The 123,625-nt window shown below is 42.6% G+C and overlaps 1 protein-coding gene and 1 long non-coding RNA gene across 7 annotated transcripts; one reads left to right on the forward strand and one right to left on the reverse strand.

Annotated features, from left to right (window-relative positions):
- Nucleotides 1–2,743: 2,743 nt before the first annotated feature.
- On the reverse strand, nt 2,744–16,681 carry LOC108493792. 5 transcript variants are annotated; one of them, XR_001873608.1, is made up of 6 exons: nt 16,577–16,664; nt 16,130–16,270; nt 15,949–15,995; nt 14,736–15,560; nt 7,692–7,770; nt 2,744–7,137 (listed from the first exon to the last, which is right to left on the reverse strand). It is a non-coding gene; the product is annotated as an uncharacterized LOC108493792 (long non-coding RNA). The 5 variants fall into 5 exon arrangements; XR_001873609.1 differs by having other exon boundaries at nt 14,736–15,995; nt 16,162–16,270; XR_001873606.1 differs by having other exon boundaries at nt 14,736–15,995.
- Nucleotides 16,416–76,363, forward strand: NUDT14 (nudix hydrolase 14). 2 transcript variants are annotated; one of them, XM_017807596.1, is made up of 5 exons: nt 16,416–16,582; nt 43,384–43,427; nt 57,581–57,645; nt 62,489–62,726; nt 74,867–76,363. In XM_017807596.1, exons 1-5 carry the CDS (start codon nt 16,502–16,504, stop codon nt 75,105–75,107), a joined length of 669 nt encoding a protein of 222 aa, XP_017663085.1. In that variant the 5' UTR covers nt 16,416–16,501; the 3' UTR covers nt 75,108–76,363. The 2 variants fall into 2 exon arrangements, with proteins under 2 accessions (XP_017663085.1, XP_017663086.1); XM_017807597.1 differs by lacking the exon at nt 16,416–16,582 and adding an exon at nt 39,186–39,375.
- Nucleotides 76,364–123,625: the final 47,262 nt, after the last annotated feature.

Consider the following 123,625-nt stretch of genomic DNA (forward strand, 5'->3'; position numbering starts at 1 on the left):
TTTCTACATTTACTCTGGGGCTGTGCAAGCAGCATGCTGCCTAAGAAGAAACCCTGCAGTGGACAACATTAACGTCTTCATCTTATTTTAATTTCTAACACTTTTCTTCACTGTCCCTGCTCCCGCACAGGAACCCAGAGAAATTAATACCTGGCCTGTGGCCAGACTGTCTGGGTGAGCAGTCCACTGGGATATTATTCCTCTGGCCATGGCAGTGCAGAGCCATCGCAGCAGAAGAATGTAGGAATCTTTTATCCCCCTGGTGTCATTCTCTCCCTGACTGTGCCTAAATCCTGTCTACAGTCTCTCTCCACTGCCCTGTTTATGGGAATTCCTCCCATCCACTTGCTAGTGTCTTACTCTCAAGGCTGGGTATCATGGGAATAAAGTTTTCCAAACTGGCTGCAGACTTGCTCGTTCTTTTGGTGACATCATCGACTTTGTGTTTGGGACAATAACTTCAAAAAACACGATCACTCCTTTATACCTCTGGAGAAAAGGTGTCACTTACAGTTATACATGGCTTATTAACGTTCTTCCTACTGTTCACAGGGAAGTGACATACTCTCGTTTAGTCCAGAGGAATCTTAACAGCGTCTTACTGTGATTACAGCATAAGCCCTGCACATGAATCTTTCTGCACATGAATCACTTTGGGCACCTGGGCAGTCCCACTGACCCTCACCATTCAGCTGCTCTGCGTGGACACGGATTTACCAGGCAGCATTTCCAACAGAGCCGAGCACACACAATGCTTGCACTTTGCTTTCCTCCCAAATACTTCTCTGTCACAAGCCATTCCAATTAAGAAGGCATGCAATAATACCCCTAATTACATTTTACTTTGATGAGAGATCTAGGCATTTTTTAAAAATGCCTGTTGTATAGGGTTAGGAGAATCTTCATTTCAATTCTTTGCATATTTTGGCACGAGCTGTGTCTCCGCCCTTCGTCGGGCTCCAGGCCCTGCGGGGCACGTGCATCTCTTCTCCTACTGCAGCCCAGGCCCTGGGTGCCAGACATCAGCAGAGCAACATGGGGCTAGTTTTTGCTGATTTACCCCAGTGCTAAATCTGTGAGCTCTGATAACTCCAACACCAGAAGACAAAAAGACTCTGAGCAGCCCAGGGGTCTGGATGGAGGGGGTCCTGCTGTAAAAATGCTCCCTCAGAGCCGTCAGGTACAAGCAAGCGCCTAGAATGAGATTTATATTTTGTTGATTACAACGGTAATAAGCCACAAACACAAATTCAAAGAGTAAGAGTGAACCAAACCCATGTTCTCTTTGAGTGAGATAGAATCTCTACCTTTTACATGCCTATCTATTGATGTGTTCCTGGATAAAATGTGTGATTTTAATTAACTGAAAGTACCTGCCTTTTATATTGGACTTGGTGCTAAAAACAAAGAAAAACAGACAGCAAAAATGCCATGTTGGCTGACTGCATATTTCTTTTGTGCTGAAAAATTGGGACGTGCACTGCTTCCCTCTCAATCAATACACATTAGTGTGTAGTTGGGGACTATAAAAATATCTGCATCACTTTGCTAATTCTCTTGCCAATTAGGCATAAGCATTTATGTGTTAAGCTTCTCTGCTGCAGGTTCCACAGATAAATTTCTTTCTATTATTGAAGCAGCTAAGGGGAATGTAATTATCCCTAAAACAGGGAAGAAAAGAAAAAATCTAAAAACAAATGTGTTAATACAGAACCGAAGCACAAGGAAATTAAATTCTTCACTGTAATTGTAAAATACTATACTAGTACGAAATATTTGTCTCTATTATTTAGACTATGTCAAAAGCATCTCCATTTAACACACATTTGTAAGCATGGAGGTATATAGATTTGTCTTTTTATAATTCAAGAGTGCTGCGTTTTTGTTGGATCTCAGAATTACTTGGTCAGTTCAGATCCCTTGATCATGCTAAAGATGAATTTTAGATCAAGAATTTATATTTACAGTGAACCAAATATCTGAGCAAATGGGTATTTCATTAGAGCCAGCTTTTAATCTCCATCCAGGCCCAAATCTCAAACATTCCTTCCTGGATATCCTCTCTCTGCCCAAGGGTTTTGCCATCGCACTCTCTCTTTCAACACCACCCTGTTGTTTGGCTAGCAAGACACGTTGTTTCTCTATCTCAGCCAAGGATTTTGCCAAGTCCTGTTGCTTCCACTTCTGTAGCATATTTAGAATTCCTCCAGCCCTCTCTATCTTGAAATTCTTGGCCCTGCACAACTGTTTTATTTTGGCTGCTAGAAGCCCACACTAACCTAACCAGATTTTAGCTGGCAACACAGATCTTTTTAACCATGTCTGTTTTTCCCTGGGCACATCCTTGTTTACTGAGTCTGGTGGTGGTGGAACCAATACAGCAATACTCAGCACATAAAGACACCAAGGAAAATCCATGCTGAGTCTTTAAAACAAATAGAAGTGCCACAAAACAGAGTTGAGGACATGGCTTAGCCTAAGACTCAGGTTTTCTTTGTAGTTTTTTTTTTCCTGAAGATATCTGTGTCTGTCTACTTAATACAGCTTCTTTTTACTGTTTCCAGAATGCAAGCATATGATGCACAGTTTTAATTTTTCCTGCCCAGTTTGCACGCAGGTGAATGCCCACAAGCAACTCTCTCTGGGTAATGGCAAACATGATGCAGAGACTTTGTGATTCTCCCATTAAATCTGACTGAACTGGGCTATTACAGCTAATAATGTCTGTTAATATATTAGTAGACTGCTGGTTAATGTACATGGGTAGATAAATGTAGATGTTGGTATTGGTGATAGCAGTGATTAAAATATAACAGTACAAACACAGTCTTCTGCTGCAAATCACTTTTTCCTTTATTACCTTCCCCAAATAAAATTCAGCTTTGATTCTAGTAGCAAGCCTTTAAGGAAGGCTCAGACAACACTTATCCCAAACCTTTTTTTATCAGTATTATCTTCCTTCTCTGGTAGGTTAGACAGAGCACTAACTTCAGGAGTTCTCCTATATACAAGGTGCACAAGATTGTTTTCGTTGAAGAGTTGCTTCAGTGGTTTACTAAAAGACAGAGTTCGTTTTTTTCTTTTTTTTTTTTTTTTATTTTTTAGGGCTTTTTATAAAACCCATTTTTACTGCACTTGGAAAATGTGACTATACAATGGGAAAGGGCAGGCCCTCCTTTTTTTTTTCCTTGTCTGAACACAATGGCAGGATAAGGGAGGCACCGCTCATTACAAGGAATACACTTTAATCAAGTTGCCCAGCACCAAGTGTTTGTCTTCCACCACTCTAGATGCCAATGTTTGTTTTCTCTCTGGGACAAGAAACAGAAAACATTTTTTCATTTTAATAAAAATCTTTCAGAATGAAGCAAACAGATGACCTAATTTGGAGGATCCACTTTACTTGGTAAAGATGATTGGAGGTCTCCCATACAGCATTGCTGGAGGAGATTTAACACTCTCCTGCTCAGTTTGCTAGCTGGCAACTGTGAGATTGATTGCAATGGTGTTTGATTCGACTCTTCCTGCTTCAGTAACATTGCCATTACTATCACATAAAGCTCAGCTTGAGTGGGAACTACAAAATACGCTGCTGTGACTAAATCTGCAGTTGGAAAGGTGGAAATCTGGCTTTATTAAACACATGTGGGCGCCTGCTAAAATTACTTCTGCAGCTAAACCCAGGATTCACAGCAGTCCCATTCTCTGGTACGACAGCATCCAGCTTTAAAAAAAACAGCTGTTTCCAGATTCAAGGATATCAAAACAAGTCTTCTGATATGTTTCTTTATCCTACAGGAATGGGTGCCTAAGTATACAAAGACAAGAAATCATAATCATAAGAAAGACTTATCTTTCACCTTAATAATTCATTTCAAGCCTCCAAGTTTGCACAGAAAAGCTCAAAATCCTTAAAGACTCATAGTGCAGGGAAACTGAAATGCTTATTTATTGTGAAATCTCATTAAATCAAGGCCAATTTTCAGGACTTGGAGCTCGAGTGCTACATTTTTTGTGCTGTTGGCTGACAGGAGACACTAACAACACTCAAGGGCTTCAAACATCTTGTCCTGTCTGGATGTAGCATCTGGTGACAGCAGAGACTGACTGTATTCCCTGTGACCAGGCAGAAAGAACAGCCTGAAGGCTCCTGTTCTGTTCTAGGATTCATCTTCTTCAAAGCCAGATCTCCCATCCTTGTCTCGCAGCAGCACGGAACTCCCAAAATCAAGGGAGGTGAGGGTAAAAGGAAGGGTGAAGAGGCAGAAACATGAAACCTAAGTCCTCTTTCCCCTACATCACCTCGAATACCAAGGGAGCAGCCCTGTTGTCACCGAGCTGCAGGTACAAAAGGTGCCTGAAGTTTGTCTTCCTGAGACTCCCTGCTGGGAACACAGGAGGGACACCAGGGAAGAGGAGACAGGAGATAGTGGAGGACTGGAACCAATGTGTTTTCTGCCATGCACTTCTCCCCAGATAAACCCCCACTTGCCTTGTATCACAGCTGAGACTTGGTAGAATCTATCAACTTGTCTATGAACTTCCAAAAAATAGCAAGTTAACTATCAGCCACCATGAGACGGTTTACCTTGGAAGTTGTACTCCAATGGTGAATGAATTTCTCTTTTAAAGCTGCCTTTCTGTAGCTTCCTACTGCTAACTCTGCCTATTGCAATGCCATATGGCATCTCCCTGCAAGGGTGAATCAAGCAAAAATGAGGGACAAAATGATTTTTTGTGAGCACATTCTGGGACCTGCTCTTCTGCCTGCCTGCACTAGAACATACAGCAGGTATTACTGACAGCCCAGGCTACCTGTGCAATGCAGCTAAAGTGCAAAAATAAATGGTTTGTTGTAAGGATCTCATAACAATATCTGGCAAAACATACACTGGACACTGAACACCTTGAGGAGTGCATTGACTGATGACAAGCATGGCATTCAATCTTTGTCTCGGATCCATCTGTGAATGGATCAGTCCTCATTTTCATAAAATCACTGTTTATTGTACTGGCCCACTAATTGCTACTATTAAAGCAAATGGTACCATGTATGGTCTTGCAGAGTATCAACAACCTAGAGCTGTGAGGCACCTACCTAGGTGTGCTGGAAGGTGCTGCATGCAAATATCTACACTCATCAGATGGGCATTTCTTTGATTATTACCGTTTTACCTTTGCCATCTCTTAGGGCAGTTCCCCTCCATGGCATCCATGGATACCAGCTGCCTACCTGTTTTAGCCAGCAGCTGCTATCAGCTCTGTGCTATCCATTTGGCAGAGCTCTCACTCCTTAGCAGGTTGTTATGGTTATGGGCATTTTTCTGTGTTGGAAGGACCAGGAATGAATGTGCTTTCATGTGCTTTTGGCCCACGTCGCCTCTGTGGCACATGGAATATCCAGCTCCCTGAAATCACATCCCCTGTTCATTGCTGACATTGGGGAATCATTTGGATTCAAGAGCACAAGATGTGATTTACTATGTATTTTTCCTCCTAAACACTGTAAACCACCTTGGGATTTATTTTACCATTTATTTTGCTATGACCAGGAGGATGTTGGATTAATATTTCCTCTACCAAAAGCAGCAACACTGTCAGCAGAAAGTTTGTCCCATAAACTGGACTGGAGCTGGACAAGCAGGACTCCTGGTGACACGAACAATGGATTGTTCTGGAGAATTATGTGCAGAAATCCTGCTATATCTCATCTACAGAGAAGTGTCAGAGATCCCAAGCTGGGGCTGAGGAGTAACCACTGGCACCCAGGACAGACTCCTGAAGACTTCACTACACATAAAGCAGGCACCAGGCTTATCCACTCCAACATAAGGGTTTCAGACATGTCAAAACAGTTCAAATCAAACATCTCGCCATTCATTAATCATGTTCTTTGCTCTCTCTTTTTTTTTTCTTTTTGTAAAAAAATGTGCATAAAACAAGGGCAGAAGTATAAATTTATTGTCTATAGACTGGAAATCTTTTTTTTCCGGTCAGCTCTGTTCCTGAGTCAGCTATCATGTGCCAAAGGAAGTTGTCTATACAAAAGAAAGGGAGCACAAATCAACAGGAGAGAAAATCGGGTTTATCTTGAGTCACTGACAAAAACAAAGCTGTCAACGATGTGAAATGAGACAGAGCTCACTGCAGACTTGCATATTCTGTATCGATGATATCTAAGCTGCATGACTGCTTTGCAGCTCTTTTTCCTTCAATCCAAATAATATCAGACTTCAGATTTCTTCTCAGCCTATCTGTCTGCTTGCAAGACACTACTGCATTGATTTCCATCTGGTGCATGTTTTAAAAGTTTTCCTCACAACCCTAAGGATTAACTGCCTTTTTTTTTTACAGAACTTCGGATTCCAAAGCATGCTGAAGAAAACAATCACAGCAAAGAAGCGCCAAATCTCTTGCAAACTCTCCCCTCATCACTGGGCATTCAAAGACGCACCAGCAGCTGTTAATGTAATGTTATGGATGATTAGCAGGACTTCCTGTATCTAATGAACATAGCTCTTTCAGAGAGGAGACACAGTGCAATGCTGTCCCAGGAAAATAAAAACGATGTAACGTTCAGTCAGGAATGCATTTACTACATGGCCCGGAATGGTGAATTGATCTCATGCTTCTGTAACAAAGATCTCATCTGTAGTCCCCAAGCACTGCCGGCACTGGCACGGCTTCAGAACGAGCCCGACGATCCTGCTCCCAAAAGGAACTGATTAGGAGGGATGTTCCAGGAGCTATTTGATACAGGCAGCACAGTTCAGAATGACATTTATAGAGTGAAAAAAAAACAAACCAAAAAACAGCATACAGCAATCTTAAGTATTTTCATGTCTAGGAATGTCAACGGCATCCTCTGACAGTAAAATTGCAGGCTTTTTAAGCACTCCCATAACCACGGTGTTCCTGGACTTGAAGGAAGTAGAGCTGATGGACAGTTGTTTTGGTGTGAGCATGGCACAGAAGAGAAAAAGGTTCTGTTTGTTTTCCACTCCTTTCCTCTCGATTTTAACTGGAATTATAAATGTAGATCCATTTAAAATCCCGCTGCTCGTATCTCCATGTCTTGTTGCACACAACAAGGGTATCCAGGGATATGTGAAACAAAATGTAGAGTTGTCAGACGACCTAATGGTGATGGGAACAAGGATAACGTAAGTAACACAGGCAACTTGTATGAAAGGCTTTCAGCATCTTTTGCCGAATACCCAACTTATGGCAACAGCGCAAAAGTAAGGGAGTGAAAATGGACTTGGGAGTTTAGCTTCGTCAATACTATAAAATAAACTCAAGTTAAAATGGGTGTTGCCCAACCCAGTTGTCAAACATCGCTGCTGCAATACAAAGACAAATGTTTATTGGCTTAACTTTGAAACTGCAGTAAATGCTCTTCTATTCAATTAGATAAACAAATACAGGACTGAGTATATAATAGGGTCCTTTCAAGTAAATTATGCTTCCTAACACGTGTAAAAGAAAAATTACTTTAATGTTTATATTTCTGTAAAATAAAAAGCCATCAAGGCTCTCCTTCTGTTATATTCCAAATATAAAAAATAAAGAATGTTTAAATGATGTCCATTTTATGACAGTGTCAGCAAAGAAAAGCAAAGAAGTATAGTCAGGCTGACAATCTAGCTTTTCTTCTCACTATTAGGAGAGAGAGGGAGAAAAAAATTTACCATTCTGTTCTCATTTACAGTAGCACAAATCCCCAGGAACCGCACTGACTTCGGTTAATTATTTTGGATTTATGGCACACTGAAAGAGATTAGAATTTAGACAAACATGAATGAAGAACAGAACATCCACGTTCACTCTAAACGTATTTCCCTTTCCTATGTACACAGAACAGCAATGCTGTCCTTAGCAGTGACAGATTATATGCTGTTGGTTTACCTGCTTGCCTAGAAGTATTTATACAGGTACCAAGTGGAAGCCTCAGTGAAGAAAGTGCTTAGTTACCCTCTCCAGCAAATACATCCCAATCTATGTCCAGGGAAAATTGCCTTCTCTACAGCATCAGGGCGCTAGGCAAGGGCTAACATGCATACACACAGCATTATGCACCCAGTGATGAGAACCACCTGTTTGTGAGTCTGTTCTATTGTCTCTGCCAAAAATTGGCTCTAAGTCAGGACAATCTCTCATGCAGATATGCTAGCATGCATGGATTTCAAATCTTTAAAACACCAAGTAGAAAACTGTAGTCGTTATTATAGAACACTATGGTTAAAACAGTATATAATTCCTGACCTTGATGGAGGGGGGCATTTTGTTCATACAGCCTGCTTAGCTATGAGAATCTAGGATTTAGTCTAGGCAGAAAGGCAATGCACTAAGTCGCTCCCTATCAATTTGAAAGCAACGATATGCCCTGCACAGCACAAACCAACTTCATACACCTAACACCCCATGCCTTGTCCGCCTTGCTCAGCTGGGGTACAACATCTTCACACAAGAGCAGGTGGCCAAACAAACAGTGTCTTTCCTTTGGTTTTGATTCCCATCAACATTAAACACATCCACCTCTTCCACTCTGCAGGCTTTCTAATGAAGTGGCTGCAGGCAAGGAAGAGGCATTAAGAGAGGGAGCACTGCAAAAATAAAGTGAGAATAGGCTGCTCCAGGAGATCGACAGAGATTAAGGTTGGATATCCCTGGGCTCGGTTTTACTGTGAGCATACTAATGCCCACATCTGCAATTGAAATGCTCGGGAAACCTTCACTGCAGCCTCCAAGAACACAGTGCAAAAATAATAAATCCAGAAAGATGGTTCACAAATAGGAAAGAGGAGGAAGGGTTGATTTTTGTGGTTTTATTTTTTCTGAACTATAACCAAAGAACTGAAAATGTCTAAATACGTAGAACGTTTATTAAAAAAAATTGTCAAGGTTTCAAAGTCAAGCACTCACAAGTTAGGAAAATGTCAATGGCAACAGTTTTGAGAGTCCAGTATAAAATGCCTAGGATTTTGTTTTTCAGAACTTTGATTTTTATGGAGACCAAATCTCTTGGAGACCCAATCTTTTAAAGACCCAAACACTAACATTCCAGTGAGCTCTCAACAACAGATCAGCTCAACTTCTTGCAGGTTACTTGCTCAATCACCTCAACTCAATCAGTCCAACCCTTATATTGCTTCCTGACTTCAAGTCACTGATAATGAAATCCTGCTGCTCTGTATCTCCAGCCCATATCCCTCACTGCCATTGCCAAATCATTGTCCATGCTGTCCTTCAATCACAGGCTTTTTGATGAAAAGTTACAACCCCCTGAAGTAACTTGTGGAGCACTGACCCTGTCCTTCCTCTGAGCTCTCCTCCAACACACTTCTAACGAATCTCACTAAAGCATTTAGGCTGTTTTGTTCTGTGATTTGATACCAATGATGAGCACAATAAAGTTCTGGATTCCTAAGTATTGGTACAACAGAAATAAATACGAAAATAATATAGTATGCCTAATGAAGAGGAAGCAGGAAAATGGCCAGTTGTGTCTCTTTACCTTTCTATCACATAAATCACACATACATATATTTATATTTAAATATATCAAAATAGAAGCCAGATACCTGCTCCCTACATCTGGTGGAATAAAACCCTTCTGACTACACTTTTCCTTTGGAATGTCTCAATTTACCAAACAGAAAGATTTCATCCAGACAAGTATTCAATTAAATTCCTTTGGAAAACAGGCAAGCTTCCACTGGAGCTACGCCAGCCCCAGCTTCTGAGCAGCCCAGCTGGTACTCTCCGGAGGACCAGGGTTTCCAGTTCCCACAGCTTCAACAAAACTGCCTGAAGATTAGGGACACTTGGACTTATAATGCCTACAGTCCAGGGCAGGCTACCAGGCACAGCACAGTGTCGTGGTCACTGGGGAGCTCAGAGATACCAGGGTCATGGCTAGAGCCATGGCCAACATTCAAGTATCCCATGGCTTGGGCTCCAGTCCCTTTTACAAGCAATTTCAAACTATTGGAACATCAAGGCTCCCTGAGAAATCAAAATATTTTTCTCCTTCCAGCTCTATTGCATACATATGTGGCAAACAAAAGAAGATTCTTCTTGATCTTTTCCTCTCCTTCAGCTGTTCCTTGTTACTGTATGTTCATCTTGTTTGTTCTTTTGTATGAATTAGTTTGCTGCTTTTTTTTTTGTGAAAGACACCATTTTTCTACCTGTATTTGAACAGTTTCCAGCATAATGAGATCCAGATATTAGTTGTGCGTGGTTTTGTAATGCAAGCAACAGTGTTATCATTTTCTTTTTTCCCTCATTAGAGAGAAGTTAATTGAAAAATCAAAGCCTTCCCTCTAATCATTTTCACTCTGCTAGCTGTAGGCAACATTTGTTGGATAGTAATTAAAATAATATAAAAGTATCTAAATTTTGCATGCATATTGTTTCTTATTTTTTTCACAGGCTGTGTGTTTGTTCTTCCCCCAGCTGAAAAGCTAGAAATGAGAATTGACTTCCCAAGTTCTCACCTACCTCCCTCTATTTTATACCATATTGCAACTTGTCATATTACATTGTGAATATCTTAAGGACTATTTGACATATTAGTTGCATATTTATGTTGAAGAGCTTTTTCCCTCCAGTATTTTTAGATAGATCAATTTTACATGTCATGATATACATATCTATATTTATACTGAATATGTTTAATTTTTTTTTCTTACCATATTTAGTTCAAGTCTTTTAATGATGATATGCACTAAAAAAAGAGCTTTTTATCAGACCTTTATTTCACAAGGCAGATGGATACATGTCAGTTCTTCTGAGAAATCACACTACTCTACTAGACACAGGTGAGTTTCCTACTACAGTCAGGAGACAGTACTTAACTTCACAAAGTAAAGACCAAGATGGTTGCTCTCATTAAGAGAGACACACTTTGTGTTTCTCAAAACAAGGAGGAGCTAATGAAAACATCTAAGGCAAACAAACTGAAATATTTCTTTAACTCACTGTGGTGCACATCAGTGATAGATACCACACCTGTCTTGCTCCTGCTGTCAGTCCTTACAAACCCAGTTCTGCAAATCCATACATGAATAATTGCTCCAGCTTCTTCAGATTGAGGCTATTCATGGGATTAAAGCAGCTCTGGACCAACTGATGGTGAACAAAATTGCTGCAACATAATGTTATGTACTGCAGTGCAGACCTCTAACTTTATATTTGGTAATTGAAATGTAAATAATTTATTAAAAAAAAAAAGGCGTCGCTCAGAAAAGTTACTACTAAAATCAAAACAAATTTCTCTAGGGCTCTATTTACAATGCCAAAAGAATTGCATAAGCATGATTCCTGACTTTCATGAATGTAACCAGGGTGGTTATGCCCCAGAACTGAATAATAATTAAAAGTTAGATATTGGCAGCTTCAGGCTTGCTTTTCCACAGGAGCCTAAGGGGTAAACCTTAGAAGGCAAACTTCACAACAGCCACTTCATTATGGAAAGAACAAGCATCTGATACCAAGAAAGGCACTCAAAACTAACATCTCTGTGGCAATGCAAGGATGACCCACATGAAGAGGATAAGATTTCATGCTGTCAACTGTAAGGATTTCCAACATGAGTTTACAAAATATGCTGAATTTTGGACACTTTCACCCACCTTTCTCTCTAAGCATGTGCAGCAAAGGTGTCCAACCTTCTTGATACCTTATGTGATCTTAACAAAAACTGCACATGGGAGCTGAGGAGGAAGTTCTGGAAGCAGCTTCCAGGCAGAGGAAAATGGCTTTGCTGGCATCCCAAGTCATCTGCAGCTGGACGGGCTGAACTGGGCACACAGCCGGATCCTGGGTCAGCCAGTGCCCCTTGGCTTCAGCAGCCTCTGCTGCCCAGAGCTGGGGATTCAGGTTATCTGTCACCCCAACAGCAAAGCCTTTCTACCAAATATGTGGCATCACTTTGGCACAGGACCTGTGCTTAACAGCTCACAAACGACAGGTTTGTCATTGTTTCATCTCCTGGCCATTTTTGTTTCTGCAGCCATGAGGGTTAGAAACTGTCTTTTAAAAATGAAAGTTGAGAATTGCAAGTCAGTGTGCCTCTAGTTCCTGAGGCTTCCATATTTGTAGTATCTTAGTAACTACTGTTACTACTACCGTAAGAACTCACAACTGTCAAAAGACATAAGAAAGTAATGATAATCTGCAATATCTCGAGGAGTCCTCTGGAGATAAGAAATGCTCAGGACCTGATGATTTTTTGTTCATGAGCCATGGCATGTCAAAGAGCAAAGTGATCCTGGCAGGGATTGATGGAGATTAAAAGCACATGCAGATGCTCACACACACAGAAATCGCTAAGGAAAACGTGCTGCCTAACTGTGCATGAATGAACCCAACAGCTCAGGCACCTCACTACGCTCCAACAGGAAGAGGGAAGTACTGCAAGGGACATTCCTGGTTTTCCACTCACGGTAAACCTGCATGCAGGTGGAGGTGGGAGGGTGTGCTTGGCTCCCGGAGCCACCGCGAGCAGAAGGGCAGTAGCACCAGGCTCTGGACGGGAACGTTCCCGGTTGTGTCCCAAAGCAAACAGCAATAAAACAAACTGCTAATGAGGATGCAACCTGACCCTCTGCAGAGTGTATGCCCAAGGACTGTGTGACTGGAAGGGGAAGGGAAGGACTGTGTCGGCAGAAACTTCAAGCTCAAGGGGATTTTTTTTAAAAGTGCAATGCAAAAAAAAAAATATTTGGGTACTTTGTTGGTAATAAAAGTTACTCACGAAGTAACACAGGGCAAACACTGCTTTGGAGAGAAGTCTGTTAAACAAAGAACCTTACCCTGCAGAAAGAACTCCTTTTTAACGCTAATGTTAACATTTCATTTCTTGTAAGAAATCCCTGTGAATCTTCCCTTGAGATTCTTCAGCTCCAGACAGGACACTTCTCCTTTTTCTCTCTCTGCCTGCTGACGTACTCTGCTGATCTTCCTTTCCAGGAAAGGAACAAAGTTCTACTCAGCTTTTTGCTTTCTTTATTAGGTTGTATATTAGACTGTTACACAAACCATTCTCAGAGCCTTCAGAGCCTGTGTGGGTGAAACATCTAGATTTTGGTATTTTACAACAGGAGACCAGCAGCTCCAGGAGACAAAGAACTCATGAGGAAATCACTCACGGCAGCATTCACATCCTTACATCTGTTATTTTAAAATGCAAGAAAACAACATACAGCACAGAAGCCACTGTTAAGGGGGAAAAAGGAATGCATTTAATGTAATGAAATGCAACCTGTCATTCTGACACATTCCTGGTTTCTGGGAGTCAAATTAACAGTATCACTTAGCAAGGAAGATGTGATGGCATGAGGCAGTTGGTTTGTGGAAGGATATCAGCGGTAGCTATTTCAATTAGGAGTGCAATGGTAAACCTGGATAGCGCTCTGCAAAGAAGCTGTGACAGCCAAGAGTAACCCAGGATATAAGAAGTTTGGGAACTGATGATTTAGGGACAGTATCATAGAAATGTAAATGATACTTAATGGAGTGGTGCTAATCAAATCCAAGAGATTTTGCAGGCAGTTAAACATGAGGTTAAACTTAAGTATCATAATCTTCTCGTTGAAGGTAATAGACATGAACAGAGTCATTGGACACTCTGGAATTTTGGATGCCTGTTTTCCCAAGTTTCTGGAGGAACACCACTAGTACTGCTGCTTTAAAAAGGAGCAGACACAAAGGGATGTGAAGTAACACCCAACAGAGAAGCTGGGGCAGCGCTTGGACTGAGCAAACATGCCTGGTCTCTCCATTTCCTTTGGAATCAAGTTACTCCAGAAAAAGTGGTGTGTGCATGGTGGGCACATCCCCTGGTGGGACTTTATGTGGAAACAGAGCTCTCCCAACCCCTGAGCTGAGCTGCTGAGCAGCATCTCTGCATTGTATCATCTCATAATTATTGCTGTGAAGCCAGTGCACTTAGAGCTAGGCTGGAATCACTATTCCAGTCAGCAGAGGCAAGCCACGAAAGCAGTGAAAGGGAACAGGAAAGCAGGAGTGCATTTCACCCATCCAGAAGTTTTTCCCTCTTTGCTATTATCCATCTGAATAAGTGAGAACTTAGGGGAATTTCCTTCTTGGGATTGTTCTTGGACCAGCAAATGTAAAGGCACTTGCTGCACAGGTTAGCTAGGCCTTAATGAAGAACAGTAATGAAATTCAGGTCCAGGTGGTGAATGGTAGTCCCACTGTGCAGGACATATTTTTCCTATTTATTTTCTCACTCAGATTTCACCTGTAAAATGGGAACACTAAGGCAGCTCTTCAGTCTCAGCCTGTTAAACCCTCAGTTCAGCTGGCATACTCACAAAGAAGATTTTCCAACAAAAAAATCGACAAGTCTAAGTTGCAACATCAGAGCACCCCAAAATGTGTTTTCCCGTGACAATACACTCGACTGTTCCAGGTACATTAACGAGATCAGGTCTGTGACACATCACAACCCCAAAAGCTTCCCACCTAAGGCTAGGAATGGAATAAGCAATCCATCACACAGTATGACACGTTCCTCAAAACACACACACACTCAGAACCTGAAAGCGGTGTCAGAATGTTTATTGAAGAGGGCAATCTGAGTGGCTGAACCGACCTGGGTAGCCGGTAACTTTTAACATAAGCAAACAGAGATACTGTAAACCTGCTGTGCATGGAAACTGTGTTTATACTTAAATTGGACTTAGAAGACTGAAATAACTTACTAGAAAAATATAGCTTAAGTTCCCAGGAGCTCTGAATGACCTCAAGATCGTTCTGAAAAAAGCAGAAATATATGGACATATACAGTGATGCAAACAGAGTTATACAAATATTTTCAAAGTCAGCTAATAAAATACATTTCCTTGCCTACTTTTTATGATAGCTTTGCAAACATACTTTTAAAACCACAGTTTTCAGCCCCACCAAACATTTTTTGCCACTTGTGTTATCAGAACTGATGGTAAGCATTCTGCAATGTAAGTGCTGCCTCACTTACTTTTTAGTGAGTTTTGTAATTGCTCAGTCTGTTCCTTTTAGCCAGACTGCTGGGATTCTTACTACCACAGGACAAGACAATAAACCTTCTTAGTGATGACGTGGAAGTACATTAGAAGACAAAAAAAGAAACATATGCAAGAAATTTCAGATTAGTCTCAGTGCAGTCGATACATTGACAAAATAATTTGATTTATACAGCAACCAAAATAGCTGTACACAGGAACATCTGCACGGAAAGTGACCACAAATCAGAGAGATAATGACCACTACAAATAGTGAGCTCTGTTGTTCATGAACCTAGAAAATCATTATTAGGAGCATTAAAACAACAAGGATAATCTAACCTGATGTTGCACAACAATGATCAAACTCCTATGAAAATCAGAAAACTGCTAAATCTAATAGTGATTTATTTAAGACAAAAATGAAGTAAAGGGAGAGAGGGTAATTATTTTGTAACTTGGTTGAAAAAAGACAAAAGAATTGAATTGAGCTGCATTTATTCTTCTGCCACGCATTGGGTGTGTGGCCACGACTGGAAGCTGACCCTGAGAGGGAAAGTTGGGAGAAGCACCGAGTGATGCACTGCAGGCTACCAATGAATCTGTATTCACCCCTGCATTTTCCACACCACTCATACAACCCCCATTCTGACATGAAAGCACCACGCAGGCCGGCATAAGTGACTGTGCTTTTAACAGCAAGGTGCTCATCCTGCAAAGCCTCATGTATAATAACGATCGGGACAACTTGTGGCAAAAAAGGTAGCACACAGGTGGCATCCAGGCTTTGGAGGTTGGTTTCAGTTCAGTTCAGTGCAGGAACACCCCATCAATTTTGGTGTAATATGTGGAAATAACTGACCCCTAGAGCATGTGCCAACCTTCCGTGCAAACATCATCACCAATCGGTGTTTCTGGAGAACAATGCAACTACCTGAAGGCAGGTTGCAGTGCGGTGGTGGCCGGTCCCTTCTGCCGTGCCTGCAGTGAAAGGACGAGAGGAGATGGGCTTAGGCTGACACAGGGGACATTCAGATTAGATGTCAGAAAAAAAATTTTCATTGTTCAGGTGGTCAGGCACTGGAATAGGTTGCCCAGGGAGGTGATGGGCTCACCATCCCTGGAGGTGTTTAAGAGGCGTCTGGACCTGGCGCTGGGCGATGCGGTTTGGTGCTTTAGGGGTTACAGTGGCAGGGCTCGGCTGACGCTTGGACTTGATCTTAAAGGTGTCTTCCAACCCTGACGATTCTACGGCTCTGCGAATAAAGGCGACGGGGCCCCTGTGTCCCCGTTTTGGGGGCGAAACGCAGCACTCACTGATCCCGGCTCTGCCAGAGGGCAGGACAGCGCCGCACCCGCGCCCCGTCAGCGCCCCGGGGCCGCTCCCGGCCCTGCCCGGCCCGGCCGCCGGCGGCTGCGCGCGCCTCCGCCCTTCCTCCCCTTCCTCCTCTTCCTCCTCCCCTTCTCCCCCTCCTCCCCCGGCAGGGATGGAGGCCATCGAGGAGCTGGCGCTCCAGCCCTGCACCTCCTCTCTGTACCTGCGGCCTTTCCGCCTCTCTTACCGGCAGGTGAGTGGCGCCGCCGGCTCCCCCCGCCCCCTCCCGCCGGTGCCCTTCACCCCCCGCCTGCGCCATTTTGGGGCGGTGGCGGTGTCGCCTCATGGCGCCGCCCGCCCCGCTCCGCCCGCGGCGCCCCTGGGGCGGCTGCGCTGCCCCCGGCACCCCCTGGGCCCGCCCTGAGGTGGAGCTGGAGGTGGGCAGCCCGGTAGAGCGTGGGGTCACTGCTGTGCGGTGCCCCCTGTGCCCACTGCTCACCTGGGGCTGGCACTGTCGTCTTCACCCCGTGCTGGTTTTGTGGTTCACCTCACGCCTTGGGCCTTGCCTTGGTGCGGATAGTTCACATCCTGAGCCCGTTGCTGGCCAGCTCGTTGCTGACATCCACAAATGTTTAAGGGTCTGGAGCATCTCTCATAAGGAGAGACTGGGGGGAGCTGGGCCTGTTCAGCCTAGAGAAGACCGAGAGGGGATCTCATTCATTCATATAAATATCTCAAAGACAGGTGCTGAAATGATGCTGCCAGACTCTTGGTGGTGCCTAGCAACAGGACAAGGAGCAATGGCCATAAACTAAAAACCAAAAAGTTCCATCTCAACATGAGGAAGAACTTTACACTGAGGGTGACAGAGCAGTGGAACAGCCTGCCCAGGGAGGTCATGGAGTCTCCCTCTCTGGAGACATTCCAAACCCACCTGGATGTGTTCCTGTGTTTCTGCCTTGGACTGGACGGTCTCCAGAGGTCCTTTCCAGTGCTAACAATTCTGTGATTCTGTGAATTACTCCACTGCTCTACCAGCCCAGCCGCAGCACCTGCAGTTGGGAAGCAGGAGAGGAACTCCTGTCCTTTATCATGTTTATATCAGCGTGAGTCACACAGGATCACAGAGAACTGGTACCTCCAACAGCGCCGGAAATGCAAGGTGTGAAAGGAAGGTTGCTTCTTGGAGTGCAAAGCGCTACATGTTCCTTGGACGCTTTCCTTGGACCTGCACAAAACCAGTTGTTTCTCTGGCTGACTTGTCCAGGATGAGCTTTTGCCCAGGCAGAGGGGTGGAAGGGGAAATGCATAAAAATTTGGGCAGCCCTAGAAATACATGCTGCAAAACACATCTCTTATTCTTTCTTTGCTTAGCTTCTGGACACCTCAGTTGGAAAGGCAGAACAGGAATGTATATGGAGGAAGTGTGTTTAAGTCCAGCAGTGAGATACGGTACAGAAAAGGAAAAGCAGGGGTTCAAATAGATTGCACCAAAGCAGATGACCTGATTTTTTACCTTTTAAAAATACTTTTTGTATATTATTTTCATAAAGAAAGTTCTCCTTAGTCGGAATAACTACAGTAATTTGTGAACAGCTGAGAGCTTTACACAGAATTAATTATTTCTTTTTAGGTATCAGAAGTAAACCTAAGAACATTCTTTCATGTTCTGAATTTTTGCCGTCTTAGTTTACAAGTGACAGGTTTTACTGCTCAATTTCATTTTCGTTTCTGAGTCATACTCGATTTACATGAAAAATGGTATTTAATTAAAATGTACAAAACAGAATTACAAAATTACATTTAATTGAATAGATGTACCTTAAACGTGATGAGTATTGTAAAGAAGGAATAAGGATGTGTTCGGTCATGTGCTTTGACAGAGACCAGCATTGCCAGCAAATGAAGTAGACTTGCCCTTCTTGCTGCTTCCTCTCCTTGCACAAGTGTTTGTGCAGCAACAGAGTGAGCTGGACCAGGATCAAACCTAATCTGGCCAAAAAAAAGGAAGTTAGTTTTAACCTAAACAAGATCAGTGATTCAGTTCATTATGCTGGCAGAGGGGAGGTGGTAATGTAGTGGTTAGGGATGAGTGTTTGGGGCCTGTTGAGGGCAGAGATTGTTTCTTTTGGCCACAGCACTGTCTTAAAATGAACTTGACAATGTAGTTTCTATGGCATCTGTACAGAGTCTGGCTTGTGTCCAGCCTACTGAGAGCATAAGCTCAATGTGAGCACGACTGACTGCACCTGACCGGAGAGACAGGCCCTATGTTTATTAAAAACTCATTTTGCATTTAAAAACTGACTTGCTAACCAGCGGAAATACAAAATATTTTCAATTATTTAACTAACTGTTTCAAAAGGATTTAGGTCTGCTGAAAACCCCATTAAACAGTCAAGTGTTTAATATCTAAGAGAGTTAGATGCCTGATCTGCTCTTTTAAAAATTCCACCAATCCTCTAAAACTGACAATTATTTCCAAAATCTAGCCCTTGATCTTAATGGTTTTATGGTGAGTAGGGCTTCTCCTTGTCCAACATTTTTTAATTCACTAGCTGGAAAAAGAAAAGAAACTTTCCTTCTTCCCACTTTCTAATTGGTGCTGTATCTTATGGTAACATTAGTTTTGCCCTTCCATGAATTCCCTGAACTTGCTCGCTGAACTTAACCCAAATCTAATAAAAAAAGTCTTTCTAAATAACTAAATGCGGAAAACATAAATAATTTGTTTATTATTGCAAAACATTTGTTACACTGCGAAAACTGCACTAGTTTGGACACTTACCTTATGCAATATGGGGCATCATGCTGTAATTGGAAGGCTTGGAGTGGCCTTACAGGTACTTTTTGTGAAGTTGTAACATGTCCCCCACATCCCTACATGCACTGTACTCCAGGGGAGATTCCTTGATGTATTTTTTTATATTCATGTAATATTAATGAAGGATAATCTGGGCCTTGAAGACCGAGAATTTGAAATCTATTTTCAAACAGGTATGCTCCTAAAATAAGCATTGATATTTTAACATAAATCCTACGTCCAAGGACGAACATATAGTAAGAGGGTTTTTTATGCATTTGGTTTTTCATAACTACTGCTTTTCTGTACGAATAGGAAATTGAAAGAATTTTTTGATACAACATATGATTAAGTATTCATGAATGCTTAAGTTACAGCATAGATTTATAGGCATTTCATGTCAAAACTATGCTACTTATGTGGAGATAATTTGAATCCCATTGCTAGAGCTAAGACAGTTAAGTCTTCAGCAGTTAGACATAAATTTAGATAAATTTAGATAGATGATTTATATCACAGTTTATCCTGCTGATCTGATTTTATCCATTCAACCTGCACCCCACTGAGTTGTAAACCACTGTTCTAGCAGGTCTGCAAACCACTCGAAATCTGCAAGACATCAGAAAGGGATTCATTTGGGGAATGAAATCTAAACAAAATGCTCAGTAAATATTGTAAACCAACACAGGTTACACATCTGAAGAAGATGATCACAGAAGAAGGGAGGAGCCACAGACTCTGATGGTCGTCTGCCTGTGCTCAGAGGCACTTTACACATTTACAATTGCAGGCCCAAGGGTTGGATTAGTGTTTTGGCCAGCTGAGTGTTTTCCTTGGACACATGATTGTTAAACACACACAGGAACAGGGTTGTATGTACACAGAATCAAGTCAGACAGTTACTATCATGTTAGAGAAAACTCCAGCAGTGTCCTTGTAGGTTTGTGCTTGAGTCCAAAGTTCCCCTGTGTTGTAGTGGATTCTGGCTACATAGCAGTAGTGAGGATTGTTGTAAGTCATGGCAGTTCCTGAAGTTACAGCAATTTATGCCCACAGTGGATCAGCCTGTCCCATAGAGGGTCATGAGATTTTTTCATATGAGATTTTTTCATATTGAGATTTTTTCATGAGATTTTTTCATATTTTTTCATCGTCCTCTTCCTCTGCCCACTGGTATTTTAAATGAAAGTAATGAGCTCTGAATTTTTCCTATGGAGCATAAAAGTGGGTGTACACCCTTCTGAAGGAATTCTAGGTTTTGAACCATACAGATGGAGGCACTGTACAGCTTGGTGTTGGGCATCCAAGCTATGGGGAATAGCCTTGTTGGACACATCAGTGTACTAGTCACTTACTGAAATTATTTGTTCTGCTTTTGTACAGTGTAAAGCTAGAAATGGAAGTGCAGCCAAGGAGCTGTGGAATTCAGCAAACTGTTGTGAGATTTGGTTAGGGCCAATATAGAGGGCCCTATGTTCTTCAAACTATGTTCTTCAAAATAGGCATATGACAGTACCTCAAAAGGGAATTCACTTTCTAGTTGGGATTTTCAGCTCTCAGCCCTGCTCCAGGTGAGGCCCTTGGTCAAATAAGCCATGTTCTTTAAGGTGAGGTAGCCTGGGGTTGAGACATGGATGAGGTACCTCAGCCTGAGGAATATCCTCTTTGTTCTGTCAGGAGGAACCCTATGTATATATTTTTGTTCTGCTTGGTACTCAGAGAAGAGAATTCATTTTTCCTCCATACAGGGCAGCATCTGGCTAGCTTTAATGTGTACTTGCCTCCAAAGTGCAAATTGATTTGTTATCTAAATTGCCTTTTTTTTTTAAAACATACATCGCCTTCTGAAGAATTGGCTTTTTTACCAGGAACTCCATGGTAAATCTCTTTTCACTTTTTCCTATTGAAGTTTTTTGCTTTTCATAAATAATTTATTCAAGAGACCAGAGGGATGGCTAATGAGAGATTAACTCAATGCCCAAGGGCTAGGGCATTTCCCTGGGATGTGGTAGAGTCAGCCTGCAAGATCTCACTTCAATTAATATTGCTTCCCACATCACAGGAGAGTGTGCTCACTGCTGGGAAACACATTTGTGTGTAAATCTTCAGCTCTCTTTTGTGTATGCTGGCCAGGCACTGGCCTGTATATTAGAAAAAAAAAAAATACCGAGTTTAAGAATTCTGCAGAGACACACAGTTAAGGAGAGCTGTTAGGATTTTGGGTGGCATTAAGTATCCAAATGGGAGATTGGATTCAATGTATTCTTCTTAACCTGCACCTGAGCAGGGATTTCAGTGGTTCTGCATGTTGTATTTGGACCCTTGCAGGGGGTTTTGACGGAGCTATGGTGGATCTTCTTGTAGTATTTAAAGAAGTTACTGCATGCAATTTTCCCCCATGCTAGTGGTTCTTACCCCTTGAGAATCAGCAGAGAATAGGTTTGCTCCAGCTCTTGCTCTGCTGTTCCAGTTCAAACCCACCTCCATCAGCCCTCTAAGCCAAACCACTGAGCTTTACACAGAATGAATTGCCTTTGTGTATTCTTTTTGGTGACCTCTGTGCTAGGGACAGTACCCTTCAAAGGGGAGGCAGAGCATGAGCTGGGGGGAAGCATCTCTCTGGGGGAATAATACCTTGAGCTGCTACAGAAACTTTTGTGCAGAGCTCACATATCAAAGCCTTTGTGGATCTCACCCAGACTCCTATACCTTTGTTTTTGAGGGTGGTTCTGGCAAGGGAGCTCTTGCCACTGTTTCCTTGCGTTGTATAAACATATATGTGCATTCTGCCCAGCAACTTTTAGAAATTTGCCACCAGACTAGAATCAATTGTCAGTGATTCTCCCAGTGTGTGTGTGTATGTGAGTGAGTTTGTGTTTTGAACCTGTGGAATGGTGGCTGGGCATGTGTTTCAGTGATGTGGGATAACCCTCAAAAACTCCGTGCATATCGACTGAACCATGCAGTCAGTAGTGGTAAATTGGAACTATTTGCTCTTTTCTGAGCTTCACATTCCTTCCACACTTCAGAGTAGGCCAATGCCTGAGCATCACATTACCTCTGTTGATTTAAGGTTTAGAATAATTCATTTTGAAGTTAAACATGAAAAGTACTCCTTTTGAGTTCATACTAATGCACGATGTTTTCATTCACTGTTAAGGGAATTAAATTATTATATCTTTGAGTTTTCTCAGTCATTCTAAAGTAATATTCAAGGCTGCTGTAGATTTTAACTTATCATGATCTTTGTAATGGGTGCAAAATGTACTTCATGATCAGGGTTCAAACCATCAGTGAAGAAGGAATTTCCTATTTCAAATCAGAAATTTGCTGCTGCTTTCTTTTATGACCATGAGCAACTACTGTTTCTGTGCCTTACAATTCAGCTGTCTTGGAGATGTCATGAAGATGAAAATATGTGTAGAAACAAGTGAGGCCGATATCATTGATGTCATGAAAACTTTGAAGATGAATAAAGCAAAGCAGGGCAGTGCTACAATAATATTAACATCTTATTTTGCATTCAAATTTTTTTATATAAGTTAATAGCAACATGAATGTGCCCAGCTGCCTGAAATATTCTCTGGAACTTCCGTCTGCTTTTTTATAAACATAAAACATTCTTTTCTATTTTGACAGTTAAAAATTATGCTGTTTAGGGAGTAAACAGATTTTTGAGTTACCTGTTCAAACAAGTAAGTCTTCTGTTGAATCTTCAAAAGGTTCCAGTAGTAGGAAATATGTTACCAAGTAATACGTTTATTTGCAGTTCATTTTTTTCAAAGCAGTAGTGCACTGAAAGGAGATGCCATTTTTTGCTGCAAAGTTTGTCTCATTTCCTTCAGCTTGTCAAGTCTGATATGTCAGTATATAGTATTAATCTTAAATGGAAACATACTGCTGCTAGCTCAGGGACTCCCTGAGCTGCAAATTGCAGGAATCTGAGAGTGTTTTAACAATATATTCTTCCTTGGGCATCTTGTCAGAGGTAGGATCCTGGATAAGACTAATTTTTGATCTGACTGATCTGATTGCTGCTGCGTTAACTGGGAATTACAGTTGAAGTGCAGTATAATTCTTTTATATGGGTGAAAGGAAAGAAACATGAAGTTTTTGAAAAGACAGCATTAGGGAGTTAAATACAGAGGGAACATAATTTCCTTTGAGAGAAATGGTGTTCTCTGCAATTAGAGCACAGATTTAAGAAAAGGAATTAAGGAATCTAGGCGTATCTGCTTCTGGCTCTGCCATATGCTTTGAATCCAACTCTGGAAAATTGCACAAGTTATTTTTGTATGAGACATCTATGAATTACTAAATGGGGAAATGAGAAACATTAGTTAATGAGAGTAGTAGTTGAAAAGAACACTGGTACTTGTTTTTGTTTCGGTGAATATTATGTCGTGTTAGTCTTAATTTCTTTATCCAGCGTGCTTTGACAAGTGAATGTAAGCTTCCTTGAAGTAAGTGCATGAAAAGTAGTTGGCGGTGACAAAACTTCATATTTTTAGGTCAATCATATTATAATTTAACACACGTGACAGCAAATGTCACTGATTGGAAAGAATAAGGCTTTGTTGAGCATCTTTTGTAGCATCCTTGCAGAGGGGTGAAATGTGTCTGCACTTGCATAAACGAACAGTAAGATCTCATTTAGTGCCATCAGTAGCCAGACTACTTGGGTTACTGCACATTTGTATGTGCAGTATGAAATTAAGACCAAGTGTCGGGGGAGGTACATCAGCTGTAGTTAGTTTAAACCAGTACTTCTCGAGTTCTGATGTGTAGCTCACTAGTGAACCATTGGAATACTTGTAGATCATCCATGTGAGCCAACTAAGGAAAGCAGATCAATTATCAGCAGATTTGAACGTGCTACCAAGGTCTGCAGCTTCGCTGTAAGATGTTTCCAGGTCTGCAGATGAAGAGGTTGAAAACCATCAGCTCTGACAATACCTCTCCAGTAGCCTCAACTGCAAGGGCTTGTCTACACAGGACTTTCCTGATTAACTCCGTGTCTCATTCTACAACAAAGAGTCTGGTTCTGTTTACGTTAAACCATTTTCAAAGTACGATTGCACTTTGAATTCGTACCCTACCTTAATCCACGTTAACTTTCCAGTGCGTGCCCTAAGGGAGCAGTAAACTAAACTGGATGACTGTGTCCACACTGGGGTTTAATGGAGTTTAAGTAGCAGAATTGAAGTTCATCAAGGTACTTATTTCAGATTCATTTTCTTGATGTCCTGGTATAGACAAGCCCTAAGAATAAAAGTGGTTTAGTTCTAAGCAAATGAACCATGTTATAAAATCCATCACTGAGGTTTTATTATACTTTTGTGTGCGAAATACAGCTACTGTAGGGTATAAAGTGGGGTCTTTTGTCCTGTTTGGTGCCATATTTTTTGCAGTAATTGCTGTTAGATCTAAGAAATAAAATAGTGTTCAGGTTCTTCAACAACTAAGCGCTTTATTTGTTTTTCAGTTTGGATCAAAATGCATGTGTTTGCTTAAACAGCAGAAACTTCTTTTTCCTTAAAAAAAATCTGTCATCTGAATCACAGTCTCAGCTATGAAATTATGTGTATTTGATGTGTTTTAAAGCAGATGAACACTGTAAAATTTTAAGTGTTTATAGCAAATCTGAATATTATGGAAATTAGACATTTTCTGTAAATGGCGGTATTCTTTAAAATGCCTGAGTTTCGTGAGATGAAACTATCCTGTTGTATTCCTGAAAATATAAGTGTGTTCTAAATAAAACTTTCACCTCAACTACTGCTATATTTAAAATACATTTGTATTTTCATGTGTAACTCATAAAAGGTCAGCTCCTGTGCTTTGAAAACTCTGCACAAGTTTATACTGCATAAATAAGCATGTTTTACACAGCAGGCATGTAATGTTATCTTCCCCTCTGACTTGCACTCAGATTAATTATTCTTCATAATTTTTAACTAAAGCAAGTTAAAGGACTTTGCTTTTTGGTCCTGTCCTTCAGACATTGATCAAAATCTTCTTAATAGAGTAACACTAAAGTTTGCCGAAGTTTAAACAAAGTGAAGCTCAGTTTTTCTTAGTGGTCGGCTCATGTCACACTAAAGCCCTGATCACTGATCAAAACAGCATTAATTATTTGTTTCACATTGCGGTTGCTGTGTCAAAATCCTTTAAATACCTCTTGGAGCAGAGAGGGAATCTTACGGCCTGTGACAGAGCAGCTGGTCTGGACATGGGCTGATGCCCCAGTTGACAGGTTGTTGGATTAGAAAGAATATCAAAGGCAGTGAGTAAGATTAGGGATAAGTGAACATCTGACAGCAGTTTGCAGCAGGGGAGAACAGATGATAAACAATGGGAGCGGGGTGCGTGGGGGGGGCGAGAGGTGAGAAGGCCATGGGAAAAGTGTGGCGGCAATCACTAAAGCTCCAGGTTGCTGAGCCTCATGAATAGAACAGGAAATGGGATTTGCTGGGACAGATGTGCTGAGCAGTGATGAATACATTATAGGGAAATGAGGCTAAACTCCTGAAGGTGAGAGATGTTCTTTCTCTGCAAGTAGAAAATATGGGAAAATAAAAGTTTACCCCCCCTGGAGAAGTAAGCATTAATAATTGAAAAATAATATAGAAAAAAGATGGTGATTTTAATAAATTATTATTCCACAGTAGCATTCACGATGAACTCTAGGTCATGTGCAGTCTTACAGTGCTATTGCATAGGTAGGATTGAAACTATTTATTTTAGTCATAAGATTGCACAAATGCTGGAATAGTTTGAATGATGGAACAGCCTGGGATGGAGGCTCTGACTGGATAATGCTTAGACACATATTCTATATCTGGCATGTATTATATAGCACTCACATAACATATGTTTGATCCTGCCACCCTTAAGAGACTTGTACTGAGTGATCTTGTGAGGTCCTTCCAGCCTTAACATTTTTTCAATTCTGTAAAGTGATTGAATGCTTGCAGAAAATCATGCATAACTCTTCCTGTTCCTTAGGGTATTGTTTCTGTACTTCGTTGACTTCCTTAGTTTATATTCTTGAGGGATCCTTTTCCAGTATTTATGATACATTTACCTCAGAAAGGCAACAGAAACATTTTGTATGTTTACTGATAGGACTGTATGTCAGTTCTCTGACTTAGAATTTCTTCTGTGTTTTTTTTTTTTTACAATTTTTTAAAAGAAAAACTCCTTAAAAAACTTCTTGCACTAACATTTTAATAGTGTACTCCTTTAGCTGAAGGGAGGAGGTGCAGAAAGGATGATTGTTGGTGTTGTTCTGAGAAGTTATCAATAAGATTTGTTCACAAAACATATAGAAATTTATTCCACAATGTATTCTCCCAGTTTGAGTTACAAACACGAGCTTGCTAAAAGAATGTAGAAACACAAACCGTGAGAGTCACCAACTGGAAAACATAAAGCTCAACAGTGTAAGGACAAGAGGTGACCATCTGTCCTCCCTGACCTCAAATCCCTCATATGTGCTGCCTCTGTCCTCCAGATAAGGGGACGTGGAGCTGGCCTCCTTTAGTCCCTGTGTGCTCCTAGCCATGTGTACTGTAACTGTAGCTCTGGTTTTTAAAAGTACAAGGGATTGTAACCAGAATTTGGGATTAATATGTCCTATAGCCCCTGCTTCATGGAATGAGCTGTTCATGTTCCGGAAATCCTCTGTGCGGTATTTTGACCACAGCGACATCACTTGAGTACAGCAGCTGTAGAGCTCAGGAGTTTCTGGAAGTTCCCCGGAATTACTGATCTACAAATTTTGTCCTTCAACTGGCTGTAATCAAAGAAACAAAATGGTGGTGAGCACAGCAAACCTAGATTAAAAAATATGCTTTACTGATTCTGATCAGCATAAGTGCTGCCCTAATAGTTCTGTTTTCCATAAAACTTTGATTTCTGCATTGGCATTAGACTATAACCAAAGAATTTACCATTTGTTACAGCAGTCCCCATATTAAAAAAGTGGTTGAAAATTATTTGCAGTTGGCTTGAATAGTTCTTTATATCTCAATATTGAAACTGCTGCAGGGTTACTGTCATCATAAAATTTCAGAAATACTGCAGTAACATATGGAACTATATATAAATCACTAATCAGTTAATCACCAATTAATTCAGTTTATTGAATGCCAGTTGTACATGACTTTCAAGTAACAGGTACATTTCTGTGTAGTAGTGCTCTCTTTAGAGTGGGTGACAAGTTAGAAGATGTTCACAAGCTCCCACAAATTACTTGAATCTTTCTGTGTATTATTTTTTTCCCGATGGGAAGATGAGATGACCACCTCTATGGGAATCAGATTTCAGTTGAGTCTATCAAAATTGAGAGGTAAAAGTGAAATTAAGAAAATAACAGAACCTGGAGCTAGTTGCATCTGTCACTTTGAACTGATTTTGGGGGGGATGGGGAGAAAGGAGAGGATGAAAAGCCCTGAGGATCTTTGTGAGGAGGGTCTGTGAGAAAGTCTTAGGAGAAAAATCTAAAGATTGTTCCTAAGCCTTGGCTTCTGTTAGCCCCCTGCTGCTGTTCTTCATCAAGTTGTTTTAATGGCTTTCAAAGCAAGTGAGTGGAAAATGGTTTCTCTGGAACTTTAAGGAGCATGAACTGAAAACTGTCATTGCTTTATAAGTGAAACACATCAAAGATTGATGGAAGAATTGCTTGTTAAACACATTGTAGATTTAATTAAAAAAAATAGGACATATCATAAAAGAGACATCATATCATCATAACTACCTAAAGGTGAAAGTTTAATGGCTTGTCATCTGCTCAGGAACCTGTGTTAAGTATCTCTTTCATAGCTTTTTTGACCCTCTCTATGTCTGCAAGATTTTTTTTTTCTGAGAATGTTTTTTTTCCCCAAAGTACAGAGGGAAAAGTACCCAAACGTAAAAATGTACCTGGTGGTTACTGTGCTTTTTAATTTTCTTTCTGTGTTTAGGGATGCCTTCTTCTGGTAGTTTTAATTATCTAGTGCTTCAAATTCTTATCTATTTCTGAAATCGTTGGTTTTCTTTGTGTTGCAGTGCATAATATTTGTTCTGTGTGTTCAGTGTGTGCAAAGTGCATTTGTGTGTCATCTAGTAATTGTGTGTTTCTTCTGGAACCTGGTCCTCTCACTTTCCTGTCCTCTTCCCACCGTCTTTTCCCTCCACAATCCTCCCAGACAGTAAATAGTATGTTCTTGAGAGCTATGTAGTAATTATTAAAAAAAAAAATAAAAAGTGTGCCTAGAAAACAGTGTTTCCACTGAAACTCTGAGCTTCATTTTGTTAAGCTGAATGCTTGTTCTGATGTCATGCTGCATGTGATCAAGGTGCACATTTTGGAAGCAAATGCAAACAATTGTTTTAAAAGGCTAGAAGAACTCCTCAGCAAGCTGATAAAGCACACTGTGCACAATTCACTGTCCATCTTCAGATTTCAAAGATATTCAGTGTTGTAGTTCTAGTTTTAATTCGCAAGTTTTTTTCTGGAGTTAAACAGCTGCATCTATGCATGATTCTGACTTTAGATCTGATTCTTAATGTAAAAAATTGTTTTTCCCAAGAGCATAATACGTGATGACTGCAATTACTGGATTTTGTGCACGTGATAGGCTTAAAAATCGTATTTATCATCAAAAATCATGGCATTATTTGGGTGATTCCGTAAGATTTTCGTGATGTATGAGACCATTTAAATAGGGAGTAAGAATATTGACTATGCAATCAACTACATAGGAATTGATAATTTGGTGTTATTGTTTTAAGGATTCTTTTCAATTATATTTGTCATTTTAGGTGATGTTTTAATTGGCTGTAATGGTTGGTTGTGAATTCAGAATGGAGGTAGCATTTTGATTTTCTGCATAAGGAGATTCAAGACTATAAATGGGCCTGGCCAGACATTAAGATCCTTAGCATGTATTTTTATAACCTCCTCAAACTCCAGCCTTGCTGAATAAATTGACAGTTTTGCTCCTTTTGTTGATGAGGCCAGGTCTTCCCTTGCATTGTTTCTACTCCGTCCTAGTTTAGGCAAATTCTAGAGTAATCTAACTTTTTCCTCTTTTTTTTTTTTTTAACTTAATAAGGAAGGTGATTGGAGTAGCAGCAGTGCAATGCTTTTTGACCAGAAATTATGTTTTGACAAACTGAGCTGGAAGTCAAGATGTGGAAAAAATAGGGGAAAACAGTGAATTTGTATATTGACTGTAACATAGTAAATAATTAAAGAAAGTATTTAGGATATGAGCCTACACAGCTCTTGTATATATTCTTACCCAGAACTGCTGAAATAAACTATTACTGTTGACTTTGTTCAGTTTAATTTTGGCTTTAAGACCTGCCTTTGTTATCATTTGGCTACTTAGACTTGTTGAGCTTTTGAACCAGCAGGATTAAAAGAAAAATTTGCCATCAAATCTTTTGGCAAATCTGTCTTAGAATTTCATGTGTATGTCTGCACTTAGCACTTTGCTTTCAGCATTGTAGTATTTCTGACACTTGAAAATATTGGACTTAGGCAATTTCTGGCTTACTTTGTGTGCAAGGCTTGTGTTGCTCTTCAGAGTGACATTTCCATAGCACTGCAGTTTGCACAGTGTAAAATTTGATCTGTAACTCATCTGACTTGCACTGCTCCTATAAGTTAAAAAATAATGTGAGATAATTTCATGTAGTGATAAGACTACAAGGGAGAATGGCCTTAAACTGGAAGAAGATAGATTTAGATTAGATATTAGGAGGAAACTCTTTACTGTGACACTGGCAAGGCAGTGGCACAGGGTGCCCAGAGAAGTTGTGGGTGGATGCCCCATCCCTGGAAGTGTTCAAGGCTAGGTTGGATGGTGCTTTGAGCAACCTGGTCTAGAGTAAGGTGTCCCATGGCAGAGGGTTTGGAACACAATGATTTTGAAGGTCCCTTGCAGCCCAAATCATTCTGTGATTACTGGCCTTCTATTCAGTGGAACCAGGCACTAATCATTAGTACAGAAATTACTACTGTAATACTTTATGCGATAGTTCTGCCAAATTTGAAACCTCAATGTCTCCCTGATTGTTTCCGTAAACCATCCTTTTTTCTTGTCAAGGAGAGATGGTTGACCTGTCAGTCTGAAGAACCCTGTTTCTTTTTGTCTCATTACTTTCTCTTTGATCTGTCTAGGAGTTAAAACGTCTTGGCAGAACTCTCACAAGGCTCATGGGAACGTACAAGCCTCCCTAGACCATTATGGTACACTCCGTAGAGAAAGATTAATTTGTAAAAGTACTAATATAAATGTCAAGATTTAAGTGTAAGAATTATGTTGGGGGGTGGGAGAGTAGAGATTTAATCACACCCAGGGGCTGAAGAAAGTTAGTCAGGGAAACTATTTCACTAAACGGAAAAACTGTTGAAATATTTGCTTTTGAAGTGTTTCTCAAAAAAACTAGATGAATGCCAGTTGGCATTGTGTCTTCCCTCCCCTCTGTCTGTACATTCCCCTAGGACAGAGCAGTGTCATGCCTTCCAGTCCTGCATTAAGTGAGATGACAAACCACACCTAACAGTTGTGCCTTGGGGAGATGATGAAAGGGAAAAGAAACAACTTTCAGCTGTGCTATGTTTTGTATACTTTTTTTGTCAGAAAAGTGTGTCTTGCTCTTGCAAGGGAAGGTGTGTAATTGTCTGTAACACTTGTGCATGTTACATTTTCATTCTCAGACCAGCCCTGCTGACCCTGTGGAGTGAACTTGTGACCTTCATTCTTTGTCTAAGATTTTAGTCTCTTCTGTACATGCTGGGTTCATGCCATTGCATGCTTGGGATAAAGTCTTAAACTGTCTTGGTATTCTGTTGAAGGAGCCAACAGCAATGGCCAATAAATAGTTTAAACATACTCACAGTATTCAGTACTGCTGAGGAGATATGCTCAAAATCCTGGGACCTTGTCTATGAACATCCTTGCAGGAAGCAGTAACCTGGAGTTCCTGTGAGCCATGGTGTGTAGGAGGTGTCCTTCCCTGCTCTTCCTTCCCCATGGAGACACAGCATTGCTGTACCTGGCTTTGTTCCCAAGTTGGATGAAACTTGGGGTCTCCCAAGTGCTGCCTACTAACCTTGGTCAGTCTTGTTAATGCTGTTCTTTGTTGGCATGTACCAGCCTGGTGTGCTGGTTATTGAGCCAGTTATTGAGCTCTGTTGTTCCTGCATTGGTTTTAATTCTGCATCAGAAATATTTTGTCCTTTGTAAGTTATATATAAATGAACAGATTTATTAACTATTTTAAAATCATACTTACGTGACCCACACTACTGCTTTTAGGGTACATTTGGAAAACCAAGTAACTTTGGAGTTATGCATGATGGATTGCTTTCTGTGTTGTTTTTTTTTTTTAATTAATCCAATTTTAATGATACAACAGTCAATGCACAGGCTTTTTCTTATCAATATTCTGCTTTAGGTGATGTGGTCGGTAGTTTTTGTTTCTGAAATTAGAACAACGTTCATCAACTGCATAGTTTTTGAATGCAGATTTATTATCTCTCTAAAAATGGAGTGGTCCAGTATTGTGGTAGAAGAGGGATAATTTTTTTTCCCTGCTGGCTCTTTGTCAGCCAGAGAAGATTTTAATCAGATCCTATATAAGTTGCAGTGGATTGTTAGAATGACTAAAGAGCTAATGAGAAATATTAGACAATTGATGGTGGTGATTAGCTTTTGGCTGAAATACCAGTGGCAACTTAAACTGTGGTTTTATGGTGTTGTCAGTGTTGTTTTCCTGAATGGCATAGCAAAATTAGCGATGAAAGGACAGTTTCTTTCCTTCCTCTTTGGGATGAGGGTCATGACCTAGGGTAGCAAAGAAGAAGAAATTATGCTCGTAGGCGTAGTGGTTGCCTTGGGACTGATGATTTTAAGATTCATTTACTTCTTCTACTTACTATAGTTTGCTTCTCTCCCTGCTGTGCCTGCAGACATGAGGTGAGAGCCCTAAATCCCAGTGAAGTCAGTGGGGTGAAAGTCTCTCTGAGTCAGAGATCCTACATGAGGCAGCAGTCCCAGATGCCTGGGAGTGCTGTACTAGTCAGAGGAATCACAAGTTGTGGGAATGTGATGTGGACCAAAGCAGTGTTTGCCCAGTGTGTAGCATTTGGAGAGTCCTCTTCCTAAGGGGTTGAAAGGTTATTTTGACTAATGAGTGAACAGGATCTGTACAGGAAGGAGCTCAAGAATATTGAGTGAGAATTCTCATCAGCTGTGGGGTCTCGGACTTGCAGTGGGTACTTTATATTGAATTTCACTCTGTCTTGAGACAGCTACTACAGACAGACATGATTGATTTAGGGATGTTATGATGAGTGCAGAATTATTTCCCTTGCCTGTCATTAAATATCACTAGTCTGAAATTTCAGTCAGACCCTTTATCTTGGTAACTTTGTGGTCAAAAGAATCAGCAGTTATCTATGTCTCAGCAAAATTAAGCAGTTTGGAAAATGTCTTCAGTAACTTAGGAGTTTAAGTGTTGTTTTCCGAAGGAATTTTCAGGAATCAGTCCCACTGAATTTCACTAAAGCCCCATCAGGTAGAAATAGTTTTGTAATCATAATCAAATATTGCAGTTTAAATCCCACCACAGAATATGACATTATTCAGTAAAGGTGTTTAGATGCTGTTTGGGAGTTCCGGCATTTGGTTGAAATTACCGTGGTCCAGAGTAAAGTCTAAATTCTTTGACCTTTCCAGTGAGGGCCTTAAAAGTGGAGGTTTTTGCATGCTAAGAAGTGCTTTCTTAAATCTTATCTTTCATGAGTTGTTCATGAATTATTACAAATTGAAGTAGGGATATGAACCCATGTCTGTATTTTCCAGATTCATTTATTACTGAACTACAAAGGCCATGCTCTTTGTTTGTTTGTTTCTAACATTTCATAAATGAACATGCAACAATTTATACAGTTGGGGAAAACTCCAGAAAAAGAAATGAAGCAGGGAACACCCAGGAGCTCTCAGCAGCCTCTGGTTGAGGTAGTTACCTGGCTTTTATTCTCTGAGCTGGAGCCTCCTGGATCTGTGTTTCTCAGCCTCTTATTATAGTTATTGCATATCGTGGGAGATTTTTTTCTTTAACCTTACCAGAAAAATATCAGAAAAAGATTAGAAAAATGGCCTTTGCTGTGGAGGTTTTCAGCAAGTACAGATAGAAGTGGTTGTGTGAGATCTGCAATACTTTGAAAGTACAGCACTTATTTACAGTAAAGTATTTTACTGTATTTTACTGTCACATCAGCTGAATGCACAGTTTTTGGAAATTATATTATCTCTGTTAAAACATCTTTCGTTATTAGGAATATATTCCTTAACTATGTCCAGTCAAAGTTTCAGGGTTTATATTTTACTGTAATGTTGTGGGAAAAGTAGTGTTAGTAATTTTGTAACTATGGGAAGCATGTGTTCTTTTTATCCCTGCAAAATAAGCAAGTATGTCACAGACTTCCAAGGGAAAACAGTTTAGTGAAAATGGCAAAATACATGCAGCAAAATTCAATAACATGACAAGAATTTAAGTAAAAGAGTAGTTGAATACTAGCTTTAAATTTTGTCATTTGTATACAATGACACTGGAATCTGAAAACTCCACCCATTAGCAATTGGTTCCTTTGTGTAGAATTGAATTTAACTCAGTATTAGGAAGTCCCCATCTGTATCTCAACTTATAACCTTAAATTATATGCTGGCTTGGCAGTAAAATGATGTGAGAAAAGTCATAAATTTGACCTTTGTGCATATCATGTTTCTTAACACACGCACTGTGTCCTTACTCTTTGCAGTATGGATTTCAGTGTGCTACTGTGGATTTGCCTTGGAATACAGTGTCTTTGATCTGTATATGCAATTCTTGTTGATAATGGTGGATATCAAAAACAGAAAAACAAGGTTAGAAAGGAGATTTGACTTAATTTAGTGTGCTTATATGTGCTTAATTCTTGTGTTTTCTAAATTTCATTCAAAGGTAAGCGATCTCACTGATAGCTGAATGCCAAGCTAAACTGCAACAACTCCATTGTTGAAAAGTACACACAAAAAACAAACTGTGACCTTAAAAGTAAACTTCCACATCAAGTATCTCAGTTGTAATTGTTCTGGCAGTTGATGTACATAAAATGAACAAAGTGGCTTGGCCCAGTACTGCATTAACAGTTGAATAAATTAATGCATTCTCCATTGTTTATCTTACCTCCCAAAGTGTGAAAAAATTGCACCTTTGAACAGTAAACTCTATTGCTGTAACCATCTGTTTGCAGTTTCATTACAAACTCCTACCAGAATAACCCTCACTTTGAAGAGAAAATTGATATGGGTTGTAAAAATTACAGTCTATGACCTTAGGTTTTATGTCTCCTGAGGTATCCCTGGTGTGGTCTCCACTGGAATACGTTATGGTTTCTTCAAGAAGTGCCTTTATGTCTTCCAGCTAATTTCAGATAAGAACCCCATGCATCAAAGAGTTGGCTGTCACACAGAGCTGAGCACTCCTGCCTCTTGTTCAAGGCCTAAAATGAGCATTGTGAGACCGCAGCAACTTTGTCCTGCCCTGCCCAGAACTGCTGTGTCAGCTGGGGCTCGCATGCCCTTCTTTAGTGTGCAGGATGAGTTGTCCCCATGAGCTTTGCTAGCTCAGTCTTACCTCTGGAATTGTTATTATTGCCAATTAAAGCCAATTAGCAGAAGTAGTATGTGTGCTTCAGGTAAAATGTTCACTTTTAATGTTGTTAAAAAGTCATCCGTTTGTGTATTTTTGTGTGCATTAAACCCAGTCCTTTCTCGCTGAAATATTTGAATAGGGAAGTTAAAAACTGCAAAATGCCATTATTTGTAATCATGATGCTTTTAAAATAAACACTCTGGATAGTTTAGTAATGAAATCTTGCAAGCTTTGTTTAAAAAGCAAACACTCCCCCCCTTCCTCTTGAGCTTAAACAGTGGCTTGTTTAAAAAAACAGTAAAATTCCATAACACTTAAACTCTTTTGAAGTAGTTTTTCAACATCAGCAAGTAATTCTGCAAATTGCTTTTGAAGATGAGGCTTCATTTACTCCAGCGTGTGCAGTCTGATGGAGTGGATTAGTGGGTGTGGAGTGAAATTGTAATTTAGGCTTTTTTGTGTGCATGTGTCTCTCTGTAGAACACTCCCTATTAGATACATCTCTGTCCTCTTGGAGTAGTTGTGGATAGACCAAGGCTGCTCTGTTTAATAGTCACTGGTAAAACCTTGCAATATATATAATGGCATTACTTTCATGCTACTAAATACCATTTTTTAATTCAGGTTTTTTTTGTTTTGTTTTGTTTTTTTAATTAGATCAATTCCCAGAACCAGCTTCCTGTGTAGTTACACAAATGTCAGTGATGGGATAGAGCAGAGATGTGCAGCTGGGGTAGCAAAAGGAGCAGCCTTGGTTTCCATTGACTTGCACTGGTTTGGGACTGCACCCCAGGACTGAGTGGGTTCAAGGCCAACACTTTGCATTTGAATTAGTAGTTATGTCATATGATAGCCCAGCATAAGACACTACTGATGTATACATTCAAAAGGAAAAAAAAAGCCACTCAACTAATGCAAATTAAAATGATTTTATTGATTTTATTGGTTTTTTTAACTGTGTTGCATGGTTTCATGCCAGCTGAAAGTGCTTCCTTTCATTTTGAAAGATATGTAGTACTTTCTATGAAGTCTGTAATTATATAAAAAGAAGACAGCTTTCTTCCTGCTTGCCACAAATCAAACCTTTAAAGTAGACAAAAAAATTATGATATTTCAAACAGATTTCAGATGAAAAATAGTCTCTTCAGGACAGAGCTTTCCCTTGAGATGAAAAAGTTGAGTATTAATTGTTGTATTTTTGACTGTTCATTTGCACTCCTTTTTTTGTGGATGAAGATCTTTCGGTACAGCATGGCAGTTCTCTGGCTTCTATAAACAAAAAACCACCCCACTAATTCATTAATCCAAAAAAAAAATATTCAACAGGAAGCAATGGAACTTTAAAGTGTATGGAACAGGTATTTTATTTTATTCTTATCTGGAAAGCTTTAGAAGTCCAAACTTGTTTTAGCTGTCTTTCTGTTTGATTTCTGTTCTTCATACAGGTTTCACAGCATCATGATGACTACTAATGCTTTATTGCTTTAAAAAAATCCCAAAGTCTGGATTTTTGGGGGTCAAAGCCGATGGTTTATTTATTTATTTATTCACAGTTTTTTGTATATGGCATGTGCTGAAAATACTGTGAAAAATGTTGAGGCAGTGCAAGGTAATTTGGTGAGTAATTGTCTGATAGGGAAGTGAAAAGCATGAAGTCCTGATTTTGTCCTGGAAGTGCAGCTTCTGTGGGCACTGGAAACATTATGTATTGATTCTGTGTAACAGAGAGTTATGGCATTAATAATTCAGCTGGCAAGAAATGGTTTATATTGGGTTGTAAATCCTCATATGTTTCTACTGAAAACCGCTACAGATGTGACATCAGGTTCCATTAAGCTGAAAAAAGAAATGTAACAAGGAAATCTCAACTGATAGCAGCATTTCTGTAGTGAGTGGAAAAAGGAAGGGGAAGGTTCATTTACAGAGGGGTGAGGGCTTGGCTTTTTTGGGTTTATCATAGGGGAAGTCCACTCTGTTTAGCCCATGAACTGTGACTTGAGAAGCAGCAGCTGATACACATCTTTCCCATTGTAGAACCATATATTTTATAAACCAAAAAGTACTGAATTACTGAGTTGCTTTTATTGCAAATTTATCTCTTGGCAGCTTTTACTGATCATAAAAAAGGGGAATATGGGTGAAAAGCACTAAGCTAAGACCACTTAAGGAAATAAAGGTGGTAGAAGGCAGCAGGAGCTGGCTGCACTGGTGCAGATTTTTGTCTGTCTCCAAGAGTCAGTTACTTGATTCCCCAGGCACACTGATCATCTGGATTAACCTGATGAAAACCCATCTAATAAAGTGACAAGTTTGGTGTTCTCTCTGGGCAGCAGGTAAACACCTCAGCAGGAGAACAGGTGGGGAGTTTCCAGATAGAGGCGTTGCTGTGCACATTGATACTGAACTGTGCAGATACACTTGTAGAAGATTGGTTGAATGTGAAAATAAGTGCAATAGAAAATCAAGTTTTACACAAATTTTTCAAGAAAAACGTAACCCTCCTACCTTTAAAATTTTTTTCTGAGAACAGAAAAAAAGCAAAACCTTGTTATTCCTCTAGGGAATTTTACTGCCTTATTCCATGTAAATCATTAAACGGGCTGCACACTTGCTTGGCTCTGCTGACTCTGGTTTAAGACTGTTATTTACCAATTAATTCTCTTATCTGTTTTTCTGTACCTATAGTCTAATTATTTTATTACATGAATAATGCTCATTATCCTTTTGCATTAAGGACATTAACTGCTTTTGTGTCTTAGGACTGTGGAAACAGAGTAAATGGAGCAATAAGGACAGAGTTATTTTTATGTTATAATTGCTTCAACTTCTCAAATTGGATTTTTTCACAAATATGGAACATTTATTTCTTGGGTAACTGCTTTAAACCCAGTCCAACTGGTATAGGCTAGGGGATCATGACTGTTGTTTGCCATTTTAACCCTCATAACTTCTGCACGTGGCTTATCTATACCATAACGTATTTGTCATTTTTCTTAACTGCCTCTGTTTGTTTACACCAACTTTTGTCTGGGCTCTAACTGAATTGTAAGATCATTGAACAGGAACTGTTCCCACTACATATGTTTAGTGCCTTTCACAATGGGTAGCCAAACGTCATGTTGTCTGTCCTGTAATGTAAACAGTCAGGAGTTAATCATTGTCACGGGCAGACATTTTTCTTTCTTTTTTAGTGGCATATGTGAAGTTAATTTGCTTCTTTTGGACATATGTCTCCTGCATTTTAAGTGATCTGCCTGCATGACCTGTCATCATTCTCCTAAAAAATATGTAATACAAGGTATGAAGCCTTTTTGCTGAGGTGATTTTGGTGTAACTTTACAGTTCCTGGCCACTTAGACTTTGTCTGACCAAGCAGAAGTTTTCTGTGGATAAACATGGGAGATGACATAAGGCAGTGCCTTTAATTTGGTCACTTTCAAAATTGTTAAATAGTTCAATAAGACAAATAAGACAGGAGAAACTTTAGGTAGATTTTGAGTAAAGATTGTTTCTGCTTCAATTATGCGTTGTCTGTCCAGAGCTCGTTGCAAGAAGTCATTAAATCAGTGCCAACCCAACATAAATTTTGGGTTTTTTGAATGGTCTGAACTCTCAACAGAGTAACAACAGGAAATCTGTGACTGTAAATCTGCATGCGGAGGATTTATTTTATTCACCCTTCTGTAGTGTTGTCAAACTACCATGACGTAGAGTTAAAGGAAACATTTAAAGAGGTTTTGTGAGTGTTCTTTCACCTGTTACACTAACACATTTCCAGTTTACTCTCCCAGGAGAGCTGTACACCTCAGCCAGACTGAGGGGGGTTGGTTTGTTTGAGCTGGGGGTTTTTTGAAGGCTCAGGATGGTATCAGTGTAACGCTGAGTATTGGTGCCTGTGGAGACACATCACCCCATGTATGAGCTGGTTCAAGAGCTTCTCGGGTGGCAGACTGTGCATGGGCCCTGCCCTCAGGGAAAAGGAGGAAGAAGGCATTCAAGCTGCCCCAAAATGAAGAGTAGAAATTCGCAGTAACTTGTGTCAGACCATGTCCAGGGTCTGTCACACGTGGAGCCCACCCAGTATCAGCATACAGTCAGTGCCAGGGGATGTTCCTTCCTACATCATTAGCACACCATGTCCTTTTTCTATTCTTTATGGGCCAGCCTGGATTAAATCTTAGATGAGTTTCTCTAGCAAGCAAAAGTTATCCTTTGCACAGGCATCCTGACAGCAATTTGACCTTGTTGTTCAGACATTATATTGCCTCAGGTGGTGGAGGAAAGCAAAGGACAGTGATATCCCTGGCACAGTGATTCTTAAGGCATTTTAGCCAGAGACAGACAGAGTGTAGGTGGGAAAAAGAATGGTGTTTTGATAGGCTGCAGACAAGTCTGACTTATCCATAACAGACGGTGTGAAGAGGCTCCTGCTCGTAATTATGGCACTGAGCAGATGCAGGAAGAGTCTTAGGAAAATGATTTAAAGGATGGAAGCAGGACAGAGAATATGAAGATCAAGTGGGAGTGACATAAATAGCTCTGTGCAGGTAGGAGTCACATCTGCTGAACTTGCATCCACTGTCAACACTTGTATAGCAGAGAGCTCTTTGCAGTGCATGGTTGTCCTGGAATCACTTGATCCAAAAGGGGTCGATTCTCCTTGTGCAGATTGTCAAGCTTGGGAGTGTGCTGCTGTAATTCTGACTAAGTTATCAATGCCATTGCCATGTCAGTCTTACAGAAAACATGAGCAGGTCTTGTGACACACATTCAGGTAGTATACAAATGGCTAGTTCTGCTTCCTTTTTGGGGTCAGTGGAGGACTGTTTTATTTGGATGCATTTAGGGGGACTGTCTTTTGCCAGTCTTCAGATGCCTTTTGTCAAAGTCTTGGAAGAGTGTTCTGGGGAAGCATTGCTCTATGCTTTCCCTGTTCTTAAATTTTAGAGCCAGTATGCCAGACAGGATGGACATCTCATCTGACCTGATATGGCTTTCTTATGCAATTAGTACTTCTGTAAGTGATCTGTCTTCTGTGTAACCTGAAACTAAGTTGTCTCACATGCTGCCTCTCCTGGAATACAGCTTTATTAATTTACACATACTATATGCACTAGTTCAGCATTGCAACATCACAGAACCTGATCACTGAGCACAGAAGTAGAGTGTGATTACTTTGTGATTAAAGATTTACCAAATCGATTATGTGTTATACAAAGTTGTTGCAGTACCAGAACTGCTATTCTGGACAGATAAAAACAAGTATAAAATAATTTTGATGTATTTGTCTTTATAAAACATCACAGGGCACGTTTCCCGTTTGAAGAATAATTTTTAAGATCTTTCTCAAATGTAATTATATACTCCTTTCTCCTTTCTGTCATCAGTGTTTAGATCTCCCAGCAATCAGTTATACTTATTTCTCTCACTGCATTGAAAGACACTGTGATTGTTCCCTTTAGACATTGGAGAATGGACTACTTTGTAATAATGCAATTATATATGTTTATTAAGATGAAGAGCATTACAAGTTTGAGACAGCTTTTGTCTTTCACAAGGATACTTCTGTTTTTCAGAAGTGATGTTGACCATTGATACTTTAATCTTCCAGCTGTCTGTAACTGCAATAATAGCAGAGCCTTGTCAAAGGCCAGGATATATGGAATGGAACAGTTTAACAAGTAATCATAGTTACTTGGCTTTTAAAAGCATGAATCTTGATCAGTCCAGCAATTAGTACTTTTGTCTTAAAGATAAGATAGAGATACTACATAGAGCTTGACATAGTTGGTTAGAAACTGGCTGGAATTAATGTTCTGTGAAGTATGTAAAGCACCATAAGAACCACTGGTAACTGTTTACATGCTATTAATAATTAGCAACCTTCCTACTAGTCTGTTAGGAAAGAACCATGCTTTGGGTACAATAGAAACTCAACTCCATACGGTTGGGTTCAAATTACATTTGACTTGGACAATAGGACATGAATGGGGCTCATTTGAGTTTCTGCCACTGTAAACAAAGAGATGTTGGAATGTTTCATTTGTTTATTGATTTATTTATTTGGACAGGTGCAGGCTGATCATATGAAGTAGGTTTTTTTATTCAGATATAGGCAGAAAATAGCTTTGTCCAGTAAGAGTGTATGATGCTAACCAACATCTTGACTGGACAGACTCAAAATAATTTAGCTTGTGGCTGGTTTTGAATTTGGGTCTTAAACTAATCAAATCATGTTCTAGAGAAAGCGCGTTACGTGGGCTTAGAAAATAGAAAATACGGATTTTATTTTCTTATTAGTTTCCTTTTAGGTACTAAGTTCTTTCTTTCACTTTCTGCTAAAAATTACGTGCATGTCTGTGAGGTAGATTCTGTTAATGGTAATGGAGCTCATCCTTGAGAACAGGTCATTCAAATCTGATGGATCCCATCTGGATGAGGATGAATCTCTAGGGTGTAATTTTCCTCAGCTATTTGACTCTCGTAAGTGCTCCAAAGCAATCAGGGTCTATAATTTGCAAAATGATGGCAGGAGCAAAGAGCCAGGAAGATTGTTGCTGGGATCGTGTGTTTGAAAGTAGTACCACAGGACTAACAGCCTAAATTAATGCAATGAGGGACTTGATTCAGGCTTTTTTTTGTCTTCTCCATCAGCTGGGCACCCACATTTCTCCCAAGTGGACACTACAAAGGTAGAATGGATGACGGTAGCACATTTTGGGCAGGGTAAGGTTGAAACTGGAGAAGCAATATGAAGTTACATGCAGAAGACAATATTCTTGGTCCACAGCTCTCCAACTCGAGTTAAATGGAAAATTGCCCAGCAATCTGCAAACAAGAGAAAATCCTCCCATACAGTTAGAAGTAAACCTACAGAAGGATTGAGCTGACCTTACACATTTAATACCCTAAATTGTCTTACCATACAACACAGCCTATGCTATTATGTTCCAGTGTTGCAACTATGTGTTGTGTCATAGTCCTATCAAAGTTGTTCCTCCACCTCTACCCAGGTGGAATGGATTGGATGAGCACTCAGCTTTAATATTTCAGTTCACACTGAAAATTTGCTGTCTTTATTTCTCTTTCAACATTATATTGCATTTAAACCATGAGAGGGCTTCTCCCGTAATGGAGACGTTTGGTTGCTGTCAGTGCTCACAGAAGGTATGTGCAGGCACCAGTGGAAGCGAAGACTAGAGTTTCTCTTGAGGTGAACAACTGTTTATAATTAGAGTTGTGGGAATGAAGAAAAACCCAGCTAGCAAGCAAACAGTCACTCTTCCAAAAAGCTTGGTAAACTCATAAAGCTCGGGAGCTTAATCTCTGAACCAGAGTGCTTGTTATCTAATCCCCACCAGCTGTTGTGTACTTGGTAGCCATGACATCTGTAATAGAGCTGAAGGGCCTGTCTATATTGGTTGGCACCTTTACCACCAACTGAATTTGATTCTTCTTTCACTGCTCAACATTTACCTGCTTTAAATCATTAACCAGTTGCTCAGGGTTTGATCATCCGTTTAACCATACTTTATGATAGAAACCTAGTGCTGCTTTTCACATTAAGCATATTTTGGGTATGTAGGTTTTCAGCAGGTCTAGTTTTTGCGTTGCTAATAAGAAAAAGGTATCAACCACAAGAATTTCTTCTGGTTGCATTCTGATTCCTCACATAAACTTAAAACTGACCTGGGAGTGAAATCTCTTGACTTGTATTTCAGCTGAAATACATCACACTTCTAATAAGCAGGGTGAGGAATTATATACATGTCTCCAGCTGGTGTGTATGAATTGCTATAGGTGACTGTAGAAGCTATAAATGTAAGCAAGTGTATACCTGTTCATTATAACTGTCGAATAATACCTGTTTTCAGAGATGAGTTTCAGCTGTGCTGTAGTGGATATCATTCTTTTTAAGCCCATCTTGGGAAAATAATCCATTTTATGTCTCCTAGTTCTTGGGTGAGTGCTGTGACTTCAAACCTGCTGTTAGACAGTGCTCTCAGCACCACCAGCAGTGCAGAGGAACAGCTGCTGTGTAGAATGGAGTATGTTAGTTGTGGACAAAACTGCTATTTTAGGCCTTGTAAGGGGTGAGAGTGAAGGATGTCTTGTTCCTGGATCCCAAAAGAGTTTAGTTAGGAGGTAAATGCTGAGCTGTCCACACCAGACCATTTCTGGACATGGAAAAACATAGATCTATGGGTTATTTTACAGTTTAAAACGTGTCTGTTTATAGCTTCTTGACACCTTGAATGATTAGCTTAGGCATCTGAAGTTGATGTCGTGGCCAAAATTGGGCCTGAAGACTACAATAATCTTGCGTTAGCTGTCATCATGATATTGTGGATCTAAGATTTTGAACTGTCCTGACAGTTCTCAGCACCTGTAATACTTACTGTCAACACACAGAAGGATGGTCTCATAAATAAAACCAGCTATACTAAGTTTTTAAAGAAATGCCTGTTAAATTTTATTAAATTCCATTATAGTAATTTTTTTTCACTTGGAATTAATTTGACTGATGGATTTTTAATTTTTTTTTTTCTCCCCAGAATGGTACGAAGAAGTTCTGGGATTTCATGAGAACACATGACAGGTAACGATGGAATCACGTTATTTCCCATTGTCTTTATGTTGTATTTCGTGCTGTAGTCTCTTCCATTGATCAGCTGGTGATGTTTTTTCCCCTCCAAATTCCTCTTCAATTCTCACTTCTTTTGTTATACTTGCAGGTAGTCCTTCACTGTTTTGGACGGAATTATCAGAAGTTTTAAAATCTCATGGTTTATTATGTTTTCAGTAAGTTTTGTCTGCACCTGACTATTTAAATATTAGAGTTTTAGCACATGATGTACTGTACATTTTAGTGATTACAGAGAAGATACAAATGAAAGTTTGGATTGTATGAAATTTTCTTTTTTGAGTGGGAATATATCACCTGATGGAAGGACTTTCTTCTGTCTTTCTAATTGAATTTCTTCTGCCGGGGAAGAAAAGCAACTAACTCCTGACTTCAAAGATCATTTCATACAAGATTATAACAAATAAGGTATATATGAAACAGACCTAGTCTCAGAGTTATTAAAAACTAAAGTATTTATGTGTCTTTTAGAAAAACATATAAATAGTTTATTTAATCTACTCATGGAAGATAAAAATAAAAAAACATAGGTAACAAAATTTTCCTAGAAAAAGCTTTTCTAAATTTATTAAATGTAAAAAGTGGTGCAAAACACTAATGGCAAAAAACCACTTGTGACATAACCAGAACCATGTGAAGAGATGTGTTTTTCTTGTGCATGAAGTAAGTAAAATCAGTTGCATTTTTGGACGTTGTGCTCTACTGGAACCTTCTAAATCCTTACATGAGTCTTTTTGTGTGTGGGTGCCTGTGAGGGACATAAAATGCTAACAACACTTTTTATCAATATAGAGATTATGAAAGTAAAATTTCCAGAAAGACTGGGAAAGTATTAGCTAGACTAAAAATGCCTGTACTGCTTGAAACTAGGGCAGAGTAGGGAGTGATATTTCATTACTGAACTTCACACTTGCTTTTGGAATTTTTCTGGAAGACAGTTCTGTCTTTGCACTTTGTCTGTCCATATGGGCATGTGCCTGAATTTATGATCACAGATACAAAGGCTGAAATGATAATTGATTGCTGGAAATCTAATATATGCCCATTGTAGCAAATGAATCCAGCCTCAAGTCACAGTGTTGGGAACATGACTTAAGGATGAATTTGTATTACTATTTTTCTTTAAACTTTAGTTTATCACTGTGTGATAACGTGTGAATATATGTAACTAACAGAGTGGGGTGAGTATTAAAGGATCAGTTTTCCATGAACTTCTTGGGAACAGTATTTCTGAAGGACTTTTGTGGGCATTTTTAAAATAGTTGAGAACATAACTTTATAAAAAGGCTACGGCCACATGTCATGCCAGTCATCTCTGGTCACATAACATTTGTTAGCTTCAGATGTACAACAGCTGCCACCCGAACTTATTAGTGACTACTGTTGGACTGCAGAATGTCTAACACTCTTTCATGAGGAAATTCACTGCAGCTTCTGACACCAGAGGTAATAATGTGAACTTTCTGTGTAGGAAATCCGTGGTTTCACATAAATTCTACTTGTGACTGGGAAGCCAATTATTATGAGATACATTAGTCAGGTTCAAAATCCCTTATAATGCATTAAAGCCCTACATTTTGCTGTATCTTAGTAGGGCAGCTGTGGTGCTTGTTATATGGAAAAGTCACATTAACTAGTTGCTGAGGATTATAGAGGACTTCATACTTAGAGAGCTCTTAACCGTTCTTTACCCTTGATGAAGAATAAATCTTGAAGAAGAGGAGAGCTTTCCAGGACACACATCCTGTTGGTCAGGATTTCCTAGTGCTTATGTCTGCTTGAGGAAGATTGTAGATGTTTTCCATAGAAAAAAATCCCTTTTTCTTAATATCTTTTCAGAAGTATTCAGAAGTTGTGCTACCTCTGAAAGTGCTGTAATACTGTTAAATGCTCAAAGAAAAACAGCCTTTTTTAATAAAGCTGTTTACCTAAATTGAACATACGCATTGGAATGTCAGATCTGTAAAGTACACATATGTATATATTATACATTTGCATATAATTGATATGTAGAATGGATTTATTGATGCTGAAGAAAAAAACCTACAACTGTGCTAATGATATAAAACCAGATATTGTGTCTAACTCATGTCTTTGTCTGTCATCCTCTTTCATCAGCACAAGTAAATGTGCTTAAGGCTGACTTCCTTGCTGTGTGACAGTGAACCCAGTGTGTGCTGGGTTCCTTTGGGACCCCAGTGTTCTTTCTCATTTCAAATTAGGTCAAGATAAGCCAATATTCAATAGATTTGTATCAGAAGATAGACTTGATACAGGAAAATATTTACCACGAGAGATTAAGCTATTGTCGTATAAATGTATCCTTTCCAACTGTTCAGATGAACAGCTGATTAAATTATATAAAGACAAAAACATGAGGACTGCAATAGTCACTTCATTTGCCTAAAGTGTGAGTCACCTTTTAAAATGTGACTATATATTGCAGTACAGCGAGATCATTTAACTGTATGCAGGCTGGAGTACCACAAGCACGAGCTAAAATAGAAGAGTAGTTATTAGGTATTACAGGGGGAGGCTTTTTTCTTTTTATTTATTGCAGATCTGGCCATGAGTCTACAGTGTGTGGTTCCCAAGCTTTTGTAAGACCAACACCATTCAGAACTAGAGTATCAGTCCTGGAGTCACCTCTGGAATTTATGCTGAACAAGTAATTGCTTATTCTTAATTCCTCCATGCCACTTAGAAAAAAGTCTTCTGCAGTTTATTACTGGTCACACAATAAACTGTTGCCAAGGCAAACTTTCAAAACCTGTGCTGTCAGAAGTCAACTGAGTCCATAGACAAAGGAAGCAGCATTTCTTGCCATATTTAGGTTTAAATTGTAACAGAAGGAAGACCTAGGACACAAGGACATACCCATGGACAGTAGTTTAGTCCTGGAATGTTTTGCCCAGAGAGACTGAGGAACCCCCATCCTTGGAGAAATTCAAGCCTTGATTGGACAAGGCTCTGGGAAATCAGACCTAACTTAGAATTTAGCCTGATTTTGAGCAGGAGATTGGATCAGATGGTCTCCAAAAGTCTTTTCCCACCTGAAGGCTTCTACGATTTAAGTAGATTAATTACTTAATGAATGTTACAGTTCCCATCTGACAACTGTCAAAAATTTGCAAACTTGTCAAGAAATCTGTCAACTTCTAAGCCATTTTTTCTTTTGGAAAATAAGGAGTTTACTGCTGTCCTGTGGAGTTACATTTTAGTTAATCTTTCTTTGAAACATGCAGATGAACATTACCAGAGCTCATTATAAGGTTTTATTACATCGTTAGAAGCAACAGTGAAGTTTACTAAAAATGAACGAAGAAAAACAAAAATCTTTGATTACCTCTTTTCCAGTGTAATTATTGAACAAGTTTATTGAGGTGGTGCTTGTAAGCATTACATAACTCTGGCCTGTTGTGTTAGGCAGTGACACACAGCAAAAGATGCTTTCTGCAGTTATTTAACGCACTGCTTACTTTTCCAATTAAGTGTAATTTTTCCTTTAATACTCAGCTGATGTGTTTGCTGATTATTAAACATATCCTTATGAAAATCAAGCAGAATGCAAACAATGAAAATTTAGATGCAAGGTGTATTTCAAGATTCTTTTTAGACCTGGGTCTGTCAGAACTGGTTATCAATTTGTGGGGGTGTGATTTGCGGGGTGAGGAGTTGGTAATTTTTTTTAAGGACTCTGCTTTTAAAAATAAAAATCTTGATCAGGAGAACATTTGTGGTGATTTTCTGTTAGAAATAGAAACATACCAAATATTACAGAGTAACCATCGATACCTGTAACAAAAAATTATTCTCTAAAACCAGACTCAGGTTACAGTTATATTCTCCCTCATCCTAATTTTGCTATATTTAGTACAGTAAGAGCCTGAAATGTAATACTTAAGTTTTACATTCATCTACTTTATAAAGCAATAGACCAAGTTCGTTTCAGGTTTCAACAGCTCCCCTTAAACAGATTCAAGGCTTTTAAAAGACATAATTTGGGAACAGATGAAGGTCAGTGTACAGTCATGTGCTCCCTTCTGTGCTTTGAGTAATAACTCTTGAGAACAGGGACACAAGTGTACCTTTTGCTAGTTGACAACTATAAGGACAGTTTTCCAGTTGCACTGGGAATGGATATAAAGTAAAATTATTGCTACTTCTCCATTTAGAAGTATGAAAAATTCACTGTAAAGTTCATTACATTTACAAGAAACAGGTTCTGGGAGACTGGATTGTGTGCAAGATTATTATGTGAGTTCCTCTCAACTCTGAAAATATCATGTGACAAGGAAAAGGCATTTGGACTAAAAAAACTTAAAACTCTCCATGTGCATTGGACCCTATTTATGCTGCACTTTTACCTTCAAAAACGTGTCACAGTGGCTCAGTAATAGTTCCTTACTTAAAAATTCTTAATGGAAAAAACTGAAGGCCTTTTCTTATCTCTCTAAAAAGAGAACGGAAATAACGTTCCTGCCTTATAAGATTGGCTCCTTTTAAGTAAAGAAATTAATTAATTTCATATTTTAAACAAACTAATTCCTAATTTAATTTGTTCGCTCAGAAAAAAAGGCTTAATACTATATCAGTTGCAAAGACAAACTGCAAAGTGTAGTTTTCCATCAGGAGGGAGTTTGCAGGGAGAAGGAAATCGAGGCAATCAGCACCTCTGCATGTTTTGTCCTGTGAGTACCAGCCCTGGGGGGCAAAACAGAAAGTGGTTCTCAAGGCAAGTTAAAAATGAACATAACTTAGAATGAGAGGATGAATTTATTCATCCGTTTTCCCTGTGCTCTGGAGTTACCTGGCCGAGGTCTGGCTGCTGCTGAGGTCGGGGAGTGTGGCTGTGCAGGGGAAGTGTGGAATGTGGCCACCCAACAGCTGCACCAGGAGCCTCCTGCATCCCAGCCCTGGCCATGGGAGCTGGCCAGGGGACGGGTCACCAGAGCTGGGAGAGTGACCTGGAGGAGCCAGGGTTGCTATTCTGGCTCGGTGGCTGTAGCAGGCAGCTATGGAGACAGGATGGAAGTCATGTGCCCTGACCACATTATAGGAGTGGATTAAATTCCTTCTCCTATTTCATATGCCAGATCATTTGGGCTTTATGGAAACTTAATCCTCTATGTATTTTTCTGGTTTATGTCCTAGTGTATTATAAGACACCATGAAATTTAACTCAGATGCTTCCTTTGTGCAAGAATTATCACAGCAGCTTTAAAATGGGTAAAATACTGCTTTATAACATCTTTATAGGTAAAAAAAAAAAGTCTTTCTTTGGTGGCATGTACCTTTTACATGCACTGATGTGCTGTTGTGCTGTAAACCTTGTCTGTCTTTGTGATGTCTCCTCCAGGGTGTCAAAGATGTGGAATTTTCTTGATTATCTTCAAAGATAGTGCAGAAGATAATGCACTGTTTAAAATCAGCTGGATGTAGTTCAACAAGCAAAAAAAAAAACCATGAAAAGTTTAGGGAAATAATAGCTGGGAGAAGGTAATGAGGGCCGGGCATGTTCGTGCAAAGGGTAACACAACTGAGGAGAAAAATTACTTCTTATCACAAAAAGGTAAAGGAATGTTATAGAGCAGGCTGGAATAATTTAATTTCATCAGTGATCAATGACAGAACAAGAAATGCGGATCATGTGGAAAGTATTTTTTAAATTAAACACTAAGAAGATGGTTTTACCAATAAACAATAAGACAATCTGGGAAGGCATGTTTGGTAATTGCTGTCCTTGAAAACGCTCAGGTCTAGGCTTGATATCGGTCTATCAAGGATGCTATCAAGATAATGATAATTTTCCTGGTATTAGCAGGAAAAAATGTAGTAGCCTATTAATTTCCTTCAACCCAAGTAATTACACACTATTTGTTTGCATATGATATTTGCAAATAAAATGCAGTTAATGCTGTATTTTTTGTTGTTCATTTTTGGTTTTTTTTAAAGCAAAGACTTGACAGATCCCCTGCCTGTGTGCCAGGAATTCTGTAGGCATATTTACTGTCTTTTAAAAAGTCTTATTATGTTGTTACCTTAGGATCCAATCTAAATAGAAGCGTAGCAATGAGGCAAACATAACTGTATTCAATGCTGTAAAGTTATGAGAAAAACAAAATTGAAAGCCAAATTTTCAGATTCTCATTTCTCCTTTTAAAGTATTTGATAAGAAAGTATCATACAGCATATAAACTCTTCTCTGCTGTGCCACTGAAACAGGGTAGAAGGTCAGTAGCATCTCTGTTGAGGGCACTGCTTCGTTGGAAAATTAAATGTTTGCCTAATTTTAAGGCTGGAATCCATGGAAATTCTTATAACTAGGCAGGTACACAAGAGTTTTGACTGATTAGTCATAAATTTCTAAATACATGTTTCTAGTATCCAGATTACAAGCATCTTGGGTTTTTAAAATTTTAGGGATTTAATCTATTAGCGTTTGCAGTAATACACAAAAGAAATGGATGTGTTTATTCTCTGAGAGTCACTGGAATCAAGGAGAGTCTTCCCTCTGCTTTGAGGTGATTTTGAAATAAACCAGTTCCTTCTGAAGAGTGCCAAAAGTTTTTGCATGGCCTAGAGACAGTAGCGTGGTCATGACCTGCATTTGGGATTGGTGAAAATAATCTTAGGAAAGCTAGGAAATGTTCTGTAATTGGAGTGCTTGTAGGTTTAGAATTTCAGCTGAAAATATCTCTTGGAAAAGGGAAAACTATTGAAACCATTATTCTAGAAATGGGAAAATGGGGGAAAATGTGAATAACTACCAGTTTCTCAGTCTGTGTTTCTCACTGATGGTACTGAAACTGTGCAGTTTTACCTGGCCAGAGGTTGTGTTAGTCACCTCATATTTGGGTTTTGATACATGAGAAATGAAGTTGCTGGCTTCCCTTACCTTAGTTAGGGCAGAACACTTGAACTTTTTATTTTGCAAACTGTCCTTAAACCTGGTATTGTTTTAAAACTTTAATTTTTGCCATTTCAGAATGGAGTCATACTCAGGCCTTTTAGATGGATTGTTTATTGGTCTCACTATGTGATAGCATTTATAAATGGCGGTTTCACAAATAATTAGGAATTGGAACAAAAGCCCATCAGGCTCTGACATCTGTTGCACATAATGCCCACAAAGCTTTATTTAATCAAATAAGTTAGCATAAAACCTGAATTTATTTATTAAAATATTTTGTTGAAAGAAACCCATTGAGATGCAATGTGTCATTTCCAAGGGTATCCTGGGATACTGGCCAAGATATGACACTTAAGGAATGTTATTGAGAGCAACGTGCTTTGATGTCTCATTTATTTTGCAGTTGAATTTGCTTTCTCCTTTTTTTCTTTGTTATATGAAAACAGGGTGCTGGGAGGATTGTTTATTCTAAAGAAGTTGTCCTGATCATATTCTCTGGTTGGGTACAAATTGCTACTTTAAAAGTAGATCTAAATTATGTTTTAAAAGTGAACATATATGGGTTTGTTACCACTTCTTAATTCATTCTTGTGCTGGTCTGATGATCAGATACTTCCTGCTTTATGGTGTCATGAACAACTTCTTGCTGCAGTTCAGTTTACTGAAACCAATCTTCCTTCTGATTTTTTCCAGTGTGACATTTATTTTCTTAAGCATACCTGGCTCACCACTTTATTCTAGTTTTACTTAGTATTAAATATTTACATTGAATCCGAGAAAGCATTCAAGCTTCATCAGAACACAGAAGTCTTCTAGATGTCTCTAATTATCTTTTGTCAAATCCACTTTATCTGTGATTAGTATGAAAGGGTGAATGTTTTTGTCAGGAGCTTATAGCTTTGCTTTTGTAATAGGCTGCATTTTAAGCAGCCAGTTGGATTGGTGTTGGCCTTTGAAAAATGTAAAACGCTTTGAAGGAAGACTTAAATGAACCAGTAAAGACTGTGCAAGCACACACATTCAATCTCAGGACTATCTACATTATAGTTAAAGCTCTGGGATACTAAAGGAATTGCGCTGGAGAGTAATCAAAGGGTACAGCTTTATTACATGTCAGTTCTGAAAGTGAAGGGACTGTTTTCTCTGGCTTAAGGTACTGGGTGCTGTGCTGATAAAAGGAAGAAGACAGTGCTTTAGAGACCACATTAGAAGTTTCCAGGGACATGTCCAGCTGTGAAATGGATGGTTAATTTGAATATAGAAGTGACACGGGGGCTACATGCAGTTCTTTCTTGTGGACATCAAAAATAATTTTGAAATAAGATGAAGTAGGCCCTCCTGAAGGATGACTCCTCCCAAAGAATTACTTCGGAATGTTGGCTCTCAAACAAGTTTTGGGGTTTTTTTGATTATCACTTTAAAATTGAAAGCACAGTCATTTTAGATTTGAACAAGAAAAGGATGTGTGTTCACTAAGGTACTTTAATCCTGATCTGGGGTGTTTTTAAAAAGATTAGGTGGAATTGTAGTCTTGACGTGGAAAAGAGTATGAAAAATCATTTTGTCAACACTCTATGAACAAAGAAGCCAAATTCATAGAAGTTGAAGAAGAAAAATTTATACTTTAAACCTAAAAACAATTAGGAGACATCTAAATTATTTATTTACTTTCTTGCTTTCATTCTAGTATGATTTTTAAGTCTTGACAATTTCTCCTTTATGAACCATATAGGCAAAAATATTGTATGTATGCTCTGCAGCTGAAATCAGTACATCTCTAAATATTTCTATGGTTGCATAGTACATTTTATTTTTTTCTTCTGATTGTATCAAAGGGATTTTTAAAACCAAATATCTGTTGAGAGTCAAGGGAACTGATTAAATCACTTTCTTGCTTTATTCCTTTTTCGTGCCATTTTTGTGTCTCCTTTTTTTGGAATCTGCCATTCTTTTGTCATTGTTTTCTTTGAGAATGATAACTGAACTATTGCAGGCTCTGACAGCATTGCATGGGTTTGGGTAGTTTGGTTTGGTTTGTTTGTTGTGTTTTTTTAAAAATCGTATATCATTAGTTCCTAAAGCCTCCCCTATAAAGCTGAGATTATTGTTTGTAAGCAGCACTTAACAGTATTACAGGCTTTAAACTACTTTTGAGATACTTTTTAACCTTTAGAAGTAGGTTAAAGTGGCTGAGGTTAATAGCTGAGAAGTCTTTGCTTTCATTGTTAATGTCAGGTCACAATTTGTGTGTGACACACACATACACATGATTCAGGAAAGATTGGTTTCTTTGCCTGTGTTACCTCAACAATTATTTAAGTGTATTAGTATTTTAGTTATTAGTACAAGTTTGTCATTGAAAATCATCACCTCCAGCATTGAGTCTTACTTCATCAACAAACACAAGAGAGTCTTGTCCTTGTCTTTGCTATTACTATACCATGGGGGGGGGTGTGTTAAATTATATTTAGTTTTAGAAATTCACTTTTTTAAAGTCTGCATTAGGATCACATTTAAGAATAACAAAAAGCTGAAGGAATCTTCATTTATTAAAGGATTTTGAAAGTTTGTCTCATGAAAAGCAATTAGTAAGTGTCATCATTTGCTTGTGGATTAAGTGTAGCTCAGGTTAACAACTGACAAATCATGCAGACAGATTACCAAACTGATGACTACATGGTGAAATTACATGTCCACCTGAAAAAAAACTCCAGCAACAAAGAGCAAAAAAACCTCTCAGACAAAAAAAAACCAAAAAAACCCCAAAACACAAAAAGAGACCCCAAACAAACCCCCTTATTCCCCACCCCCAAAACCTTCCTTCAAGTGTGTTCATGAAGCTGTGGCAAAGTTTACTTGCTGATCTTAATTGCTAGGATGTATTTCTAAATAATTGATTTTGCATGTGTCCATATGTGTGTGTGCACATTTTAACAGGATGTCAGTTTTCATCTGTCCCCTGCTTTGTAATGTTTTACGTGGCTCCATGAAACACCACCTTCCTTTCTCAGGTTTGAGAGTGTGAATTTGTAGTAGTATTTCTGTGTAAATATCTGCTGGGCTGGAATGTCATAAAGCATCAGTTACCATGAGTTCAATAAATACAGAGCTGTGCTACGTTGGGGGAAGGAACAAATGTGGAAATAATGGTCTGTGGCACACAATGGAGTCATTTTCTAAACTCTTCCAAGAGGTGTTTTCAACTGTAAAGGTTGTATTCAGGTGGATATCTTGTCCTTCGGTAAGAGTCTTTAGAGGAGGAGGAGGAATTAAACTTCTGGACTCCTGGGTTGCAGATGTCCATGGGTCAGTTGTATGTAATTTCTGCACTTCAATTTAGACATTTTAGGGAAGACAAATATCCATTAGAGAATGATAATGTTTCTCTATTTCAGTAAGATTTTTCTTTGAAATTTAAATGGTTAAATGCTATGTGAGAGCCTTGGCTGAATTACTGGAATCCCTCTCGGAACACATTGTGTTAGGTAACAAGACCAGACACAGTTTAACTGTGAACTTGAGTACAATAAAAGCTCAAGTACAGGTTGGTTGCTCTTAGTAGGGATATCTTGCTGACATTTTAGGTACATCTCTTTCTTAAAATATTTTAAGGCTACCCTAATTGTTCGTATATTTATAGAAAGAACAGCATCCTACATTATTGCACAGTGTGCTGTTTACCTGGATGCCTCCTTTGGGAAAAACTGTGCTGTAATTGGAGTAGTGATTTACTGTATGTATAAAGTGATCAGGAATTACTGCAAGGGAAGCTGAGGAGGGGTTTGGCTGAAGGCTGAGCAGGCCTGTGGTCTCCACCAGCCCTGGAAGACTCTGCACAAACCCATGTCATCTCTTACTATGTTCTTTCTCTGTTTGTGGTCCCTAATGCAGGCACTGACAGATGTGGTGTGGGGAAGCCAACTCTCCTTCACTGGTCAGGGTGCTCCATGTCTTACAGAAGCAAATTACAGCTCCAGAATGAAACCTAGAGCACATTTTTAAGGGATTCCTTCTCAGCCACCTCTCGCCTGCAGAGGTGTCAGGGCCCTGGCAGTGGCAGGTACCCAGTGTGACACTGGCATGCAGCAATTGTGCTGGGTGTGCTCCCTGAGTGCAGCTGCAGGTCTGTGGCTCATGGCATTCCCTTTGCATTAATGGCCTCCCCTTTTACACCAGCGATTTCCCTGAATGTCAGCTGCTGGGGGAAGAGTCAGCAAAGATGCACACCTGTGGAGTATGGTAAAAATTGGTAATCTGCCACACAAAATGAAAAGCTTAGCAGGTCTAAGCTGATAAAGTGTTCCCTTAGTGCAGAGGTGTCATAGCTTGTTTTAAGGAATGGCAGAAAGTTTAGGATTCATCGTGATCCTTTTATATCTGGGTATTCTTTTCCTTTGTAAAATCTAAGAAAAAAGTGGTCTTGTGCTCCTGTTTGAGACAGAGGCACGTGAAGCCTGTTGCTACATTAGGACCTTTGATATCCATTTTAGATTAAATCCTCGTCTAGGATTCCTGCCTTTTTTTAGGAAATGTGGCTGGGCTTTTTTTTCTTTCTTTTCTAGCGCTTCTGTGTGTTTTTTCTCTAACATACGGCTTGGGCTTTGTTTCTGTTCTGTTTCTTTTATATGTGGAGATGCTAACAAGTCCTTGTGAATGTTTTAATTTTTTATTTTATATGTTTACTCTTCACTTTAAAGCTTATAGATATATATCTAATACCCTAAATTAGGTTTGGTTGTAATAGTTTAAAGGGAATTGCCTTGAAACATCAAATACTTTTGTAGTGCCCTGTGGTATGATAGGACTGAAAGATGTATTTGGACCTACTGATGGATTTGTAGCAGTTCTTTTCTGTACCTTTATCATCTGTAAAAATAGTAATCTGAAACTAATTTTGTAGTAAATTCTTGGTATGATGGTTTAGAACTCTAGAAGATAAATACTTCCTTTTTCTTACAGACCAGACCAAACAGCTGAACACGCATGTTTGGGTCATTGCAGCAATAAGGAAACCCATTGAAAGCAGTGGCTCAGAGGATCCTCCACTTAGATCTATTGAAATGTCTTGCTCTAACTTTGAGTAATACTCAAAAAACTGTCCTAAGTGCAGCCTTAAATGGGTTTTCAGAAGTTACAGACCTGGTGACCTGTGGAAATATTTCATGTCATTTTGTTTCTTGTGGACTAAGAAACACCAAACAACATTCCCAGCGTCACGCTCCTCCTCAGAAGGTGCAATTCTTAACTTTTTCCTCTATGGCTCTCCAACTGTGACAGGAAATACTAGAACTTGTGTGTTGTGGTTTGTTAAAAAATGTAAATTTCTGTTCAAAATTGGTTGTCAGTCTCTCAGAAAATTAGAAGTAATTAAATAGAAAGTTCTACAGATTTGTGCCATTTCTGTACCCTCTCATCTCAAGATGGTGTGAGAAGCAGACAATTGAAATAACTTGCTGCTATTCCTTTCCAGCTAATTTGATCTTGTTCCTTAATTCTGACAGATTGTTTTTAATTTTCCCATCTGTTCCATAAAAATCTCAAGTGATTGACTCCTAGGAAAAAATAATGTCTAATAGCTGAGCCATTTTTAATGAGTTGGTATGAGTTATTTAATGAGACATGACGAAGAAGACAAGCCAAGGGGAAGATTGAGCCTGAGGTGGTGGATGTAAAGAAAGGTAAAGGGCAGCCATATGTTTCAGGAAGCTTTCACTCTTCATCCACAGCTTTAGGCTGCTGCTGTCTCCAGTTTCAGGCAGTGCACATCCTTAGGCTCGTGGACAAAACAACAGAGGTTCACTAGCAGTAATTCCTTTTCCCCTTTTATTTAGTGCAGTGTCTGCCCTCAGATAGTACCTATTGGGAAAGGAACAGTCAAGTAAAGAAAAAGAAAATACCAAAGAAAAAAAGAATAATATTTAAGTAATCTTAAAAATATTGCGATCCGTGGTTTAACTTCATTTCTTCTGGCAATCTACACTTTAACTCCCAGATATTCTAGTCTAGGCCAGAAAGAACTCCTGTACCAGTAAACAGAGCAAATGTTCTCCTCCAGCCTCTCTGAAGGCTAGAACATTTGCTTTAAAATTCCCTGCAAATGGCATCTCCTGGGGCAGGAAGGCATCAATATGCAGTACAGGTCTTTGAGAATAGCAACCATGAATATAAAAGTTAACATCTGGACTTGTCCCTTCTGTTTTGGTTTGTATATATTATTATAATCAACATTAACATTATTTTTAATAATCATCAAATAGCAGTTTCTCTGGCAGCTGGTGACTTCATTATTAAATCAAATAGTGAAAATAAATATAAAGGTCTTTTACAAGGAAAGCTGAAAGTTTGACTCAACCCTGCAAATATGCCATTGTTAGAATAAGCCATTGTAGAATTAATAGAATAATGAATTAACTTTCCAGTTGCATAGAGTGAGGCATAACAAATGAGAGAATGCTACCGTGGTAATGAGCAAAATATACACTGGTTTTTGCAGGTGGCAGTGGGCTACCAACTAAGGAGAGAGACTTTTGTCTGCATTTTCTTAAACGAGTAAAATATGAGAGTGTGCAGAGAATATCAGTACTCCACATTTTTAGAGCATCTCTAAATACTCAACCCATCAGGTTTCCCCATGGCAGGTATTTCAAGCAACCGAAGAACCATTAATGTGGTAGCACTTGAAACTACTTCTAGTTTAAATCTGTTCAGAATTGAACTGGGATGGTGTGTGGTTTAAGGCCTTAGCTCAGCAAGCAGCTACAGAGACATGCTCTGTGCTTGTGCAGAAGTCTCTGGTCTGAATGACACTACACTGTGCCTAAATTGGGATTGATATATGAGTAGAAAATGCTTTTAATTTTGAGGATTTTTTTTCTATGTAATACCAATGTTCTTAGACTGAAAGTTTTGGGGGTTTTTTTCTCCTGTTGGGAAGAAGGAATTGATTGGTGCTTATTTTGCATGGCAGAAGACAAAAGAGACTTAATTTTTGGTGAATTCTCATGGGCTTTGGGAACATGACCCATTATCTATCCCTCTAGACAGATTTTGGACAAGCATCTTGCTGCATTGCACCTTTAGTAATAAATCTATGTATTTATGTGGTTAAAATTAAATTCACAAGATGTAAGTTTAATAGTTCTGCATTAATCCTTCATAAAGCATTGATCTTTTGGTTTTTTGTCTTCCTCCTCAGTGTGTCAATCCTGATCTTTAATACTTCCCGGCAGTGCTTTGTTTTGGTGAAGCAGTTCCGCCCAGGTAATCCTCTTTTTTTAGATTTACTTTTGCTCTGTAGTGAAACAAGCTTTTAAGGGTTTAGCAGTTAAAAGTTGGTGCATCTGTGGTGATAAAATCTTTGTTCTATATTCTGTTTCTTTGTATGATAGCCCGTCCTTTTCAGTTGGTCAGAATTTCTAACCAGGGAAATTTCCATTACAGATGAAACAAGTGATCAGGGTAGCCTTACATTCTGCTTTTGGGCTGGTTATTGAACTCTTTTGGATGAAATAACAAACAGCTGTACAATGACGATGCAAGACATTGCTTTAATTTGAAGTTCCTTCTTGACCTATCTAGTATTTAGTAGGCAGCTTCTGAGCAGAAGCTGGTGTGTTGGTTTTTTTTTTTTAGATTTTGTCTTAAATATTCCTTTTTTTTACTGTCTTACTGTGCAGTGTATACTTGGGAATTTAAAATGAGAGAAATTCAGGACTGTATGATTTTTCATCAGTATGTGCACAGCTTCATTTTACTAGTTGTTATTATGAATTTAAGTTAATATACTTTTTTTTCTGAGTGTTTATATCAGTTATTTGAATTCAAAGTAATATTTACTTTCTGGAATCTAAAGGAAATGCATATTCTCTGCATGTTAATTAAAAGAAATCACAAGATATTTCACTGACTGTTGCTAAGAGACCGTTTCAAGACTGTTCATGGTAGACTTTATAGGAAACTTTCGAGGGTAGTGTCATGCTGCCCTTTCTTACTGTCAGCGATGGACAGCCTCTCCAGTGCTGTGCAGCACTGTTGCACTGGCAGTGCATGTGTCTCAGGAAGTGCTAATTGACTGTTAGAAAGTGTTTATTTGTTTGTCAATAGTCCAATGTCTTTTATTTGACAGCCAAATAAAATGGCTCCTGTAGCTGTTGCTCTCTTCGAGGCAATCTTAGGCAGAAACCTTTGTGCATGTGCATATATATATATATATATACATATACATGTGTACTGAGCAGCAAAACTTCAGCAGAAAAAATTCATTACATTATCTGTATGGAGGTGTCAAATCAGCCTCAAAAAACTGGACTATTCCTGGAGCTAAACCATTCCAGAGGCTGAAGCTGCTCAGAAACCTGCCCTTAGGGACAGTGGCCAGTCAGATGCCCTGTAGCAGTTCAGTGATCACAGCCATGCCCTGACATTACTCACGTCCCTGTAATTATCATTATATTTCCATTCCGTGGTTATTGTCTGCCTTGGTGCCTGTTCCACAAAGCAAAAACAAAGGCTGGGGCTTTTCTCATTGCTGGATCCTACCAGGGTCCCACCAGGAAGGCAACAGCTCCTTGCTTGTGAGCGAACAGCTGCTGCTCGCTCACCAGGCACGTCCCCTGCACGTGTGCTGGGTGACATGTGCTGGCCTTTCCTCGGGCTGTGGTGTTGTGGTCAAGTTTTCCCACTGATGTCTGTGCTGCTTGTAAAAGCAGTCATCCCTCCTTGCCTGTACATTCCCACCCCATTCCCTTATGCAGTGACACCACAGCTCCTGTATGGCTGCAAACAGAAAGTTTTGAGGACTAGGCAGCTCTCCTGACTGGCCTGAAGGAGTTCATTCATGCTGACTTGAGGGATGGCAGGAGCACACAGTGAGGCAGGACCATATTTTTCAGTGTGCTCTGGGCTTAGATCATCTTGAATGATCATGAAATCACACATTTGGGTGGAGCAGAGAGAAGAAAGTTACATGCATATCACAGTAGTTTCCATATCAGTTCCTTACTTGTGACTGATTGGCAAAGGTCTTGGGCAATTCTTATTTAGGTAGTCAATTGACCACCCATTTTCCAGTATAATAAAATTATATGTTCCAGGGAAGGGCGGGGGTAGCATCTATGAACACACACCCTGTTTTTTTTCACTGTAAGTGTAATGCCTTTTCAGTGGGTTGTGATGTTTGGTTTTCTATTGACTTAAAATAAACAGTATCAAAGATTTGAATAATAAGCCATGTTCCATTTCAGGAGGTGCAAATCACCGGTGCTATCAAAGAGAAATCAGAAATTTAGAGAGGAGCTAGCATACATTCCTCAGTTGGCCAAACTCCACTGACTCCTCAGTCTGTACTGTTCTTCCTCTTGGATAGCAAACAAGTCCTTGTATAAGTCACCTGACAAGGCTGCTTTGAATAACAGTTGTGATCTTATTTGCTGAGTTTGGTCGAGACATCTATCCTTTGTCCCAGCTTGCAGAAAGGAAGGCAAGTGTATCAGTTCTACTGAAGTTCCCACTCTGAGACTTTTTACAGCTGAGTAGCTCCAGGGTGATTAGTCAATATGTTTAACAAGGGCCAGACAGTTGTTTGAGTTGTAGAATCACAGAGTCAGTAAGGTTGGAAAAGACCTCCAAGATCATCAAGTCTAACCTTTGACTGAACACCACCTTATCAACTAAACCATAGCACTAAATAATGTAATGAAGTAATCCTACCTGATGTCCAACTTGAACCTCTCCTGGCACAGCTTGGGAGTTCATGCTGCTGCTGCTCATGGCATGTGTCCATCTGATTGTGGAGGAGACTGCCTGGTGATGACAAAGTGGCAGTTTCTACCAGAGAAGCACAAGCCATTGGAAGACGAGAGCAATCTGGCACAGGACTGGTGGATGGGTGACTGTGCTGGGAGCTGAGCTCTTTATTCTGATTTCTGCTCTCCAAACTCTTTATCACCCAGTGCATCACTTGTGCAGTCCATTTTACACCTTCAGGAGAGGTATGGGAAACTCTCTGTTCCCAAGCAGGCAGGTTGGTTTTCTAGGCTTTGCTTATCTATGAGAGACAAACTGAGTTTGAATCTTTGCGAGCCAAGTGATATTAAATTCATAATCAGACTCCTTGGTGAATGCTCTAATATTTGGACTCTCACAGAAGTGGCTGGTATTGCTTCTTTTCTTCCTTATCTACAGAGAAAAGCTGTTACTGGGCTTTAAGTGTCGCCATATCTCAGGACTTTGCTCTGAAGAGGACTGCTGGATTAGGTCCTTCTGGGAATGTAGGTTTTGATCTACGTGGAGCCCAGTTGTGCTGAGGGAGAAGGGGAATGGCAGGTGCCTGATGGAATGACAGGATGGGTTTCAGGGGTACAACAGACTTATAATAGAGGGTTAGTCAGTCACAGCTTCATATTTCTGTACCCTACACTCTTACCTGCATCCTGTTTTGATGCCCAGGGCTTTTAATGGGATGCATGTGTTGTTCCTTTTTTTATTTTCTTGTATGGATACATCAATACTAAAATAGAAATAAAACTTTGAGAGGATTTGGCTCATCTCAGAGAAATCTTGGACGTGGTTGTCATTTATGGTAATTGTCATAGCTTTTAGAAATTTTTGGAGTAATGACAATAGACACCCTTCAGGGATCTGTCCCTTAGAGTTGGAAGGGAATATTTTTTCTTTTCTGGCTTCACGCTGCATTTTAAAAAGAAAACTGAGCTCTAGTCAAGTCTTTCAAGTGGAAATGGAGGCTCCTGTCCTTACCTGTTTGATTGAAGGGCCTGGATGTCCCTAAGACAAGCAGCTTTCAGAGTTCTAACTTCTGGAGAAAGATTAGGTTTTGGGCAATGGACTGATCCGGACATCTCCCTTTCAAGTGCTGATCTTGGTATTCTTCATTTCTGAGGTGTCAAAATGAGCATTGCAGAAGGAGCCTAGGCACTGATTTCTGGAGTGTAGACTCTGCCTCAGAGACCAGGGTCTTAAGAAGTTACTGTGGTTATTTTACTGTTAAGCAACTTCACTTCTCTATAGACCTTGTTTTAAAAAATAACAAGCCAAATCCAGTACCTGGAAGGACAAAAAGCTGTCAATTAAACTTGAGTTCTTATATACCAGTTCTGTGAGATTTAGAATGGGAAATAAAAGGTAAACTCATTTGAAAACCATGTTACACGTATGTGAAATATGCATGTAAAATGTTTTAATGGAATAAAAATAGTCTCAAACTTTAAAATAATTTTATTCAGGGTGGTTTGTAACAACCTCATGGTAACTTTTCATGAAAAGCAAGGGGATAGACTTAAGAAGATTTCAAAGAAGAAACAAGTGGGTTTATACCTGTAAGTTAAAGTTACAGTGATCTGGAATTGTCAGTGTTAACATCCAACCCTGCAGTTCTCACTCAGGCAAAATTTCTGTTGACATCAGTGAGAGTTTTGCTTAAATAAGAGCTAAAATCTGGCATTTGCACTTTCCTTAGGAGTGCATTACAGTGGCAGCTGTTTGTAGATAAATTCAAGAAGTCTTTTTTAGACTCCACACAGGAATCTGTGCAAGGAACTATATGTTCAAAAGAGAATTTTTTTTTTTCAAACAAACATAAATGCTTTTCATATCCTTTCTAAATAACAGCTGAGTTGACAGGCTGAAAGACTTATCATTGTGCACATGGTACTTAATGTGCAACCCAACTTTTCTGTGAAATAACTGCATAGTTTAAATTAAATCCTGATATCCACATTGCCCAACAAATGGAAGCTGTATGGCACTTCTGGCACTTGAATTTCTTGGATGAACTAGCTTCCTTTTTCAATTTTTATTTATTTTAAGGTGTTCATGAATCCGTTCCAGATGATGTAAGCACAGATACAGCTTAAAGAAGAATTTTACAAACATGGCAAGAGAACCTTTGTTCTTTAAAATTCCAGTTTCAGTGTGTCATTATTTTAATAGATAACACAGCTGAATTCCTTGTTACTCTCAAGTGCTCTTATGGTTATAAATTTCCAGGCAAAATTTGTGTACCACCCTTTTTTCTATTTAATATGAATAAACCAATATACCCCCCCCTTGTTTCTTTTTCTTTTGTGTTTTGGGGTTTTTTTTAAAGCTGTTTATATGTGTGAAGTAGAAAGGCATCGTCCTCAAGTCTTTCAGAATCAGGACAAGGAGAAGTTCTCTTGCCTGGAGGATCCTTTACCTGCTGTGGTTGGAGTGACCTATGAACTCTGTGCTGGCATTGTGGACAAACCAGACCTTTCTTTAGAAGAAATTGCATGTGAGGAAGTCCTGGAAGAGTGTGGCTATCAAGTTTCCGCTGCAGACCTGAGGAGGATCACTTCTTACAGGTAAACAGCAGTAAAAAGTTAAAACCCTCTGCATTTCGTTGTTTCACAGATTGCTGCAGTGTCCTGAATGTTCCCTCTTCCCTTATTTAAGCAGTGTGTTGGAGGAACGTGGATGTCTGAAAGTACATAAAAGGTGTAATTTTCAGCAAGTGAGAGGAGTATTCACAGAGACTTAAGGAATTATAAACTCATAATTATGGGATTGAATTCACAGGAAGAATCATACTATTGTGACTTATTCCAAAGACTGTTAGAACTGGGAAAAGTTGCATTTGGCTCTTCAAATCAGTTTGTTACAGCACTAGAAAACAATCCTTCTTTACTATGTCTGGTGTTTTCCATCTCTGATTCTTATTATTCTGATTAACAGTAGAAACTGCCCAAGATGCTCTCTGATTAACCTTTAACATGACTTTGCAGTAGAATGAGAACTGTGCCATTAGATCTCTTCATAATATTTGGTTTGTAATTAAACCTTCTTTTAATTGGACAGTAATTACTGTTATATATGAAGATTTTGCTGATTTGACTGTGAAAATTTTACATTGTATTTTTGCAGGGTTTCAAATAGTTATTGAAATGGGTTTTAAACACATTTTAAAACATTTATTAGGAGTAAGAGGAAATTTTAATATGTAAGTGGAAAAATACAAAATGTGAGTTGGGGGTGGGGCAAAACCCCTCAAGAGAAACTTTGCACACGGCTTTAATCCTATTATATCTCATTCCCAGCTTTTAGTATTGTTATCCAAAATGTATGTATGTTTGTATTTTACAGAGAAAGCAGCAGGATTTTTACTTTCTTTATTTTGCTTGACATCTCCATTGAACTAGGCCCTGTCATTGGTTTTTAATTTGGGAATTGAATACAAATCCACAGCTGTCAATCCTGGCAAATGTTATTTCCTGCTGGATTAACAAGCAGTGCTTCTGTTGAGGGGAGGGGGTGAATCACAGGAGCTGTCTTTTACAACTCATTGAAACCAGATTAAGGGTTTGTTCTACTGAAAGAAAAAGTGTCTTCTAGATTTATGAGCAAAAGCTGTCTATAGAATTTCATAGCTTGGGTGACACTGACAGGCTGTAGCATGCAGATATATACATATGTATATGTATGTATATATGTGTATACAAATGCAAAACAGGAAAAGTAGAATATCATTTCTGTAGCTGCAGGAGGTTGTCTCTTGAGTTTATAAGTTTGACTCGATATTAATGATTTACATGTATCTAAAACTCTGTATGTTTTGGTGTTGATAAATGTCTTTGTATGTTACAGGTGGTTGTTCTTTCAGTTGCCTCTTTTTTTTTTTTAATTGCACTGACTTGTGAAGAGTGTATACAATTGGAGTTTTCTTTGTTGAGACCCATGCAAGGGGCTCTTAATCCTCCATTGTCTATGTGGACACAGCTTTCTGCCCATGGAGATCCATGCTGAAGTCAGAAGGGCCTGTAGAGTATTTACTTTTTTTAGATTAATGTGAAAGGTTGAAGCCTCAAAGATGGTATTTTACCATTTCTTTTGTCTGACTTCCCATGCTCTGTATTAGAATTTTATTCTAAATGTCTTCCTGTTAGGAGTGTCCTGTTCTTCTTCCTTCAGTCAAGGATTGGAGAATTTTTCTGATCCTTGATGCAAAGACAGGAAGTAATTGGTTCACTTATGGTCTGCTAAGGACATTTTTTCTGTAATGGCTGTGTTACATATAAGAATTCCTGGGCCATTTCCAAGTGTAGCAGGTTTTTCCAAATGGTTTATGCTGCTGTTTCATGCTGTGACTGTCAATACAAAGCACTGGCATAAAGCATTACAGTAATGCATATGCATGCCATTAGAATTACAGTGCATCATGTCCTTCTGCTCTTATCTGCCATTCCAGCGATCCGTGTAATAGCTGCTCTGCCTTATTTATTGATCCAGTGCACTGGGTCAGAGAAAAGCCTTAGAAAGCAGAATTGGAAGGAATTTTGGGGGGGCTCTCATCTAGACTGCTTCTCTTCCAAAACTCAGGCTCAGCTGGATTGACATCCGTTGTGACAAATGTGCATCTGTGCTTCCTCTAAAAATCTAATCATTCCATGGCCTCTCTTGGAGACTTTTGGCATTCTGTCTGAAGTGTCTTATCTGTCTGTACTATGACAAATTCTTTCCTCATGTCTTGCCTAAATTTTCCTTTCTTTGCTTAAAGTGCAAGACTTACTACCCTGTTTCCAGTGGACTTCTGCACCTTTCACCTATTTGTTAGAACGTATCTCTTCTTTATTTTATTTTTGCCTGTGCAAAGCTGTCTTAGTTGATTTAAGCTTTCTGTCTAGATCATGTTTTCTAGATATCTGATCATTCCTTCTGCTGTCCTCTGCCTTCTCTCCATCTGATCCACGTATTTCTTAAGAACTTAGTGCCCAAAGTGGAGCACAGTACTTTAGTGGGGGCTTTCCTGGATAGAGTGGAAGCGTTATCTCCCTGCTCTGACGGCTAATTTTCTTTATACACTGTGGTATGTTGTTTGCCTTTTTTGCAGAGGCATTACATTGTTGACATATTCATCATCCACAATGCCTCCCCTCTCTCAAAACTAAGAGTTGTACTCAATAATCAGTGTGGGTCCCTTCCAGCTCAGAATATTCTGTGATTCTCTGGTACTGCATTGTCATTCATCTCCTGTCCATAGCTGTGCCATTCCTTGTTGCTGCCTGAACACACAGCCCTGGACTTGCCTTTGCTGAATTGCTTACAGTTTTTTTCAGACCGTTTCTCCAAGTTGTTGGGACAATTTTGAATTCTAATATTCATCTCTAGCTTCTTCTACATAATCTATCTCAGCTTTGCTGTCTCAAATTCGTGTTTCAAAGGTAAAATATTGAATTATGTTGAATAAAGGATGGTCCTCAGTGGAATTCTGTTTAGTTTTATTTCCAATCTGACAGTGATATCCATTCTATGAGTACCATTTTCCTACTAGCTTTGCACATATTTCACAGTTTCTTCAATTTCTAAGTGTATCATTATCTCCTAACTTCTTAATGAACCTGTCACATTAGACAGGGTTCAAAGCCCCAGTAAACTGAAGTTGTGTTGTTTGTGTTGCTGCCCCATCAACAAGACCTGTTGCCCAGTCGTAGCTGATGTTTGACTGCAGTTGATCCATTCCTGATAAATCTTTTAATTGTTGGTCCTTTCCTGACACAAATAAAACCGCATTAAAATATTTAGATAACTGTGATTAATAATTACTGAGTGAAGTCTATTACATTTTTGTAGATAAAAACTCCTAATTGTGTGCACAGTGAAAAGGCTTCGTACAAACAAGAGTTTCTGTGTCATCACAGCGTTTGGTCTGAAAGCAAGGAGCTGTCTGCTATTCCTGATGACAACCCCTTCTGCAATCATGGTTATGAGAAGGAAGTTGCCTGCCTAGAATAAAAGCAGGAGTTGATCTAGACCTGACAGAAGGACATGGAAAGCAGAAGACACATCAAATATAAAGGGAGAAATGGTTTTGGCTGGGGAAGTCAATACAGTTCTGTGGCTGATGAACTAAGAAGGGGAGGGCACAGACAATGCATAGGGAGAACTTAGACTGTGGGTAAAAATGGAATAGAAAATCCTAGAGTGGAAAAAGAGGAAGAAAAGATGAAGGAACAATATAGAGAAAAACCATGGGCTGAGAACTAAATGGACCTGGGGAAAGTACTTTGTGTTGGAGAAGAATTCTCTGTAAGGAAATGAGGAAAGTACTTGGACTGTATTCAACAGAACTTTGCCCTGTTCTCAAGCAGTGGGAGCAGTACAGATTGGAGTCATCTGGAGGTAGCAGGGGTTTTCCTCATGTATTATCAGGGCCTGTAGCAGTGGTTTTGGGGAAATTTTTTTTTTAATGTTTCTCTGCTAATAGGAAAAGTTTGGCCACAATACTGGCACAGGTAATTCGTACACACATGCCAGTGACCCACTGGACCCCATTATTAAGCCCTGTCAAAGCCCCTGTGGCATAATGCTCATCAGATGGAAGTCAGGCACTGAATTAAGCAGATCTCAGACTTAAGTACCTTGAATGATCCACGGCGTAGCTGTGGAATCAATGAGGAATCAGGAAAGAAGCCAGGAGTTGGGGCATTGACGCCAGTTGAGTAAGAGTCTTTGGAACAAGTTGTTCCAGCAGCAGGAGGACAGTATGGTGTGGGTGAATGAAGGAGGCTGGATTGGGGGAGGTAACAAGAAAGACAAACATATTAAGAGGGACTTGACTGGAGGAGGACAGAGGAATCACACTTTGAAAATCAGAAATATCTGCTCCTATTATAGAAAAATGCCAGACAGAAGATGAATTTAAATACAGGGGGTTCATGTTGCTGTGTAGACAGAGGCAGGGATGATTCTGAAAAAAAACTGTATTGTTTGCAGCCTGTTTGGTGAGTCTCCTCTTTCATCACCGCTACACAAATTGCTACTTTTGTGCTTGGTATTCAGTAAGTAACCTTATTTTGATATTTCACAAAGTTTGTTTTCTATGCTGGCAGCAGCTAATCCACTTTTGGAGGCTTCCTGAAAGTTCCAGTGGCTACTGGTGTCCTGAGTTCTTGTCAACTGTAGGTATGGCATCAGTCAAAAATAGCATAGATGGCAGTGGTGAGTGGTGTAAAAAAACCACTTAGCTCAATAATAAAATGATGCTAATTCTGTGGTATTGTAATTATAAACTGAGGCTTCATGAAAGTTGAAGGTTGCCAGTTAAACTGTCCATTTTTAAAAGCTCTCAAAGAAATCTGTGAACTTCCCTCAAGGTTTTGGTTTTTTTTCCCAAGTGCAAAATTTTGTAAGTGAATTACTTACTTTGGACTTACTCATATATCATATATAACAAATTTTCTATCTGTCATGGGATCCCAGCAGCTTTCATATTGAATCCACGTGAAATTCAACTGTGGGTTAGTTTCTTAGGTTGAAGTACTTCCAGCTATCTTCTTTGAGATTTGTTTCCTTAGAAGACAGGGGCAGGGAAATATGTTGGGTTTTTTGTTGTTATTAAAGATGTTATTATTGCCATTGCAGAGTATTTTCTTTTAGTTGTTGAAAATGTTGGTTTTCTTGAAGAGTAGTTATAAAATGGACATAAATAGCATCTCAGATCATCAGGATGAAGTTGAACCAGAGCTTCTTGTTCAACTTCCTTTTCCCTTCATTCTTTATGTTCTCCCAGAGGTTGTAAAAAACTCTTGGCTATGAATGGGATACAACAGGAGCTGTAGGTTATCAGCCCTGCTGCAAAGAAATCAGATGGATTAGTTTAAAGGCCTAACTATATTAACACAGGGACTTACTTTAATCTTCCTACATTTGATTTTTTTCCAAAAGTGTACAACAAAGAAGAGCATTCAGAGAATTAATATTGGATGTTCCAATTACTGTGCCATGGCTATTACCCTCTGTGCAATGAGGTAAAAATGGTTTGTATTCACAGGTTTTTATGTAGAAGGAATAATAGCCCTGAAAATGTTGGAGTGCATTATAATTAGAAAGATCACCTGCTAGTACACCTGTTGGGTGATGGCATAATGTAATATAATTTTATGTTAATTACCTCTATGCTTTTTTCCCTGCACCTGCTGTTTGTAATGTCAGAACTGTACAAAGGTCCTAAGAAGTGACAATAGGAGCTGTGTGTCACTGATCATCAGTTTACATATTGCATGCCTAAATGGATCTTGATTTCAGCATGAATAACAGAGATTTGTGTCACATTTATTTGTAAACATGAATTATGTATTCACTATATACCCAAATTTTGCATTCAGATGGCTTAAATCTTGTAAAAGTCTGTATTGCATTCAGGACTCTGCACTTTAACTATGTCAGATTAAAACACAAAAAAATTTATTTCTCGGCTGATAGGAGTGTTGATTGTTTATAGAATTTGTATTTGTTAAATATTAAGAAATTATGAGACATTTAGCTTTTAATTGCTGTCTGTCAGAAGCCTGTGTTAAGCTAATAAGTCTTCACAAGGATAAGTCAATCATTTGTTCCCCATGTTGCAGCAGAGGAGTAGAGTATAAAATATTGTTTCTTTTCTCATACACGCTTCTTCCTTCAAATTAAAAATGTAATATTTATGAATGTGTTAATTGGCATAGGTGTGAGCATCCAGACATGAAAAAAAGGCAGAGCTAATCTGAAATACTTGCTTTGAATTTTGACCCTGCTGACAAACGTGCATGTGTGTGCACACACTCAGTTTGAAGAAGAAACTCACTGTTACTGAGTGTTGACAAACACATGAGGTGGACTCAGTCTCACTTGTGGCTTTTAGGCACTGCTGAGCCTTTATTTTATAAGCAATAAGAAACTGTTGCCCACTTGGGATAAAAAATGTGTGTACTGTATCTTTATGCTTATGAACTCAGATATGATAAGTGAAAAGCCCCATTTTATGAGCTCAATTTAATGTGCTGTGTATTTCCTCATGCATTTGATAAAAGGGAAGAGCTAAACAAAGGCTTTGTGGTAGCTGCTACTGCCGTGTTTCAAAAACAGATTGGAGTGACAATCTGTCTCTTGTGTTTTCCCTGGTCTAAGAAGGAAGTAGACAGAAATACTCTAATTCCAGTCCCACCCCTGGGCAGGAGGTGAGGAGAAGCACTTCACAGCCATCCTGCAGAAACTCCTTCTCTGGTGTGGTGTTGCCTTCAAGTGTGTTGCCCAGGGTTTTGAAAGCCATCTCACGATTTAATCTCAGTGTTTGAGTGTTTTATTTAAAATGAAACATGGGAAGGCAGCATACAATCTTGTTTTGATGTGTTAAACTTATATTTAAGTTACTGTTGTGATGAAAACCATACCACTTTGGTATCCTTTGACATGCTTACATTCCTAGACTTGCTGTTGTCAAAGGTAATGAAGGTTTCAAATTGTCTGAAGCAGTGCTGGAAGTTCAGTGCTAATAGACTTTTGGGTTTAAAAAATCTCTCTGTTGAAGTTACAGGGCTTGTGAGCTTAAGCCCTAATGATTTGACAAAGATATTTGTCAGCCATGTAGCTGTTAATTGGAACTATAAACTTCTCAGGGGAAACTGATCCTCACGATAAAGAGAGGAGGAAAACAGAGCTGTGTTTTGTATAGACCATTTGCATTTGTCCCACAGTGGTAAATTGGAGCTGAGCACTGTACAGACACATCAAAATACATCTGGAACAATCAGCTAGGTCAACCCAGGCTTAGTAGGTCTGGGTCAGTATGAGCCACGACGTGCCGGGTTTGGGCAGTGCAGTGCTAAACTTCAGACTGACATTGAAGGCCCAACTCTCACCACGGGCTGGTGCTGTGTGTTCAGACCCTGCTCACCCTCCCCCAAGCCAAGCCTGTCTTGTCCTGGGAAGGCACCTTTATCGGGAAGGTGGTTTTCCCAGGGTGAAACTCATCCCTTGCAGTTCGGGTGTGCTGACCCCTGTGATTTCCACAGATGCAGAGCTAATGAATACAGCTGTAATCTGTTAATAGGTGACTCATTTCAGACCACGGCAAAAGCTTTTTATTTGTAGTGTGAAATACTGGGGTAAGGAAAAGCATATGGCACAGACTTGTGACAGGGAAGATGATAGCAGAAAAAGGAATATAACCATGATTAAAGGCACAACAAAATTCCTTAAACATCATATTCAAAAAGTGCAAGTAGTTGTACAAAAGCATAGGAAGTTCATAGTGGCAGATAAACCTGAAAGCACAGCACAAACATCATAGTGCCTGTAGCCTATTTACCAGTCAGACCCACCTTCTCCCTCTCTGCTCTCTTCCACTTCTGCCCCAGTATCCAAAATCACCTGAAATGTATGATGTTTTCCAAGGGTGTGTGTTAAAATACTTTGTTGCTCCAACCAGAAGAGCTTCAAAACAACAAACCTAACTTTTGATTTCTGTAAAAAAACCAAAGGTACAAATACAGATGAAATGTGAATAGCATTGATTTTTGGGCAATTTTCTAAGGACAAGCAGGATACATTAAGAGTCTGGAAATGTCGTCAAAGACAGCAGTAAGGAATATTGGAGAACATTTAATTTAGTAAAGGGCATTCCATGTGGATCTATGCAAAAATGATCAACTGGCAGTGTAAGACAGAGCATCCATAGAAAGAAATACCAAGTAAAAAACGGTAAGAAACATGCCTCCTTTATGGATTCAAGTATATTTCTGCATCTTTCAACTTCTTTCTGAAACCATTGAAATGGACTTTTAGAATCATAGAATCATGGAATACGCTGGATTGGAAGGGACCCACAAGAATCATCGAGTCCAGCTCCTGGCCCTGCACAGGACATCCCAAGAGTCACACCATGTGCCTGAGAGTGTTCTCCAAACACTTCTTGAACTCTGTCAGGCTTGGTGCTGTGACCACTGCCCTGGGGAGCCTGTTCCAGTGCCCAACCACCCTTGGGGTGAATAATCTTTTTCTGATATCCAACCTATATCTCCCCTGATTCAGTTTCATGCTGTTGCCTTGGGTCTTGTCACTGGTTGCCAAAGAGAAGGAATCAGTGTCTGCTCCTCCACTTCCCCTCATGGAATGGATGTGGAAGATCCCAATGAGGCCTCTCCTCAGTCTCCTCCAGACCAAACAAACCAAGTGACCTCAGCTGCTCCTCACACGGCTTCCCCTCCAGACCCTTCACCATCTTTGTTGCCCTCCTTTGGACACTCTTTAATAGCTTTGTATCTTTTTTATATTGTGGTGCCCAAACCTGCACACAATATTCAAGGTGAGGCTGCACCAGTGCAGAGCAGAGCGGGACAATCCCTTCCCCTGACCAGCTGGTGATGCTTTTCCTGATGCCCCCAGGACACGGTTGGCCCTCCTGGCTACCAGGGCTGACTACTGGTACTCATAATCAGGTTGTCATTGACCAGGACCCCCCATTTCCCTTTCCTCAGGGTTTCTCTCCAGCCTCTTGTTCCCCAGTCTGTACACACAGCCAGGGTTGCCCCATCCCAGGTGCAGAATCCAGCACTTGCTCTTGTTAAGCTTCATACAGTTGGTGATAGCCCATCCCTCTGATTTGTTGAGGTCTCTCTGCCCTCAAGGGAGTCATCAACTCCTCTCAGTTTAGTGTCATCAAATTAGGAGGAGCTGTCGACTCCCTTGAGGGAGTTTAGTTGGACAATAAATAAAAGCAGTGAATATGTTTATAAATAATGTCATGCAACAATTTGCAAAGTCACCATCTAAATGGAGAAGGGATTCTAAGTAGTCTTAGAGATGTTAGATTTGCTGGTTTTAGGAGGAAAGAGTAGGATAGAATGACATGAGTATAAATACCAGCATTGATTTTATTTATAGCTCATTTGGAAATTTTTATTAGTTTTTAATTAATACCTTATGGCAGAGTTGCACCAGAGGAAGATAAGTTAGATAATCAAGTAAAAAAAAATGGTCATGTGGCTATGTCATCCTTTGAATGTATATTGTTACAATTCTCCTGTTGATTTCTGTTGCAAATTATGTGCAACATATATACATGAAGAAATGCCATAACTTTGGACATCATAACAAAGGAAAGATATTGATGTCCAGGGCTTTCATCTTTTAAAGTATATTCAGGGTAGTAGCCACTCTCGATGTATTTAGTTCATAAGAAGAGAAACACTGATTTAATACAAGTATCATGTGAATAAATACAATGAAATAACAGCATATGGAAATCACTCCGTGCTATTTGAGCTGTGGTGGCAAGAACCTGAATCTTACAGTGTAGCACCTTGGGAAGCAGTTTCCATTTACTTTAAAGAAAAAATGTATAGAAGGTGAACTCCTGTGATTTCCACAGCTGCAGCTATTTCATAAGTAAATGGCCACAGGTGGTATGGAAGGAGATTATGCTGTAAATAATCAAGCCAGAACATTCTCATAGAAGGGCTTCTTAAAAAAAGTCTCTATGTTTTTGTATATAACCTTTATTTAATATCAAGTGGACATAGAAGCACTCAATTTAGGATCATTTTCATTCTCCAGATGGGACACCCTAGATGAAGCTCAGACTTGACACTCATCAGAAATAACAGAACATTAAATATATTATCCTCAGTCCTGTGTGTTTTATGGTACCTGTGGAGACCACCAAGCTGCATTCTTTGTCTTGAAAATTGTACAGTATATATTAACATGTGGTTTTTATTCTTACTATCAAGTACCAGAAAACAATCTCTGAACTCCAGGTTTCCTGTGTTTATTTAATTACTAAAAATGCAATTCTTGTAGAAAAAAAAAGAATAATGAGTAATCACTGTATATAGAGAAAAACAGATCTGGATCTCTAGTTGATTACAAAAATAAAAAGCCTCTCTACCTTCTCACACGAGAAAAGAAGAAGGAAAAGAGGCAACAAAAAATGAACAATCACAAATTCCATCACAAATACGTTCTCTCAGGGAGGCTCCTTCCAGTGGTCGTAGCTGTGATAGTGAGGAGCAGGCAGCACGTGGGTCAGTGGTCAGCCCTGGATGGATCTTTTGTTGGCAAACCATCTCTGATGGTTGTCAGAACAGTGCACAAATACCAAGGACAGTGGCTGCAGGGGAGAGGTCCTTAGGGAAAGTAAATATGGAATCAGATTGACTGAGGAAGGAGATCATGTGGTTTGGTGAAGCGGCAGAGACATCTCACCCGCTGCTGTATCCTAGGAGGTCACATTTCATTGTTTAAAACATGTATCAAAAATCCCACCACTGGCACTGGAATAAAATGATGAGCGCAGAATGAAAGAAGTCCCATAGCAGCCTTCAGAGTTCCTGGAAGTGCCGAGGATGGTTAAGTTTCACTTCTCAAATGTTCGGGAATGATCCTGAAGGGCTAAAACCTCTTGTCCAATGTTACAGAATGTATCAGAAGTAATTCTAGGAAATAAATTCACTGGTATGCTCCCTACTCAGTATTAAAAAAAACCAAAATGGTTGTATATCAATGCAATAAACCAGCTTCAATAGTCACTATTAATCCTCCAAACAAAATAATTGCCAGTGTTCTTAGAAAATTGAGAGACAAATGATTAGTTCCTGCTGTGGGGTGTGATGTGTGCTGGATTAACTGAAAGATTTAGTTGACTAATGGTTGGGTAAGTCTGGATATATGCTCTTAAGATCATAACACTGCTACAGATCATAGAATCCTCTGTATGTGTAATAATATGGAAGCTAATTTTTCAGCTTGTCCTAACACCTCATTCATAGTTTCAGTGAACTTTGGATCCAGATTTAATGTGAAAAGTCACTGGTAATCATGTGAAATGAAGAAGTTGTGATTATAATGTGAATATTTTCTTGGAAGGACTAAATGAGTGGATTATGTTCTTATCCCTTATTTAATAATACCTAAATTAAATAGTCCTAAGGAAATGGAGGATTAACAAGTAAGAAGTATAATACACAGAAAGCAGTCTAGCTGAAGAAAGACTACATAATCTAAAATATCCTCAACTAAATCCACTGAAGCAAATTTAGCAGGGAGACTGAATTACTTGGGATATGTGCGTGCTTACAGTGGTCCATTTGGGTCAAGGCTAAAGTTCAGAAAGGATAGAGTCTCAGACTGCCTTTCTGCCCTTGTACCTATGCAGTCCATGAGCGGAGGACTCCAGCTGTGAATGGACATAATCTTCTTAAGAGTAAAAAATCTAAATATTTGTGTAAAAACAGGCAAACAAATGTAGCACGATAGCACACAGATACTCTGGGGGAGCTTCGTCCTGTTGTTTGTGCATCTCTGTGAGTCATCCTGCAGTTCTGCTCTCCCTGAGGTCAGCTGAAAAAACTTCTCTTGACTTCAGTATATGTAGAACAACAGTTCACCAATACAAAGTTGTTTTTTTTTTTTTTATTTTCTCCCAAACTCACATTTTTCCAAAGTTGTAGAATACATTTGAAGACGGATCCATTTCATATCCAACTGTATTCAGAAGTGTTGGAATTTCTGCATGAAAGCTGCAATCAATTCCTGTCTTAACAGAATTGCAACTAGAGGTTCTAACTGACATTAGCAGAGAGTAAGGACATGCATTTTGATGTTGTTTAGTGACACATGTTAAGGACCCAGGTTTCCATCCTTGCTGCCTTCTTTTTATCTAAAACAGAGTTTCCTCTCCTCTTTTTTCCAGGTCTGGCGTTGGTCTGACGGGTTCTAGGCAGACACTGTTTTATGCAGAAGTAACAGACCAGATGAGAACCAGTGGGGGAGGTGGCCAGCCCGAGGAAGGAGAACTGATTGAAGTTGTGGAAATACCTTTGGAAGAATCCATGAAGTTTGCTTATGATGAGACTTTCCCGAAGACGATGGGTGTCATCTTCAGCTTCACGTGGTTCCAAAACAACATAGCACCCAAACTACCAAAAAAGTAAAGCACTGTGATCCTAAGAAAAGCTTTCCTGCTGCTTCTGTGGATGCAGAAAGCTGCAAATCTTCCTGCCTCCATCAACTCAACTTCTCACAGAGCAAATATTTCTTGAAATAAATTTGGAAGTAAAATCTGAATTAAAATCCTGACCCAATCTCCATTATTAGCAAAACACTTACTGGCATCGGTGGGGCCAGGATTTGCCTTTGAGAGGCAAATGCTGATTCTCGTGCAAAGGTGAAGTAAATGTGTCCAGTTCTCCTTTTTCACAGCACTGTTCTGAAGAGCTGCTCAGGCCCTCGCTGTGGCTGCCACACAAGCCTGTCACCGTGGTCTGTACATACTGGCAGCTGTGTATTCACTGCAGTTTTTGATATTTTTTGGAGGGAAGCAGCAAACCTGAATAGTGACAGATACCCTAACTGCGTTCCTGAGTTCTGCACAGCTTTCAGGGAGCAGCTTTCTCTGCAGAGTGTAGCTCCTGTGCAGAGGAGGCGTTTGCATTTCTGAACATGCAGACCTTTATCATAAGCAAACACGTCTGTAAATCCTTCTGCTATCGTGTCATTTTGACAATAGAGCAGCTGTAAGATTATGTGCTTCTGTTTGTTCCCACTACAATGCTGAGCAGCAGTGATGGTGATAGAGGGGTGAAGGATGGGGGCTTCTGCTGGAACACATGCTCCTTTGTTTGCTTTATGGGTAATACTTGATTAATTAGATCAAACTTTGTCCTCTAGACCAAGACTAGAGAGGCCAAATTCTTTTAATTTGACTCAGAGGTGAGTACTACAAGTGATTTCTCTGAGGTCTCAGTTTCCTTATCACCCAAATTGGAAGGATGGAACTTACCCCTCAGATAACACTTCTTGGAATCTAATGATTGGAAGTGCTTTATTGTGATTTTACCATGATTTGTGCAGTTTACATGGAAGCCTGTGCAACTTGCACAGACGTACTGAGCAACACAATTTGATTTAATGAAGTGGCCTAATTAGAATGTATATTAGGTCTTCTATCAGCATAGTTTAGATGCGAACTATTTGTCATGTGAAACTGTTATGAGCATGAATGAAAGAGAATTGAGTCTGTCAATTTAATTATGCACTGGTTTATGTTATTCACTGATTTAATCAACATGCCTACCTTGTATGTGCCTCCAGGAGTACTGAGGTGCTAAGTGTGTTTAGAAGATGAGGACTGCAAATGTGCAAACTTGAACTTAGCACCTGGAATAAATGCAGCACATCAGGTGCCTGATGGTGTCCAGTGGCTGATTTTAAATCACTGCATGTCTAAATAGGTGTATAAATAAATAATGTGGGTTTTTTAAAAAAAGCTTTTAGAACTGCTAATTGCTGGTTCTTCTGCTGACTGGGAGGAAAGGTCCTTGGAAAACCACTGAAGAAGGAGCAGCCTTTGTCTGTCGAGTCAGACACTTTTTGTGGAAGTTCAGGCACAGCTGTGTTGAGCTGGACTGGGTCTGTGGTGAGTCAAGGGCTGAGTTATTGTGAGAGGCAAATAAATTCTGTCTGTGTGATGTATTTACATTGGAAGGTGTTTTAAGGTGGGGTCTCCACTGCTCTGTCTAGTACAGTATGTCTTGATTGCTGCTGAGCCCTTTATGAACTACTACAGTCTATAGAATAAATAATGCCCGTGTCTGTGATGGGCATTCAGACTGTGACTCATCAGACTAAATACACAGTTCATGGATTACCCTCTCTGGAAGTGCCTTCAAATCCCAGCACCGGCATTCAGTTTGGGGTCGTCAGAGCACCCTGGGGAGGCAGGTCAGCCACTGCTGGGTCTCTTGTGCCACCACACAACGTGCACATCCTGGGCTGCCGACTGCCAGGGAGAGCACATGGACAAACCCAGCGAGGAGGGTGGGCGAAGGTCCTAAAATCTCTGTGAGCATCACACAGTTGGTGCCAGCCAGTCATGCCGTGGCTGCACATCTTTGAGCTGGGCCATTTGAAACACATATATTTTGCCCCCTCCAGGGCACTTTGGCTGTCCCTGTTACGTACCGAACTTCCCCAAGGGCAGTGCCAGACTTGCCAAAATCTGTCCCAGACTCCTGTTGCTGGTCAGCAGAAGGCTATCCCCCATCACTCGGCTGGATGGAGGGCTTGCAAGCTGTGCATGCCCAAGAGGCGTTGCTTTACAGCCCGGAACTGGGGCCGTGCAGGGCGATGCCACCTCCAGAGCAGCAGCAGAGGCTTCCCAGGTAGGAGAGTGGGAGGTCACAGTGTGGGAAGAGAGGGGCGTGTGATGCAGCAGCCTGGAGGGGTGTGTGGGCAGGGAATCCGCAGCCCTTGTGAGGGCACAGGGATGGCACTCCGCTTGCTCTGAGGCGACCTCACCCATACAAGCTACAGCCTTGAGACTGCCTTTATGCAATGGATACTTGTGGATAATGGTGATGGAGGGCAGTTGCATGAGCTGAGCAGTCCCTTAGCACTTCTCCAAAAGACTAGACAAGAAGTATTGGCCCCACCCCGCAGTCCGCTCCTCCCCAGGGGTCTGCTGGGCACACACCTATAAAAACCTGGGGGACTGTGGTGTCTCTGAAGCCTTTACACCCCAAGGGATGCTACACCCCATCCCTGTGCTCTGCCTGGCTGTCCACACAATATGCAATTCTCAAATAGAAACAAAAGTCACATGATTACTTTCATTTTCTTCCCCAATTTGGGAATTTTCCACAGAAACAGCAGTGATGCAATATAGTGAAAGCTGTACACAAAACAATGGAGTATCTGGTGTTTGGATTTGCAATATTAAATATAAACATATCTTCAGCCTTTACTTTTTCCATGTTAATTTTGGTGGGGATTTTTGTCAGTAATTAGGAAGGTTTGAGAATGTGGGAGAAAGGGCTTGAACTTTTTTTTTTTCCAAAACAGTACATGATTCATATTTATAAAAATAAACCCAGAACAATTCAGATGTCACTTCTCTCGTCAGGGCTCATTTCAAAGATCATAATTAGAGCAAATCCAATATACATCGGCCAAGCCCGGGCAGGAAAGAAGTTCTTCTAATGGAATCTTGAAATTGCGTCTGCATTTTAGATTCATCCTTCGGACGTGCCACCACACATGCATCCATGGAGAGTGAACAGTTCAGCATCAAGCAGGGTCCCCATTTGTTGCTAATGAATACTGGCTCCAGCCTGCAGAACTCTGACCTAATCTCATCCCACCGTCCCCATGAGATCAGTGTCTTTCACTGAGTACAGCCGAGTGGTCTGCGTTTATGATACAGATCTGAGCATCTCTGCCACCTCTGTGATGTGACTTGGAGATGTAAAAATAATCTAATGAACCCGAAGTTATGACTAAGGCTTCTAATGCATTAAGCATGAAATGATGAAATCTTGAATGCAGTGTCACTGTCGGGCTCACTATTAGGTGGCAGAAGAGACGTCACCAGCACCTTGCCAGCACATGGGCCTCGTTCGTTACTGCTCTTTACGACCCTATTTGTAAAGCGGCTGCCAGGTCTGAGCTACTCCCGGGTGTCATGGTTATTAAGCACTCAACAGTGATGTGATTAAAACGGCTTCTCTAAAAGCCTGACACCGTAAGTAAAGGACCTGAATTACACCGTGAGGTTGGCGGGGGCAGATGCAGAGATGGGGCGCGGGGTCCCGGCTGCCCTCCTCCCCTGGGCACGCAGGGATGCTCCCTGTGCTGCTGGAAGTGCTGCCCTCGCAGGCGGCCGCTTGCCTTTTCCCGCTCCCTCATTACCATCTCTCCCCGCCGACCATAAAAGCCACGTTCCCGACTCCCCACAGGGCTGCGGCCGGGGCCAGGCCAAGGGCAACCGAGATAATTGCTCCTGAAATACACGTGCCGACCGAGCAGGGCGACCCGCCGGACAAATAGGATTTTTGCTAAATTAGGACAATTGCCGAGCGCGCTCCATCCCCTCTCCGGGGCTCTATACATAGACGGAAGGCACGCCCAGTTGTGCAATCTGTTGCAGCGGCACACCTGGCGCTGTCTGCAAGTCTATTCACAACCGTCAGCAGGTGCGAGGTGGCCTTTGTGGCCATAAAAGTCCGGCTGGGCGGCCCCCGCTGCGCGCCCTGTGCCGCGACCGCCCCGCGCCGGGGCAGGGGAGGCTCTCGCAGATTAATGCGGTTGTTTGAAGCTGCTGGGAGCCACCGCCCGAAGGCTTGTAGAGGCTTCGGGGGGATCAGAGTAAGGCCTGTGCACACAGAGATGGATTTGCAGCTCCCGTCTCGGTGTCAGCGCCGAGGTGGAGGTAACAGGCAGGGAAGTGCTGCTGCCTGAGCAGGGACATGGTACAAGAGCGACCTGAGCAGATGGAACGTGTCCCTGTCCAAGTCAGGGGAGTTGGAACTAGATGATCTTTAAGGTCCCTTCCAACACAAACCATTCTATGTTTCAGTGATACAGCAGGCCCTGTTTCTGCAGCCCCAGGGGTACCCTGCCAGCAGGTACCAGTGATTTGCAATCGAGCCCCTGTTTGGGCTCAGCCTCTCCAAAAAAAAAGGATTTTGCTTGCTCTGCTTTGGGATGCTACATCTCACACAGCACAGCACTGAGGTGGAACTCCAACCCCCCCATCCCCAGTCCATGCTTGAATTTAATTTAAGGAAGGGCATGATGGACTTTGGAGCAGGTTTTCACCAGGAGTTTTCACTCCCACTGCTTCACACAGGATTTTGCTTGATAGAAATGAAAAAAAAGGGATGCTCATACAAATCTTGCGCTGCTGCAAAGGTACTCCTCAATTAGTCTAGTCCTTCAGAGCCAGTCTCTTTAATTGGGAAGGCATTTTTACAAGGACTTTAAATGCTCTTGAGATGAATCATGAGGGAAGAGAGGAAGAATTCATAACAGCTAAATGGCCCAGATTTGTGGTGCTTGGGGCTCTCTGGCCTCAGGACTGGCTTCAGTGCAGTTCTCATAATTGGAAATATGATCAGATACATATTAAACCCCGACAACCATGCACTGTATTGCTCTGCTGCTGAAGTGCTCAATATCCTGTGCTGGCTTTGGTCTCTAATAAAACATTCAAAAGCAGTAGTGCTTTTGGAAACCCCTTTTGGACACTTGGTTATGATGAAAATGGGCTGGAAATAGGCAATGGGGGAATGGCTGTCACCTGTCATTGTTAATGGCTGCCCTCATGCCCCAGAATCGCATACAGAGAGATCCCTGGGCTCCTCTTGTACCCACCTGTGGGCCATTTCTCAGGGTATGGGTGTGATGGGTAGAGCATACAATAGTGAGATAAATATGATTTGATAATTTTGCAAGAGCAGAATGTTGCTGTGCTGGCTACAAACATGCCTGTGGCAGCCAGGAGCCAGCCCGGGCTCGGCCACATCCGACTGGCTGGGCATGGACCAGGTGCTGTGTGAGCCCTGAGCAGTGTGTGTGTGTGTGTGTGTGTGTGTGGAGGGATCAAAGCCAGCTGTGTGGAGAGCCTGACCCCTCCAAACAATGCCATCCGAGGGCATGTCCACCCCACTGTAAGCCCAGCCTAGTTTTAACCCTGTTCCTTTGGACTTATGGAGAGGTGCTTAGAAAAAAAAAAAAAGAGCAATTAATCAATACCCCTGACAAATAAGCATAGGAGTACAACATCCCACCTGGCTCTAGGTGCAATGGAAACATTTCTGATGAGCCTTGACCCAGTGCCTTAGGGTGTCTGGCATAGAACTGGCCCCATACCCAGCTTTTCTGAAGTCCTCAACAGGTGATGGTGGGCACAAATGTTTCTGTGCCCTATGAATGGCACAACTCAGCCACCACCTCCAAAGCCTCCCCTGGAGCTGCAGGGCAGGGGCTGGGGCCATGAGAATTACTGTGCCTCAGCCTGTTGGTCCCCTCCAGAGCTGCAGCTGCTCCAGCTGCTCCTGTGAGCCTGGGGATGGGGATGGGTTTGGGGACCAGAGTCACTAATGGGGCTTCCAGTGCGCCTGAGCCTCTGACTCCTGCCCATCATGTGGGTCCCTCCAGTGGCCCTGCCCTGGCTTCTGGGGAAGGGGTGTTTGGGTAACACTTGCTCGTGCAGCAATCTCTAAAATAACTGGACAAGGCACAGTCACGCACTTGAGAGTGCAAGAAACAATTTAAGAAATGTTCTTGGGACCAACGGCGGGCGCTGTGCAAACACCTCCCCGGGCTTTGTGGAAGGGCCCCCGGCTGCCGCCCACCTGGCCCCACAGGAATGCACTCACACTGATAACCCACTCCACTCCTCCTGTAACCTCCTTCATTTGGCCCTTCAGGCTCCCCCCGCTCCCACCCTGGGCTTTTGGGGTCCTCCTTTTGCAATTAAATCAGGAAAACCAACCCAGAGGTATTGCAAGCCCATGCCATGCTACCATTAGTGCTTCTTTTCTATTCACTGTGAAAGCGAGGGGCTTTGTAAGGACTTCAGCACTCCCCATGGGTCTCCCTAGAGACAGAACTTGGGGTTTGCTGCTCCACAGATCCCCAGCTTCAGCAGACTTTCAACAGAAGCTCGCTGGCCTGGCTGGGTTCGTACTGCAGCCCAAGTGCTGCTGACCCTGGTGCAGCAGGGATGTGAAGGCTTGAGTTACAGCAATCCATCAGCTGCTAATCCACTCTGCCAGCCCCTACACTCTGTCCTGCTATCAATCATGTGCAGAGCACCAGGGCAGGTTTGCAGCCCAGTTGTTCCTGCTATGACAGGTTAGCAGGGTGTCGGCAGCACAGGGGGAGCCCCAGGCCTGGTGGGGACTAAATGCAGCCACCAGAGCTGGGACCTTCCAGAGGTGACAGAAGAGGGAGGGGGACATTGACAACACGTCGTCTTCATCTTTGAGACTGGCATCAGGATCTGTCCCATCTCTTCCTATTGTGGTCAGGATTACTGGGAGACAAGCATCAGGGCAACGCAGCTGAAATCACATTCAAGATTTTTGCTTAGTCATGGAAGTGCTTCAGAAAACCCCATTTGCTGGTGTGAGCAACCTCTGCCTCCAATACTTTTGTCTGATATTTATGAAATATCTGTAAAGAGCAGGGAGGGGTGTTTGCAACAGGCTCCCAGGACAAAAAAAGGAACAGGGCTAGACTGGTGCAGGGTGAGTATGAAAGTTGCACAGACTCACACTGGCCCTCCAAAGCAGCCTTGACCCTTTGCATCCCCAAACAGCTGATTTTGGAAGGGTGGAGACTGTCCCAGCTGCAGCAGCAGCCATCATGCTGAGCAGCTTTTGGGCTGCCCAGAGCCAGAGCAATGTGCAGGAGACAGCCAAGGCAGGTACCAGCTTTGTACCCAATGTTCTCATCTGCTGCATCTTCCTGGTCATGCTGCCAGCTTCGTTTTTCCAAATGGCTTTCTTTTACCTCTAATGTCTTTGTTCAGGGTATTTTTTTACTTCTATTTTTTTCTTTCTCTTAGTGCTCTTCCATGCAATCTGATCCCAGCCTCTCAGATGAGCACAGGCAAAATCACACCAATACATCACAATAATCAGATCTGATTCCAGGAGCTCTCTCGGAGCCAAGGCGCTGAGTGAAGGCCAACGGGCTTATTGATCCCAGCAGAGCGACAGCTCTCTCTAGCACAGGATTTAGCTCCTAGATGGACTCTAATATGTAGATTTGTCTTTTCTCACTGGCAAAAGCATTGTGTAAATATTCTGCCATTAATGGTATAGATCTGTTCCTAGGTTTGATAAACTGGAAAATGAAAAGATTGAAGTGGAGGTCTTGCCTTCTAAAGCCGCATGACTGATCCTAATGCCCTGTCCTTTTTCTATCAATCAAGGCTGATTGGCAAAGCTTTTTAATTCAAGTCTCTAAGCAGGATGATCAGCATTTACTTAGCTAGTGTTGATTTCCACTTGACCAGGCTGCTCTGGAGTAAGGTATCGTCTTATAGTGCAAACCTTCTTACAGGGGATAAAGAAAGTGAGACCACCTCGATCCTCCTCATTACTTCCTCAGTCCTAACAATCGTCCCGAGCGGCTCTTGGATTGGGTCAGGGGGTTCCACAGGAGCTGGGCAGGCACCCAGTGAGGAGCTTGGCTCTGAGGGAAGAGGGGCAGAGCACAGGGCATCACATGTGGCCCCAGCCCAGCTGCACTGTTTGGCTGGTGGCTGCTCAGCCCCGTGCCCCCCCATCCCCAGCCCTGGTTCCCAGGCACTGTGCGTGTCCTGGGATCGAGTCCCAGCGCTGCTGCAATATAAAACAAACCTGGCACTGGGAGCGTGCAGCCTGTGGCATATTCCCCAACCCCCAGCTATTTTTAGCTTCTTTTCCAGAGAAACAAGGCCTATGCAGCCTGCCTCCAAGTGCAGGGACTCCAGCTAGTGCCCACCCCGACAACTCCACCTCTTGGATGGGTTAGTTGCTGCAGGATTGGTTTAATAATGCTATTGGAGAGGGCAAGCCCACAGATTTGCAACACGAGCATCCCACAGAGCCAGACCAGGAGCTCTGCTTCTTGCAGGGTGATACATTTCTCCCAGCATTTCTTCTGCCGTCTGCACCTAAGCACCCACCCTGGGCTGCAAGCAAGGAGAGACAGGAGATGGAAACATGAAATGCAACCAGGTTAACATTAAACAAAATGACTCGTTTTTATGTAGTGAATTTGTTTGCTCACAAAGCATGTTGTTCTGTAAGGTCCTGTTCCTGGACAAGATGAGAGAGGGTCTTGTGGGTCAGAGCTGAGCATGGTTTGTCATTGCAGCCCTGGTGCTCCCATGGCTGGTTTTGCCTCACTGGCTTCATAAAGCTCATCCAGAATGTGCATGCAGCAGTGTAGAATTAACCCTGAGCATTTAATCTTGATACAAAAAGGAGGAACTTTTTTTCTTCAGGTATTATATTTAGATCTTTTATATGGAATAAGAATTTGTTGGTTTTTTCTTTTCAAGAAAAGTAGAGATTGCTGGAAGCAGGTGTGTCTGGGAGGGGAGTCTGGAGCCAGGCAAGACCACTCTAAATGTTTCAGGGGGCTCAGGACCTGCCTCCAGCCGAGATTGCCACAGCATGAGGAAGCCTTCAGTGCTTGGGAAGAGTCCAGGAGGCTGTCAGGGCAGTAGTCTGGTGCTTCATGCAAGGTGCCTGACCACTACAGCCATCCTCCAGCTGCAAATATCCATCCTATTCATTGTTCAAAACAAAAGCTAAGCACTTATCAACAGGACAGCAATCAAAGGCAGCTTGGGCCATTTTGCAGCCCCTCTCGTTTTTCCAACAAAACAACAAAAACGCCGCCGTGTAACACCACACTGAGCCATAGGGATGAGACAGGGGAGTTAACAGAAGCCATCTGTGCAGGTTAGGAACGATTTCCTTCCCTTTAACCAGTATTGGGCCAGCTGGGTCACTCTGAGGCACAAGGAAGTGTGCCTGCCCCTTTGTGCCGCCCGGAGATGATAGATCCCATGATACAGCTCCCCAGTATTCCAGGTCATTAAACTGATGCAGTGCTCAGCCCGCCCAGCAGCCGTTTGTGTACAGATCACAGATGCTGTAGATCAAATAAATTCCTCTAAAATTTCTGTAATTTTCAGCATTTGTGTACATAAGTCCAACAAGTGAAAAACAGTCAGCAAAGAAAACAAGATTTCAGGAAGTGTGTTGCAGCAGGAAGGCTAGGATCGAATTTTCCTCTCTGCTCGTTTCTTTGATCCATCCATGTACACTCTGCCATGGGATCAAGCACTGACTTATTGGATGTGCCTCCAAAGAGGATGTGTCCTCTTTTCCAAATGACACCATTCAGCTGTTGCTGTTTAGTGTATTCACACACTCACAACAAAGATTTTGTATCTCAGCTTGTAACAGTCTTAGCTTACATTTAAAGCTTACCATTTAAAGAAATGTAAATGCCTAACAATAACAATATTAGACAATTCTTCTAAGCCTGTGTGTACGCTGATATTCCTGTTAGGCTACAGAACACATTATTAAGCACAGAAAGACTATTGCACTAATACCCCTTATAAAACCAGCCTGAGTTTGAGTACCCAGAAAGCTGCTTATCTGTTCCTCTGGACTAAGAAGACTCAATGCCTTTCAATTATTAAGAGGGCTGAATTATGTCTTGGTCTAAACTTGGAAGTCAGACAAGCCACAGACCTCTTCAAGACCTCTGAAAGAAGTAAAGTCCTTTAAACTAAAGCTTTTCAGAAAGAGCATTTGACTTCAGGAGGGATCCCTCATTTGTTTGCTTGGTTGTTTTTTTGTGTGTTTTCAACCAAGCTTATTTTCAAGTGCTTTGCATCAAACACCCTTCATGGGCTTGGGCTTTCCAGAGCTTCAAGAAAAGTCCCAGCCCAAAGCACTGTGCAATCCCAGGCAATAACAGATGGATGTGCAGGGAGGAACTCAGCTCACAAGGTCTGACACCCTCCCAACATCAGGCCACCAAACAGCCTTTTACAAGGAACACTGTTTTCATCTGAAAACCTGGAGACTGGGAGGCTCGTTATGCTTAATTAGCCCACCCTAATGCAGCCTTGTACTCTTAGAGGTCTCTGCATCAAAGGCAATCATTTCACTGTCAAGCTGCAAAAGCTTAGTAAATCAAATATGTGCATGTGGAACACCAGCCCTGGGTAACAGCCAAGGTCCTGAAGGTTAAGGGACGATAGGGAAAGACAGCAGACCTCAAGGATACTGGATATATTTTCTATTTGCAGATTGATGTGTCTATCCTGGCATGTGGTTTTTGTTATGCATACAGCATGAACGCTGTATTTGACACTTTAAACCGAGGAACAAAGGACTATAACAGTAGAGGGGGCTAAATTGAATTGAATTAATTTGTTTATCCTGCAAATCAACATCTGCTCAGACCTATTTCTTTCAACTCTGAAGTTGTCATAGCGGAGTATTTTGCCTTCTGCTCAGTCTAATTATAGATGCACGAGCCAAGAACTCTTAGTTTTGTTCACAGCCATCAGCAGGAGCTCTGCTGCCACACAGTTAAACCAAGGCTCTTTCTTAGGAAGGTGTTTTCCCCAGTAAGCTGTGTGTTGGTACCCATCTAAGGGGATGTTTTAACACTGAATTAATTGAAAACCTGCTTTTCAGCACCGATGGAAATCATTACACAAGAAGACACAGAATCCCAAAGGATCAGGTCTGCTCAAACAGGGATGGGAGGAAAGCTCTCGGACACACACAGCTCTCTGTCATTGTCACCCTGCAGTGCTCAAGAGGACATGGACTTGTACCACAGTACAAAGCACCCCCCACCACTGAGGGCCCCAGAAAGGATCATTACTCCGTAAATGTCGACCATGAAAACCTTTCCACCATCCTCACATCTTCATAGAATCCTAAAATGATATGTGTCAGAAAGGACCTTTGAGGTCAGCTAGTTCCAACCCCCCTGCCATGGGCAAGGATGCCTTCCAGTAGACCAGGTTGCTCCAAATTCTATCCAACCTGGCCTTGAACATTTCCAGGAATGGGACATCCACCTACAACTTCTCTGGGCAACCTGTTCCAGAGCCTTTCCACTCTCCCAATGTCACAGTGAAGAATATTTCAGGGTGGTTTCTGCAGGATGGAGGTGCCCAGGCTGGGGCAACCATGAGGCCTGTGGCTCCCCCGAGCCCAGCACAGACATGGCCATGGGTTCAGTGTCATCAGCCTGAGGAGCCTGAGCCTGGTGCAGGCTTGTCCCTACAGCTTCAACTGCAGCAAGTATGACCTTAGCAACCATGGTCATGTTTGTGATCATCTCAAACTGTCACCTTTTTCTGCCACACCGTAAAGAAGTCCAGGTGTCCCACACTGTAATGATAAAGGAATGTGGTTTAATCCTTTAAGGTTTCATCAATTTTCTGGGAAATATGAGGCATCTCTACTTCAAGAAGTCTCTGAAAGCAGAGGGTAATTTTTAGCTGCTCGCTGACAGAAATTACATGGTTTTATTTGCCACCTCGGGGCCAAATCAGGGTGGATGTAAATAAATATACCTCTGTTGTTGCCAGAGAAGAGTCTCTGTTGACTTACACTGCACAGGAAGATAGAATGACTTTTCTTTGCCTTGATTGTTTTGGCACAGCTCTGAAAGCAACGTGTCCAGCTTACTAGGAACTGTCAACAGCAAAATCCAGATCTGCTGCTGAGGAAAAGGAGCGCTCACAGGGTTTCCAGGACTTCTGACCACAGAGCCTACCAGAAAAAGGACACAGGGATGGATATGTGCAGAGGAACGACTCTTCCCTCTCTCCAGAGCCATACCTGTCTCTGAGCTCCCCGCAGCACCTTTTTGCAGTCAGGAAAAGTGTCTCCAGCATCTGTCAGTGGCTGCTCCCCATAAGGTCCTGCCCTGAGGCTCCTCGAGATGTTGTCTGCCTGCCTACTGCTGCTGCTGCTTATCAGCAGCCCTGGCTTGAGGCTACCCCAGCAGTGCATGGCCATTATTTCTTCTGTAGAGTTGCAGAGTTGGGTAAAACAAGAAGCTTTTTCCCAGCGTTTGATATTCGCAGCTGTGGGTTGCAAACTAATTAGCTCCCCTATCTAAAGTCATCTTCAGCACAGCGACTGGGGCTTCTTTAAGGAAGGCTCATTTAAAAAGAGCATCATTACCAGCATTGGGCCTCATACATTTAGAGTTTTTAAAAGAGGCTTGAGGAGATGAGGAGTTTTTGCCCTTAAGTCACAGTCTTCAGATTTGAGTGCTTTTCTCTCCTTTAGAAATATGGCCTAGAAAACAGAGCTGCTGAATGCAATCCTTGTTCAGGGGTCTGTATTGGTGTGCATATAGGAAGAGTCAGGATGGATGTTTAATGTCTCTCCATGTACCTGCAGCATCTTCCTTACCTGCTCTCTCTGGGCCCTCCAGCAGAGTGGTTTCTTCAAATATCTCACCCTTATATATGACATATCTCACCCTTATATATGACATATCTCACCCTTATATATGACATTTTGGACCAGAACTTATGGCAAAAGTTTGATATTGACATTTAAATATAAAGACAATATTAAAATAATTAAAAAAAAAAAAAAGCAAGCTCTCCTGAACACCAACCCACCCACTCACAGCAGGTAGCTCAGTTGCAGCCTCATCCTCCAGGATCCCTGGAAAGGCACAAGACCCTGACTGAGAGTAAACGCAGGCATGGTCCAGATGTTCCCTGTAAAATGCAGAATACACAGCTGGAGGGCAGTTAGTGCTGTAGTTAACTACAGAGATTCTTCCTGGTAAATGGGCACAAAAGACCCAGGACAAAGGGACATAGAAAACATCCTTGTTCCTCCAGACACTGGTAAATGCATTTCTCTGGCTGGTGCCTGGCTGGTCTGTTCAGTTGGATTTTAGGTTCTACTGAACAATGATAAAAGGTGGGAAGTTGAGCAGGAATGTACCTGGCAAAACCCTGGTCTATGCAAGTAAATCCACAAGTTTTTGTAGGGTCAGGATTTGACACTCTGCCAGCTGGCCTGTATCTGTAATGCCGTGTAAGGAGGGTGGCAGTGGCTGGATGTAGCTGCTGTGCCCCAGATATCTGCAGGACCTCCACTGCAAGTGGCACAGGCTTTCTTCAAGATGAAAGGCTTGGAAAACTAAGTATCGTCTCCCAGAGACTGAGCAGGAATTTGGAGCACTTGAACAGTCCCCAAAGAATCTTTTCCAGATCTGACTCTGATCCTGGTACATGCTGAGACAGGACTATACGAATTCACAATCAGTGCTGTAGACATGATTTAAGACCCTATAATATGTATCTCACTATCACATCACAGTGCTTTGAATTGAGGAGCTCCAAGTATTGTATTTTCATGCATACAGCCTGCATCACAGATAACTCACACCACTGTAAAAGACCTGTCCTTTCAAACAAGGACTTAGCTAATCTGCATCCTCAGATAACCCAGGGGTCACCTCAGAGTATCAGTTATGGGTATGGAACCACGGGTATAGGGGGGCAAGCAGCCATCCCCTCCTTCCTCCAAGCCTCCACCATCCCTTCCTGCTCCCACCTCCTTCCCGCAAAACAACAAGTTTTCAGCAGTCCTTGTCTCCTTCCTCGTGTGCAGCAGATGTGAGACAGGACAACAGAGCCAATGTTGAGCTGTTCACAGGTACCTTCTGGTCCAGTTTTGTTTCTACATGTAACTGGTGCTGAGCAAGGACCACTCCAGGGGTTCCAGGGGACAGACAGTGTGGTGGTGCCAGCAACTGATACGAGGAGGATGGAAAGATGGGAAAAGTCACAAGGTTGGCCCTAAAACTGCAGTGAAAAACAAAACAACTAGTTCTTTCTCCATTGCCTGTGTTGCCCTCTCAGAGGGAGCTCCATCCAGATGATCTTCCTGCGTCTTTTTTTCTTATTCCCACTTGGAACACTGACAGTAAAACCTCCCTGATGCAAATTTCCACTCCAGCCTGCAGAAGCTTGGCAGAGAAACTGAGCGTTTACAGGGATGCTTGCTGCAGCCAAGAGCCTAAAATTAGACTTTTAATGCCACCGCCAGCACCCAAGAGGTGACCTGGTTTTCAGAAGTGGGGGGAAATTTCAAAGCCTGGCCCATGTATGGCTCGATGCTCCATGGAAGCAGCTGAGCCTGCAGCTGCTCTGGTTCAGCTGCTTAAACCCTGGTCTGCACCAGTTGGGCAGATCTGCAGCTTGTAAGGACTCCATGCGTGGAAAACCCAACTGCCCTCTCTTTAGGGGAACTACATGCAGAGGTGTGTCATCTGTGGCAAATCCATTAGCCCAGCTTGCATCCTCCAAACCCTTTTCACTCACAAAAATGTCTGAATGTCTGATCACCCCGTTCAAGTTCTGCTGTTGAACAAGGTTGCACACATGTTTATTTGGCTGATGAGGTAACAGCATCACGCATTTACAAACATCAGCTCACAGGCACAGAAATTGGCCAGGCTATGGGGTTTATTTAAAACCATACACTGTGTTTCAGGATTTCCAAATGAGCCAAAGGAATAGCTCCCTGGCCATCAGCAGTGCTGCTGCTTGGTGCACCCAAGGCCAGCCAGCTTGGCAAGACAGTGACACATAAAACCTCTTTTATAACAAAACCCGTGAGTGTATCAACCCCCTTGCACATGCTGCACCTTGAGGCCTGTGTTTGTTTTTGACCAAGGTCATCAAATGAATTATATCCTCATTGCAGGATTTGTTAGAAAGGTCTTTGAAAGCAGATGGAATTGTGAAACACTCTTTTACTACACCTAATGCATTGCAAATAGCAGTGAAAAAACTGACAGCAGGCTGGAATGCTGAGAAAATTGCTTTGATAAACTAAAGTGTTTAAAATAAACTTTAATGTTATTGATTTTAACCCATATTGGGAAGCTGAAGCAAGAAACATTCTTTCTAGTATAAATGAGTTCAGCTTCAAGTCTCTGTAAAATTGAAACAAAAAATAAAAAGCAAAACCACAATACAGGGAGCAAGAATTAATTTGTGAAAAATTAGAGATGTGTGGGCCACAGCAGAAGTAAATAAACACAGGCTGGGCATCCCTTAACACTTGTTCTGGTTTTATTATTTTCTTTCACAGAGGAATATGAGCATCCTAGCTAATGTTGTGTGCCCCAGCTTGAGAAGGTGCTGGATGAGGGATATGGATCTGATATCCTTTGGGCAGGGAGAGCTCATGTAAAGCCTGTGCCAGGCAGCACTGAAGGGCCATTGCCTGTCCTGGGGCTGAGCCAGGACCTTTCCAGACAATGTGTTTTAGAAGACATTTCATTTGGTTCCTACTACAAAGCCACCTCTGTGACTTTGGTAGCTCCTGTAATTGCCACGGGGAGGTGGCAGTTCAGTCTCTGAAGCTGGGCTGGCACAAGCACGTTCAGCACCAGGCAAAGGCAGTGGGGAAGGGGGGATGCTGTGATCACATCAAACTGTCCATTCAAGCTGTGAGATGAGAAATCAGCACTTTCTGGAGCAAGGCCTGCAGACAGTTGCTAAGTCTCTGGCCTTCATCTCATCCCACTTCATCCCCATCCCACTGGAGGTGTGGGAGTTGATTTTGTACCGTGACAAACCTGGAGGAGCAACAGTGACAATCTCAGTCCGCGAGGTGGGGGTGGGATCGGGCTGTACAGGGGCGTTCCTGAACTCGAGGACACCTGAGCAGCAGTTCCGAGCCTCGTCAGGACTCAGCAGCTCTTGGCAGACAAAAAAAGGGGAGGAGAGGGCGGCGCAGGGAGCATCCGAGAGAGACTTAAACAGCGCCAGGGAGCGCGGGCGACCTGGGGAGCGGCGAACAGGAGCGTGGCAGGGCAGGGCAGGGCAAGGCAAAGCAGTTGTTCCCCGGCAGTTTGCAGGGCAATTCGTGCAGGTGGGCTGAGCAAGAAGGGCTCCTTTCTGACCATCCAGGAGCAGCCAAGAGACTCAGTAGCTGGTAAGAAAGAGCATGAAGAGATCCCTTCAGCCCCAGTCTTACCAGCGTACTGGTGTGAGCGTGGCTGCCCCGTGGATACACGGCTGGTGGCTGTGCCTTACTGGCAAGGACCAGTGTGTCTGGTGGGTCAGGCCCACTGCACACCAGTCCTGCCAAACAGACTGGAGGGGCAGCCCGACCCTGGGCACTGGGATACCCCCTGTGCTGGCTCACTGTGTCCTCTGGATCATCCCTCCTGCCCAGAGGCCGGCACTGATGGAAGCTGCCAGGGCTTCTCTGGGCATGGCTGTTTCTTATGTAAGCAGCTGGTTACTTGCCTTCAGAGGTGAGAGCAGAACCTATTATTCTCTCCCAGGAGTTTTTCTGCTTCTTGACCTTCCTTTTATCCCATCCCCCCTTTCTGGCTGTGCAAGTTGCATTTCTGCTCAGGGATTGTGTTGTGTCCATCCATCTCCATTTGATGGTGGTCCAAACTGAAGTCACAGCTTTTAAACAGCCAAAGAAACTCTATCAACAGCACAGGAAAGCTGGGAAATGCTGCCTCCTGCCCAGGCCATGTCACAGAGCTGGACTGGGACTGGGGTCTTTGAACTGACCTTGGATTTGGGGCTTTAATGCCCCATCCTGCCCATTATCCCAATCTCCTTGCAGGGGCCCTGAACTGAATAAAGGGTCAGATTCAAAAAGGCAGCTTGCTTGCCTGCTTCTTTTTCCTGGAAATCTCCCAGCCAGCTGCTGCTGTGGCCTTGTCTTGTTTGGCTCACGAGGTCTGATAGGATCAGAGCCTGAGATAGTACAACCGCAGGCCAGAATTACTGGTGTCATCTGCTCCTCACTTGTAGGAACAAGCTCCCAAGGACCTGATGGTGGCAGGTCTGTGGGGTCCCTCTTTGGGGTCCTCCTGCCCACACCCTTCTCTGCAGGATGTTGCTGACACACCTTCTAGGTCCATCCTTTCAAAAGAGCACAAAATGACCCTGCATTTATCTCCAGGCTTTGATAGATATTGTAATGTAAAGCAGCTGCTTAGCCCCTGAGGGTTCTGTTCTCTCCTTTTGGCTCAGATCAGGATATGGAAGCAAGATAAAAGCAAAATCTCCTGATGAAACATCTCTTCTGGACTGGGGGACTGGGGACCCATGATAGGAGTGCAGAACACCCAGCCCCAGCCCCATCTTGCCTTGGGCATCACACTGGTGTCATCCCCTGTTGTGACTTGATCTGTCTCTGCCAAAGCCCCACTCTACTTTCCTGCAGCAGCTGAGGGTTTGATTCTTTGCTTTTTTGCACATACCAACACAACCCCACTGGGTATTAAATCCTACCTCAGGTCTGAGTTTTTAAAAATATGTATCAGTATGGACCATTTCTGAGAGTCTGTTTGCATCAGCAAAGCCCCTGGTGTTGGACTACAGGGGTATTTGAGGGGTAAATAATAACAATAATACTAAATCTCCAATGAACCTGTTTAGGATAATGACTATTCTGTGGGTGGTCACTGCAGGCAGGGACCCATAGGACAACATCCCCCCATCCCAGCGTGTGCTGGTGGGCAGTGGGACTACCTACATTTGGAACCAAAGTGCCAAATGTGGGCCAAAAATGGCAGAGTGCAGCATAAAAACGAGGGTGTGATTTGGCCCTGGAGATGTATTTTTAGACTTTCTATTTCAGACTACTCATCTCCAGCATAACATCTGTTGGATCATTTTATAGCTGTGATTGTTTACTGGTGACCGGCTGACACTGACACTGCAGGGATTTGATAATAGTAGTTTTTCTGTGTAGCTGTGGATACACGTTACTGGAAGGCAGCAGGGATGGGTAAAAGAGCTGTGTTTAAACTCCACAGCAAAGGGAAAAAATTTTTTAAATCAATCACTTTCTTGCTACTTGTGGGATTGTCTTGTCTGTAAAAGACAAAGGAAGGGATCTCTAGGCTTATGTTTGCTGTTCAGAGATTACCTTGAATTTGACCCTTCTGCTCAATTTACTCTGTCGAAGCTGCTGAAATTGTCATATCCAAAAGCCACAGAGTCAATTAATCCCGACTTTGCAGTTGCAACTCTGTCCAGGGACTCCATGGTTTCTGCACTGTCAGTTCCTGTGAAAGCCTTATCTGTAGGGCTCATCAGACAAAGGAGAGTGAGGAGTTTTTAAATGATAAAACTGTGGTTTATTCCACCAAAAAAGGAGGGAGAGAGGGGCAGAGAGGCAGAGAGGACGGGCAGTTTACACGACAAGAGAATCAATCCGGGCAGAATTTCCAGCAGGGCACATTTAGAGGTGGTGTGTAATGGAGATTACATTGATTTTCCTCCATTTACTGTAAGGTAACTGCGAGTGAAACTGTAACGGGAAACTTAGAAATGCTCTTCACAGAAGCTATATTTAGGCAGACACACTGACATGATACCACTGAATAAAATAAACATGCAGGAGACAACCAGTCCTGAGAGACTTTCGGCTCCATCTGCCTGACATGAGCAAGGGGAATGCATTATTCCCAAGCCATCTATGCGACCTTTACTGTAGGATCCTATAGAAGCCAGCAGGCTACTGGGCAACAAGCTGAGTAAACTGAGAGGCATCTCCCTTAAATGCAAAGGTTTTTCCCCTCCCTGCTAAAACCAAACACCTGCTAGCTGGCTGGAGCACAGCTCCTCTGGCTGCTGTTCCCTTTTATAACGGGATAATTTGTAGCTTGTTGTCAATAGAAAGAGCAACAATTCTGCTTGCTATGCAGGCTGGAAGAGATGAGCTTTCTCAGAAGTCTGGGTGATTTTTGGAATCAGGAGGCAACTGCTTCTTTAAAGTCTCTGGCATCGTCTCCTGCATGAAATCAAGTCGTGCATGAGATCCAGCTGCCTGGGCTTGGTGATGCCATCGCAGTGTATGCAAGGGCCTGACTTTTTCATGGGGCACCCAAAGCTTTATCCAATTGCCTGTGCTGAACTCCCTATTGCTCCTTTCCCCCTGCCAAGGGACAGCTTTCCCCAAAAGGGTGGCTCCCAAAGCCCCAGAGAAAGAGAGCAACCCTGTGCCCCAGGGGCCCTGGCGGATTTTAGGTCCTGCTAGGGTCTTTCCAGAGCAGTCATGGAAAAGTCACTTAACTCCCCTGTAAGTGGGAGCGATGATGCTTTCCCTCCTCGCAGTCTGCACGTGACACACGCTATGTAAATATTTAGTATTTGAGCCAACTAATGCTTGCTGGAGTGGCACAAGTGAAAATCAGATCTGCAAACATTACATCCAGGAATGCAGCTGAGAACACTGTTTATTTTTATGAGCTAAGTGCACACCTTCTCGCCTTGGCTGCAAAGTCTGCATGTGAAGGGAAGTGAAACCATAAAATGTCTGAACACCATCCCAAATTTCAACTTATTTCTCCTTGCACAGCGTCCACATTCAAGTCATCCTCCATGACCTCCTCAGCTGCATCAGCTCTGCCTGCCCAGAGTCTGCTTTTGCAGTGGAGGAAAGGTGCAGCAGCAAATCCCACTGCTGATACAGCAGCCCCTTCTCTGTATCCAGCATGCCCACTCAGGTAGCACCAGATCCCTTGGGAGGGTATAGGGTGTCTGGTGCATTAAAGATATTTAGCATAAAAGAAAACTCCTTGAATTCCAGCTCTGAGATAAGACTCTCTGGGTGCAAGTAGGCTTAATTTCTGATTAGAGCCAATTCAGTAGTATAGGTACAACAAGAACTTGCACAATCCAGATTATGGAACAGTACATTTTATTGAAACAACAGGGAAGCAGGTTCAGGATTACTGAGGATAAATGCACTAACTACCTATTCGCTACTTATATATTAACTACTGTTAAAATTTGCATGTCTGTCCTCAGATGTGAGCCCCACAAGCACAGCTCTGTGTGTGAGGACTTCTTTCAACGGCAGCAAGCAGGAGTCCTTTGAGCCAATGTTGCAGGCCAGTGTACTCCTGCATGGCCCCCATGAGGGCTTCTGGATCTTCTTTTCTGTAGTGTCCAGCTCCAGGTGGAAGGCATGCCCTGGCAGGATTCAGGGGTACAAGCACATGGAACACAACATCCTCCACATGGCGACTCCAACCTTCAAATGCGCTTCCACCCTCATGGTTTGTTGTGGCACTGGGTAGAAACAATTTGACAGGTAGTGTCCAAAAGTACTCGTGAAGTTGTCCATCAGGTCAGGGATCATCACACAACCTCTGTCCAGGTCCAGAACAGGTCACTGTATGTGCTCACTAAGTGAGCACTGTATGCCTCACTAAGAGGCTTCCAAGCTTACTTTCAACACCATGGTCTTTGTCTTCATTTGCATCATATTTCCCTTCTTCATTTCCAACAGCATTGCCTTCCTGCACATTTGCATTGTTACTTACTTCTTCCTTTGTTTCCTCATTGCCTTCTTTTCCTCCATTTCCAACATGGTCTCCTTCGTTTGTGACAACATCGCATCCTTCTTCTCCATCTTCGCCACCATTGTTCTCTTCCTCCACATTCACATCATTTGCTTCTGCATCATTTGCATCCTCATTGCCTTCTTTTCCTTCTTTTTCATAATCATCTTCTTGATTTGTGTCAATATTGACACCTTCTTCATTTCTACCCTTGCCCCTTCGTCCCGATCCCAGCTCAGTGACTCGTAATGGCCCTGGGCAACCAAAGCCCTGACACCCACAAAATGCAAACCCACCATTCTGGAATGGTCCCCCAGGGGCCCCCTTTACAAAGCAGGCAGAAGCCCCCCCAAGCCCCCCATCAAATAGAAAATTGGGTGACGTGACCCACAGCTGCTTTGCTCCTTGTGATCCCCTCCAGTGAGATGGGATCTGTTCCCTTGGTGCTGACCTCTCTGCTTTTGGGGGTGCTCTTCTTGGGGCGTTTGATACAAGGCCTCAAGTTTGATGCAATTCACAGGGAGGCCACCGGTGAAGGCAAAGAGACATCTCTGCCCTCTCTCTGGGGAACGTGTCTCCACAGCATCAGTAGCTTGATCCATGTGGTACCTGCTCCTTAGGAGCCCACATCCACTGGTGGCACTTGAATATCTTTAAATAGGAGGAAGAACATGGTCCAGTGGTTGCACCCCCAAGAGATGATGTGATGGGGCGTGATGTTGGGGGAGGGAATTGGAGCCCGGAGAAGGGTGAAATGTGTGTAAGGAGTTGCAGACACAACACAAGCCGTTGAGTGCCATCTGCTGCTATCTGGAGATCATGTTAGCTCTGGGAAGGGCACGACACTTAGGGGTCTGCCTAATATGGAAGAAAAAGCAGGAATGAGCTCAGTGGTGCTGCATCTGCTCTCCCAGGCTACGGACGAGCAAGGAAGGGGTCTGGAAATTGTATAGATCCACCGGCTGGCTCAGCACAGCCCCGACGCAGAGCCCAGCCCTGCCCCTGCGCTGCAGAGGAGAGTGTTTCCCAGTGATGTTTTTCTCGCCACCAGACGTTAATAACGTGGTGTGAGGTCCTTGCAGACAAGCGACTGCTGCCCTTTCTCTCCTCACTGCAGAGCTCTGAGGAGATGTTTTTTGCTGCTGCAGGGATGGCTGGTTTTCCTGGCCCTTGCTGAAACCACACTGGGTCTTCAGCAGCAGAGAGGGAAGAGCAAGGCTGACAAATGTCTTGCAGGAGAAAAGCAGCAGCTGCAGCTCCCAAAAAAGTTGGGTTCTGCCATTTTGGTCCCAGTGGGTCAAACCCAGCATTCATGCAGAGCAACTGGAAAGCTGTTGGGGCAGTGTTCACTGCTTGCACAACCCTTCCATGCCTTTTCCAGATGGATTGAGATGCTGCACCAGGATGTGACCTTTGGGCCACCAAGAGAACTTCAGTGCAAGAGGGTGTTTGACACACAAGTGCCTTCTCTCCTCTACCACAGCCCACAACAACCCAAATCATGCCTTAATCATGACAGGGCTTTGCCAGAAGACAGAGGACACATCCTGTAGCAACACCACAGCCTAAATCACCTCTCCCATGCCTGACTCAAAGAAATGCAACTCATTCCCTTGACTTCCTTCCTTCTTGAACTTTTGGTAAACACAAAGAGAGGTCTGGCTCTGGTGTCCGTGTCTTGTCTCGAGGCATGGTGAGCAGTACCCACAGGGTTGAGGCTGCTGGATTACTTTACTCTCAGGCAATGCTGGATCTGCAATTTTTGAGCAAGTGCTCTGGTGATTATTTCACTACAGCATCGCGTGAGTTTGGCCCCTCCCATCATTCCCCTAAGAAAGACTGACTTGGTGTGGAGGGCAGGTTCATTTGTCAGTGGTGTAACAGCTGCAGTTAAACCCAGTTCTCATCCCCACTGTGCAGCTGACCAGCTTGTTCACAGGCCTGCCCTGGTCACATCACCTGCTCCATGCAGTGCTCAGCACTGAAAATGGTGATTTCTGAAATATAGATGCATTGCAGAAATGATGAGACAGTTTCTGAACGGAAAATGCTTCCATTTCTTATGCCAGAACCCCCCTTGTGCACTGCAAACCCTTTTCTTCCTCATCAAGAAGTAAAGCAAACAGCAAAATTGCTTTTTTTTCCACCCAGATGGATGTTTGAATATCGTGAGCTACTTCACAGCATCGTTTCCCTGAACCCACCAGCAGCAGGACAGGTCTGGGCAAAATCCATCTTCAATGCTGGGAAGGGGGGATACCAGAGGAACAGCACTGGGGCTTGGTATGGAGGCAGGGGTGGAGGGACTGGCATGTGCTGGCTCTGCCAGCAGCACCTGCTCGCGTGTGAGTCAACTGCAGGGCGGGAGGCTCTCGAGAGAACATAAGAAGGAAAGCAGATATTTAAGAAATTAGTCACAAACATAATGGCTTAATCAAGAGCCTGTTGGAGGCATTTGGTCTCCGTTTCACCAGAGGCTGTTCCAGCCACCTGGGACAAGACGTGGGGGTGAGGGGTCTTATCCAACAGCATGGCTGGTTCTTGGTGTCCCTGAATCTCTCCACACCTTGTCCCATGCCAGCACTAGGGAAAAACCCTCCTGCCACATACCTGCCCCTGTGGGGTCTTTGAGCCAGCCTAGGAAACTGATCCAGCTGGAAAATAACACAGGGAAGGAGAAAAGAAAAATTGCATTTTCCTCACAACCAACTCCAATCTCTGATGTTGTCCTCACCAGACCCCAGTACCCTTCCAGAAACATGGCTAAGACGATGGAGCAAGTAGCTGGGAGGGAGGAGTGGGAAGGGTTGGTTTGGCTGAAACTCAGCGTGTCTGAAGCTAAGGAGCCCAGAGATGGGTTGCTGGCCTGGGCCAGTGCATCCGGGCAGGTTGTCACACCACCCTGTGCCACTCTGGTACCTGAGTCACCAAACTCATCCATGTGGGCATCACCTTCGGGCCTCCAAAGACTCCAAAAGAGACAACACAGCAGTGGCCTCCCCTCCCTCACACTCCCTGATGCTCCTTTACCTGTTGCTGTTTATCAAAACATCAGGTCGTATTTGTGTTTATAACAACAACCTGGGTGCCACTCCAGTACAAACCAAGGGAACAGAGGGATGAGAGGCTGAAAAGCATTTGCGTGTTTATGCCGTTCCTATTTGGCAATTCAGTGCAAAACGAACACTGAAGGTAAACCAAGTGCATGTCCTGAACAGGGAAATAAGGATTACTGCATGAACAAAGAAAATTCAGGTGGAATCATCTGAACATAAAAATTCCAAAGCTGAAACTATGTTGCATTAATAGCTGTCTACTTCATTTCAAGTTCTGTCTGGAATACATCCTACTAATAGATAGGATCAGAGGCACACTGCTATTAGTCAATTTAGTTGAAACATTTCTGTCGAGACTTTTTTGCTCACAAAACCTGTAAATTTTACGATAAAAAAAAAGTGTTTCTCTATTCCTATTCTCTATAAAAGAAACATGGGTTTTCCTGAGGAAAGCCAAAATACTTCGCTGCAGCTAAAACTTCATATCTCAGTTGGAAAAAGGCAGGAAGAGATAAGGAGAGGATTTTCTAAGTCTACTCTAGCCATTAGCCACTTTGTGGCTTGATATCTTGATTTCATGACATCTAATAAAAAGTTAAACCATAGGACAAGGAAGAGTCCCTGCCTGATGAAATAATTTTTTCTGTCTCTACAAAATGCTTCAATAAATGTTTGGCACAGTGCAAGAAATCTTGATAAGAGATATCTTCAATAAATTCCCAGCTGCATTAGGATGTAAACATAAAAAACGAGAATTACCAAAAAAAAAAAAAAAAAAAGGAAAAAGAAAAAGAGTAACAATTTATGTTAAGACCATTCAGGATGAAGAAAAGGTGGTTGCTGTAAACAAAGCTAGAGGTTTGAATTATATCTGTAGTTTGGTTAGTCCACCTACTTCAATCTGGCTCAGGAACTGAAGGCAGAATCTGGCTTTTCCAGTGTACATCTACCATTTGATTATCAGGTCTATGAAAATGTGCTATCAAACTTAAATTGTTACTTCTCATCTGTTGCATGAACCCAAACCCTTTGCACAAAGAAGTAAGACTATATGGCTACATTTTCCTTACAGTAAAACAAATGGGAACAAGGAGGGAATAAAAGCCACCAGCAAAACCCACTCCTTCTGTTTAAAATTATAGATGTAAGCAAAGAGCCCAGGGAGCAGCCCATATTAGGCAAAGTGCACTCTTTTCTTGTAAAAAGTTTGAAGAATTGAAGGTCTGCTCTCCCCACTTACAATCGTCAGCGCGCTTGTGTACTGGGAATGAAAACAAGAGGAGATGTGAGGATACGGGAGCAAAGGGAGGGGCTTTCAGACTGAGAGGAGGATGGGGAGATGAGACCTGCACAGAGGAAAATCAAAGGGCCACTCCAGCTTTGGCATGGTACCCATGGTATCACTGCTGTACCCGCCCTGCAACCAAGGGGGCACCTTTTGGTCAGGCTTCCCTGGAGAAGGGGCGGCTGCAGGGAGAGCCCCATCCCAGGGGCTTGTCCAGGTTGCCCAGCTCCGTGCTGCAGGCACTGATGGGCCATGCTCAGCCCCACGCCCGATGGGGCTCTGCTTGGTATCCCAGCAAAGAGCACCCTGAGCTCCCAAAGCACCATCACACAGACTGTGCACACCCAAGACACATCACCCTGCCTGTGATGACAAAATCAAAGCTTATTCTAGCTCTGAGAACCTCACCATGCGTGACAGCACTGGATAACCCAGTGAGGACATGGTGAGCAATCAAACCTGCTCGAAGCACCGTGTAATGCTACACCTGGGTCAGGATCCCAGGTATGATTTCTGCCAGGTCTGCAGCTGAAAATGTGCTTTCTGGTATCTGGTCTCTATCAAGCTTCAGGGATCAGATTGGTTTATGAACCTGCTTATATTAAGAGCAAACAATTTATCACTGCGGATTTTCCATGGAGTTGCCTCGCTGTTGTTCCTCTGGTTCCACAACTACCTGCCCCCAAGAGCTCAAACCTCGACCCACAGGAGCTGTGCAGCCTGGGGTGACTCCATGGCTACCTCTCCCTCCTTCTGCCCCCAAAGCACATCTCAGACTGGCATTTTTAATCGTTCTTTTTAATTTTCCTGTCATGCAAGGTGTTTTCAATCACAAACATCGCATAAAGGGTTCTGCTGTGTAATATGAGTGAGAATGGTGCACTCTCTACCCTTTACATACAGTTTCCTTCTTCACATGCCATGGCTTTTGGGTTGGTTACACCATGATCAATAAGGTGTGGGGTTTTTTTCCAGATAGATTCCACATACCATACAGTATGTTTAAAATTGCTGCATCAACAAATCAAAGTAAACAACCTTCTCTCCTCTCTGAGATGATGAAAAACATAAATTATGTAGTCTTTAAACAAATGGTAAAGAGTTTCCTTATTAGGCTTCAGGGTCCTGTATGTGTATATGCCCATTGTAAAATCCTTGTCATTCCTGGGTCTGTAGGTCTGTATAATGTTCCTCACAGGTTCAATTGAGTGGTCAGCATACCAGGCTTGGGCTGGGGGATTTGACATAGACACACACACATGTATCCATGGAGATAGATAGATTAGATAGATAGATAGATAGATAGATAGATAGATAGATAGATAGATAGATAGATGTATATGTTCATAAACTACAGTGAAAAAGTTAAAATCTCTGCTGATTCTTTTGCAACAATTTTCTTGAGAGTGAAAGCTTGCCTTGATTTCAGGAGATTTTCTCTTCCATTCCCCTTCTGTAGTATTTTATCCATGTCTTGCCTTGCATAGAATTACCAATTCAATTAATTCAATCTTTTGTTCTACCAGGTAAGAAAAATATGTCATCCCTGGCTGGGAAAACAACCTTGTCCTTCCCATCCACATGAGCTCTACTCCACCTCAGTGTCCCTCAGATGATGGACCCAGTCACACCCTCACCCACCACCTTCTCCTGGCCACAGCCACCAAGGCACCTGGAAAACAGGGGAGACCTTGGTTGAAAACTGAAAAAAGACACCGAAAACACTGACTAAAATTGTAACAACACCTTTGCTCAGTCTCTCTGTGGCAAGCTGATCTGTGGCAGACATCTGGGTGAGCTTCCCAGGGGCAGCGGGCAGGAAGAGCCACGAGACGCTGTGGTCACTGCCCCAGCCTGGCCATCACCTGTCCGAGAGTGCCTGTGACTGGGAGAGTCATGGCACAGCCATTCCCTTCATAAATAATTTTGCTTGAATAAATAGCACCTAGTTCGTTGTACTCGTTATGGGAATTATCTCGAATAAGGCAAATACTGAGGTTATCAGAGAGATTATGTCTTATCTAAGGCAAGTGGCGATTTTTAGGGGGGTCATCACTGTTGGCTGATTAAACACGATCCTGATGGGATGTCTGGCATGTACTTATCCATAGAAATGCCTCACTTTTTCTGGATAGCCTTTGAGAACTAAAGCCTGAGCTGGTCTCTTGCCCAGCTTCTGTTTCCTATGCAATTACCTGTTATCTCAAAGCAAATGTACAAAAGAGAAGGAGAACCAACAAGAACTCTGCAAAAGGGGGTGCTGAACCACAGCTAGGCCTCCAAGTACTACAGCAACACAAGTAAGAAGTGTATGTAGCCAAATGGACTCAATATCTCAACATCCTGGCCGTTCTCCACCTCCTTTCTACAGAAGCTTTAACCCTACAGTGTTGTTGCGTCTCCTCTGAGATGTAACTCACATTAAAGATAGAAAATCCTTCAAGTTACTTTAACTGAGTCAATGAACAACCATTTCAGGATGAAGCCATGAAACTGCAGCCTGAGGATGATCTTCCTAACCCTCCCCTTACTTCTCATGGGCTGGTAAGCTGCTGTTTATACATTTAAAACTATAAATAGGACCAGAAAACCAAGTAATGCACAGGTAAATCAGCAGCATTAAGGATGTCTTTAACTACATCATTACCTCAATTTTCATACCTCATTCGTAACAATTGCTCTTTGCAGTAGCTGAGCAGGCTGCCAGCATTGAGGAGTCAACCAGCATGACTCCCTGAGAGACCTGGTGGCATTACCTCTTTTGGAAACCTGGAAAAAGGGGAAATTAGGACATTAAGATCAAAATTGCTACTTTCCCTATTACTGAGAGTGCTCAGCTTGAGTTTTTTCTGAATGCTCCATGTTTTATAGCACCAAGCAGACTTTGTGGTTTGAACATAAAGCCTTTGCACTGCCTGTGATCACTCAGCCATCTGGAAATCTTAAGTCAAGTATTGATGCAGTGCTTGTGCCCTTACATCCCTACTGAAACACAGCCAAGTCAATGGATATCTCCCCTCTTCCCTCTCTTCCCTCCCCAGGTGCATGTGTACGTGCCTGTTCAGCAGACTCACAAAGGGACAGGAGAGACATGAGAGAAAAAACATGACGATCAGTGATGTCCAGGGACTTCACCTTGGCTCTCCATGTGGCACTCAGGTGCTATAAAGTGCGGTGGCAACGTATCACAGTGAAATAAATGAGCGTCCCATGCTGGGCACAGAGAAAATGAGGAATACACTGAGAAAATTGCATGCGAGTAATTTGCCGTGTACTTTGTACAACTTGGGAGGTGCAGGGAAGAACCAATTTCTCCAGCCTGGTTTTCAAACACCCTCCTCAGACCATCTGTTCTCCTTCATCTAACCCACCATCTGCTTTCTTCAGCAGTCAGTGGAAGAGCCCCCCAGATCCCTGTGCGCTCCCAGTGAGCCCCTCCTGGAGCAGAAAGACCAAGAGGCTGGTGGGAAGCAGCACAGAGCTCAGGAAGTGAGTCTCCCACCTTCTCTTACAACCTATAGCCAGGTGGATGCACCTCATATCCAGGAGTAAAGCAGAAGGAAATCACTTCTGCCACTGCCACGGAGCAGGGTTTGCCCCTTGCACCCCGTTTGGCTGCCTATCCACAGGCTGTGGGAGAAACCAGGGAGCACGTCACATGGACACCAAGTTGTTCGCGGTGTCATGGGTATACTGGCCATGTGGGAGACATCCCAGCTGTGTGCTGAGTATAGTTTTGGCCAGATGGCACAAGGTCTCGGTGGAAACCAGTCTATGAGTTTAGTTAAGGAGACAGTTTTCAACTAAATGGGCATTTTCTAAGGTGATGAGTAATTTGAAGGTGATTTTTGGGTTTGATTTCTTAGACATACTGCAGTTGGCTCCTTGAAATCACTGCTCTTTAAACACACCAAGGTAAGACTATACACAGTTTCTTCACTGCTTTTGGCACTATCAGTCTTTCATGGTGCCACATTATTTTTATCTGATTACTTCTAATCAGATGTCCCTGCCCATGGCAGGGGGATTGGAACTAGATGATCTTTAAGGTTCCTTCCAACCCAAACCATTCTATGATTCTATGATTCTAATTTTACTTGTCCCCTTTTGTGAGAATCCCCTGGAGTATGAGCCCTCCCATCCACACCCTTGGCTCTGAAACAGAAAGGTTAATTATCCGGAAAAGTGAGCAAAAATTTATTTACTGGAAGAAAAAAACCCAACCAAACAAAAGAGCTCATGCAAGGAAAGTTAGAGATTAGCATTGAAAAATCTTAAATACCTGACATTTTACCTGAGTTGAAATTTTTCTGCCATGGGTGATTCAATGCAGTTTAACATAACATTAGGGACCTGACTCCTGTTCCATTTATCTCACTGAAAAAAAACCCAGAATAAATCCATTCTATTCTGAGGAACTAAACCATTTTGAAAGGGACTGGAGGTCAGCAGTAGGCGTATGAAATCTAGGCAAATTTACATGATGTAGGAGTCCCCAGCTTTTCAGCCACAGTGTAGCTATTAAGTGCAGGATCAGAGGTTCATTATATTAATGTTGGCACATGGCACAAGGTAGCAGATGACTGGGTAACACACTTTAAGCAATCCCTGTGAGTCAGATTTAGCTTTCATTGAGGGCTGCTCACCATTATCTCCTGCAGAGACCTTTTCAGGCACCAGCGTCAGGGGGAACATGCACAGAAATGCTCTCTCCTCTTAGATGGAGAGATGGAGAGAGAGATGGAGCAGGAGACTGATCCCTGCACACCCACACCCAGTGGGACCAGGCTGAGCTCTGTGGGATGCAGCCCCTCCATGGACCAGCAGGGCTTCAAAGCCCCATTGCAGCATCTCCTACTCAGGGTGGAAATTGCTGCCCATCCCTGCCCTCCCAGGACAGCCCCAAGAGCAGGACCAATAAATAAATGATGTTCACATCTCCATTTCCTCAATCTAAATCTCTGGATGGTTATGGGGTGTATTTTGCTTTCATGTGAAGCGTTCTTGAGATGCATCCCACATTTCCTGCTCTCAGTTTCGCCCATGCATGCACTGACTGTGTGGATACTGCCTTATCTTTATCCCAGCTAAGCTTTTTTATCTGGGCTCTGCCGTTTATTGCTTAATACATCCCCATATAGTCACTTGGCGGCTGAACACACGCCTTGTGAAAGGAAGAAAAGAAGTGGAAGGGCACTTAAAGCAGATTTAAAGACTTATTACAGTAACCAGCAGTTTGTGCCAGACACTGTATAGCTGCAACATTTAATACGATTTCAAAACCTACCAAAACCTAGAGATTTTTAGGCTGATTTTTCTGTTATTTCTCTATCCCCCATTACTGGCTCAAAATAGTGCTCTTCAGTGTATAGACCTCTACCAGTGCTACTTCTGCACGTGGGTTAAAAGCAAGACCCCAAGCACAGGCACACAGGTCTCCAGTGGAGATAAGAATTCGCAGCCTGTGCTTCCAAGCAGGTCCCCGGCAGTGCTGGTGGCTGGATGAAATGCTCTCCTGAGCGCTCAGGGAGGAGGAGCAGCGCCCATGACCCAGCAATCTGCCACGGAGAAGAGCTGCTAATGGCATTTCTTATCTCCTGGCAAAAGCTGCTGATGATTATAATTTCCATTTCCACCCATTCCCACGTCCTATTAGGCCATTTTGTCTCCTGCAGCAAAGCGGAATAAAATATTTGTTGTGCTGGTACACAGTCACCTCAGTGGCTGCTAAACCCAGCCCTGCAATGCAGCTTATTTAGGAAGTCATTGCCGTGATTTAGAGATATTCTGGTGTTTTCTGTGCTTCTCCCTCACTCCTCCTTCTTCACCCCTCTGTTTTTTGCCACCAGGTCTGCTGTCTTAGTTTCTGGCTTCCACCACAGGCAGAAACACCTGCAGTGACCAGCTCTGCCTGGTGTCTGGCTCAGCCTGAGCCAATACCTACCCAGCTCCTGGAGAAACAACCCACTCCCTCAGGTCACAGTGTTTCCTGCACAGTCACGGGAAGACTTGAAAATAACATAAATGTTGCTGTGTCCAGTATTCAGATCCAGGAATAGGGCTTTCAATCCCGAAGCAGGCACTTGACCTCTTCAAAGTGCTTTCTGAGCCATTCCAGTTTGCAGATCCTCCCTTCCCAAGGAGATCCCTGGAGGGAAGCCAAGGGTTTGCACTGCTTATGCTACAGATCCATGTCCATGTTGTTTGGTGGTGAAGTCAGTTGTGTCAGCTCAGTGGATGAATGGGATGGTGAGAGCATTAGGGAAGCCTCTGGGGTCATGATGACTCATTATGGTCAACACTTTATGTTGTCATTTCTTCTGCACTGGGTGAGTCCCAGATGTGAATCTGGCCATGTACCATGTCTTCTTTATCTTCCAAGAGGTGGATGCAAAGGACAGCTCTCCTGATGCAGCAGCACTGCTCCTTGCTTTTGATTCCCTGGGCAGAGGGCAGGCAGCCAGGGATCAGGCACCCCGAGGTGAGTCCTGCTGCAGAGCCAGGGCTTGGAGCCCCTCAGAGGGGAGCAGTGTTTGGATGTGGGAGCTTCATTCAGTTTGCAGAGAAGGCAGAGCCTGTTTGCAAATCTGGATTTCAGCAAGGCTCAAAAATCCCAAAGTAAAGACATCCTGTAATTTAAATAGGGCATATCTGACTTAAACGTTCACTGGAGAGAGAGTTTCGCTTTTAATCCTTCCTCCTCGAGCCAGAAGGCAAGGATCAGTCCCCTCCATTTTCCTCCTATTGTTTAGCACTCTCTGAAAGATCATTAGACTCTTAGTGATGTTTAGATACACCGGTGACAGGCACATCATGAACTCCTTAGAAAAATAAATTTGCTCTGACTGTTTCAAGGTAATTGGGGATTTATTTTCTTTAAAGCCCAAAGCCCCACCTCTTCAGTGTCTGGGTTGGTTTGAATAGGACTGGGAGGCCCAGTGTTCAACCTAGGCTTTGAATAGGTTCCCACAAAGCATTTGCTTCGATCAGACCCTGAACATGATGGCAAGTGCCCAACAAGTGAGTCAGTGAGGTTCTGTGAATCTGTTTATCAGAGAGCAACAATCATTTGTGGAAATGTCTTTTGTAGCAACAGAAGAGTCTATTTGATGGTAGCACTGACTAATGTAAATGAGGATTAATTAATGTTTTCCTGCAGTGATGTTGGCACTGATAGTGCCTTATTCATGTAATTTAATTTCTATTGACAGGCTGCTAATGGAAATGGATAGCAATGGGTGTCTCTTCCATCAGGCATGCTCTGCCACAAAAATAATTCTCCAAACTGGCAGTTGGGCTCATTCTTCACTGGAAACGTGAGGCAGTAAAAGAGGATGAGTCAGAAATGGGAAACAAAGGGACTTATTGTCTAATTCACATCAGTTGTCTCCCAGGTATTTGAACCAGGATAAATTTGGGGGGTTCAGGTCTGGTTTGGGCTTAGTTGCCCTTGAGGACCAGCTTCAATTCAGCCCCAAAGCATGGATGTGCAGCTTCACAGTGGGAAGGGATATAGTTAAAGCAGGTGGATGTACAGGCAGTCTCAGGCCTTGGGAGAGCAGAAGCTCAGCTCCCGACCTCTGTCTCCCTGGCAGCCCAGCCCAGCACAAGGAGGAAGGGTCCAGCAGGGTTAATGTGCACCAAGTCATGTCCTTCCCTCCCCACAGAGAAATCCAAAGCAGCCCGTGCTTTGAACAGGGCCCCAGGAAAGCCAGTGCTGTTATTCCAAAGCAGCAACGAGAAACAACTGCTAGTGTGCAAGGACAGTTTGAGCCCAGCAAAAGACTCAGGTTGGGACCCCGCTATGAACTGAGAAAAACCGGCCAGTTTTCTTTTGGTGTTCAGCTGCACATTGTTCACAATTGCTCTCCTCAATGTTTAGAAGTGCAGTTGGGGAATTCCAGCTCATTAGAAATCATGGAAGTGGAGAGCAGAAAGAAATACTCTGGAGAAAAAAAGTATATTCCCCCTTACCTAACTAATTCACATGTACGAAATCCACATTATCCTGGGTTAAACTGCAACACACATGCAAACATTTTTTCCTGCTTTATGTAATTAATTTTGCACATTGTTTGCTTCTTGGGCAAAGATACACTTTCTAAGTCTCCTTTTGTCCATGGAAACTCATGATGAATTTCTAAGGGACCACAATTTTATCCTGTTTGAGGAAGCCCCACACAAGGATGACTGAAAGGTCCCCCATGAGACTGGGGAATTGCCACCCCATCAGTGCCTGGTACATGCAGAACTAAATGGCAGACAACCACCTTTCAACGTCTCTGTACCTTCAAACTCCAGTAAATGTCTGACACCGAAGAAATTTTAGCTGTTGAAGGTCTTCCTCTGATCACTGTGAAATATTCAAGGCCGCATTTTGGGTCATACTGTTGCTTATAGGAGAGTCACTAGAAAAATACCTTGAAATGTGGAATGTGCCTGGTCATAATAAGTGGTAAGGCCGGAACAAGAGCAACATACCAACCTGCCACAAGCAGCCTGGAAACAAGGCACAGCAGCACCTCTCTGAGAGCAGCTACAAGAAGAGCCCCATGGCCCATAGCTGCCCCACAGTTCTGCTTGTCCCCACATGTAAGGGCCTGCAGCTCTCCCTCTAATCTGATCACCCATTTACCTGCTCAGCATTAGCATTTGCTTAATCCTCATACCTTCACTGAACTCCATCCCTGTCCTTTCAAAGGAGAGCAATAACCTCCAGAGCAATGCCCTCCAGGCATGCTGCTGCTGCCCCCATTCTCTGTCCAAACTGGAGGCTCAGTTTGATGCTTCTGCTGTGCTCTGGTTGCAGCAGGAATGAGGAGAGTCTGACATCTCAAAAAATGAAACCTATGTCATCTAAAGTCGAGCATCCAGAAGCAGAGGATACTGAAGTTGTGAGGAACTGTGATGCCCAAGTGAACCTCAAGATCTGGGTCTGGGTGAGATCAGCTGGGCTCAGAGCTGTGCCCTGGCTGGTGGCAGCAAAGCTGTGGTGGCCCAGACTGCACAAAGCCTTCCCAAGCCCTGGTAGCTGAAATCACTGCTGCAGTAACAATTTACTCCCCGCTGCCCTCTGGGGTCTCTCCTTCTTGCTGGGAGCAGGGAGGATCCAGCTGTGGGGACCAGGCTCCCTGGTTCCCACCACAGGCACACTCAGATGAGGAGCCAAACCCACTGGAAGTCCCCAGGAGGGCATCCACACCTGGTTGGGATGCAGCAGGGTTCTCCATCCCTCCTCCCATCAATGGTTAAACAAAGGTAATTGTACCAGGAGTTGGGGAGTGGAAACATGTCCCCAGTCTCATGCTCAAGGCACCCCTAAGGAAAGCCCTGTGCTTTTAAAATTGAACAGATGCTGAAAGAATTGGGGACATGGGTACAAGAGAACAGGGCTTTCCCCTCCCTGCCATTAAGCAAGATCAGGGTTGTATGGAGATATAGTGACCCTCAACAGACAAGCTCACATGGTTAGAGAAAACAGGCAGGTTTAAAGGTCTAAAATCCCATCTTTGGGTTTGAAAGAGAAGAAGCAGTTCCAGTCTGGGGATATCTGAGCACAAGTCACTGAGTTTAATTTTGTTAATTACTCTAGGTAAGTGAAAAGAAGGGTTAGCACCTGCAAAGAAGGGAGGACTATTAACAAGGTGATAAGGTTAGGGAAAAAACAGCAAAAATTACTGCCTAGGGAAGGGAGAAAGGTTAATTCAAGGTAAGACCTGAGGAAAAGTGTTAATAAAAGCCTGCAGAATTCTTGGGTTTTTGCAGTCAGCAGAGCTCTGGAGGCTGCTTTCCAGGCTCACCCTTGTCACAGAGGTATTTATCCCCTTTGCCCTCCCTTCATGCAAGCCCCTGCCTGCACAGAGTCCTAAGCATGCCACCTGTGACTGAACACCTATTGTGCTCCCCAAAAGGCAAAGGGGATGGTGCTTGGACCTGTCTTTCTTACTGAAATGCTAAATTAGGTGATGGTATGGAAAATGACTTTGGTCCACCTCCTGTCCCCTCCCTGCCTAGGGCAGCAGCCCTGCCCCGTTTTAATGGGAATGCCAGCTGGGGGATATGCACTGTGACTTCTCTTTCCTCTTTCAGTGTTTTACAGCTGCCGACTGAGGCTGCTGTCTGGATCGGGCCCCTCACTGCCGACAACCTCCTAAACCTCAGTGGTGCTGAGGCAGCAGACAGGAAGGGGCAAGCAGGAATTCCCACCCAGACCGGAGACTTGTAGGGGAGGTGTGGAGCAGTGGTCAGTGTAATTCAGGTGCTGGACAGAAACTGCAGCTGTGTGCCACGGGATGCTTGATGTTCAGTGCTCAACACTCCCAGTCTGTGCTCTGGTCATGCCCACACGTGCTCCTTCTCCGTGGATTTGGCTGTGCTGGGGACTCACTGGCTGATTTTACAGGGCTGCCTCAAGGCTTTGCTGACAGGGTGCAGCAAGGGCAGTTGCACCCACTGCAGAGCACCCATGGGACAGACAGCACAGCTCACAGGTCTTATGCCAAGGCTGATCATCGACCTGCTTCCACCCATGCAGTGGTGGGTGCCCTGCAGCACCCCTGTGCAGAAAGACATTGCCCTGACAGAGGCACTGCTAAGGAGGTTGGGCAGCTCTGGGGTGTGCAGAAGAGGTTCAACTGTGGTGCTGCCTCTTATTTTCAGCACTTGTATCCTTTGCTGGACAGAGCTGACAGCAGACCCGCTCCAAGTTATGTCCCACTGGAAGAACAGGGTTGCTCAGAGGCTGGCTGAGGCCACATTGTTGGTTGTGGCAATGGATGATGGGAGATGTTTTCTGTAAATCACTTTTGCACAGTTAGGCGATTCTGCATTTTGGGCACAGACAACCATCTTAAAAACCACTCCCATACATTTGACCCCTGAGAGGCTGAGCACTGAGCTTCTGTCCGCAAGCTTCAGTATTTTCTGCTGGGGTACCAATAATTTATTCCTTCCTCCCCTTCCCGCCCCGTGCATTTGCTGCTTGCTAAGTCCATGAACTGACCTCCGTGAATGCATCCATTTAGATCAAGGGGATGTGACCAGAAGGACTCGCTTTCTGCTGGATCCATCGAGAGCACCTCGCAGCATCTGACGAACGTGCTCGCTGATCTTCTGATAATAATACCATGTCACCCTACATCTTCAACACTCCCACCCCACGCAGGCTTTCTGTATCTGTTTCACTCACGGAACACAGTAATTATCTGTTTCACACGTGAAGTTTCTAGTGGCAGCCCAGCATTGTTCAGCTGGCAGTGTTTCAGCGCAGGTTGTAGTCTGCTCTCGCAGCCCGAGAGGTAAACAAACAGCCTATTTAATGAGTACCAAATTCTGTCAATGCCCGTAGTTGCTATGGTGAGAATTCCCGGCGCGACGCCGCAGCCCTTGGTCACTCCGGGCAGACAAACTGGGCGTTTCGGATCACAACACTCTGTTTACCAAGGTGGGTCCGAAATGCATCGGAGGGCAGGGGCGGAGGTTGCTGGGACGGGGAGCCTGCTAAGGAAACTGCCAGAAACAAACATGGATGGGAAGATTTCGGAATAATCAAAAAACCAGCTCAGGTCAGCAGCGCCGGATCCAGTGCTGGCCGAGAGCTGTTCTGTTGCTCTTGCATTGGTATTTTTCAGGGCAACCGGGAGCGTGCAGGGATCCAGAGCAAAAAAAAATCCCTGGGCGCTGCAGCCAGTGAAGGCACCAACCAGCAGCTGCAGATGGAGAAATATCTGTGCTTTCAGCCCTCGGGGAAGGCTGTGCAGAAGAGATGAGAGAGCTGATAGCACATTGCTTGATCTGCCTGCTGCATCCTCGCTGCTCGAGGAAGATTGCAGGCTCCAGGGCTGTCAAACCGTCAACTTTCACTTGGTTTGACAACAAACTCACTTCACATATATGGTTACATTTAAAGAAAATAAGAGTAAGAAAAAAAGAAAGCTGTTGGAGCACGCGATGCCCACAGATGCTTCCTAGAAGTAGAACGTTATTTTGCGATCTGGCACCAACATTTTAGCAGCCTATAAAAGGTAAAGTTGGTACTACAGCCAGCCATTTGTACTGTACAAATAAGAGCTGTGAATATATTCTGGAAGTAATGTCAAAGAGGACCAGATGGGAAATGAGCAGCATTCATTCTAATTTAACAAAGACAGCTAACCCAGAATATGCATTAACATGTAGCATTTTTCATCTGCCTCCATTCAGAACAGATTCTCAGTATCATTTCCAAGGAAAGGAAACTGAAGGAATACTTGGTCCTTGGTGAATTACTATTCTCTCATAATTGGAAAAGTTTGGCATCTGAAGCTAGGTGTAATATGCTTTCCCTGGAAATGTATGCAAGGACACAATACACCCACAAACCCCTGCGTTTGGGCGTGCAGCCAGCTCTGTGTGTTTTGGTCCATGCTGGATGGATCCAGGGTTTCAGAGGCCTTGGGCACGTTGCTGGCCTGCAGAGAGAGATTTCACAAGGCAGGGCAGTGAGGGGAGGCTGTGCCAGCTGTACAAAGGGTCTGATGATGGAGCTGAGGGGTCTCTCCCCAGCCCCAGGTCAGTTTGCACATTACAGTAACAGCAGGTCTGATTCCCTGTTTCTTTGCATGCTCTCACCACAGCTCGTGTGTGACACATGCTTTGGACACACACACTTTGAGGGCTGAAACCAAATTTGGAAGCTACTAAATCCCAGACATACATTTTAAAAATGCAAACTCATTTTTGGCTCTTCCAGACTGCATCGAGTAGGGTGAACATGTTTGAGGGGAGGGATCCCAGGGTACAATAAGCTGAAATATTTCTTCATGTGTTTAGTAGAACCTCTGATCCTATTTTAAAACCAACCACTATTTCCATTCCCTCTTTTTATTCTTTTCCCCTAAATATTTAGAAGGGATTAACTACAGAAAACAAGCCACATCCTGAACTTTTTTTTTTGCAGCATAAATTTAAAGTTGTTCATTACTGGAACCCCTCTCAACTTCCAAGCTCCTTTGTATAAAATTCCTTTTTTTGAAGTCCAAAACTGCTGCAGTTCTCCCAGACCCCTCATCCTGACACATCACAAAGCCAAAGTTTTATAGCATTCCACTCTGCATTTAAAACATCCATTAATTTATGACAACGGTGCAACTTTGACACACAATGAATGAACAGGTATCAGCTCCATTCCAGAGCACTCTTCTGTTGTCTTGGAGAAATGGACAAACACAACCTGTGCTGGGTCCCGGAGCTTTCTGCTGCTCAGCAGTGTTTTTCCAATATTTTAGGCATCCCCTGGGCCAAATTCTGCCTTGTGAGCGGCCCATCCTTGGAGCCCTGGTGCAGAGCCTCTCTTTTAATAAAAGCAAACAGAGCAAAAGTCTGAAAACCAGTTGAGGTCAAACCAGATCACCACCAAGGTTCTGTCTGACCTTGAGAACCTGATCAAAATGCACAGCTCTGGCTGCAGGTTGACACTGTACACAAAATGCTTTTTGTACAACTGAAGTATCTGGTTAAATGGATGCCTTTGGTGCCTTAGCTTTCCCTATGGAGAATCCCATTTGGAGAGACTACATGTAACTCCAGACCAGTGACCTGTGTCTGCAGGGCACAAATCCTCTTCCTATCTCTCTCAATAATATCTGTGGTACATCCAGTTGGTATCTGAAGAAGCCACATTCAGAAGCAGAATAGGATCTCAGACTTTCCAGGCTAAGGTTCTGCCCTCAATCCCAGGGACAGCTGTGCTGGCCTGGCTTGGTGAGAGACCCAGTGGACTGGGGCAGACCCAATCCAGGAGCAGCACCTGGCTAAGGTCTTCAGCCAGGTCCAGATCAGTCCCCACAGAATCACCCAAATCCCTGCTCCCCAAGCTCTGGGATTCTCCCTCTGCCCCCCCTCGTACAAGGTCACTGCGCTGACATGTGTGTGCCGTGTAATTCACTGTGAACAGGACAGAGAGGAGCCTGCTGGAAGTGGTGGCAGCCTGTTTCAGTACCTGCTTCATCACTGCTTTGTGTGCTGAGCAGGTGCAAACCTGGTTATCGGTGAGTGAAGCGAGGCACACACTTTGAGACTCACTTGTTCGTGGCTTTGAGAGCTTATAAAGCCACTGAACAATGTGGGACTGCTGCTGTGTGAGTATTCTGGGGCTCGTCACTGTCAGGAACAAAAACACAGGCTGGAAAAAAATCCTAACCTGCAATCATGTGCAGTACAGTGTACCAAATCCTTTACGTCTCACAAACTTTTTTTCCCATGATTTCAGGCCCTGCAAAGCTAAGGTGCAGGTTGTCCCCTATTCATTAGGGCTGGCCTAATGACTTACAAAGGCTTCTGAAATCACTTTGCTGGCTAGGACAAGGGAGGCAGCATGAATCTTTACAGGCAAGAAAGACTAATAATCTCTCTCTCTTCTCCTTTCCTCTAAAATCCTCCATCACCCCTCCTCTCCCGGAACAAACACACTTTTTAAAAGGCTTTTAAATAATCTCATGTTCCTTAACAAAATTACAGCAGCAGTTTCCTCCTTTAATAGCACTCTTCTTCTTAGTAATCTCGTTTTAGCTACAGTTTTTGATGAAGAGTGCTGGTAGATGAATCATCTGTCGCCCCACTTGGTTATTTTGCCTGGCTCCAGGAAGGAGGAATTCTGTTTCAGAGCAAGGCCTCTTGTTCAGAAGAGGAAGCTCTCATTTATGTCTGCTTTTAACTAGGAGTGATAAAAAATTTTATTTGAATGGTTAATCGGGGCGTAAACAGATGAATTGTGAACAGGACTCTGATCCAGCACAGTGGATGGCATGGTCCTGGCTCCCAGTCACTTATCTCAAATGAATTGAGCTGTCTTCTGCAAGCTGGAGGTCTGTTCCTGCACAGTGCCTTCTGACAGAAAGTGCTGGAAGGCACTGGATGAAAGAAAAGTCAAAGACTGACCAAGATCCAAGTGTTAATAGAGGCAGGAGCACAAGTATTTTAGTTCAAGAGCTATGATGTGGACAATCACTTCTCTGACAACCTCAGGCATACAGAATCCCAGAGAGAGAACTTTTTAGAAAGATACCTGACTTTATTTATCAAAATATGGTGTCAGTGAGAGGGAAGAAAGATTGCATGAACAGGCACATCAGATCAAAATGTGCATCAAACAGCAATTAAAATAAATGCATTAGTAACTGGAAAGAATCTATCGGAATGTTATCGCTATTGCCTTTTTTTTTTCTTCTTTTAATCTGTGTCACTGTGTAAGTGCAATACCAGGTCCTTGCCCTGGAAGAAGTTTCTCTTGTGCCTCCTTGCTGCTGAGGCTGGACTGGTGTGATGCTCACGCTGGGACATCACAGTGTTCAGCAGTGCCAGGTACAGGTGTGCACTTCCGTAGGTCTGACTGCTTTACAGCACAGCACATCGTGTTACAGTGGTCTCTACACGACAGAGGAGCCTAATAAAAAGCAATCTCTACGTCTCCAATGCTGGGTATCAGAAACATATTTCCAGGTCATCAGAAATAATGGATAATATCAGCTGAGGATGCTGCTGTGCAAGAGTGTAATATCAGTGGGGAGTGCATGAACCCTACACTACTGACAGTAAGTAGGTTGCTTTCAAATAAAGAAGGTGGAATAATAATTTTAAATACCTCATATTTTTTCTTCTTTTTTTTTCTACCACACTCTCCATCTTACTCCCATTTAAATTTAAGAAGCTGTGAGCTGGTCAAGGTCAGCCACATGGCCATCATGGTGAAAGGAGTGAAAAGTACCATTATATCTATGTGCAGACACCTGATACCTCAACACATCGCACCACAGGAATTTATTGCATAGACAGATCTCTGCTTTCCTCCCTACTCATTGAATACATCCTTTCCACAGACATGGATATTTGACTGCATTTTCCTGAATTCTGCCACCTCCACTTAGCAGGAAAAAAGTAGCTCCTGGTCAGCAGCAGCTCCTGCTCTGCCAAGTGGTTCAGATGCAGGAGAGACATGTCAGGCCTCCCTTCTCTCACAGCAGATTATCAAAGATGTCAGTGGCTTAGTATGAATCTAGACTGGGTTTCAATTAGATAGAGTGCTAATTGCATCTTGGGTAATTTCCCTATGAATTTTCCATGGGAATTAGAGATCTGATGTGTTGGCATTTGGCTGGATTCAACATATTCTGAGTGGGTTTTTGTAGCATTGGTCAGGCCAACTGATGTATGAAAGGAGGAAGGGAAAATTCCTTCCATGAATAAAGCACTAGCTATTTTGGTCACGAGTGGCATCAGCTACTTATAACTCTGTTCCTGGAAATGAATGCAGGGCTGTGCAGGTGGTACCAACAGGAAGGTTTTGACTTGCTTGATCCTGGATGGACATTCCAAGAAAAAGAACTGGTGATCTAAGCTAGCATTCAACTTAAGACAAAAAGAGCATCTCTGTGCCCTGACCTGCTAAATTAATGCAACTAGGATCCACAAGGACTGACTTCAAAAGTGAGCAGGTAAATACAAACATCAAGTATTTGGGCAGAGATATTATAAATGAGGGGGAATACCATTACTCATTAGAAAATCACTGGAAGGATGCTGAAGAGGATAAGGCATCACCTCCGGAAATCATGGAAACAGTATAAGGAATAAAGAAGAAGAAATTAAAACCTCTCTACATAATACAAATGAGAACTGAGTCTGACTCTAACTAAAGAGAAGGAACCACTTATAACACACAAGAGGAATGGAGCTTGGGTGAGAATGACCATGAAACAGAGTTCACATGTCATAGGAAAGGAACGAAGGAAAACAGCAAAATAAACACAATGGACTTCCAGAATCCATATTTCAAAGACCTCATAGAACTGATAATCCTGAGAAACAAGTCTCAGAGAAAATAGAATTCAGAAAAATTTGCAGTACATTAAAGAAACGATGGTAAGGACATCAATTCAAACAATCCCAGCAGAGCAGGGAAAACAACTGTCCTAAGAGACAGACTATTTGCATAAATCATGACCACTTCATTGACTTCTAACACTAGAAATAGTGTATTCAGAAAATGGAGAAGAGATTCACCTGTAGGGGAATGTAAATGCAGAGGCTGCAGATATGGGGACCAAGAAGGAAAAATCAAGATGCAAAAATAAAATACATTATCAGTGGCATAAAGGCCATGGAAGAACTATCCAACAGGGAAGAAAAACTAGCAATGAGTGATGTAAAGAGAGTGGAAGCACTTGCCTTCTTCACCACAGCTTTGAGTAAAGAGATCACTTGTACCCAAATGGTTAACACAATTAGTGCCATGGATGACAGGGAAAGACCTTAGTCTAGAAAGAAGAAAGAATAAGTAAAGAATACTTGCCTGGATTACACATAATGTGCTTAGACTGCTTGTTAAAGCAATCTCACGGCTGTTACCAGCTCTCTGGGATCCCACAGAGAACCAGCAAGGTGTCAGAATATTGGAGAAGTGAGACATAACTCCTTTTTGGGAAAGGGAGGAGCTGAAGAATAAAGCACAAGGCAATGTCACTGGAATTTACAGAGAAAATCGGAACAAATAAAGGAATGTTCTGTAAACATCTGAAGTCAACAACAACATTATGCTGTTGCAAGAAAGAAAAGAGTAGGGAAAAAAATAAAAATATTTAAGCAAGCATCATGTTGTGTGCATAGTCAAGAGTGACTTCTGCCTGGTCTGTGATGTGTTTCTCTCATCTCATCCAGTGCTGCTGAGATCTCACTGGAACTCTGTGTCCAATTTGGGGCACCAGATTTTAATTGAGGAACAAGGACAGAGGGACTACAGTAGGACCACACAAATGAAAAAGGGTCTAGAAAATATGGTCTGTGATCACATGAGACCAGAAAGATATTTTTTTTCCCCCCAATGTAAAGAAAAGACATCAGAGGGAGGCAAACAGTAGTCTTCAAATACACAAAGGGTAGCAGCAGAGAGGAAGGGAATTTGCTGTGCTCCATATTCATGGCAAGCAGGTCAAGAAGCGGGATCAAAGTGCAGTAATGCAGTAGTGTACATGTTCTGATGGTTAATCACCAGCACAGGTTATTACAGCTAGGAAATTTCTATCTGGGGATATTTTTAAAAAGAGGTCGGATACTCACCTGTTATGCAGGAAGCAGGCACTGTTTGTCCTTCCTTGTGGAATGGGATAAACTAGACAATCTCTGGATCTGACCTTGTTTTCTGTGATTCATGCACCAGGGAGGTCATAGGCAGAGGTTTCTTTGAGGCTGACTGCAACGAACCTGAGGAGCAAAGGCTGGTTGTGGATAGCAGACACAGCATGGTTCAGTCAGTTTTGAGAAGGCTTTTCTGATGGGTTGTTTTTTGAAAACCCACAAAGAAGATAAGCCACTAGGAGAGCAAGAACTCCACTTTTAAGGAAGCAAATTGAGTCTCAGAAGTGAGATCAGTTGAGCTGGTTTTCTAATTTTTTTTTCCCCAAAGTGACCAGTTAACATTTCTACCCTCACTCCAAGTGTTCACATTTTAGGCAGGGCTCAAACACAGGAGGCGATGAGTTGGGAGGAGCTCTCAAAGGCTGTGTTCAGTGGTTCTCCTTCACTTTATCAATATTGCTGGCCTTTAGTACCCAACTGTACAAACTGAGTCCAACTGTCTTCTCAGGCCAGACTCAACATATGCTTCTGCTGGCAGAAGACCAGGCCCCACAAGAAGAAAGCATGCCAGGCTGCAAAGCTGAAATGATAGGAAACCACCTTTTTTTTTTTTTTTTTTTTGCTTTAAAGCCCACAGAGACTAGTGCCAGATCAGAGCTGGGCAACCACTGAAATAGGAAAGGGTAGTGCCAAGATCTTAGCTCCTTTCCTGGCACAGCTTCCATCAAGCATAACTTTACTTTCCTAGTAGTAGTTGGGAAGGAAGACAAATATATAAGCACTACCTTATGCTTTCTCCACCTGGTTTTCTCTTGGGCTGTACCAGTAGCTCAATCCTAACTAAGAGAGAATACTCCCCAGTCTTATACTGGAAGATATTTTAAAACAACATCTTTGCAGTTCAAGTCTGCTTTGCTGCCATGAAGAGCAAGCACATGCATGTACACACTTGTTAAAGACATTACATGAGCCATACAAATCCAACAGGACTTCAGTCAAAGTCAAGGGACAAGACATGTCTTTGTCCTGCCAAGTCCACAGCAAAGCTCAAAATACCTTGCTCCAGCCAAGTTCCACAAACAAGAGAGAAAGAAAAATCCTTCTCCTCTAGTTACCCTCTAGTTCTGTTCCTGAGCAGTATTCTCCATCCATACTCTTAGCCCTGACCCATAGGGCTTCTCCTGGAGGAGAAAGGAGAGAAATTAATTCGTCACAGCTGGGTCTGTCCTGAAATGCCTTGATCTCAGGACAGGCAGCTGTAGTCTTTCTGGCCAGAAAGGGAGGGTTAACTCCTACCCTGCCAAAGTTCACATGGACAACATCCAAAGTGATCTTCTTGCCTTTAGCTTTCCCAAGTGGACACATTCCAGCCTGGGTGAGATGTATATCCATATCCATATGTATACACATAAATGACATCCCTATACTTCTGCTTTCCCTACGGCACATGGATGAACCCAGCCACTTCCTAGGTGCTATGATCCTCCAGGGATATTTTATGCAAATGGTTTAATGAGCATAATTGCAAAGGGTTTGCATACAGGCATAAACTTAGCACAAGTGCACAGCCAGAGCTCAAAAGCAAAAAATCCTGGCCCAGAGGGCTGGGAATGAGGAGGTGTGGGATGCCGGCACTCCACCCTGCCTGAGACTGGCGGTGAGCGCATCCCTCCCCTGCCAGAGGGACCGATGTTCTCCAGTCGTGTCCCCTGTGCAGGATGAGTAACTGCTGGCTGCAAGCTCAAACCCCAGTTAAAGTCAAGCATGAGTTTTCTCAGCCCTATTTCCACCCCTCTTTCATGCACAGCCCCTGATTCCCACTTGCTACCATCAGCTGGGGTTGCCAGAGAAAGGAGAAGGAGCAGCAGCAGGAGGAAGCGAGGGAGCAGCAATGGGAAGATATTTACATTTTTTTTAAATCTGGATCTCAACAGCTATTGTTTTGGTAGGGAGGTAGCAAAAGAGCAGCACCTCAAAGCTTGTGCTCGGCATAGGGAAATTTATATCGACTCCCCCTGAGCAGCAGGCAGTGCCCGCCTGCACGGCACTGCACGGACAGCCCCGCGACCCACAAAGGCACGGGGACCGTTTTCTGGGGAAGGTGAGGGGAGGACGACCCTGCAGTGGGGAAGGAAAGGTCTTGGCCTCACCAGTGGAAAAAGGATGGCTGCTGGCGCAGGGTGCAGCCAGATGCAGGCCGGCCGGGAGAGGCGGCGGGTTGGGTGACAGCAGGCTGGGCTGCAGGTGTGGCTGTAAGAGGAGACACGTTACACTTGGCAGCCGGGGCCTCAAGCAGGCCTTGGAGCGTGCAGCTGATTGGGAATGAGTTATGGAGCCAGCCGCCTCCAGCGTGCTTGCTCAGAGTGGGGGAAGCCCAGTCCTGTGAGCTGTCCTGTGTCAGGGGTCCAGAGCCTGGGAAATGTTGCAGGAAGAAGGGAGCAAATCCTGCCACTGCACTCCTGGATGCAGAAGTTTGGCGGCCTGTTGGAAGTGACTGAGGCACCCAAAGGCTGCACAGGATATTTTGCTTTTCATCTTACCCAACTTCATCTCCCTCCAGATGCTAGAGGGAGGCAGCCCTAGTAGGAAGGGGAGGCTGTGACAGAGGCTGTGACTGTCCTCCTTCTGGGCTGATCTGATGCAGATTGTCCAAGCTGTGAGTGATGGCTCCTCTTAGCCTTGCTGGGCATTCACCTCCAGATGTGGCCACCAGGCTTTTTCAAAAGCTCAACAGTCATTTGTTAAGAAATACTTTTGCTGCATTACCTGAAAACCATTACTATATCTGTGCTTAACTGTAATGAAACAACTTTCCATACCCAAAGAAGAATAGAGTGAAATTCCACAGCACTTGAAAAATAATAACCATGGCGAGAGAACTAAGGAGTTCAGGCTGAAAATGGGGCTGCAGCACCGAGAAGAATAAAATGAAAATTTCCCCAAGCAGAGAGAATTCCTGGAAATAGCTGCACCTCCCCTCTCTGCTCCTGTGAAGTCAGGTTACAGTGAGAAAAGGCATTTTAAAATAGCACCAGAGTTTTCGAGTACTGTAGAATATTTACAAAGGCAAAACCAAAGCACAAAAAGAGCACGCACTGTGCTCAAGGTAACAAAGAAATTCTGTGATGCAGCAGGTAACCGAGCTTGGCTCTGTAGAGACCAAGCATATGCAGTAACTACTGGATCATCTTTCTTCTGTATTACATTTACTTAGCTTGGTGATAAAAATATATGTCTTCCTCCACAGGCATATTGACCGCATAATGCTGAAGGTAGATTGTGAGGTTTTATGTTTGTTTATGATGATACATGAAAACAAAATACCTGTCTTGCAAAATATTTTGGCTGCCGTCCACCACAAAATAATCTTTAGGCAGAAAGCTTGTCTAAGAAACTCCTTCCCTTCAGCCACCAGAAAAAGCAGTTAAAAACTAAAGAGAATTTGTCTGTCCATTTGGAAGCCAGCAAGCAGCTCAAAGAGTATGGCCAAAGAGTATGGGCTCAGCAGAGTGTCTGATCAGCAAAAGGTAGCAGCTTGAAAATAACACCTCAACCCACCGTGACAGCCCTCCCTCAGCTCCCCCCTCTTTCCCTCTGCCGCCTTCTAAAGGTGGTTATCCCAGAGGTTATCTTAACCAAAAAAATGCTTGAGTGCAGTTATGTTGGGAGGCACAGTTTCAAAGAGAGGACACATAAAATAATTAAAAGCAATATTCACCGCTCCACTTCAGAGAGCTCCTGTTTGAGCTCCGGAGGGATGAGAGGGAAAGTAAGGGATGCTTCCTGGAGAGCAAGTAAGGTGAACCAGGACAGCAGAGGGGTAGGCTTAGGACAGTGGGGAGACAGGAAACTGGAGCAGATTGTGGCAAGTGGGAGACATGGTGGGGAAGGAGAAGCAGGTCTGTAGGTGGGGAAGCAGGAAAGCAAGGGGAGCGGGGCGGACAAGAGGATTTTGGAGAGCGGCTGGCCAGCTGGCACACATATAGCAGCTGCTGCTGTGTCAGCCTAGGAGAGTAGCTGCAGCTGCACGCTGGCCATGAATAGCAGAGGAGCAGCGTGCCGGCTGGCTGCTGGAGGGACGGGGGGCAGCCGGGGTGCTGAAAAGGCAGGGGGAGGCTCTGTGAAAGGTTTTCTGCGCAGGGGAACGTGACAGCCCTTTGATTTCTGAGCTGTTTGTTCTCCAATTGTCCCCTCCGGTGGATGATCAGTAGTAAAGAGTTAAATGGGGAGGGGGGGGGAGGGAGAGAAACAGAAGGAAAACTTAGGTCCTAAATGCAGATCTGGGCTTTGATAGCGTATCCATAGCATGCAGTTGTCTGGATGTATAGCTTTCATAGTTGTCAGCAGGGATCAAAATCACAGGGTGCTTAAACTAAAGGAGAAATCTCTGCTCAGTTACTCTCATACTTGTTTGAGCCACCACTGGAGGAGGACATGATCCCACCACTTGGCCATCTGCTCTGTGCAGCACACATGTCACTGAGAGCACTCTAAAAGCCATCCTGTGTGAACTCTTCCCGGGCCGTGGGTTCACACACCCTTTGTGCCTTTACATGAGTGTGGGTGTGCACACCCCGTGCACTGCTCCACAGCCGTGTGTGCACGCACCATGGGTGGTCCTACACAGCTGTGGGTGTGTGCACCCCACACGCTCCTCTGGGGCCATGGGTGCTCCAACCCTCAGTGTTCCTCTACAATCACGGGTGCACCCACCCCATACGCTCCTCCACAGCTGCAAGACCATGCACCATGCATGCTCTTCCACTGCTGTGGATGATCCTATACCATGTTCTCTTCCACACCTACATCTGCACGCACCATGCATCTACGTGGCTGCAGGCACAGCCAACCAGTGCAGTCCTCCATGACTGTGGGTGCATAGTGTTCCTCCACAGCTGTCGGCCATCCCATCCTGAGCACTCCTCCACAGCTGTAAGTGATCCCACCCTGAACACTCCACAGCTGTAAGTGACCACACCCTGAGCACTCCTCTAGGTGATCCTATCTAAAGCGCTTCTTGACAGTTGTAGGTGATCCCACCTTGAGCACTCTTCCACAGCTGTGCCAACTCCCGCATTGCCGGGGTGCTCCCACCCCAAGCATTCCTTGGTTGTGTGTACTCTTCCATGCCCATCTGTGCATACGCCCTGGGCAGTTCCACACGAGCGTGGGCGCACGCACCGCGTGCTCCCCTGCAACCAGAGGTACATCCACCCTACGCCCTCCTCCACGCCGCGGGCACACACACCCATCCCAGGGCTATCCCTCTAACACTGTGGGTGCGCGCACCCCGCATCCACCGACACGCGGA

Source organism: Lepidothrix coronata, unplaced genomic scaffold, assembly GCF_001604755.1.
Source record: "Lepidothrix coronata isolate B3197 unplaced genomic scaffold, Lepidothrix_coronata-1.0 Scaffold19, whole genome shotgun sequence".
Lineage (NCBI taxonomy): Eukaryota > Metazoa > Chordata > Aves > Passeriformes > Pipridae > Lepidothrix > Lepidothrix coronata.

Coding starts and splice junctions, on each gene's coding strand:
- NUDT14 (XM_017807596.1), top strand. CDS start 16,502: ATGGAGGCCATCGAGGAGCTGGCGCTCCAGCCCTGCACCTCCTCTCTG. Junction 57,646..62,488: donor GGTGAAGCAGTTCCGCCCAG/GTAATCCTCTTT, acceptor TTTTTTTTAAAG/CTGTTTATATGTGTGAAGTA. Junction 62,727..74,866: donor AGGAGGATCACTTCTTACAG/GTAAACAGCAGT, acceptor TCTTTTTTCCAG/GTCTGGCGTTGGTCTGACGG.